General features: G+C 34.8%; 6 protein-coding genes, 2 long non-coding RNA genes and 1 pseudogene across 8 annotated transcripts; 1 reads left to right on the top strand and 8 right to left on the bottom strand.

The window, feature by feature from the left end:
* Window positions 1-3,730: 3,730 nt before the first annotated feature.
* LOC138332789 (uncharacterized) lies at window positions 3,731-5,596 on the bottom strand. The gene is made up of 4 exons (XR_011209872.1): window positions 5,305-5,596; window positions 4,841-4,920; window positions 4,070-4,271; window positions 3,731-3,818 (listed from the first exon to the last, which is right to left on the bottom strand). It is a non-coding gene; the product is annotated as an uncharacterized lncRNA (long non-coding RNA).
* Window positions 5,597-13,177: 7,581 nt separating this feature from the next.
* On the bottom strand, window positions 13,178-15,157 carry LOC138332788 (keratin-associated protein 21-1-like). The gene is made up of 4 exons (XM_069280750.1): window positions 15,004-15,157; window positions 14,663-14,747; window positions 13,683-13,922; window positions 13,178-13,262 (listed from the first exon to the last, which is right to left on the bottom strand). Exons 2-3 carry the CDS (start codon window positions 14,724-14,726, stop codon window positions 13,699-13,701), a joined length of 288 nt encoding a protein of 95 aa, XP_069136851.1. The 5' UTR covers window positions 14,727-14,747; window positions 15,004-15,157; the 3' UTR covers window positions 13,178-13,262; window positions 13,683-13,698.
* A 10,344-nt stretch (window positions 15,158-25,501) lies between these two features.
* Window positions 25,502-28,391, bottom strand: LOC138333538 (uncharacterized). The gene is made up of 4 exons (XR_011209990.1): window positions 28,243-28,391; window positions 26,863-26,942; window positions 26,136-26,351; window positions 25,502-25,595 (listed from the first exon to the last, which is right to left on the bottom strand). It is a non-coding gene; the product is annotated as an uncharacterized lncRNA (long non-coding RNA).
* Window positions 28,392-40,587: 12,196 nt separating this feature from the next.
* LOC138333537 (uncharacterized) lies at window positions 40,588-42,422 on the bottom strand. Its single transcript, XM_069281984.1, has one exon. It carries the CDS (start codon window positions 42,419-42,421, stop codon window positions 41,618-41,620), a length of 804 nt encoding a protein of 267 aa, XP_069138085.1. The 5' UTR covers window position 42,422; the 3' UTR covers window positions 40,588-41,617.
* Window positions 42,423-42,497: 75 nt separating this feature from the next.
* Window positions 42,498-43,651, bottom strand: LOC138332638 (cyclic GMP-AMP synthase-like receptor 2; annotated as a pseudogene).
* Window positions 43,652-47,757: 4,106 nt separating this feature from the next.
* Window positions 47,758-65,636, bottom strand: LOC138333536 (uncharacterized protein PF3D7_1120000-like). Its single transcript, XM_069281983.1, has 10 exons — window positions 65,584-65,636; window positions 64,815-64,968; window positions 60,864-61,140; window positions 59,622-60,154; window positions 58,278-58,430; window positions 56,965-57,077; window positions 56,570-56,623; window positions 54,966-55,508; window positions 54,087-54,545; window positions 47,758-52,853 (listed from the first exon to the last, which is right to left on the bottom strand). Exons 3-10 carry the CDS (start codon window positions 61,088-61,090, stop codon window positions 51,792-51,794), a joined length of 3,144 nt encoding a protein of 1,047 aa, XP_069138084.1. The 5' UTR covers window positions 61,091-61,140; window positions 64,815-64,968; window positions 65,584-65,636; the 3' UTR covers window positions 47,758-51,791.
* A 12,567-nt stretch (window positions 65,637-78,203) lies between these two features.
* On the bottom strand, window positions 78,204-99,654 carry LOC138333535 (long-chain fatty acid transport protein 2-like). The gene is made up of 11 exons (XM_069281982.1): window positions 99,302-99,654; window positions 96,396-96,769; window positions 95,233-95,343; window positions 93,763-93,975; window positions 91,022-91,177; window positions 90,417-90,541; window positions 87,574-87,765; window positions 84,810-84,909; window positions 83,768-83,966; window positions 81,503-81,600; window positions 78,204-81,134 (listed from the first exon to the last, which is right to left on the bottom strand). Exons 2-11 carry the CDS (start codon window positions 96,763-96,765, stop codon window positions 80,824-80,826), a joined length of 1,875 nt encoding a protein of 624 aa, XP_069138083.1. The 5' UTR covers window positions 96,766-96,769; window positions 99,302-99,654; the 3' UTR covers window positions 78,204-80,823.
* A 4,918-nt stretch (window positions 99,655-104,572) lies between these two features.
* LOC138333534 (ubiquitin-conjugating enzyme E2 R2-like) lies at window positions 104,573-116,805 on the bottom strand. The gene is made up of 5 exons (XM_069281981.1): window positions 116,492-116,805; window positions 111,310-111,396; window positions 110,788-110,885; window positions 109,887-110,021; window positions 104,573-108,453 (listed from the first exon to the last, which is right to left on the bottom strand). The coding sequence occupies exons 1-5, from the start codon at window positions 116,666-116,668 to the stop codon at window positions 108,228-108,230; spliced, it is 723 nt and encodes a 240-aa protein (XP_069138082.1). The 5' UTR covers window positions 116,669-116,805; the 3' UTR covers window positions 104,573-108,227.
* Window positions 116,806-116,987: 182 nt separating this feature from the next.
* Window positions 116,988-138,634, top strand: LOC138332637 (tyrosine-protein phosphatase non-receptor type 9-like). The gene is made up of 12 exons (XM_069280640.1): window positions 116,988-117,089; window positions 123,092-123,235; window positions 124,418-124,507; window positions 125,368-125,492; window positions 126,604-126,709; window positions 127,293-127,403; window positions 127,881-128,578; window positions 128,942-129,102; window positions 131,142-131,220; window positions 134,873-134,936; window positions 135,125-135,332; window positions 135,760-138,634. Exons 1-12 carry the CDS (start codon window positions 117,045-117,047, stop codon window positions 135,984-135,986), a joined length of 2,058 nt encoding a protein of 685 aa, XP_069136741.1. The 5' UTR covers window positions 116,988-117,044; the 3' UTR covers window positions 135,987-138,634.
* The last annotated feature ends 5,545 nt before the right edge of the window (window positions 138,635-144,179 follow it).

Genomic DNA, 144,179 nt, shown 5'->3' with positions numbered 1-144,179 from the left:
ACCCCAGGGTCATATAATTTACAAATTTCTATAAACAAACTTTAAGACCTTTTCATCTATAAAAGTGTATTTGATTACTCCATTTCCAGAATTTTAAAAGAAGATTTTTGAAGTTTAAGTAGCCTATTATGACCTTTTTGGCTCCGCCCCTCTGCCCCAAGGGGGTCGGCCAGTGGACCAATGTGGATAATGATATTTAAAAGATGCTATCTCGGGCTAATTAATTCTAACAAATTGTGACTTGTTTCGGAATAAAAAGATTTTTGAAGTTTTAGCCAATTTGACCCCTTTTGACGCCCGCCCGAAGGCCCCTGACGGGGTTCAGTCATAGAAAATTTTGTTTGAAAAAGATTAAATGGCCATCACATACTGATTATTCTGACCAACATTTGACTCATTTCCTATTACAAATGACCAAATATATTGTCGCAAAAATGTGTTTTTTCCCACATATAAACTATAATAAACTTAACCCCTCCCCAGGGGGGAAATTAGACACCCCAGGGTGTCATATAATTCACAATTTTTGTAAAGGGACCTTAAGACCTTTCTATCTATGAAGAGTATTTGATTCTACCAACATCTGTGAGTAGAGAAGAAGATTTTGTGAAATTTTATTCAATTTTACCCCTTTTGGCCCCTCCCACAGCCCCCTGGAGGGTGGGGGACCATATAATTCACAATTGTGATTGGCCCCTTGTATACTATAGTGGTCACAGGCACTGTCATTGTATCAACATGATAGTTATCATAGATAATAATTGTATTCTTCGGTTTTGTAAGAAGTGGGTTTCCAGGTCACCAAAATGACGCTCAAATTTTGAATTTTTTACCCAATATAGGTGCAAACATAGAGCTGGACTTTCCGAATGATTGTGTAATACTCGGAGACAAAAATTTTCCAAACAGATACCCATTTATTCACATCATACAGACAACAGCAGATGTTGAACAGAAATGTTAGACAGCGTCGAAAATGCCAATGTTTCAATAATATTTTGAGTAAATACAGGGTTAGAGTAGAACATGTCATACGCAGTATGAAAATCTACCGTGTTATCGGAATGCTGTGGCGCCATCGAAAAGCGTATATCTCAACAATTGTTGAAATCTGTGCTACGTTTTGCAGTCCGACGCCAAAAGATTACCAATAAAACCAGCAGCTAGATTTTACGGGTATTTGATTTCTTGTTATAAGATAAAGATATGTCAAATTTTGTAATGATAATTATTTCCATATGCTCGTCGTCGAAGACATCCAATTTAAGCTACGATGTTTACATGTAGATATACAACGTGTCAGTAATATAATCACCCTATAAATACACTTATACTGTAAATATACGGTAAGAAATTTCCTTATTAAGGTACATGTATTGTACTGTGCTATCTTAATCCGATTCCAGTTAGAATGTTTTAGGAGCTCCAGTCCTCAAGTGACCACGCAAATAACTGTAGTCACGCGCGATATTTGCGTGGTCATTGAGGATTTGGAGCTCCTTAAATACATTCTAACTGGAATTGTAAGACGTCCAACAATGGTAAAATAGTGACTTTCGCTAATTTCAACATTAACTCGCATGCGTATTGCAATTAACTTTTTTCAGTCATTGTCATTCATAAACAGTTTATATTTTTTCGACTTCTACAAAAAATATAGAAACCCCCTCCATGGCCAAAGTCGAAATATTTTTTATTTTTCTTGGTAGGTGGTCCTTTCTCGATGAGCGGGGCGAAAAGGGATCACACATTCACGTTTACTTCAAAATCACCTTCTCGAGTTTCATATACAGGAAAATAAAATACTCTTCATAGATGGAAGTGTCCAGAAATTAATTCCATGACCCTGGTGTTTCACGTTTTCCACCGAGGTGAAGATCAACTAAACTATAAAGTTATATAGGATAGCATGCAGTTATAATCAGACATTATGACCTGTATTGTCTATTCGGTTATTGCCCGTACCAACAACACCATTAACATCCAGTGTCGGCCAGGACGGCCTCCCATGTACTGTGCGGTGCGTGTTTTGGGAGACTGCGGTATATTCGTGTTGTCTCTTGTAGTGTGGAACTGTTGCTCTTTTGAAAAAGTGGTATATATCTTCGGGCCTAAAGCACATCCAAATTACCTAAATCACATGAATGTTGGTACTGGAGATCATAATAACATTGGCGGGCTTTTCCAGTTTGGTTTTCATTTAGCTAAGAAGACAACACGAATATGCCGCAGTCTCCCAAACCACACACCACAGTTCATACACGGTATAACCAGCGAATACATGTGAGGCCGTCCTTACATGAACATGGCTGTTAAAAGGACGTTAATATATCATAACTAAACAAGCAATCCGTAGTTTATTATTCATTTTGGTTAGTGCTAGGAGAATTGAGACTATGTTATTTGTATTTTGAAGCACATTGGGAGAAATTTCCTATTTACAGTCAGGGTCATGTAAGGACGGCCTCTCATGTATGCGGTGTGTAGTGTGCGGTATATTCATGTTATGGTTTTCTTGTACAGTGCAACTCTTGCCCCTTTTCATTTTTCTGATAATTTATTAATGAAAAGGGAATCAAAATCCTTTAGGATCATGAAATGGGGGACACCTGTACAAATGTAACACCCTCCCTACATGTAAGTCAGTGGCAAAGATAGTGTAAGCTGGCTTATAAAAAAAGCTTTGAAAATTATCTCACTTTGCGTTGTGCTTCTATTTTGTCGCAAGGTTTGTATATGTCATTAATATTTTAATAAAAATCTATTAATCTTGTCAAACGATTGGTTTTATTAGCTCACCTGGCCCGAACCTTATGTCATAGCGCGACGTCCGTCGTCCGTCAAACCATTTCCTTTAAATCGCTACTTGTCATGGGGGTTCTCCATGGATTGTAACCAAATTTGGGCCACAAAACATCCTTGGGGGAAGGGGAACAGAACTTGTATAAATTTTGGCTCTGACCCCCCCGTGGGGCAGGAGGGGCGGGGCCCGATAGAGGAAATAGAGGTAAATCCTATAAATCGCTACTTGTCCTAAAGTTCTACATGGATTGTAACTATATTTGGCCACAAACATCCATGGGGAAAGAGGAACAGAACTTGTATAGATTTTGGCTCTGACCCCCGGGGGGTGGGATGAGCGGGGCCCAATAGAGGAAATAGAGGTAAATCCTATAAATCGTTACTTGTCCTAGAGTTCTGCATAGATTGTAACCAAATTTGGCCACAAACATCCATGGGGGAATGGGAACAGAACTTGTATATATTTTGGCTCTGATCCCCCGGGTGCAGGAGGGGCGGGGCCCAATAGAGGAAATAGAGGTAAATTCTATAAATCGCTACTTGTCCTAGAGTTCTGCATGAATTGTAACCAAATTTGGCCACAAACATCTTTGGGGGAAGGGGAACAGAACTTGTATAAATTTTGGACTCTCACCCAGGAGCGCAGGATGGGTGGGGCCCAATAGGGGAATTAGAGGTAAATATTCGAATTCCTTCAGAAAAGAAACAATGAACCTGTATTTAGGACATTACTTACAGGTGAGCGATACAGGCCCTCTGGGCCTCTTGTTTCGCTTCTTTTTCGCCTATATTGATATAACGACAAGTCATAGGTATATTTTTGACACTGTTGTTCTGTATTATACAACGAAGACTATTCAATACCGGCTTGTATTTTACAACAGACAAGATGTGTTAAAACTCAACAAATAACAAGATTATATTGTTTTCAAATATTCATGTTTTATTCAATTAAGAACACACAAAAAGGCCAGAGCAATATATATGAAAAATAAATTAGTTGTGATGAGATGAATCTGCAAGGAACGAGAAAAAAAGCATTAATAATATCTTGTTTAAAACCTGATTTTATGGACGTTAACAAGATAAATATTATCATAGTATTTCTCTATGACGAGATTGGATGTCTACTTGAATTATTCTAAATTGTGTTTATTTTGTCTTTTAATTGCTTTAAATAGTGATAAACAAATAAATACTAGAAGTTTGAAATAGAAAACTTATAACAGGTAAGATCAAGCAATAAATAATAAACGATATGATATACCTGGAATGTTTATGTCCTCAATAACCGCCAATAATAGGGTTCCTCCTTATAAATCTGCTGCCGTATCCTCCACGTCCGAAGCTTCCGAGTCCATAGCCTACGCGTCCAATTCCATACCCATCATAATCAGAAAATCCCAGGTCTCTTCCATACCCGTAATCCATTACTGAACCGACACCAGTACTATACGGAATTACATTTTCTGCAAATAAGGATGTTTCTATAAATATATGTGTATCTTTGTTTAGCTGTACAAATGATTAATAATATCTGTTCATGGAGAGACAACATTACTCATTTGTGTATAAAACTTGTTTAAGTTGATTTTTACTTTTAATACTGCACAAATATAACTTTTTATAGTGGAAAGTCGGAATTGGATGAGAATATAATGAATCCGTCAATAATACCTTTTGATTACGTGTGATAATAAAACCAGTGCTTTTTGGGGCCGATAACAGGCCCCATTCCAAATGAAAATTATTTCAAATTTTGTCAAATTCCCAAAAAAACACAGTTTACTTCTGGAAATTTCCTTCCAAATTTGCCAATTTCTTTCCAAAAATAAGGTAAAAGGGGTCCTCCCCAATTAAGTGAAAAAGCCATGATAACACGTTTTGTGTAGATTCAAAAACCTACTGCAGCCTCCCAAACTATCAAAGTCTTGCACAGACGCAACGCACTGCATATAGCAGAAGCCGTCCTTGAATGACCATGGTTGTTAATATAACCAATAGCGTAACAAGTCAATAGCTATTCTTGAGTACTCACCATAATAATGACATAAAGCACCAGCCACGAGGCAGGAGAGAAGGAACACTACCTTCATCATGGTGACGAGTGGATAGGAACTGAAATATAAAATAGTTATTCAAATCAAATACTGAAATTAACACTGCTAAAATGACTGATGTTATGAAACATATTCAACAGGTACAGAAATAAACAAGAAGAATGGAGTTCAGTTTCTTTAAAACTTGTTGCCACCAATCAAATATTGCTTCTATAATATGAAATACATAATACAATAATATTATAATGTTGCTATAGAGACAAAAGCAAAAACACAACGTTACGTAACATTTTATTTCATATTTTCATGATGTCAGTATGAAATTGCCAACGACTGACATAATTTATTGAACAAATTCTTAATTGAGCAATACATTACTAATCTTCTGAACTGAATATAACCAAAAGGAACAACATGCTACTCAAATAACTAGTAAACTTACCTAGACTTCGGTACGAGTATGTGTCGAGTGGAGATCGAGAATGGTTTGTTGATAATTTTCCTCTATATTTATACTAGTAATACCAGACTATCAGGAAATTCCTGTCAAAATTTAATTCCCAAAATGACAAAATGTCGCCGTTAAGACAGCAAATGACCAGTGACGATCGTGACTTCCAGCAATGACCAGTGTCCAGTGAGTATTATTATTGTAAACATCAGTGGTCAATGTCCGAGGCTGTAGTTCATTTGTGTGTGCCAACGCCCGTTATGCAGATTTTGAAAATGTTGTATTTCAGTACTTTCGTAAAATCACAGTATAGAATCACTTTTAGATAAAAAAAAACAAGGACATAGTCCATTCAGATCCTCAAAAAGTGAAAAATACCTTAAAATAGCAAAAGGCACAACTAGACCATAAGACCAATGTGTCTATGAAGTTTCGTGGAAATAGCTCTTCTGGTTTTAGAGTTATGCTCCGGAAACGAACCCTGGTACAAAAATATGATATTTTCAGCAATGTTTCCATGGTTACGGAAAAATGCAAAAAAATGAAAACCTAAAAATAGCACAAAGACACTACTAGACCATAAGACCAATGTGTGTATGAAGTTTCGTGGAAAATATCTCTGGTTTTAGAGTTATGCTCTGGAAAAAAACCATTCGTACGGACGGACGGACAGACGGATTTACGGAAACCATTTGTATATCCCCCCGCCAAACTTCGTTGGGCGGGGGATAAATAAACACGAGTAATTCCATGTCGCTTGTATTCGAAAGAATATCTATTTGTTTAAAGTTGTAGTCTTGTGCTTGTTTGTACAACGAACCGAAATCTTCATACTGTAACTGAGAGTTGTATTCATAAAAAGAAATTATTTGTCAGAAGAACTTTTCTTTGAACAAAATTCAACAGTAAAATGAGTATCAAAAGATCAGAAATAGAATATAAAAATCTTCCTCATAAATCCGTCAGGTTAGTAGAAACCGATAGGAAATGCCTCACGAACAAATGGAGCATTTTACCATGTAGATGATAATAATGAAATCTTCTATATTATTTTAGATAGCTAATCTGAACGTTGACAATAGCACTCTGAATATCATATATATCGATACTGATAGTGATACCAAGATTTCCAAAGTAACATATAGCGTACATGTATATGATACAATGGAATGGTAGACTAAATATGGAATATTGAACGAAGTGTTTGTGGTATATACTAATTGTTTGTTTCCCCTTCAAAATCAATAATATACTAATATTCTTTATGAAATATATATTATTTTGAGAAATTCACTTACAAATCTAATATTTTATAAGTAGTGATTCTTAATGATTGTAATTAGCACTCGGACAATATATTTCCACAACTATTTACCTGAAATCAATTATACCCCCGCAACGAAGTTAAGGGGTTACTGGAATCGGGTTGTCCGTCTGTCTGTCAACTTTGTCCGGCGAACTCTTCCTAGACTACTTGACAGAGTTTGACAAAATTTGGTACATAGAACCCTGACATAAAGGAGAGTTGAGTAAACTATATAGGGTTCTATCAATCTGGATAAAATACATATCCTTGTTATCACTGCGCCTCTATTGATCGGAATGGTAATAAGGATCTGTATTTGATCAGATTGGGGTTCTGTTATGTCCCCTATTAATGGAGTTTTTACTAAATTTGTGCAGCGGGGGTATTAATCGTCCACTCTGGTGACAGTTCTAGTTTTCATTTTAAAATCTGAAAAAAATGACATCCAGAAATGCTTTGCTTTATTTAAAAATGTATTGAATTTGAAGAAATTCTTTTCCTTAAAAATATCTTAAAAGATATTTTCTTTAGTGAGAAGTCATGTCTGAGCACTGCTCCTTGTTATTTAGGCATCGCCCTTCAGTGACGACGCACTATAACAAGGAAAAGATTTTTTGGTGAAAGACTGATTTGTGTGACATCTGTTATTTTCATGATACTTAATGTTGTATTTTATTTGTATATATAACGTACTTCTAAACACAAAGAAGTATAACATGTACTGAAAACGAGTTAAAATGTACACAAATGTATGAAAAACATGCAATAAGATACATTTTGAAAAGACATACGTTCATTTGTACCGGTAGTTTGAAGAAGTAGTCTAGCTTAGGCTATTCCGAATTTGCATATTACAGAGTTATCTGCACTTGCGGGTAGGTATTGCACCAAGAAAACAAGAAAACGTCATTACATAGTTTTTCATGTTTTTAATTATATAAGATATTAATTACAATTTAGGACCTTTTGTAGCACTTGTGATGTTTTACAAATTTAATGGACCTCTGTTTAGTTTCCCATGCTTTTATATTGATTTCTCTTCTTCCTAACAACCTTTGTTCTTCCTAACGTCTACCTTCACACCGCCTCACTTTTGGTCTTTTGTTGAGCGTTCGCCCCTGCAAGGTATGCTATAGGTTCTGTCACCTGATCGAGAGACACCCAAAGTCTATAAAATTAATAGTTTCAGTAGCTATTGCTCCTGCTTAGCGCTCAGCATACAGGTTGTTAAACGACTGGTTCACCCGTTGTCAGTGAAATGTGACCGGATGGGATGTGTTGTTCGTTGGCAACAGTTACACTAGACACAACACCCGCAGTCTCCAACACTCGCACCACGAACTTCATACACACTGCACACAGCATGCATGGGAGTCCGTCCTTACATGAACCTGGCTGTTAATAGGACGTAAATTGAAATTAACAAACCAAATAATTTCTACAACCAAGTTTATTTAAGGACGCCCTCCTCGGTATATATAATGTTCTGCATGTGATGGTTCGTGTAAATGTATGTTTAAGGGAGAGTGTGGTATGTGGATCTTTTTTCAAAGTCATTGTGCAATATCACAGACATACTTATGCAGTCAAGCACATAGTAGCACATGCTGGAGCCTGAGATATCAACACACAACACATTTGAAACAGGGAATGGAAGTTACATTTGTAACTGGTTGAGCGAGAATTTATATAGGTATACTTATCTTAATATATACATACCAATTTTGGGCCTTTGTTTAGGTCCATATGGTGTTACATCGCACTAGAAGAATAAATAATTCAAATACTACAAGGTCAATATAACACCATACAGACCTCAACAAAGGTCTTTAATTTTAATATTTTGTGTGTCGTTTCTTCAAACTTTGTCAAAAACAATATCTAATGTCTCATATTAATTATAAGACAAACGTTGGGCAACGAACGGCACCCTTGAGAATGCATTGTATGTGCAATAAAGTTCACAAAGGAATATTAACTCGATGTTTCTAAAAATGGAAACACCAAGTCATGTTTTTAAATATGGAAACACCGACTCCATATGCTATATATCGAGCGTCACCTGACCATGTATTGGCCGATGAAAATCGGAGCATATGTAATGTATGTCAATATGGTGCCAGTTCGTGAAATCACGATAGGAAACGCCGTGAAAATTGATTAATTTGTTTTAAGTTTTAGCTTATTTGTCTAAAACACATGGATGTTGTACTGATTGGTGACTGTAGAACCACGTACGAAGTGTATTCCAAATTTGGAGAATATTTTCTCATTCTTTGGTAGTATAATGTCCGTAAATATATGTGCACCTATATCTAAAGGAGATTTATCTCCCTTCGTCCAAAATACTTATTTATGACACTCATAATTCATCTTTCAATGAAATACTAAAATAAAGGACAACTCATTCATTGACATATCTTTAATTACACGCCCATTCATTTCAATAGTTTCTTTTCCTTTTTTAATGTTTAGAAAAACATTTTCTCAGACAGATTTAGTTGCAATGAACATCATGTTGGCAGCGGTCTTAATGTCTTTATTTTTTTTTTTATTTTTTGCTTACTTATGTTTATCATAAGTTAAGATTTAGGTAAAACGTGTAAAATTCCGCATGGCAAGATTTATGATAACATTAAAGTAGGACTGTACACCAATGACTAACTAATACTTTTTGATGGGGACCATGGCAACCAAATAATGCTTCAATGGTAACCATTATTGAAGCATGCTCGATGCATGGAATTATACACATCCATATACAACAATTGGTCAAATTAATAAAAAAATAGCATCTTAAAGCTAACAAGGCTATTTTACAACACCTGTGTATAGAGATCCGGTTATCATGGCAACTAAGATTTCTGAAAAATAAAATCCGCATTCCACACAGTGTCCCCAACATTGCTGCCAAGTTTCAATGAAATTTATTCAGTAGTTTAGAAGGAGATATCCGGACTTAATTCTAATGTTCGACAGACAATCTGATTCCAATAAACACCCTAACTTCGTTGCAGTGGAAACATTACTGATATTACAATGCATGGACCCGTCGTTATTCTGTAAAAAAAAACATCTTTATAGAATAAATTTTAGACAAACGCCTCCCCATTTATTAATCTTTATTAAACATTCTCCCGCTGACTTCCATCATCGAGACTACGATATATTAACCTTTTTAGCCCACCATCTGATAAATTCAATTCGCCTTTCGTCCGTGGTCAGTCATCCTTCCGTCCGTTAACAATTCTTGTTACTGCTATTTCTTAGAAAGTACTGAGGGATCTGTCTCAAATTTCATTTGCAGGTTTCACTAGGCCCCTAGTTGTGCATATTGCATTTTGGGATCGATTGGTGAACAAAATGGCTGACAGATTTCGATGATTGAAGTTTCTTGCCGCTATTTCTCATAAAGAACCGAAGGGATCTGTATCAAATGTATATGTAGGTCCCCCTATGGCCCTAGTTCTTATTTAGTTTGTACTGATCAGTGAACAAGATGGTCAACAGGTCGCCATCTTGAATTTTGATAACTGAAGTTTGTTACAGCTAATTCTCAGAAAGTACGAAAGGGATCTGTCCCAAATTTCATATGCAGGTTCTCCTACGACCCTTGTTGTGCATATTGCATTTTGGGACCGATCGGTGAACAAGATGGCCAACAGGCCGCCATATTGGAGTTTTATAATTGAAGGTTGTTGCTGCTATTTCTCAGCAAGTACTGACACGATCTGACACATATTTTCAATTTAATATGTTTGAAAAAGTTTGAAAAGCAAAGAAAAGATGCCTTTTCCATTGTCAGACATAGAGCATTTTTTGTGGGCGCCAAGATCCCCTCTGGGATCTTATGTTTAAGAAAAGGGGTGACACCTATCTGATCTTATTGGCATCAGCCCTTGATGATTTGAGTTTTTATTAAAGATGCTCCATCGCTGACGAATGGTAATTTTTCATTATCAAAAAATAGGAGCAGACGAATTGGTATTTTCTTCAATTACAAAAGATATTTACTTTTCACCATAACCATCATTGAAAAGTTTGAGCTTTTTTATTTTACTTCAAGAGAAAAATATTAAAAATAATTAATTGCATCCCAAAAAAATACGTGGCACTATGTCCTATATGGGATGAAGTACTGATTGCGCATGCAACAAAGGCAAAATAGATTATTTCACATGTATTTTATGTTAGTTAGATACATATATACAAGATTAAACATCAGTTATTGTTCAAATGATGGGTATCGTTTATGCTCTGTCGGCGCTGCAGCATCTTTAATTAGAATTTAGAAATTAATTGTATTTTCGTGTTATCTATCTGTCTTTGACTTGGTATGCGACTTCACTCGATGTCCTAGTTTACACAACTATTTTAGCATAACTTGCGCGTCATTGAAATGCTCAATATCGCGCATGATTGTTACTGCGAATCAAATCCAGAGAAAGATTATCTTTTTTCGAAATCATTCGAATACGTTAAACTTCTCATCACTAAGCGTTTCTCCTAACTTTTCATAAGTAGAACTTATAGTTTATGAAAAGTGAATGTTTTTGAGAAAGCTGGTTATACTATTGGGATGTGATCCATGCTGCTACCATAAAAATGGGTTAACCATAATGTAAAACGAGTGTTTTATACACTTTTAATCGAAGATGACAGCCGTTACTTCATTTTATTATTTTCACGAAAAGGCAAACAAAAAAACTGCTATGACGAAAATTTGGCTATGGCACTCCATAGCATGTAGATTTGGCTGAATAGGAATTTTACGTTCTGTCAATAATATATAGCATACATATATATATATGCATATATGAATGACCCTCGGTGGTTTTATAGTTTGTAGGATGTATTTATATACATCAATGCTAAACATTATTGACAGAACGCCAATCTTCTGTTATTAGTCGTGCATGTGAACTTCACACACGCAACACATCGTATACATGGGAGACCGTCCTTGCATGACCCTGGTTGTTAATTATTTATAATAGGGCGTTAATTTAATCAATCAAATTAACAAGGTCATGCCAGCATAGTAGTCTATAGTGAATTTAAATTAGATATAGCGGTGAAAATCAGTCAGTTGCGGGTGTTCTAACGTTTTTACAGAGTGCGACAATAGTTACTTATCTTAAACATTTTTCCAGTGATTAATCAATTCATAATACATTACCTGTAACTGATTAATCTGAAAATACTAATCGTTGCAGCCCTATTTACATTGTAATAATCAAGACTTTATCTCTTTGTTAACCATTAGCCGATCATGACTATGCACTCATTGAGTAAAATGATTAAATTGTTGAGTGCAACATAGTAACGATGAATATCGACATACCATGTGGGTGTCAGCATTATGGACTTTAAAAATAAGCTAACTTCGCTGTTGCTATGGCTTTAATGCCATTCCGTTATAATTTTAGATCATTAGTTTAATATATTGCAAATCTTCCGAATATGTACGTATCTTATAGATGCAAGCACTGGGTATGAATCAGCTAAACCAGATATCATGCAACTTCATGACATGTACATTATAGTGATTTGATGACAATTTTTTTTTGTCATGGTTAGGAGTTTCGTTGCTAAATAGAAGTGACATATTGTATGGTTAGCCTATTCACCTACTTGTGGTTATAGTGCACTGATTGCTTCTGATAATTGTGGTCATTTTACAACCACCAACTAGACCACAATTAATCCACGTTTCATGTTATCTAGCTTGGAAATCTGTCTACTAGTTACTGATATAACGATGGACGATATAAGAAGGAGTCTCATAGAAAAATCACAATTTTGAATTTTTACATGTTCATAATATAATTATTGAATTTCAACATGTTGAGAATTCTAAATATGTCATTGTTTCATACAAAAGGTACTGAGAAATATATCAGAACATTTTTTTTAATAACGACAATATGGAGAATCACAGTAAAATCAACAAGTTTACCACTACTATTCTTTTGAATTGCGTGTTGGTTTATTTTTTAAAACAGGTGAGAATTAATGAAAACTTTTTCGTGAGCACGAAATAAACAGACAATACAATACACCCTTTGGTTCTTTGGCAAATACAAATTATAATATAATTTCGATAACTCAGGTGCAGGGGAAATGTTCTAGTATAACAAGGAGACACGATAGTACCATACCGCGGCCTCCAAAACAGTCATTTACTCATTGCACAGAGAGAGGCTATCCTTAAATGACTGTTAATAAGACGGTATACCTTATAACCATACCAAATTCGGTCTTATAAAACTCACAGGAACTGTTTAGTCAAAGTAATATGTTTTCTTAGACGTCCCTTTACACACTCTAAAATAATAAGTTTAGACGATGCCATGTTGGGCTTCTTGGATTATCTTGATGAGCTGTACAGGTAGTTGATGCCATGTTGGGCTTCTTGGATTATCTTGATGAGCTGTACAGGCAGTTTCATCAGATTACATATATTTTAATGGTGCACCTCTTATATATCTTGATAGTATCCTTTTATGGTCTACTTCCGTTTTTTATTTATTTACATATAAAACAAACTGATCGCCATTTAGACAAACATGTTTTATTTCATGAGGTAAAAAAATCATTTTGGCAATAATTAAATTGGTAAAGCGTGAAGGGGATGATGAATCTGAAAAGAAAAGAAAAATAATATTATTTCAGTAGAAAAACTATATAATTGATGGTATAAAAACTATGATTATGATGATCCAGCAATGACATTCTTTTATCATATTTGCTCCTTATAAAATATATATCTTAAGTTTTATAGAATTGTTGTCAAAACCTTGCTGATAGATATTCATTTTGTTCACCACTTACAAAGTACATTTATATTATATTTTAAAAGAATTAGTTTTTTGAAATATGGTCAAAAATATATCCTTCTCTATTTCAAAGCTCATCACTATGACGATTAACAGGTCGTAAATAATCGTAACGTATATCTACTTTTAACTCGATGTTTTTCCTTATTTGTAATAGCGTTTGGTTTGTCAATCCTCAACTTAGAACTGACACTGGCATTAACAACGTAATTCCTATCACTTACCTATAGTTATGTTGTTCTAATATCCACGTCTTTTCCACATGCCTCCGTGATTCCCGTATCCGTATCCACGACCTATTCCGTATCCTGAACCGTACCCAGATCCGTATCCGTATCCATTTCCGTATCCATATCCATTACTAATTCCGTATCCGTATCCATTTCCTCCGTATCCGTATCCATTACCAATTCCGTATCCGTATCCAAGGTTATTTCCGTATCCATAGCCGCCATAGTTATTTCCTGATGGAAGTAATTTATATGTAAGACTACTTTTTTTTAATTATCCTATTTATTTTTTATATACCTTTCATAACATAGGAATCTTTAAAATCAATTATTTCCAAATGATTTTGTGATTTTCAAGTTCTACGGTATATGTTGTTGAAACTTAGTAACGGAGATTATAATTTTACTGCAATTTGTAATTCAAAGCGTCACACGAAAAGCGCAAAATGATTGCACATAAAAATAAATTTACATACAATATAGTTCAATTGAACGAAATAAACCTATCTACCCTGGATGTGTTATATGTAACTTTGTTGGAACAAAAGGGTGGATATTTGATATTTATAATCTCTTGACTGAGTGATCTACGTAAATTAACAAAATTTATATGTGGGACCCTGAAAATACGATCCCGCCTCCAATCATGATTTCAATGTAGTTACTCTAGTATTGTATACTCTGACATGTAGGTTGTGTAGCCTTTATATAGTAAACGAATATTATTTGAGAACAACTTATAAATTAAATTATATGATCGGATTGTGATTGTGCAAGTTTCCAGGATAAAATGCAAGGACGTACCTTGTATATCATAATGAATATGAATGTATTTTGCATGACCGCTGATTAGTTATTAGGATATTGTGTGTGCTTTTCGAATGTAATTGTTTTTTAGTGTTGAGTGAAATATTTGTAATCATTGTATACAATAAGTTTGATAACTTTAATAAAATTTGAAATTGACTACTCACCATAGTAGTAGGTACAGAGGCCGGTACCTAGGAGACAGGACAGGACAAACAATACCTTCAGCATGGTGATGGTTGTTGGTAGTGACTGCAAACAAATCAAATTTATTGCTTACAACATTTTCAATAATTCATGCATAGATTCTACTTCCATTTTTTTCTCAAAAGTTACAAAAAAGTTACAACCATAAATGAAACAAAGCTTTCAAAGTAAAAAGATGAAACAAAGCATTATGGATTTTAAAATGGAAACAAAACGAGAAAAATACAGAGTGATCTACGCGAGACTAACAGTTTGTCAAAATCGCCTTGGTGATAACTGAACAACAGGTACCTGTACTTACCTAAACGGCGGAAGGATTCTGTGTTGAGAGTAGATTGAGAATGGTTTTGGGATATTTCCTCTCCATATTTATACCAGTTCCAGGAGGAAATCAGGGAAAAAAATCCGAAGGCCGATTCGGTAAAACGACAAAGGTTGGCAGTAATGATGACGAATTAGTGTTGACGATCGTGACGCATCCATACTACGCCAGACCAGTGTCCATTTCTGTGTATGAGTAAACAAAAACGGACCTCGGGCTATGCGGATTACGACGCTAGTCATAGGCATCAACAGGAATCAAATGTTTATACGTGACCGTTCCCAAAACAATAGAACAGTGATAGCAGTAAATATATGTTTTTGTAAACAAAACCTGTGTTGTTACTTAACACGTTGACCGACGAAATAGAATAAAGAATCGAAAATAACATGTGTTGGGTGGAGAATTTGCGATATAAACAATGCCAAATCAATATATCATATCACTACCAGTCACCTTTGTCAATATATATTTTTGTCATACTCTTTTGATAAGTTATCAAAACCTCAAACGTTGACCGATCATTCACAGTTAAGAGCACGCATTGTGCAACTTTTACTATCATAAGTGGCTATAGTGAAGAAACAAAAGTAACCATTAATTATTCAGAATTAGGACAAAAATAATAAAGGTCTTCCATAACTGTCGCATGCTTATAGTAAATTATCAACCTATCATTCCTCATTGTCGCGAAATATTTAAGGTTTAAAACCCTGTTTGAAATAGTGTTTGTGTGTGCCTTCATATCACTAAGGTGTACTTGAAAATAAGTTAGCTTATATAAAGTGTCTATGCATCCGTCCTAACCTTAGATATTACTGTTGACTCGTAGTTTGTTGTGCAGTTTATAAATTTCGAAAATTGTACATTTCAGTTTTGTAATTTCACAGTACATTTCTATCACCAAGTAACCATGCCATTATGCTTACTAGTGTTTATAGTATGCATTAGGAGCGCTGATTTCGACTTTACAAAGGCATGCACATCGTGTCCTTTTTCTTTGTTTGTTTGTTTGATTTATTAACGTCCTATTAACAGCTATGGTCATGTAAGGACGACCTCCCATGTATGCGGTATGTTGCGTGTATGCTGTGCGAGGTGCGTGTTTTAGAACTGTTGTCCTTTTTGACAATGTCGCGAAAATGGCGGCTGTAGACTATAACATGCAAATATGGTATATATGGGACGTCCCAATCGATACCAACATACATATTCAATGTTATAATGGAAATAGTGTTTTAAGAAATAAATGTGTAAGTTAAGAGTTTAAGTGCATTTCCTCAAATCTACATGTTTACCCCAAATACACCAGTTTTACATTGTCCTAAAACTAGTCTTCGTTTCATGTTCAGTGGCTTTAAAAGTATGTAATAAACGTATTTGAGATGATTGAAATACCTTCCTATATGCTATGCTTGCATCATGTAATCTGCAGCCGCTAATTAAACGGGGCCTCAACCCTTAATTCCGTCTGTTTTCTTTCAACCAACTAATATAATAAATACTCTGCAGGCTGAGCGTTAAAATTGTACCTATTATCCCCATTTATCATTTCTCCTATTCCTTATTTGTTTTCAGCTTCCTTACATCTCCCTGACACCATACCCTTTTAGGCTTGCTCTGTTCCATGGCTACGACATATCATAGTCTAAAAAGTAGTTGTGTCTGTTCCTGCAAATTCAGTAAAAACGTGGCTGGTAGGGGTATGTTAGTTATTTGATGTCATACCCCAAGTAAAACAGCATTATAAAGAGGCAAGAGTTTACATTATTACAAGGAGACGTCTTGTCAACCACGTTCTTTTCACGAAATACAAATATTTGGCGAATAATTGTGTGAGTATGAAACATTGATCGCGAATTCGCTATATCCGCGTATACATGCATAAAATAACGAAGACGCTAAACATTGTATACACAATACATTAATTAAATGAACCTGGCGGTTAATCAACCAAATAATACGGTTAATTGCCATCTATTTCATTGCTATATATCAATATAGATATGCAGTTGTATTCGAAGCATGGTTTAGTGTATACATTAATGTGAAATTAATGTTTATTACAGCTATTTCTCATGAGGAATTACTGAAGAGATATGTCACAAGTGTCATATACAGGCTTCTCCTGGGTTCTAGTTGTGCATATTGCATTTTGGGATTAATTGAACAAGATGGTCCTTGGATTTTGATGCTTAGTAGGCTGATAGTGGAATTTAATTATCTTCATTTCTCAGATAGTACCAATATTTCTCTAATCAGCAGTTTATGTCGAGATATTTCTATGGGTACCTATTCATATATTTTCAGTTTTTAGATTTTTAGAATAACGAATTAATTGATATATGACAATCAAAAATCCCATAATGAGAAAGGATCTATCTTTGGTTGGTATAAAACACCAATATGTGAGCGTGGAGTTTCCTCTTTGAATTTCGTAGATTGCTGGTTTATTTATTATGCGACAATGGATTGCCCCTTTACATTCATATTCACATGCATTCGTCCTTTATGAACAAATATTGATCACGCTAAAGAATATGATAATCTACTTAACCTCGATCCTACATGAATACAAAAACAGAACAAATTGGGTTGGGTTTATTTTGTTTCACGAACTTTTAAACAGTGTTTTGAGGACGTGATATTAAGAGGTAGTGGAATGCCGGAGTAAAAACACAAACATCTGCTTGGTTCGTTTACATACAAGCTGAATTTAGTCCTATTATCAGAAATCCGGTGACAGATGCAAATACTGAATGTTGAGCACCAAAGACAATAGCTGGCCTACACCATGATCTTATCGCCAAATGATCATATTTTCAATGTGAAGTAAATTCAGGTGTGCTCGATCTTTATTTCTTAACATTCAGATTATGTCATAAAAATAAATTTCTCGTCACATCTTAAATTTATGATGTTGATTTATCCAACTTTTGGCTTTCGGTTGAGCGCTCGCCCTATTAGGAACGCTCTTGGTTCTGTCCCCTAGCAGAGACACAACAAAGCCTATAAAAGTGGTAGTTTCTGCTCCTGCTTAGCCCTCAGGGAGTGGGACGACTGGTTCGCCCGCTATCAGTTAATGTGACCGGGTTAATAGGTGTTGCTTGGTGTCTTTGGCGGCATACTTTAATTTAATTCTTTATTTATTTAACGAGCATTACAAATAGCTCGAAGGCTACTAGATGCTCTCCTCAACATATATGAAACAAACAATGTGTAAAATTACACAAACGACATACAAATTTCGCACACGCTCACACTCACACATACATACTTTAGAGAAAGAGAGAGAGGGGGGGCTGAGACAGAGAGAGAGAGGAAGGAGGAGGGGTTCAGAATCTGTTTGAATTTACTATATATTCAAATAAATGGTCAAATAATACTTTGTTCTTAATTTCGTTTAGTTTCTAAGCCACAAAAAATTATTTTGACAAGAACATTTGGCATGAGCTCTACAATGAGTTCTACATTTGTAGCGAATATATGACAAACAGTGAGGGGCATATTGGAACGGATTCTGTTATATTTTGGACAATGTAAAAAGAAATGAATTTCATCTCCGGAGGAGTTCACGCAAAGGTCACAGAATTTGTAATTGGTTCAGACGTAAAGTTGTAAGAATGTCTATGTTTGTTTACAGCACTTAATCCCATTTTTATTATAGTGTGATTGATTTTACCTTTCCCGTGTCCATATGTATATAAATAGATTTTTGTGGAGTGGATAGATTTGACAGTGCTAGAGAGAAGGACTTTAGTGAAAGGCTATTTCTTAATGTGTCAGGTAGATTGTTCCAGTCGCGTATTCATTTTGGAAAGAATGATTAATGATAGAAAGATTTTCTTGACAGGATAGAGAGAATAGTATTAGAATTTCTTAAGTTGTAGTTTTGTGTTCTATGAGTCTGAATTGGGCAGATAGTTTTCAAATATTGTGGACACAGATCATGCTTAATTTTAAAAAACATTTTTAGTCTGCAATTTTTATCGTTTGATCTATCATTTGAGGGCGGCGATGGCCGAGTGGTTAAGATGTCCCGACATATTACCACAAGCCCTCCATCTCTGGGATGCGGGTTCGAATCCCAAGTGGAGCAGTTGCAAGGTACTGACCGATGATCGGTGGTTTTTCTCGGGGTACTCCGGCTTTCCTCCACCAACATACCTGGCACGTCCTTACATTACATGACCTGTCTGTTAATAGGACGTTAAACTAATAAACCCAAACGTTAGTTTTCCCCATCCCAATTCAACTAATAGTTTAGTATATTTGGTAACCTTATAACCGCCTGTGCATATTAATGCCGCCCTATGCTGAACACTTTCAATAAGGTCAGACTCTTGCTGACTGTAATTATCAAATAAAATATTGCCATATTCCATAACCGATCTTATCATAGTTTTATATATTGTTTTTAGGCATGAACGTGCGTGTTGCTTGGTGTCTTCGGCGGAATGTTTCAGTGATATAGTACTATAAAAATGGTAACAGTTCCACTATACAAGAAGACACAACATGAATATACCACAGTCTCCCGAAACATGCACCCAGTACAACATACACGCAACAGACCGCATACATGGGAGGCTGTCCTTACATGACCATAGCTGTTAATAGGACGTTAATTAATCAAACAAACAAACTTTGGGTAATATTCTGTTGGCTTTGGCTACAATTTCTGAGATGTGAGAATGCCAGCTAAGGTTACCAGATTGAAATATGCCCAGATGATTATGGTTAATTACACGTTTAATCGGAATGTTATCAAGCAGAAGGTTCAGTTTATTAACAAATCTTTTTTTAGAGAAAATAACAAATTCAGTTTTTGTGCGTTGAATGTGACAAGCCATCGTTTTGCTCACTGAGACAGATTAATTAAATCGTCGTTAAGTGTATTTACTGTTTCGTTGCTATTTATGGTTGATGAGAGAGATGTGTCGTCAGCGAAATGTTAATGTCAGATAAAATGCCTACATTGATATCATTTACATAAACTAAGAATAAGAGCGGTCCAAGGATCCAGCCCTTGGGGAGTTACACCAGAGAGCAAACTACATACTGTTTTCTATTACAAGATAACTTCAAACTTCCTCTAATACCTATGTTTTCTAATTTGTGAAGTAAACCTTCGTGCCACACTTTGTCAAAGGCTTTTGAGACATCTAATAATACTGTGCAAACATCCTCGCCATTATCTATACTTTTGTAAATGCTGTGGATTATTTTTAACAATTGATGAATGGTAGAATCATTTCTTTTAAATCCAGAATTTTCTTAGATAAGAGTGTTAATTGCCACAAAGAATTCATAAATACGTTTGTATACTATTTTTTCAAGACAATTAGATATATTTGAAAGAAGTGATATTGGTTGATAGTTTTTAACATTAACGTTTTACCCGATTTGCTTCCCTACGTGCTACCTGGAACCCGACCTTATCGAAGTCTTTACCTGGTTTTTTTAAATAATTTGAAAAATCTATCTCTAGTCCTAAAGGCTCAACGTTCTTCGTTTGTTAACCACGCTTTGTCGCGAGGACGAATGTTGACTACTTTATTTATTAAAAATGTTTTGCACATATTTAAGATAAACTTGTTTACATTTTCAATTACATCATCTAAAAGATCAAAAACACCAAAGAATATATCGACATAGGCGGTGTGAAATGCATTGTTCAAACCATCGATATCAGCAGTTTTGTAGTCCCATATGTTTCTCTGATATGACTGAGGCTTTGGAACATAATATTTCAGTTTACAGGCAAAAAGAACTATGAGCAAGATTAGAAAGTGGCGATTTTATATCAACGTTTGCCACCATTTGGACTTTATCAACAAAAATGAGGTCAATTATATGTGATGAATTTGCCTATAAGAGATTTAAAATTGACCAGAAAAGTTTAGGATTGGTATTTCTTTTAGATAGTTTAGTAATGGTGGACTCTTGCCAACGTGTAAGTGCATCGCGTTTTACCCGATTTGCTTCCTACGTGCTACCAGGAACCTGACCTTATCGAAGTCTTTACCTGTTTTTTTTTTTTTTTAAATAATTTGGAAAATCTATCTCTAGTCCTAAAGGTTCAACGTACTTCGTTTGTTAACCACGCTTTGTCGCGAGGACGAATATTGACTACTTTATTTATTATGAATGTTTTGCACATATCTAAGATAAACTTGTTTACATTTTCAATAATATCATCTAAATGATCAAAAACACCAAAGAATATATCGACATGGGCGGTGTAAAATGCATTGTTCAAAACATCGATATCAGCAGTTTTGTAGTCCCAAATGGTTCTCTGATATGACTGAGGCTTTGGAACATAATATTTCAGTTCACAGGAAAAGAACTATGATCAAGATTACAAAGGGGTGATTTTATATCAACGTTTGCCACCATTTGGACTTATCAACAAAAATGAAGTCAATTATATGCGATGAATTTGTGGTAAAATGGGTAGCTTTATTAAGTAATTGTGACAAATTATTCTGGATCGCAATATCAAAAAGACGGCGTCCGAGTTCACTAGTCACGTGCTGGTCATCCCAGGAAATACATCTATCATTAAAATCACCAGTAATTATGATATTTAACGGGTTTTTGGACTGCATGATTTGGACAGTGAGAAATAAGATAAGAAGTCGTTTTAGTACGGGAATCCTGGTTAGGAGGACGATAGATTGTACTAAATAAGATATTACCTGTCTGATGAGTTATTTCTAGTAGAAGACTTTAATATTTTTGGGATTCTAAGTCTAGGGGACGTTTGCATTCAATAGTATTACTGGTATATATAGCTACACCTCCACCATGTCTATTTCTGTCGTCTCTGTAAAGGTTAAAATTTTCTAATTAAAGAATAGAATCTTCAATTTCTGGACATAACCATGTCTCAGATATAGCTATAATGTCATACATAAAGTGATTGCAGAAAACGCTTTCTATTTCATATAACTTATAAAAGCGACTCTTATTTTCATCTGGTGGCCAAAATACTTCGTATATATATGTGACAGATAGATAAATAGTCAAGCAAGTTTATTAGGACCGGGGTTAGGCTAGACGTCCCAACAAGTGAGAAGAAGAAGAAACAATAGGTAACAGAAGCAGTGTAAATACAGCTATGTGAGGATTTAAAAATGGTTTGCTCCGTACATTTATTCTTACGCTTGTTATAAAAGAATAATAGCTTCAAATGCCAATCGTGTACCTGTATTGCTCGAGACAGATCATTACAAATAGGAGAGTAAAAGGGTAAGGAAGGAAGTAGGGGAAAAGTTCGAGATCGAGTGATAGAGCGGAAGAAATAGGGAAAAGATAAGGAGGCGTTTATGAGATAGGACAGTACATAAGGAACATGCTTACCACTAACAATGCAGTTTGAAATACAATTTGATTCCACAGTAAACAGTGGAAAATGTAGATTTAGATACAGAGATTGGGAATTGTTTGCATCCATCCCCAAAATAACTTTACAATTGACATTTAGCGTAGACACTGACGACAAAGACACTTGTATCCATACACAGCATTTGAACAATAGTACATCAATATATTTACATGGCTATTAATAATTTCAACAGTGTTTAGTATAAGTGTTGCCAAACATATGTAGTACATTGATAGAAGTAAGCTATTTATGATACATAGAACAGTATATACAAACAGGCATATTAAGTTTCCTTCGAATATACATTACTGGACCTTACCGTTACTGCTTAGTACTTGTACCTTTGCAATTCAGACAAACAGACAGTGAGCCTTCACATTTATCAAAGGATGTTAGCGCGATGGGATTTAGATTATACGACATGATATTGTGTCAGATTTTTTGAATACATGCATGATATGAAGCAAAAATGTAAAGTATCATACAAAACTGAATTTACTACTACACGTTTAAGATAGTTGACACCGTGGTGTATTGACTATTAAAATGTCAAAAATATTCTATTATTTTGTAAATTATAAAACTAATGAGGCAGCCAATGTTACGCCTTCATACATAATTCAAGCGTACATGCTTACCACTAACAATGCAGCTTGAGATACAATTTGATACAACAATAAACAATGAAAAATATAGATTTAGATAAAGAGATTGAGAATTGTTTACATCCCCAAAAATTACTTTGAAATTGACATTTAGCTTTGCCATTGACGATAAAAACACTTGCATCCATACACAGCACATGAACAATAGTGCATCAATTTATTTACATGGTTGTTAATAATTTCAAACAAAGCTTAGTATATACTTTAGTTTTGACCTGGCTTTCATAATAGCCATCTTGTCATTTCTTTTCAAGAGCCTCACTATCATTGGTCGTGGATTAGGAGATTTTACAGCCTGTGCCATGGTCACTTTCTTCCAAGTCGGTGAGCAATCTCGATATCGATACGCGTAGATCCAGAGAGTTTTCGAGGATTTTGGATACTTCAGATACACAGTTTTCACCTTCCTTTTCAGGAATGCCAAAAAAATTAACATTGTTTTTCCTGGTGTATTGCGCGACGTCGTTTATTTCAGACTCCAAAAGATGCGCGTAATGGTACATGTTTTCAAATTCCTCGTGTATAAAGTTAGAGTTGACATTGCTGCAGGAATGAATATGATTTTGTAGCTCGGCGATCAGGGTTTTTCAAGTTCCAAACTGTTCAACCTTTTCGTTTATCTCTGTTTTCATTTTCAAGGATAACCATCCGGGCCTCTAGATTGTCAAACTTTGAATGAAAAGATTCAAATAATGCTGTCTTAATACCATTCATTGCAGTCTCTACTGCCACAGATACAGCTTTCTCAATGATGACTATGACAATTAGCCTAGATCACAAATGGCAACTTTAGTGATATAGCACTATAAAAAGGGCATGTCCACTATACAAGAAGATATTGTACAACAAAATTTAGCGCAGTTTCTCAAAACACACCCGCACTTTATTCACCACATACATTGGAGGCCGACCCTGACTTTTAATAGGATGTTAATCTAATCAAACAAAGAACAAATTAAAAGTTTTGATTTAGACATTCTGATAGCCATTACAGACAGGTTTCATAATGTGTCATCTGGCCGAGACACGCAATAGTCTATAAAAGTGGTAGTTTCTGTTCCTGCTTAGCGCTCAGCACAAAGAGAAGGACAACTGCTTTGCCCGTTGTAAGTTTAATGTGACCCGGTTGTTTTCGCTTGTTTGGTGTCTTCAGTGGCATGCTTCAGTGGGATATCACTATATAAAGAGCAAGGGGTCATCGGTTACCAGACACAACACGAATATACTACTGGCTTCCATTGTATGCGGTGTGGTGTGTGTTTTGGTACACTGTGGTATATTGGTGAAGTGTCTTCTTGCATAGTGAGACGGAAAGCAAAATCCTATATAATAACCGGTCTTAATTAAGAATGTTTTCACATTCAATATATATTAGGGATAATGAGATAGAGGGACATTCATTGACCACAGCATGTTGCCTACGGTATTGCCAAGTATTGCAAAGGAAATCTAAAAATGATAAACCGTGTAACTCCAATTAAATAGTTATAATTGATGGTATATGTCAGGGAGTACATTTAACCATAACAAGTTGTACTTGGTTGCCTAGAAAATAAGCAATGTGGATGGTGTGCGCCAGGGAGTAGCATTTAACCATCATATGTTGTAAATATCTGCCTTGGAGGTAACCAATACGGATTGTATATGCCAGGAAACAATATTTGCCAAATATATTTTTCTTTTGTTTTAATCAGACCATGTTTGTTTTTCAAATCATTTCCTCACTTCCTCGTCTGCTAAATCTTCATTACTTTCACTTTTAGTTAATTTTGCAAGTTGATTGTATCCTTATTGTAATTAGTGTAAGTCATAAATCATTGTGTATATTGGCGCACTTAGAAGTTTCTGTTTAGGATATTACACACCCAAATAATCAAGAAATGTATTTTGACCAGACAATTCACCGTTTTATAAAATATGTAATCGATCAATGGTTCTGGCGAACTTTCCATTTTTGTGAGATACTATTAAGAACACGTTACGACTAATTGACCTACCTGCCAATCAACGGTTTTCAATACTTAGGTATTTTTCGACTTGTATTAATTTTATGCTAACATAGATGCGAATATTCATAAATACGTTTTGATCAGATTCAATTCATGAATAATGCAGTGTACAATCAATTTACAGAATATTAATTAAAATTAAAATTTTCAACACATTTACAGGGCAAAGGTTTTTAATGAATGCGTGGGTCATATTATAACTTTAAATGAATGGTCGTGTGAACGTTACGTTACTATACAGGTGAAAAAACATGCTAAATTCTAACTGTTAAACTTCTATGAATTATTTAGAAGTTTAAATATTCTAGTTATGGATGAGTAGCGATATAAGTATAATCCTTACATTTTGTTGTAATATATTCTGTTGAGTTACATAATGTATTCATAAAGACACAAAATCCACAACGTAATCCATTCAACAAGAACATTTATTACGTGACAACAAAAATTTTTGGTAATAAATTAAATGGTAAAGCATGGAGGGCGGCATGAGTCATGATGAATCTGTAAAGAAATAAAAGCAAACATATTTAATGAAATGTACGTGTCATTGGTATCATCTAAAACATACAATATAGATCTCATCTAAAAGCATATAATTTGCCCAGACCTTACAAATCAATTTTCCATGTTTACGCAAAGATTCCTGAATAGGCTATAAAACATAGGGTTTCTTTTTGCTATGTTCAAGTGCGTTTACCAGAATGAAAGTAGAAATGTGTGCAACACATAGCTGTCCGCGTCTCCATATGAAATCTGGATTGAACGGCACAGTAATGAGTAACGCAGTATGTAAACCATTTCGTGGGGTGACATACAAATAATTCCTCATTGTAATATTCTCTTGTCGATATGAAAAATATGTGTTATTTTTTATTAAAATGTATTTAGTCTTTGAGTTACAAATACTCACGGACAACCCTACGGTATTATATATCCATTGTCTGACATAACTTATATTTACATAGCACAACAAATTTAATTATTATACTGCCAATCCTGTAACCATCTCAAAACAATAAAGAAACCAAGGTTTCAATTTACCTAAATTTAGAGTGTCCTAATATCCACCGAATATTGAGCGTCTCCTCCACCTTCTGCCGTATCCGCGTCCGTAACCTCCGAGTCTGTATCCGTTTCCAAGTCCGTATCCGTGACCGAGTCCATATCCGTATCCAGACCCATACCCATATCCGAGTCCAAGGCTATTTCCGTATCCATAGTCTAATCCAGAACCCAAGCCATATCCATAGCTATTTCCTGCAAACATAATGTATATCTTGAAACGCTCATCAATATAATGCGATTATAAAAACGTTTTCTCGGGAAGAAAGGCGACTTTTCATGGAAACCTGATTAAGATTTTGTGGTTAATGTTACATTTTTGCATGGAAAATCGACAGAGACGAGATAAAACCGGAAATTAATATGAAAATGTATAAGAAATCTTATATACGACTCTGTGATGGTGTCCATTTGTAGTATTTATTAAGTTCGAAACCTATAACAAAGAAGTGATAGATATTCAAAAGATGACTATGGAGGGTAGAGGAGGGTAGGAATGTGACCGTATGAGGTGTGCTGTTTATTGTCTTTGACAGTATGTTTCACTAAGATAGCACTATAAAACTGACAAGATTTTAAAACGAGATACGCATTCACCACACTCAACACATCACAAAGAGAATGGATGTCCTTAAATTAACGCGATTGTTTATATGGCGTTAAGCCAAATGAACGAATCGACCTAAAATAACTATTGAGTACTCACCATAATAATGGCAGAGGCCGCTGGCCACCAGACAGGACAAAAGAAACATAACCTTCAGCATGGTGTTGGATTGATAGTGACTGAAACATACGATAAAATATAACATACTTTTTTTAATTCTTTCATAGTTTCTAATAATACCTAAGGTAAATACCTAATATTATGTATCACAATGCTTATATGACATGTATGCCAAGTCCACTGCTTCTGAATTTAACAAAAACAAAGTACGATGTTTCATTCTAGGCATATAATAGAAGTGTTTATAATTGGACTTTACATAGAGAGACAAAAACAATAATAGAGTTAATCGAATACCCAAATAGATTCTATATTGTAAAATGTTCCATAACATAGCTGCATTGATAGAAAATTAGTAACAAAATCTCTGATGGCTGTCACAAAAAAAAACTGAAAACTTTCCTTGAAACTGGTTCCAGGTTTTTAATTTCATTATTATCTTTATATTCAAATTTGTTTTATGAAGTTAATAGAAGTTGAAAAAGTTTCTTCGTCTAAATATATTTCTTAATTACTATCTATTCTGTCTAAGAAAACTATTTTGTTGTGGACTTGCGTTGATCACACAATCAGATCAGTCAATTGTAGACACAATCTGCTAAAATGATACCACGTCTACAAAAAGGCAATTGGTCTCGATAATAGAGGCTGCCGGGCATATTGGCGCGCATCAAATTAGTAAATATACCATAGCATTATCACGACTTTTAATACAATATTAGATGTACGGTTTATTATCTTTTAAAACAACATTATGTAGGTCTGGATGTACAAAACATGAAGAATGGATTACTATGAAAAAACATTACAGGAAAAGTTTATAAAGATGCTAACACCACTGACGAATGATATTTTTCTCTATCAAAAACAGGAGGAGACGATTTAGAAGTTTTTTTCAGTTACAAAGTTACTTACTTTACATCATTACCATCATTGAAAAGTTTGAGCTTGTTATTTTACTTTATGATACAAATATTCAAAATAATTAATAGTGTCCCGAAAAAAAATTTGTTCTTCAGGCGATGGAGCATCTTTGAAGGGTAATTAAAGAGTATTGAAAGCATTGTCAGTTTTGAAGGAAGTTTCCGTATTTTATGCAAGTGGTTTCTTGTAGCAAATATGTTTCGGAGACCAAACAAAATCCCCACTAAACATTCTCGTAAATCAATGAAAAGCAAAAAGGTTTTGTTTGATAAAATTTCAATAGTGAAACCATGATTTGTACCAGTAATATATATACGAAACTAAAGTCTTATTAACGCTTTAAACATTGAAAGAATTATCGACATAACGTTCGTTTCTAATTCAGAGATACGTTATCGCAACTGGACTTAATACAGTACAAATATATGTGCTTACCTGGACGTCGGTAGGATTCAGTGTCGAGTAGATTGAGAGTGATTTGAAGGTGATTCTCTGTCATATTTATACCAGTTGCAGGAGGAAATCAGGAAATATTCCTCAAATGCGATCCGTGAAATCAACAAAAGACCGCAATAACATTGACAAATGACTGGTGATGATTATGACGAATCCATGTTAACCTGTGACTGATGTTTTATGTGGTGTATTAGAAAGATCTAAGTGACCACAGATTGATAGGGTAACTACGCAATAGTCATGGATAACTTAATGCACTAATAGTATAGTTATGTCTGCCAAAATCCTCATACTCACGAATCAAAAAGGGTTTAAAGGTTTATTCGCCATCATAAATTACTAATATTTTGAGAATAACAATACCTACAATGCATAGGTTTTAATTTTACAAATAGAAATATGCGTTATCGAATGTTTGGCAGTTCTGATAAAATTCATTATATTTACATCTACAGCACAGTGAAATGAACACATGCGGTCATACCATGAAGCTGAGTTGTAGTCTATAATTTCAATTCACATATTTAGAGTGATATTGATAATTGTAAAGTGATTTATGCAGGTAAATTTCCGTATTAACATACATTAGGCATAAAAGCAAAAATTTTATAGTGTATAGATTCTGTGTTGTAACTAACGTTTATAAGGCATCATACATTTCTATATGTCTATTTTAATGATTTTCACAGATCAATTCATTATCAAACATGACGGTTTTCAGTTGATTTCTGATAGAACAATCCGCTCACTTACGGCACATATAACACCAATGCACCAAAACATAAAGTAGTCATTAATTGGGTTTTTTCGTCAAAGTGAAGAGTTTTGAGTTTTTGCATAGATAATTAGTTAAAAAATTAAAATTGGGTATTATATATATCAGTAATTTAACGAAAACTGAAACCAGGGACACTTTTTTCTTTTGAAATGACTACAGGCTGCCAAAATAAGACTAAAGGAATCATATTTAATTGTTCAAGAGTGGCACGTTTAATCTTTGAATACACATACTATATTAGTTTTGGCGATAATAGATCTACTACGCAACGCTCCTATTCACAATAAATCAGTGTTGATATAAGTAAATATGTATAAAATGAAAACTCTCGTTCACCCAATATTGTAATGGCCTCTGTTATATATCCTAAACGGCAGTTTTCAAATCCTTATATTATTATCAAACACCATTTTTTTATTTTAATTTTTTCATGGTAATTGTATATAAATTATATCTTCTTTGAGATATCTAGAATACTTTTATAGATTTTTTCTTTCATTTTCTGAATTATAACAATTACACATAGCAGATAAACATCACTAGTAATTCATACAATAATATCAAAACATTTAACAAATAGTCACAACACATGCAAACAGTTTCATACCCACGTATTCAGAATATTTTATTCACCACCAAAAATTACCAAAACTTTGAGAAATACAATCCTTTTAATATGAAGTTTCTATATTGTACAATTAAGAGTTTAAAAGGAATGTTAGCAGTACTACCAAACTTCAGTATTTTTACATCTATATTACAGTGGATAGTACAGTGAAATGTGTACATATATTCAAACCATGAAATCAAACCTCATTTCACATTTCTACAGTGTTATTAGTAATTGTAAAGTTTTTTTCTGCAGGTGCATGCATGTTTTTATCTAGACATGCATAAAACATAAAAACAAGTTTCACAATGCATTCATAATGTGCTGTAATTTATGTTAATAAGTCATCATGCATGCTTGTCTGTCAATTTGAATGATTTTCACAATTCAATTCATCAAACCTCATGTTTTTCAATAGATTTACGCAGAAAAATTAGCATGTCAAAATATTCGCTCAGTTATGGCACATATAAAACTTGAAAATAGCCGTGAAATCAGGTATACAGTGGTTAACGGAAGTCTGAATCATTCATGCAATCTATTTATTTAATTGTTTATTTATTTATTTTATTTATTTAAATATTACAAATGATGATATTTAATAAAGAGAACCACATATCATAAGTACGAGGAAGTTCATTTAAGCGACCCCCACACATGGAAAGTAAACAATATCATACACATGTAGGGCAGTATAATAAGGTGGTCATGACATGATTAAGGATGATGGATCGGTTTATAGAGACATTTGTATATATATAAGTCAACATGATATACGACCGATAATAACATGCTCATACACGTCTAAATACGTATACATCGGTATTTCCTGCTATTGAGAATCATCTCGCAGTAAGAAAATAGTAAATATTAACTTTAGATTTAGTTTTGTATTTTCCAAACGTTAATAAACTATTCTCGACTTTATGATTTGTAATTGTAAAGTAAACTATGATGTTAAAGGGTTGCGTCTTCATAGATTGTCTATATTTATGATGCATGTTTGAATAAATGTCACTGTTGTAACTATGGTCTATTATGATTTACAAAAACACACGTAGATTACTGTGTTTCGCTTGTATCTAACATATATCCCCCTGCAATTTTATAATGAACTGTTCTAGTTTCGGTTTGGGAAGATTTCAAGTGAGTCGTCAGGGGTGAACTAGTTAATGGAATCTCGTATTTCTACTGTGAACAATGAGTGATTTCTCAATTTAAGATTTTTTTTTTGGAAAATTCGATACAATTTTACTAGAAATAACAAAAGACTTTATGCTAAGAAATAAGAGTTATGTAATTGTGTCTTTTTAGGTATGATTTAATTACTCAAATTTGTCTTACCAAAATAAATTCCTAAAAAAGCAATATGTTTATGACCAATCTGATTAAAATACAGATCCTGATAACCACTTCGTTCAATATAGGATCTGACAATATCCCATATGGGGTCACGTTCGGATGACATTTTACCACGTGTACTCCAGATCAAATACATGTTCTACACATTTCTACGTAAATTGTTAACACCATTCCGTCCGAGTAAGCATACACATTGAGCATTGTTTTGCACTTTGGGCGAGATGACTACGTACACGAAAATAATTCGGACAGCTGTTTCAAACTAGTTCGTCCCCAGTCAAGATTCTGGCAGTGCCAATTTGATTGGCCATTTCCAAAGGTCATCCTGACGTGACCCCTAATGGGATATTGTCAGATCCTCATATCAAACGGTAGTGATAATAAGGATCTGTATTTTAATCAGATTGGTTTATTACATACATTATGAAAATTAGAATATTCTAAACAGTTGCATAAGATGCACCACCGCTGACAATTTTTCTCTATCAAAAACAGGAGCAGACGAATAGGTTTTTTTCTTCAGTTACAAAAGTTACTTACTTTACACCATTACCAACATTTACACCATTTAAAAGTTTGAGCTGAAATTTTTACTTTAGAATATGATGAGCCAAAAACATATTGTTCAGTTGTTAATGACTTTTTTATTAATATGCCTATATTTCTTTTATTGCATCATACTAAACTAAAATGTAAGGCAAACTTTTAGTAAAAGTAATAATGGTGCCAGACATTGTGGAGTAAAATGAGAAGAATGATTCTAACATTCCGTTTGTAAGCCATGTGTATTCCTATCCAAAGTAAGATACGTACTTCCGCAGTGAAACCGTTTTTACTAGGTTTGATATACCGCAGTCTCCCAAAACATACACACATTCACACAGCGCAGCACACTGCATACATGTGAAGCCGACCTTAAATGACACTGGCCGTTAAACTTAATAACCCTAACCAAACAACCTAGTTGAAGCATGATGACGACAACGAGAACCAGTGGAAGGGGATGAGGAGGACTGTCGTTATCACAGAGCATTGGACTTTCCATAGCTACCGACAGAGGACAGTAGCTTGATATCAGTCACCCAATAGAAGATTGATTTCCCTGACCTGAGGGCTTTCCGGGTTTGAGAATGAGGTGTCCGGCGACTAATGGACGAGACTAATGACTGAGTGGTCAGTTAACCTTAGTTGTAACTTACATCACATATCTTGAGCTTGACTAAAGTACTCTCTAGTGTATTTGATCAAACTCTTCACCATTTCCGGCCCATTAGAGAGACTTTCTGTCGGTTGAAACGAAATATGAAGTACATTGAAACCTGTCTTGGCAACCCTTCTACGTAGTGACGGCCACATACAAAATAAGATCACTTTAAAATTTCCTGGGATCCAGTATTGAGTGATCTTACATGATAGGTTTTATTTGGTTTTAATTTCCTAACAGCTTTAAGTATAAGTTATGTAAGTATAAAGTCTGGAAAAATTGCATAAATGTACTGTAAAAAGTTTTGATAATTACTACAAGAAAAGCTTTATCTGATTGGTAGATACAGCTTATGTAATTTAAAGACGGCTTCAAATATTTGCGGTATGTTACGTTTTTGTGTTTTAGAAGACTGCATTATCATTGTGATGTGTCTTATAGTGCAACTCTCGTCCGTTGTCATGTGCTACTTCACGGACACATATAGTGCCAAAGATACCGGACAGCTGTCACATGAAACTACAAACGAACAAGGACCAGAAACTTGTTTTGACTGTTTTGTGTCCCGAACGCTCAGCTCGGAGCCAAACGAAAGGGAAATCAAGCCCACGCATAGTTCAGTATTTATTTTATTACTGGTATGGATCATAATATTTGTAACTTTTCTGTGTTTACTTCATTTTTCCTGTCCGAAAGAAAGATTTCCTAAATTATAAATATAACCTACTCACCGTAAAAAGACGTTACCCTACAGGTCGGTTGGGTGATAACGGATAACCAACATTATATGGACATAGTCACCGAGTATTCTGTATTTGTATATTACAGAGTTATCTGTACTTGCGGGTAGGTATTGATTTTGACGTCATGTGTTTGCGAGCGTAACGTCATACTTTTCGATGAAAACGAAGTGAATTGGGCTCACAAATGAATGACGTTACAATCGATACCTACCCACAAGGGAGCTAACTCTGTAATATGCAAAGACGGAATAAGGAGGAATGTGTGATAATGATTAATAACATTGGTCATGGTATGTGTTATCGGAGTATATTACGTTTCATCCATTCAAATAACAGAGTTCGTTTAAATATTTTAATGATTAGTTACATCTGAAAATGTTATATTTACAACGAATTACAAGACAATAACATTCCGCTCGCTCAAATTACACAGTGACGCCTGCTCAGTATTTAGAAGATCTACTATAACGAGTCACATGGGACCAGAAGAAATAATTCGTAATAACAGATATTCGCTATAACGTTTCTGAAACTACAAGTTAATTAAATTCATAGGCTGATTGTACCCCGAATCAACATAAATACTAAGCTTACTCACAAATGTCAAAGTCGGCAGCAATATCTTCTGTGGCAGATTTTCCCTTATCGATATTGAATTGTATACTTGTGTTATTTGATTGTATTTGATTTTCTATCAATCGATCCCCTTTTTGGGCCCAAAGTTTCACTTTAAACCAAAGCTACATTCAGTACTATCGGAAACAAAAATGGAAAAAAATGTTAAAGAGCAACTATTTGCTTGACAGGAGCACGATATCGCTTTGTATCAAAAGATAATTCGCTATAAGCAAATTCGTATTACGTGTTTTTAAGAAGTCTAGATAAAGAGGATCCAAAACCGGGAATTTGAACAAGCAATTCGTATCATCCAGATTCGTCTTAAGAAAGTTTCACTGTATTATAGAAATTATCGGTAGCTTTAAAGTGACTATAAATGTTATTAGAGAATACATGTATCACTATGAAATATCCTAATAATACCACTTACTTAAAATGTTAAAGGAATATAACCAAACATCAGTCCTCCTACCATTCTCGCATGGTTTTTACTCACAATATAAGATAAGGTACAGATAAATAGAGATCCACAGCTGTTGTTTATCATGTTTATCGAGCTCGAGTTAGTTAATTTCTAAATCTTAATAAGACACGAGCTAGAGCAGTTAATTTTTAAATCTTAATAAGACATGAGCTAGAACGAGTATAATTTCTAAATTTTAAAATTAACTAACGATACACATAGTAAATGGCAGTTACGCGTTGTGGACCTTGTTTATACCGTGGTATCAGTTACTTATAAAAAAGATAAAAGTAGTCAAAAGTTGAAAGCCATTCGTAATCAAATTCAAATTCAACAATGTATATTTCGGAACCATTTGGCGTGTCTATAGTACCGCTGTTAGAGTAGCAATGCGGGGCAGCCATATAGAATTTACAGGTATGGAAAGGTAGTATAAGATATTGATGAAAAGGGTCGTTCGACTATTGATAATGTCGAGTTTGAAATCATCACTGAACCGCTTAATATATGTCAGGGAGGTATCAATCTATCGCCGCGATATAGATCCAAAAACCAAATTTTTCGTAGTCCTAACTTTCATATTTTTGTACGGAGGAGACACAATAGCACTTGTGTATGTACATGGTGTGTGTTGAGTGCAAAGACGCGGCGGATACAGCTGATCGAGTTTCCGACAATGATTTCCCCTTGGAATCTGAACGTGATCTGTTTGAACTTACACAACTGTATAGTTTGCTTGGAAGTCGTAGCCGCGAGAAGTTCCCAGAGTTGTTTTCCAATCAGACTTCCCGTATATTGGAGTGACCGTACTGACTATAGAGTTGCTTAAAAATTTGTTTTGTGGAAAAGTCGGGGCCGCGATAACCGAGTGTTTAAGATGTCTCGACGCATTACCACACGCCCTCCACCTCTAGATCGCGAGTTATAATCCCATGTAGAGCAGTTGCAAGGTACTGATCACTGGTCGGTGGTTTTTCTCTGTGTACTCCAGCTTTCCTCCACCAACAAACCTGGCACGTCCTTACATTACCCTGGCTATCAATAGGGGCTTTAAACTAATAAAACCCAAACCATGTTGCAATGTAATTTGACTTGTAATAATGCTCCAATAAATATACTCTACCTTATGCTTCTGTCACAACCCCTTCCGATTAGGCTTAGGATGAATTTCCGGCATGGTTTTTAGCCATTTTAGTCCGGCTCCCCGCCGAACACCAGACATGGACGGCCGGTGGCCGGGGTGCTCAGGCAGCATCGGGGAGGTGCCGGAAGAGTTTTAACTCGAAGTTAAAATCTCTCCGGTGTCTTGAGACTTTAAGAACCGGCCATACCCTTAACATATCGTTTAGGTATCGTCCGATATCCGGCCGGACATCGATAACCGACGTGTATGTAGCTTTTGAGTAGAACGGGACTGGACCGATCGATATCCGGCCGATGCCTTTTTACACATCGAAAAGTAACCCACCGATGTCCGACCGGCTAGAACCGGTGTGGATCAGATATGTTACAGACATCGGCCGGTCACACTAAACCGAATATCGGCCGAGCATCGGACGGACTATATAAACACCCGTCAGTTGCCGTGTACAGCATTACGATATAGCAAGATTTTTACACAAAAGTTAACAAGATGCCGCCTAAAGTAAAACAAGGAAATGATTGCAAAGGCAAAGGTAAAGGCTTTCAGAAGAAAGCACCAGCAGCTCTTCGGAGAACCTCACCCAGGAAAAAGAAAGCTGCCTCTGCCAATGATAACAGCAGTGACGAGGAGAGCTCCTATGGAACCGGACCCATAGAGTAAGATGCGTCGCAGGATTCTGTGGTTAAGTTGCAGCCATGGTCACAGTCCCAGTCGCAGTCTCAGAGGCGCCGTAAAGAACCAGAATTCCCCATCGAGATAATGCAGAAGATAGCATCTTTTTTCGAGGGTAACCACATGTCCAGTCAAGGACCCACCACCTCCGTCTTCTTCTTGGGGCCCTCTGTCGCTCTCTTTCCGCTTCTTCTAATAGCGCCGCCAGTACCATATGGTGATGAAGTCTTGCTTAAGCCGATTCCTCTTCCGGCATCGCCTCTCGTAGTCTTCTTGGTGCAGCCATCGTATGATTTGAGCATACCAGCTAGGGCGACCATTACAAACCTCTTACCAAAAAGACATAGCAAACGGCCACCACACGGCCGACATTCGGCCGGAACCGGTACAAACATCGTTCGTTGTCCGTAGGTTAATCGGGCGATATTCGTACCATGTTCGGTAATTAGGCAGATTATCGCGTAAACATTCTAGAGTAATCGTCCGATCAGTATTAGATGTTAGGTCGGTATTTATTGCCTCACCGTTGCCCAAAAAGCTCTCCTGGAAACGGACGCCGTACGATTAACCGACGGACTTTGGACGGCCTCCGCACGGCGTCTTGGCGATGCCATTTATGCAAATGTTGTGTGACAATTTTTTGACCGGTGTTGTCCGATGTCGGAAAAATGGCCAAAACCAGCGGTATACTCCCGATTATCCCCTATGCCCGGTTATCGGCCGATCATTGTGACATAAGTTTTATGCTGTTGTCACAATGATTGGCCGATATCCGGGGATAGGGGGTAGACATCGGACAGCACTGGTCCCACATCATTTATATAAAAAGGGGGCCGGGCGGTAATCGTATTGCGTCTGTTTCGAAAAAGAATGTTTTTTTTTCGTTATCGCCTGCAAATCATATGATAATCGACCTATTATCATCAGATGTTCGGTCGGTATCCGTTGCCTCGTCGGTCCCCCAAAAATCTCTTTGGAAACACACGCCGTACGATTACTGCATGGCCTCATTTTAATTAGATTGAACCCTGTTAATAAGTGAACAGTCGGGCAAGGATGGCTAAAGTCGGTAACAATGGTGTGAATGTATCCAGTATAATTTCTTATGAAAAGAAAAATAAAATCTCTCGCCAAAATCTGTCTGCGTACGAAGAAATTAATTAAAAGTATAGGAATCCTAAAAACGTCCTCCCGGCTGACTATGTCCGTGGTTACATTTACACGCAGCCTCGCTTTCAATGCTTTCAACTTTCCTTTACTTTAATGGTCAGAACTGGGAAACGTAAGTAGAACTTGGCCGTCGTATTAATATCTGAGAACTTTTGGAAGACCAATGAACGCATTTAGACTGGTTTTCTTTGCCCGACTATTCACTTTAATAAGTCATCTAAATAAATAAATATACTTACGCCATACTTTTCTTTATAATTGCTCTTGAAAGAGCAGTACCATCTTATTAACTTATCATTTTCCTGTTATAAGCATATGCCAGGTTATAACTTTTGAATAGCTAGTAATCGTTTGACACAGGTCTATCAATTATACACCCAGATCACCACAGGATTTTAAAACAGATTCTTTAATAAAAATAACCAGGAATACAGGTAATATTCAGATCAAGTTCACCTAAAAAAATATTGACCTGAAATTGAGGTCAATTTCACATGAAAGAAAAATCTATGAAGAGAACTTTAAAAAAAATGTTTATCAAAATCTTCATATGGATTTCAGGAGGTAAATTTCTTGATCTGAAATTTTTTTCATGTGAAATTCAGATCAATCCCATGTCAAGATTTTGATCTTTGACTTCTTAGCTGGTAAATTTTACCTAAAATAACGCCTGAAATTGACCTGAATTTACCTGAAGACATCATGTCTGTGTACGGTAAGATTGATCTAGAAGGTTGATTTTGACGACCACCGTTGAACATTATATATCAAGCAGTTTTAAGAATGGATCCCTTCTTTCATTTTACCTATGCTATATTTAAAATTTATCAGATACCCATTCTTTTGTAATTCTAATCAATCTCAGAACTGCAAACACATAAAAATGAACCTAAAGGATTAAGAAAGCAATTCAAACAATCTGATTAAAACACAGATCCTTATAACCACTCCGTTCAATAGAGGATCTGACAATATCCCATAAGGGGTCACGTCCAGATGACCTTTATACCACGTGTACTTCAGAGCATCAATTGAAAACGTCTTTTAGCCCCAGTATACATGTACAATTAGCTTTGTTGTGCACTTCGGGCAAGATGAGTCCCCAGTCAAGATTCTGGCAGTGTCAATTTGATTGGCCATTTCAAAAGGTCATATTGACGTGACCCCTTATGGGATGTTCTCAGATCCTCTTATCAAATGTAGTGATAATAAGGATCTGTAGTTTAATCAGATTGCAATTCAGAATATCATTACCAAACTTCAGACTAGAGAAAAATTATCTAAGTACTTTCTAAGAAATAGCAATAACAGACATTGACTCTCCAAATCTAAGACAGTTACCCAATTGCTATTTTGTCCGACCATACTAAAATGCAATGTGCATAAGTAAGTCTATGATAAAAATCTATACATGAAATTCAGAAATAACGGTAATAGAATTGTTTACACATAACTAGTCAAATGTTTACACATGTCCCTCTGTCTGACGTTTAGAGCTTAAAGGAACTAAATCGTTTAAAAAATCATGTAATAAAAGATAAAAAGAAATATAGAACTAAAATTAATTGTAGAAGTTGTGTACTTTGTGTTAATAACAATATCTAAAAGTTTGTATAACAATTTTGTTCAAAATGGAGAAAAACTGAAAATAAATAGGAACGACCTAGTCACAATTTCATATTATTATCTTTCGGCGAGTGTAAACAACCCCTATGTGCATGCGCGACGCGTGAATATTCCAAACATCCGATCGAAGGAAATCTCATCTGTCTAATGGACATATCTGCTATCGACTGAAAACACAAATTTATCGACTACAGGGTCCTGATTACTGTGTTAATCTAATAAACGTTAAAACGTATGCAAAAGTTGTGTGAAGAGTTACTAAGTGTGAATAATCATATGCTGTACATGTTTTTGTAGCCATAAAGAAGGGTTTTCATTATATTATATGGTTTTATACTTGCTTCTACCATTATTTTATTTTTATTTGTCATGATATTATATACTACTCAAAATTTGCTAAGGATCACTTTTATTTTGTAGTATATCAATTTCATTTAATTGTACAATAATCATAAAAATACTTTAATGATGTCTTTAAGATGTCTAAACACAGGTTCCAGCAGGAAAACTATGGAATTTTCACGAGTGCCCGATACATTACTTGCGAAACAGAGCTACCCCCAAAATCACAAAAACACAGCAATGGGAGCGAAAATGAAATTCGCGTTAAAAAAGTTTTCTCGTGTAATTTTCATTTCAGTATATTGTGTGACGTCTCCTAGCTTCAATAAGACTTCGACATCGCCGACGCATGCTCGCAATTAAGTCCCGTTTCCGGGTTTGCTGGATGGATGCCCATTCCTCTTGCAGGGCTGTTCCATGTTTTTGCAGTGACCTTTGATGGTAAACGCGGGAAGAAATGGATTACTGTAGCATGTTCTACACGTGCTCTATTGGATTTAGATCCGTTTCCCAGGACGGGGGCAAACATTTCTGGTTGCCCCCCCCCCCCCATTTTCACCGACCGACTGAAATGTTCTAAAATTGCACATTTGAAAGAAAAAAAGGGTCCTCCTGCACATTTTCGTGAACCAGACTAAAAATGTCAATCAGGGGATTATACGTACTATCTAAAAAAAATGTCTCTTAAAAGATTCATCTGTTTATATGACTTAGCAAGACAATTAATTCATTATTATTTTGTGTTAAACAACAATGTACCGATGGTGTGAAGCCAGTATGTTCAGATCGAGCAGAGTTGCATAGATATGACGGCATTCACAATTACCAATTCTTAATGCAGGTAACTTTAAATAAAAAAAGTATCATGTTAAGAACGCTTTAAAATCATTAAAATACATCGTAAAACTCATCACAGCCATTCTAAATCGAAATATTTTTACACGGGGGAGACCCTCGGACGCCCTCAAACACCCAAATCTCGCGCCTTCAAGCGCTCCCACATTCATCAAAATGCATCGTAAAATTCTAAATCGTAATGTATTTGCATGGCAATTTGCGTATTCATTAGTTTCCGTTTATCGACGCCACTGTCTATAAATGTGTACAAGGATTCTACTTAACGATATATGAAAAAAGTTTATAAAGTATATGTGGTTGTGTGTTGAATTAAAGAATTAATACGCTGTAAATGTATCGGCTATTATGCTTAATCAGGCCAATTAAACCGATAAAATATAAGTTGCCTCTTAGTGGTGTTATTACTTTTATATCCATTAGCCGGATGAGATTTTCAGCGGCCCCAATTCCGAACTCAAAGATGCACTCGGTTCTTTCCGTTGTAAACAGTCAATGCCGACAGTAGTCCGCTAAACCTGCCTATATTATTAGGCTTTTTTTAATTTTTTTTTTATTTTTTTTGCCTAATATATAGACTATATATTAGGCAAAAAAAAAAAAAAAATAAAAAAAAAAAGCCTAATAATATAGGCAGGTTTAGCGGACTATGCCGACAGATACAATTTCTTGTTGTGTTTGGCGATCTTTTAACGTTGATAAACATTGCCAATAGGTCAAAATTAAATGTTGTAATTTTGAAAACTTTCTAATTTCAGGTATAAGAACGTTTTTAGGAAGTCAAAAACCCTAAGAAATCTATGTAAATCTAATGATTTAGTAACTTTAAAGACTGGCCATCCATTGACAACAAATTTCTGGGTACTGTAAACCAAATTTCTTTCGCATGCGATTTACTTTCGCGAATTCGCGATCCAAGTAAATTCGCGAAAGTTGATATCTGCTACTTAACATTTCAATCATTTATACTGATAGGAATTTCCGAACATTTTTAAAATCCACAAATGTAAATCTTTGCGAACTTGTTATGAAAATTTGCGAAATTAAGAAGCGGCGACAGAAACTGGATTTACAGTATGCTACTCAGCCCATTTTAACACTTACAAAGCTAGTTAGCTATTGATACAGGTCCCCAAATTCAAACAAAGTACGATTTAACTCTAAACAAAAGCTAGCCATAATGATATTAAAACTCTCACATATCTAGGCATTGAAAGGGCCAGATGCTTTGTCAAACATTCAGCATATCGAAGGAATGAACTTTTCATAGTAAGTCACCTGTTGACAGGTTGAGGTTGACACTCAGCATATCATTATTATACTGACACATTTTCCTCATTATAATACATGCAAGAATTTAATTTTTTGGTTAGCCACCTAGTGATGGCTGTTAGACATCCAATACACTGAAGGATTGAACTCTTCATAGATAGTCATCTACTAAAACAAGTCTCTCAGTATGAAGCTGAGGTCTTTGCTTAAGTTAACTCTCCAGTTGACTAAACATTTAATGACATTGACACCTATTCGTCAGTATAACACATGCAAGATTTATATTCTTAGGCTTATCACATAGTGAGGTTTGTTAGACAAAAAATACACTGAGCTCTTTGCTTGATTGAACTCTTCTAACTAGACATCTAATGATACGGGTTTAAAAAAAGTTTAAAATGACTCATTATCGGGTTTTAACTTTTACAAGTGTAGTCAACTATTGGTCTTGAGACAGGTCCGTATGACTCCTAGCACGTGGAAAGCATTTTGACCTTATATGCCATTTGGAAGTAACTGTGACGCATACATACATAAATACACTAGAGCAATCCTGTCAATGGCAGAGTTCAAATAACTTAATTCAGACTTCGACCGTGCAGATTCCCAGTAAGCCATGATTGCCATGTGAAAATCACCGAGTGTTTGATAACAGATCCCCAACAGTGTGTGGGTTATCCAGAAACGTTGTCCTCCCTGGTACTCGTCATGCTGGAATTGTATGAGGTTACGAAGTGCTTCGTCTCGCCCGCTAGTATTTCCAAGCTCATGATAACACAAGAACTCCAGAAAGAATACGTATGGCAAGGGTGGTATGGATAGGTATATGGTTCTCTTGGATATTTCTAGGCACAGATGGGGAAGAGCCATTTCTATATGAGAAAATGCGATGAAATGTGAGTATATTTTCTGGAGCATCTTTAATGAACGATCGCGAGGTCTATACCACCAATGGTGCTGTTGCAAAGTTGAGTATAGTTGGTACGGAAAACCGCCGTCGTAACACAAAGCCAGTTCTTTTACTTGTCTGCAGATCTCCACAGATTTATTGCAGTTTCCAGTCAGGAAGTGATATGTTGCTAGATGCATCACATCAGTGCCCATTAATGCATTTGGAGATATCCAGTACCTACATTTCCTCAAATTCTTGTACCTTCTTTTATTGCCTGCAATATCCCTTCTATCATGCACATCTTCTGAGATCAGATCTGATGCAACACATCTAAGGCTACACATTGCATGGACGTATGTGCAAACTTCATCAAAATCAGACTCCGACGCAGACAATAATTCAAACATCTTTATGTGTTTTTTTTAAATAAAGGGGAATATAGGCTAAAGCTTCACGTAATTCACAATGTTCACGTAAAAGTTTTCATTGCTCAGACAGTGGGCGTGACAAATTTGTATAACACATTTCCTCCCAGAGTGAAGGTTTGAAGAAGTCCCCTAATGAGAGGCACAGCCACTTCTTCTGGTGACAGTTTTCCAAAATGCACAGTAATATTTGTTGATGCCGTCCGTGTACATTCCTCTTGAACATGTTGTTGGCTGGGATGAAGTAATTAGGGCAGAATCCGACTTTGACCCATCAAATGAGAATATTGAAGCAAAACCAAAAACAATAAAAAATGTGTTTGTCTTGCCAGAACATGTCTGGTATCCTCTATAGCATAAAACATAACCGTTTTCATGAACTAGGAGCACAAGATGTCATCATCACCAATGGTTTCCTTCAGTGTCATTTTTATCTGGTTTAAGAAATACTTATGCAACACTTACACTTTTACTTGGACATAGCTAAAGGAGTGAACTAAACATCTTTCGGCTACTGCAAATGAGATCCTCCATTGTAAAAAAGTTTCATTTGAACATTTGTCTCCTACAGGGACCATATGGCATCCACTTTTCACAATCTTGTCTATTAAGGTTTTATCTGGCCATCCACAAAGACGTTGCCTTGCAATCCATTCCTCTGCCTCCTTTGGCCAAATATAGCATGGAAAACAATTAACAACGTCATAATCTACGTCAGTTATACAGAATGCAGTACTGTGTCCATTTGAAATATTCCACACCAAGTGTGAGAACCCGAGCTTTGCTAACCTGTTCTCTGTACATATCACTTGAAATACACATTTTATTATTGAACATAACTAGTGAATTATATACCTCAGATGTTACTATGCTATTGAGTTGACCCACCTCTAAATGAACATATCCGGGGCCACAGTCGACAGCCTCTTGAATGGTTTTGTTCGCCAGGTATTGGAGGGATACACTGATCAGGGTGATCACTACCACACTTTTATCTACAATCATAAAGTCCCTGTCCGAGCCCCTCTGGCTACATCCCTCTCCATATTTTCCTGTTACAATGGCACCAAAATCACCAGAACTTTGTAGGTATTATCTTATGACTGTTGCTTTTCTCTTAATGCTAAGTGATTCCTCTGTACCAACAAACCTCCTCTCCAGTGCTGTTGATAGTAGTACAGACATCCGCTCACTGTCCGTTGAGTTCATCATGGTTAGTGTTCTATGTCCTTATATTCGTCAGGGTCAGTGAAAGACAATTTTGTTGTAAACTAAGGAAACGTACCCACAAACCATCGACCTACGGTTAGTTTCTGGCAACTGCTCCACACAAAGGTGTTTTGCTGTTGGTTATGTGTTGTGACACCTTCCTGGTAATATTCTGCTATGATTGCTCTGAGGAGAAAAAATAATAATATATCATCTCATCATGGACAGATAACATAGAACACAAAATAAGTTGTATTTTACGTGACAATGTCTACAGTATGCGGAGAAAAGGAAAAGCCAGTCACACTTTATATAATGTACATTTTACTTTGGCTTGGTGCGATTGGTCAATTCGGCTATTTTTAGCTTATTACTTTACTTCAATATAAAAAATATTAAAGATTATTAATTATTTTTAATTATTTAATGAAGTTCCGCTGACAAATGGCATTTTTTCAGGAGCAGACGAATCAGTTTTTTCTTTATTTACAAACGTAATTTACTTTACAACATTATCAGTATTATTTAAAAAGAGTCAACTATAAACTAGCTTATTTTCTCGTGCGATCAAATTACGCGTATTGACGTCCGATCAAATAACGCGTATTCACGACTTCGCCCTTTCAATTACAAGTATGATCGAGTTTTGTTTTTAATCCTTACTCCGTAAATTAAATGTCCAGGTTGAAATGATCGTAAGGCACGAAATCAAGTAGCTGCAAAATTAAGTTGGCGTATATGTATCGTCTTCCTAATTGCATATTACAGAGTTGTCTGCCCTTGCGGGTAGGTATTGATCCTGTTGTCATTATTTTGTTAGCGTCACGTCATACCTTTCTGTGAAAACGACGTAAAATGCACTCACAAAATAATGACGTCACAATGGATATCTACCTGCAAGGAAACTTACTTTGTAATATGCGTTTGACAGCGGTAAATATATAAATGGATCTGAATAGTACAATACCTGATATTATGGTTGTTTTTTGGGTGTTTTTTTTATTATTTTTTTTTACATTTATATTAATTATTGTTACATAGGCCTATATTAGGGCCTGATGGAACACTTACCTGGTTATGGTGCTAGACTCTGATAGAGAGCATCACTATAGACATGTGTCAGAACTGCTCCATCTTGTAGTCTGTTCATGAGTACACTTAGCCAGAATTGTAATCTGCAATTTGCTGTAGGACTTCGATGTTTCAAATTCATTTCTTTGTGTGAACGTTAAAAATCATGCTAAGCCTTTATATAGCATTGCCCTTAAGATGTTCATCATGATCTACATGTCCAAATATAAATTGACGTGATTAGTTTCAAGTATTGTTGGACCTTATCACGCCTGGGAAGTTCCCGGAGGTACTTGTTTAAGTGCCTCCTCTCAAATTACGAAAGTTTCCTTGTTGATAGAAATACTTAAAACATGGAAACAAACACGGTTTCCTATATGGTTGTTTTATTTCTTTATATTATGTATCTTTTGTTATATTCTTTTCATATGTTACATGATGTATGGCGTTTTCGTTTTTATTTAACTCGTGAGATTTAGATAACTTCACGTGCCCGTAGGAGGCAATTATCAGAAACAAAACCAAGCCATCATAAAATGTCAGATTTGCAGACTCTTCATATGTACATTTTCAGTAGTCCATTAGTGAATATCCCAAATGACGGTCCATAAAGTGTGAGCTTAAATTCCAAATGGTTTCAACTCAAGCTCAAACAAGTTCTGCATTGCTGTTAACGTGACACTACCCAAATTGGTACACTTTTTGAAGATATTTTTTTAAATTTTCTACGTGTACTTGAATCCAGATTTTAACATTCAACACGATGCCAACTAGATGCCTTTAATTTTAATATCACATGATTTGTTTATTATTCAGCAGTGCATATATTTAGCAATAGAGAACTTCGACGCATCCCCGGTCCAGCCCTGTTTCAAATGATTCGATTATCCAAAACAAGAGGCTAAGAGGGCCTGTATCGCTAACCTGGTTTGTTATGCCAACTAAATACAGGTTCATTGTTTCTTTTCTGAAGGAATTCAAATATTTACCTCTAATTCCCCCATTAGGCCCCACCCTCCTGCCCCCCGGGGGTCAGAGCCAAAATTTATACAAGTTCTGTTCCCCTTCTCCTATGGATGTTTGTGGCCAAATTTGGTCACAATCCATGCAGAACTCTAGGACAAGTAGCAATTTATAGGATTTACTTCTATTTCCCATATTGGGCCCCGCCCCTCCTGCCCCCGAGGGGTCAGAGCCAAAATTTATACAAGCTCTGTTCCCCTTCCCCCGAAGATGTTTGTGGCCAAATTTGGTTACAATCCATGCAGAACTCTAGGACAAGTAGAGATTTATAGGATTTACTTCCATTTCCCCTATTGGGCCCAGCCCCTCCTGCCCCCGGGGGGTCAGAGCCAAAATTTATACAAGCTCTATTCCCCTTCCCCCAAGAATGTTTGTGACCAAATTTGGTTACAATCCATGCAGAACTTTAGGACAAGTAGCTATTTATAGGATTAACCTCTATTTCCCCTATTGGGCCCCACCCCTCCTGCTCGTGGGGGGGTCAGAGCCAAAATTTATACAAGTTCTGTTCCCCTTTCCCCAAGCATGTTTGTGACCAAATTTGGTAACAATCCATGCAGAACTCTAGGACAAGTAGCGATTTATAGAATTTACCTACATTTCCCCTATTAGGCCCAGCCCCTCCTGCCCCCGGGGATCAGAGCCAAAATTTATACAAGCTCTGTTCCCCTTCCCCAAGGATGTTTGTGACCAAATTTGGTTACAATCCATGCAGAACTCTAGGACAAGTAGCGATTTATAGAATTAACCTCTATTTCCCCTATTGGGCCCCGCCCCTCCTGCCCCTGGGGGGTCAGAGCCAAAATTTATACAAGTTCTGTTCCCCTTCCCCCAAGGATGTTTGTGGCCAAATTTGGTTACAATCCATGCAGAACTCTATGACTAGTAGCGATTTAAAGGATTTACCTCTATTTCCCCTATTAGGCCCTGCCCTTCCTGCCCCAGGGGGGTCAGAGAAAATTTTTTATACAAGCTCTGTTCCCCTTCCCCAAGGATGTTTGTGGCAAAATTTGGTTACAATCCATGCAGAACTCTATGACAAGTAGCGATTTAAAGGAAATGTTGACAGACAGACGGACGCCGACGGACGACGCGCCATGACATAAGCTCACCGGCCCTTCGGGCCAGGTGAGCTAATGATTTGAATTATAGATATATGTCTAGATACAATAAAAATATTTGAATTAATTCAAGGAAAGGTCAAACATTTTTTAGTTCATTTAAGTCACATATCTGTAAAAAAAATATCCCATTCAGCAATTGTTTTCCTTCTTTTAAAATATATGGTGTTTTAGGTTGTTGCACGACGTCGTTTTGCAGTAATTTTTTTATATTTTCCTTATTTTCATGTTTGAATAGGGATAATTAACAACAGGAAACCCGAGAATATGGCGTATGTAAAATGTCACAGTAACTATAAAGCATCTTAATTTTTGTACAGGACAATTATTGTCAGTTTAGATTGTAGATTTACTGAAAATTCTACTTCATATATAGTAAATTTGCACCAATTTGGGTAGCGTCAAGTTAGAGTGTACATGTGTATAATAGGTTTTATCAAGATGAGTAAATAACGTAAAACTAGAGGCAACAGAGTCGACACAGGTAATTAAATTCTTTGATTTACATCAAAGGATTGTATAATAGTACACTGTGGTTGACTGTGTTGCTTTGAATATAAGCATCGTTCTCTCTTTGTAATCTTCACAGGAAGTCTCTGCAGGCTTTTGATTGGTCAGTTTTTTTCTCCTAAACTGCCTCCAGTTACGCTTTGAGATAGTCCAGGGTAGATTTATCGACAGTGATAGCATCCCCTGGAGAACCGAGAATGCTGTCAAAGGTTTAAGAAACCAAATTAATGTTTTCATTGAAAATTGGTCATACATTGAAGCTTTTGAATCTTGCGAAGTTTTGAAACTAATTTATCTAATTCGCTTTCTATCATCTATAAAGTTTTTTTTTCAACTAATGCAATGATGTTTTTTTTCATTTTGGCAATGAGCAATAAACAACCATTGATTCAGAAACAGTTTTCCTTTTATTCGTTTAAAGTTCAAACAGGGATAAATGTATCTTTTTTAAGTGGCAACAATGATAGGGTTCAAATTCAAATTAAGATTTATGGAACATTTTTTCTTAAAACAAAACATCAAACTTCTTTGGGTCTACACAACTAATGTTTCATTGATGTATATATAATAAATATTTGGTAAATGAAACCTAATCTTATATTTTTTCCAAGGAAGACTTCAACGGAAATATAGTCCAAGAATGTTGAATGAGAACACTGTCATACACGTAAGTACTAGCCAAGAACCAACTTAATTCTCAATCGTCATGACTACTGTTCGCGGAAGGACGAAACGAAAGGACAACTACTAAAGTAGCAACTAGTATACATCACTTGATTATTTCTAAACTGTACTTTGTTGCTACTCTGCCGTTAGCTAGTCTAACGCGTCGAAATAAAATACACATCCCAACAGAGCAACATGAAAAGAATGACATAACATACATTCGTGTGGTATGGATCTCCATCCACGATAGTTATGTCATGACTGTTGGTGGTTATACACATACCATACAAGTTCCACAGTACAATGATACTGGATTAAATAATACAGCCATAACATAAGCATTATGAACGACGCCGTAAGCATTAATTACAATCTTCGGAAAATGACTCTAAAATGAGGTGATATTGACAAACATAATTATTAAAGTAACTAGAGATTTTCTAATTATCTATAACATATATATAAAAATTTATTTTTTACCGAAAACCTTCTATAGTTATTTTATTTGTCATTCAAAATAAACCATTTATCAAAAATTACTGATCTTCAGCAAAATGTGAAAACTTCTTATGATAAGCTCAATTAATTTTCGTAAGCCAAGTGTTATTTTTATTTTTAGTTTCCAGAATAATTGTGTTCAGCAATATGGTCCTGACGTTGATGTTTGATAACAGAAATGGGCGATACACGAGAACAAGATTTACTTATTGATACTTTGATAAAAGTTAGATACATTCTTAAGTAATCATGCCTTATCTATTTATGAAATCATAGTCCTCATCTTTCTGTTATATTAATATTAAGAGACATTGTCTCGTACATAAATACACATAAATGATACATAGTTTATATAATTATGTACTATATTAGCTGTTTTAACAGACACAGTAGGTGCCTGTGATTTAAGGCGAGAGATATGTGCTAACCGGTACCTCTACTTCACACTTAAGAACACATATACAACTATAGCATATATCACAGGAGATAAATCACAAGAATTTGTAAATACCAAATCATAATAAAAAATGTGAAAATGAAGCTTACAGACAACACAACAAAACAAAAGCAATCTTCTCTAAAAGCGATATCAAACAGTACTAACATTATCATAATTATACATTGTTTTAGTATATGTATCGGGTATATATTATTAACATATGTACTGTAAAACTGATATTGTTATTATAAATATAAGGGTAGCACTTAAAGAATTTCGATTGAATACAATATATAAATTTGGCAAAACAATCTAATTTGGCAAAACAATGTAGATATCAAACTAAATGCAGAAAAAAAATCGTTTAAATCAAGATTTGATCATCTATACGAACTGGATAAACTTTGTGAGTAAATATATAATATTCTAAATTATAACCAAAATTAATTATATATGTATACCTTGGCATAATTTAATGAAACCTTTGGGTAATGGAAAATCTCTTAAAATTATCCAGATTTTAATATAACAAGTTTAAGGAGAAATACATTGGATATGTATGAAGAGGGATTATAATTTATTTCACATTAAGTAGCACTTCAATATAACCGATTTCAAATTAAGTGGGTCCCACTGTAGTATGTTGAATACAATATAATTCCTCTTTATAACAAATCGGTGTGAACGCACAGTTATGATAACTAGACAATGAACTGAGCCAATAAACAGATAAAACGGTTTGAATTATGCTATTTTGAAAGTATTAATCCATGTCTGGGAGATATCTTTTCTGATTAAGGCCGATTTAAATAATATTGGAATATACATGTATGTTTAAAGATGCTACATCGCTGACGAATGGTATTTTTTTGCTATAAAAAACAGAAGCAGACGAATCAGTATTTTACAAAAGTTACTCACTTTACACTATTACCACCACTGAAAAGATTCATGGGCTTCATATTTTACATTAAGAAAAAAATATTAAAAATAATTAATTGTGTCCTGAAAAAAATCCTTGGCACTATGTGTTATATGGAATGAAGTACTGATTGAACATGCACCAAGAGTAATATACATTAGTTCATGTGTATTTTTGTGTTAATTAGACACATGTATAGGTTTTAAAAACAAAATTAAACATCAGTTATTGTTCAAATGACGAGTATCATTTATATGCTCTGTCAGCGGTGGAGTATCTTAAAAGTTTATGTATTTAATATAGTATTGATACTTAAAGATACATGCTATGTGTAACATCAATAAACATAAGATCATATTCCTCTAGATATATCAAACCATCATACCAATTCAAAAAGGAGTAGGTAAGGGTCTTTTGTGGTCCCCAAATCCGCAAACTTTATATTTCTCAAAATAATGTATTCTTCGTGTCTGCTAATTTCCTTAGAATATAGAGTTTGTTCTAGGTTGTGTTCTATTGCTTTTAAAATTAAAAAAAAACTGTACAAAAAATATGCCAAAATTGACCAAATTTTCAAATTTGCATAATTTATTCATAGTAACTATGGTTATATAGCAAAAACATACTTTCTGTCAACAAAAATATCTTAAGTTTTTATCAGGGGCGTATTCAATATTTCAAACACAGCAACTTAATTTCTAAATACTTAATTTGAAATTTGGTAGATTTAGGGGCCAAAAAGAGCCAATACATATCTAGCCATTTATGATATTAACAAACAGTCCCTATTTATAAATCATTCATTGAAGTCTTCCACCTTAAATTAGAAAAAAAAAACATTTTTTTTATAAACATTAAAGTGAACAGTCGGGCAAGGATGGCTAAAGTCTGTAAAAATGGTGTGAATGTACCCAGTATAATTTCTTATGAAATGGAAAAATAAAATCTCTCGTCAAAATCTGTCTGCGTACGAAGAAATTAATTTAAAGTATGGAAATTCTAAAACGTCCTCCTGGCTCACTATGTCCATGGTTACATTTCCACGCAGCCTCGCTTTCAATGCTATCAACTTTTCTTTACTTTAATGGTCAGAACTGGGAAACTAAGCAGAACTTGACCATCGTATTAATATGTGAGAACTTTTGGAAGGCCAATGAACGCATTTAGACTGGTTTTCTTTGCCCGACTATTCACTTTAAATTCATTACAACAGTTTCATGTACTTATTTTGAGAATCACACAACACAATTGCACGTGGATGAGCACTGCATTGAATAAAATACATAATGATATCATGATGAATATTGATGTCATCACCTGCGCCTCAATAATTCGTTCTACCAATTACCAACAAAAGTAGCAATCTCTCCCAGGATGCATTGCGGTCCCCATATTTCATCTCTGTAAACAACCCAAGGAAATTTCAAGATTCTTGACAAACGTATTTCTGAAGCATATCAAATTCTTTAATACATATTTCAAGTTTGCCTACAAACGACTGTAGTGAATGAGGCGTCCGCAGTGAGCTGTGGGTAAGATTGCAAATGTAGAACTTCTGCCCATGCTTTCATAATACATGTAGTTAAACCAGTTCAACTTCAAATATTAAAACAATTACCATAGACTATCCTGATCTAATAAAAGGTTTTTAAATACTTTTTTTTAGTTTTGATTTTTTTAAAAACGACTTTACGAAACTTCAACAATTTATTTACCGTAATTTAAAGTTTTTGCTCAGTCTACCAAAAACAACTTATCTTTTTGTAACATACTCGAGCTCTCTGTGACTGGCTAAGTCTAAATCTAGGACTGTTCAATAATCAACTTGTAAAGACTGATTAATAATCTTAGGATCTCAGGGTTTATTTGAGAACAAAAAGGTTAATACTTTAATTATAACTTTTCATTGATTTCCTCTTCACCACCAAACACATCATTATACTGGTTGTTGTCGAGGCGTCTGAGGTACCAGTCATCTGGCAGAGTTCTTTGGAAATCCCGGTCTTCTGCTCTGGTGAACATCCAATCGGCTTCCCCGCCGCCAGACTTGCCTTCCTGGTCTACCACCATACTACGCATATCTGCCCTGTGTTTTAACTGCTGCATGTACCAAGACGATTTGGAGTCAGTACAGTCGTCAGAGTGCATGCTACATAGGTATTCCTCACCTGTCCGAACTAGTCTCTCATTTTTCTTATTTTCAAATGTTTCCCGTCTATTTTTCTCATTCTGATAATGTTGCTCATTCCTGGTGTGTTGTCTCTTATGATATTTTTTATTTCTGTTTCTATCACTACTAGTTGTTTCCCGGGAATATTTCAATCCATCTCCTTTTTGTTGACCTTCCATCCTGTCCACCTGCCAATCTTTTAACATGTCTCTACAGCTAGGCTCCATGTTCTTTTTAAATGTACACATACTGTACCACCAATCTTGCTGACATGTTAACCACTTTCTGTTGTGAGGATTCAAAACCTGTAGATCAACCTTTTTAACAAACCTTTCAATCTTTCTGAAAACTTTTCCCCAATGATCAAGATTCATTCTCATAAACCTCTGAAAATTTAATTTGTCCATTTTTGCCCTTAATTTCCTAAATTTTTTACGAATTTTTGTCACTCTCGACTCAGAAAACTCCCATTCCTCGTAATCATCTTCGTCATCATATTCTTCTTCTGTGTCCTCTTCATCATCAGTTTTCCAATCAGTATTCTTCCATTCCTCCTTTCCTGTTGTAAAACTCCTTCTTTTCGTGGACCCCGCCTTTGTTGAATCTTGATCATCACTCGTTGCCTGATGCTTCCAAAACCGCTTGTGATTGGCATATGCTTTCCTCCTGTGAAACCATGTGCTGAGTTTCTCCGAAACCTTCTCCACTTTCTCTGTGACCTTCTTTTGTAAGTTTCTCACTGACGGTTCATGTTCCTTCCAAAGATCCTGAGATAAATTCTTCACCTACAAGTACAATAACAATTTGTGAAAATCTTTTTAGGATATACAGTGGAAACCCGATAATCTAGACGTCGGTAGTCTGGCAAACTGTTAGTCAGGACAGAAATATCAGGATATGCATTATTGTGACATTACAGAATATTTACATTACCATTGCACAGTACCTATATGTTGCTACTAAACCCAATGTATGATATTTTCCAGTATCAACATTGGCAGTTAGGCTCTGGTGTAATAATACAACAATCAGAGTTCAAAAGGTCAAGAAATTACTGGGTTTTACGTCAGTATGATACTGAATTCACTCAAAAATCTAACATATTCTGAAAATCGATCAATATGGAAATATATTCTTATGAAAATATTTGAAATGGACTGAAATGTTGTACTTATCGTTGTATATCTCGTTTTATCAATGGGACTATGTCATCTACTGTTATTGTCTAGTCTGTTGTCCGTGGCAACACATGGGAAGTTACAAGAAATTATTTTTTTCACTATACAAACATAAAACTTTTATTTTCATACTTTATTTTTCACTTTTTTTTCTTTTTATAACGGGAATGCCTATATAAATGTAAATATAAGCATTAGTTGTCATATTTTTGACATGCATTGGTGTGTAACATACATTGGGTGTTCTAGCATATCTATCATGTGCTAACACACACCATTGGCTATGCTGGAACACCAATGTATGTTACACACCAATGCATTTCAAAAATATGACAAACCAATGCTTAATTGACTAAGAACACAAAATTCAGTAGTATAGAAAATTACGAACGGGTTAGGCTGGGATCAAAGGTGTCCGGATTATCGAGGGATCACTGTAAACGATTATTTTTGTGAATTCTTTTGAAATTTTCGTGCATTATCATGTAAATGTTTCCATTAGCAATAAGAAATGGATAGATCATAAGTATAACCTCGTATTGTCTAATCATAAGTGTTTCGAAAGAGAGATAAGCAGCTATGTGACGATATTTTTTGTCCACTGAGATACTGTATAAAAAGTCTACCTATTTACTGTTAGTACATGTATATAACAATTTGATGTGTATCTTGATAAGGGTACAATCTATTTGTCTACATGGTTGGAATTACTTTCTCACCACATATTTACTGTTTGAAATAATTTGTATCTGATAGAAATATGTTTGTAATGATCCTGTGTTACCTGGAACATACTGTTGATCTTTCTTCTTTGACCCATATATAACAGTAAAAACATACCTGTTCCCAGGTTTTCTTGATCTGCTGACTGACATCAGACATAGAGGACTTAGTCTTATTGTAGACGTCCTGGATGGTATCACTCCACTTTGGGAGCGAACTTTTCTTACTATCACTTCTGTCTGAGAAATGTTTTTCCTCATCTGTGTCTGAGAAATCTCCCTCATCATCATCAATATCAGGGTCTGAGAAAACTCCCTCATTATCATCATTATCAGGGTCTGAGAAAACTCCCTCATCATCGTCATTATCAGGGTCTGAGAAATCAGCATCAGTATCCACATAATCTTCGTCAACTCCCCAGTCGTCATTAAATGGACCTGAATTGTCCTGTTGATGTGTCTTGGTGTCACCCTCACCTTGTGTCGAGTATGTGGCTACACTTGAAGCTAGGTCCAGTATCAACTGCCATCCTTCTAAAGACCGATTTCTCACTGCCTCCCACTTATCTTTCATATTCTGTTGAGAAAGAATTTGATGCGAATATTGCGTAAAAACTCGAATAAACCCTATAACGCTATAAATTTATGTGGGCAATATTCTGCAGTTTCCTATAAGGGACATATTGGGGTAAATTTAAGTTAATCAATACCTAAAATTTGTAAAAATCTTTACAATACTGTTGTTTTCAGAAACATGAACATTTAATTTTGCTCATGTTTAGAATTCACAGTTTTCAATGAAAACATGAATATGGTGAAAATAAACTTCCGGCAAAATTTCACCACTAGACAGTATCATGTAAGGGTGACATTTGCATGAACAAAGTATTAATATTTGATTTTGTAATGGACTGGTGTATGTAGGTTTCAATTTAGAAGAGTCTTAATCTGTCTTCAGGGGTGAATGAGATAAACATATCGTTATATTTGTTCTTACCTCTGACAAGTCTTCAGGAACAGAAAGGTTCTGGAGGAGTTGACTAAACTGTTGTAGGATCTCCTTTCCTGAACCTGTTATACCTTCTGAAGACTCCTTCTGCTGCATATACATTCTCTGCCACATGTCAGCACGTGCTTTCTCTTGCAGTAGATTCTTCTCCAGTCTGGCAATCTTACTCTCTCGTGTCTCCTCTATCTCTCCATCACTTAGGTGATCTTCCTCATCATGATCCTCCTCATCATCTGTGAACCAAACAAATTCTTGCCCTTCTTCTTCCTGGTCTTTGGCATTTGTTTCAGGACTGGCATTTGGAGGGGACCCATATCTCATCAGCCCGATCTGTTGAATCAAATCTGCTTTCTCTTGTTCCAGGCGGTTCACTTTATCCAACAAATCAATACTAACTTTACTTTGAATTTCTTCCGTTGTTAATTTATCCCTGCGGACCAATTCTTTTTCCTTGTTCTCAGCATACGTTCCAAAAGTGTAAAGAAAGTATTGATTCTCATATCCGGCAGTGAATTTAAGATTATTGACCCGCTGACAAAAGAAAGAGACAAAAACTTTCATCAGTTAGATATGGGTTAGAGTTTATATTTCTTTGATATGGACACGCCAGGTAAAGCAGTGGATAAAAGCCCCAGTGCTAGAGAAAAAACGACTTTTAAATATACAGAGGTAGAGAGCTAGTTGGCTATGTAGGACCTTAAAGGGACATGAACCTAAAATAAGTTGTTCTGTACGCTTAGATATGGTTTTCAGATTTTTATTGAATATTTTATTACAATGATTGGTTATCTTAATCGACAGAAAAACGTGGGAAATACCTATCCAAAAATGATAAAAAATACACCGTCTTTTTCTATTTTTGGAGCACAAAATGAAAGCTGTTCAAAAGCAAGGTTATAATGAACAACAAACTTGCTGACAAGACAAGGAATATTAGTTTTCCACATTTTAAGATTATTTTCTAATTTCTGGTATAAGCCATATTTGTTAATATTGGTTATAAACAATTTGTAATTAGCTAAAGAATGATAAGTCAAAAGTCAAATGAGACTTTTCATTCGGCGGGGCACTGTGAAGGGACAATCGTGACTTATTGCAAATATGTACATCTCGCAAGTATTAAGTAGGAAGTTGCTCCCGTCTCTTGCATTTCAGCGATCCATTATATTTACCTACATTCTCAATCGCGCACGTTGTGGTACTCTGTTTTCTATCAGAATTTGTTTGTGTTCGCTTCACCCACGTTTTTGACCCAACATATTGTTTAAATTCATTTTATTTGTGCAGTGCATTGTGGGAGGTCACTAGAGTTCAACATTACTATTTTTATCACACTTAGTCTACAAAATTCAACATGGCCGCTTCAAAATACAGAAAAATGGAATTTCCATTATAATTATTTTATTTGACACATTCGCACAATAACTGATATACATTACTTAGTTAGGTATCTAACATGTCTTAAATATGTATTTTACTCAAATTTACATGGTTTATTTAGGTTCATGTCCCTTTAACTTCCTGAACATAGCAGCCTTTATGTGACATTTAATAAATAAACATAATTAATAAGTAAAATGGAAGTTATTTACCATTTCTGTGCTGGACTGTAGATTTTCAAGGTCATATGAAGCATTGTCTGTCAACTGAAATTTTAGAAGTAATTTTGATGATTATAAACAAATTCAGAACATCAGTTGCAGATCAACAATCTTTCATAAAATATTATTTTTAGGTCTAACATAACAATCAAGGACAAAGTTGTATCTTAACTGTATACAGGAATTTTACAACCGTAATATTTGTCCTTTCAATAGACAAAAATTTGATAAAGTTAATTTTAGGACCGAAAGGTCCATGCAAGTAACCAAAATGAGTTTTTAATAATTCATTATCTTTCTAACCTACAATATAATGTTGATAAAACTCATTCAAATGGCAGATTTTCACCCAAAGTGTACCTTAAGAACCTACAATTTCTACATACCCAATCTACGGTTCGCTGCAGAGATTCAATCTTTGTATCTTGGTCTATCATCTGTCTCCGATGAAGATAAGCCATCTCATCCATTGCTTCTGTTACCTCAGTCTTTACAGCAACTGTATCAATAAATTTAAACTTTAAACATATCTTGTTATTTCATCTAATGTTTATGTTCAAGTATCAATGAATTTTAACTTTAACTTATTACCTTAACATATTTGTAAAATTATTATTTCATCGAATGCATATGTTTATGCATAAATGAATTCAAAATTTAAATATATTTCATTATTTCATCTTATGTACATGTATATGTTCATGCATCAATGAATTTAAATTTAAACATTTTATTATTTCATCTAATACATATGTTCATATATCAATTAATTTAAACCTTAACTTTAAACATATTTTATTATTTCATTTAATGTATATGTTCATGTATCAATGAATTAAGCTTTGACTTTAAATATATTTCATCATTTCATCTAATGTACATGTTAATGTATCAATGAATTTAAACTTTAACTTTAAACATATTTTATTATTTCATTTAAATGTATATGTTCATGTATCAATGAATTTAAACTTTAGCCATATTTCATCATTTCATATCTAATGTATATGTTAATGTATTAATCAATCTAAACTTTAAACATGTTTTATTATTACATCTAATGTATATGTTCATGTATCAATGACTTGATACATATAAAATATTATTTCATCTTAGGTATATATGTTCAACACATTTTTTGTACTGAGAGCCGTAATTCAAACTTCATATATGAAATTAGTATGCTGTACAGAAAAAGATCAACATAGAAGTTATAAAGGCCTGTAACTCTTAGCAAATATTGACAGATTTTGACCAATAGCAAACCCATCTGAGATCTTATTGATATCAAGTAATATACATAATTTGGTTAAAATCGGATAATAAATATTATCGCACAGAAACAAAGAAATTGTCTGTTTTGACAATTTTAAAGACAGTGGTAATATTAACAGATTTTGACCAGTATCGAACCCATATAAGATCTCATAAAAATAAAGCAATATACAAAGTTTGGTTGAAATTGGACAATAAATACTTAAATTATCGCTTGAAAACCGTTTTTCCAGACGCCGATGTCGACATAATGATACCTATGTGGCACTTACAGGCAACACAAAATGTAGAAAACACAAATACTCATCTTCCTCTACTTGTGTTGAAGTGGAGACAACAATGACAAAATTGTATGCTTAGTCCATTAGGGACAAAAACAACCTAGCAAATGGTTAAAGGGAGATAATCTATAAGAAATACCTACTTTTGCCTATCATGAATCCGTGTAGAAATGCGATCACAGCTAGTACTATAATACATATTTTAGTGAAGCCAGACTTTGTAATTCCAAAGGGATTCCTTTTTGTTTTGACTGTGGATGTAAGACCAACAGGCTGCTCAGTAGGCTCAGCACCATCTACAACATAAAAGACACATAAAATACATATAGAATACATTGGTCAGTGTCTGAAAATTTAAGCTGTATTTTAGCAAGGGTTATTTATTTTTTAAAGTGGAAAATCACTCTCTTTCTGATCCAAGCCAAAAGTACAACTTATATACATGAATTCTAAGTCAGTAAAATCATTCATATATTGAAGCTGAAAGATACAAACATTGCTACAAATATGTTCATCTTTCAAACCATGTTTCACCTTGGATGTATGTTAATTGGTCATATGAGCTAAAATTCTTAACTCCAGCTGTTTTTCTTACAGTGCTGAATACAGCAAAAATATGTGGTAGGTGTATTCCGACAACACCAATGCTGGTTGCAGAGTGAAGTATATATCGCACCAACAACTACAATATTCCACCTATTGTCAAACCTCAAACTTCTATAAGTCAACATTGTACATAAGAAATTTGTAAGTCCTGGCCAGACGTTTTAGAATTCATTAAAATAATACTCAAAGTCATACATTATCATTGTCCTATCAACTTTAAGTAAGTTCAGGTTTTACTTTATGTCTATCGGGAATTTTTATATTATGTAGTTATTTATAGATTTACCATTTACTTTTAGAAGAAAATAATAATAAAAGAGCCCTCTGTCCACTCTTATTAGCTATTAGATAATAGAATTTTACATGGGTCTGTCAAGCAGACAGGGATATATCTCAACTGGAGTGAAAAAATGTGGTGGCCAAAATCTTTCAAGAGGGTTTATACAAGGGTTGAGATATCCTTGTCCACTTAATAGATCCATGTTTTATTCTTTTTCTCCCAAAGTTAGTAAAAATTTTTATTAAATTTCCATTTCTTTCGAACTCTACCAGGTATATTCACAACTATCTTAACATAATTACATTGATGTATTAGATATTTGAACAATAACAAAACACTATATACCATATTTGACCCTATAAGAGCCCCTCCACCTTTCTGAGGCCTCAATTTCACTTACCTTGAATTAAATGCAGAGTGAAAATATGAACACTGTGTAGGTTTCTTTATTTGATTTCTATTGAAAATTGATTTATGCTTACTTTTTGCAACAATTTTATCAAAGACAAGTCCAAATTTGGTTCTATCAAGTGCCCCTTTAGTTTTTCAATTTTTGAAGCACCCTAGGTTATAATTGGTTTGAATATGGTGTTTACTGTACCTTTAGAAGGAGGGCGTGGAAACAGATCTTCAATTGGAGGATCTACATCTTCAATCATGTTAAATCCCTGTTGTGGTTCCTCAGTAGAATCACCTCCCTCCAGTACAGCATGATTATTGGTCTTTTCATTATCGCCCCTATTAATTATTTCTTGATCATCATCATCATTGTCCTCCGCAAGATGTCCTTCAACTATCTCTCCATCATGTGGAACCAGTCCTTTATCCCTTCCATCTTCTTTAACCTCATCTGGAGTGTCCACAGGCTCCGTCACCTTAATAACATCATCAAATTCCAACGGAAGAGAAGGCAGAGGAAGAAAGGATCCATCAGCTGTCGTCAATTCTTCATCTGGGAGAATAACTTTCTCTGTTAGGATAGGGCTGTCCTCAGGTCCTCTGGTGAGGCTTTTCTCATCCGCCATAGAAGACATTCCTTCATCTGTTGATTTCGTAGCGACCAGAGTGTGATCTTCAGCGAGAGGTTCCTCGTTGGAACACCTTATGGTGTGTATAGCATCATCTTTAGATAGACTGAAGGAGAAAGAAATTAAAAGTCTTTGTACGTTTATGTCTAATACCTTTTTAATAACAAACAGTACTTGTAAATATATGATGATTGATTTAGCACATATTTAAAGCAGATTCCAGATGACAAAGTTTTTATCTTCTTTTTTCACTTCCTACCATTTTTCCATGCCACAACAATACATATAATGTATTATTACTAACTAACAAACTAGAACACTGACACGTCAGAAAGGGCCCCGCTATGTGTCTGACGTGCTTAAGTGGAAAAGTAGTTACAATTAACTCAAATAAATTTGACCTTGACACTTGTAACCTTGGCCCATGACCTTACCTTTGACAGTCAACTCCTTGTTTAATTCTGAACAACTTGCATCATAATGTTATAGCAAAATGTTTATCAGTTAAGCAGCCTGAAAAATTACCAAGCAGATCTAGGATGGATGGGGAATCATCATGTAAAATATGGGAAAATACTCCACTCCCTTCCATCATTAATGTGTAAAAGAAAAAAAAACGGACAGACGGACGGACGGACAGACAGACGGACAACCTGATTACTATAGGGCACCCGCATCTCGATGCGGGCCCTAATTAAGCTCAAGTAACCTGCTTCAATATCAGGTTTTTGATATCACAACCCTGTTAGTTCCATAATTACGGTTAACAGTATATCTATATTTGTGCTAGACAGTCATCCTATTTCAGGTAATACCTGTTGCTTGAATCCTCTGTGCTTTCTGTAGATAATAAACTTGTAGAAATATTACTGCTCTTAAGGTCTACACTTGACTCTGGTTCTACAACTATTTCCTCAATGGTTTGGGGAACCTCTACATGTCCTTGCGATACTTCTTCGTCTCTCTCTGTTGTTTTCTCTCCTCCAAATAAGGAGATTTCTTCATCCTCTCTATGACATACTGCCTGTAGATCATTTGTCATAGTACCATCTCCCTCATCAGCTGATTCTTCAGACTCTCCACTCAGGCCATCTATTGGAATATATAATGATGCATATTTTCATTAAGATTTTAGTAATCATTATTTTTAGAAAAATTTACTGTGACAGTAGAGACATCATGAGGTCAGACTAAACTAGAACGGTTGTCATGGTGCCAACTTATGCCCCCTTAACCTCCATAAATTATGTCCAATTCTCAATTAAAACTGAAACAACAAAAAATTGTTGGTCAACCATTTTGAAACAATTTTTAAAGGGCCATAACTCTCAAAACGGGAGGGTTATTGAATTCCAATATAAATTACACACCACACATATCTTCACTGTACAAAGGTTATTGCCACAAAGTTTCATTGAAATCCATGTGGTAGTTTAAGAGAAGTCACTATTTTAATAATTTTGTTACAAAGGGGAATAACTTTGAAAAAAGTAGTGGTATCTTGTTCCAATATAGATTATTCACATCTACACTGCTCAAGGATAATTGCCACCAAATTTTGTTGAAATCCCTCAAATAGCTTAGGAGAAGAAGTCAATTCTTTGTGTAACAAAGGGGCATAACTCTTGAAAAGATGGCACTATCTTGTCCCAATCATCTGCACTGTATAAGGATTATTGCCACCAAGTTTTGTTGAAATCCCTTTAGTAGTTTAATAGTAGTTAGTCGATCATTGTGTCTACAGGAAGACAACATGAATCTAGTATACCCCCCCCTAACTTAGTTGCAGACCTTTACCATTAATTAAGAATCTTACACAGAGATAATGTAAGACATCTCATACTAGCTAAAATATTATGTATTGTCATCAATGGGTGAGTAAGCTTGCAAGAAACTCAAAATTCTTGATGTTGTTAGAATAAAGTAGAAAATAGTAACTCACAAGTTTATCAAGTAGATAGGGATATCTCAACCCTCATAATAGATTCTTGCTGCCTCCAGAATCTTGAAAGTGAATCTTTTGGGGACAAAAAAGTTTAAAATGTTGTCACACTTATTTTGGTGTACACTGTCATCTTCCCGGAAGAGCGCAACAAAGCAAAATGTAGATATTCACTAGGACTAAATTTTGTTTTTAATTGATGTAGCAGTGTATAGAAAATGTATTTGATCTAAAGTACAGGTGGCATAAAGGTCATCTGACCCCTTATGAGATGTTGTTTGATCCTCTCTTACTTTATGAGATGTTGTTAGATCCTCTCTTAACTTATGAGATGTTGTTAGATCCTCTATAAACTTATGAGATGTTGTTAGATCCTCTATAAACTTATGAGATGTTGTTAGATCCTCTATAAACTTATGAGATGTTGTTAGATCCTCTATTAACTTATGAGATGTTGTTAGATCCTCTATAAACTTATGAGATGTTGTTAGATCCTCTATAAACTTATGAGATGTTGTTAGATCCTCTATAAACTTATGAGATGTTGTTAGATCCTCTATAAACTTATGAGATGTTGTTAGATCCTCTATAAACTTATGAGATGTTGTTAGATCCTCTATAAACTTATGAGATGTTGTTAGATCCTCTATAAACTTATGAGATGTTGTTAGATCCTCTATAAACTTATGAGATGTTGTTAGATCCTCTATAAACTTATGAGATGTTGTTAGATCCTCTATAAACTTATGAGATGTTGTTAGATCCTCTATTAACTTATGAGATGTTGTTAGATCCTCTATAAACTTATGAGATGTTGTTAGATCCTCTATAAACTTATGAGATGTTGTTAGATCCTCTATTAACTTATGAGATGTTGTTAGATCCTCTATTAAACTTATGAGATGTTGTTAGATCCTCTATTAACTTATGAGATGTTGTTAGATCCTCTATTAACTTATGAGATGTTGTTAGATCCTCTATTAACTTATGAGATGTTGTTAGATCCTCTATAAACTTATGAGATGTTGTTAGATCCTCTATAATCTTATGAGATGTTGTTAGATCCTCTATAAACTTATGAGATGTTGTTAGATCCTCTATAAACTTATGAGATGTTGTTAGATCCTCTATTAACTTATGAGATGTTGTTAGATCCTCTATAAACTTATGAGATGTTGTTAGATCCTCTATAAACTTATGAGATGTTGTTAGATCCTCTATAAACTTATGAGATGTTGTTAGATCCTCTATAAACTTATGAGATGTTGTTAGATCCTCTATAAACTTATGAGATGTTGTTAGATCCTCTATAAACTTATGAGATGTTGTTAGATCCTCTATAAACTTATGAGATGTTGTTAGATCCTCTATAAACTTATGAGATGTTGTTAGATCCTCTATAAACTTATGAGATGTTGTTAGATCCTCTATAAACTTATGAGATGTTGTTAGATCCTCTATAAACTTATGAGATGTTGTTAGATCCTCTATAAACTTATGAGATGTTGTTAGATCCTCTATTAACTTATGAGATGTTGTTAGATCCTCTATAAACTTATGAGATGTTGTTAGATCCTCTATTAACTTATGAGATATGTTGTTAGATCCTCTATAAACTTATGAGATGTTTGTTAGATCCTCTATAAACTTATGAGATGTTGTTAGATCCTCTATTAACTTATGAGATGTTGTTAGATCCTCTATAAACTTATGAGATGTTGTTAGATCCTCTATTAACTTATGAGATATGTTGTTAGATCCTCTATAAACTTATGAGATGTTGTTAGATCCTCTATAAACTTATGAGATGTTGTTAGATCCTCTATTAACTTATGAGATGTTGTTAGATCCTCTATAAACTTATGAGATGTTGTTAGATCCTCTATTAACTTATGAGATGTTGTTAGATCCTCTATTAACTTATGCGATGTTGTTAGATCCTCTATAAACTTATGAGATGTTGTTAGATCCTCTATTAACTTAAGAGATGTTGTTAGATCCTCTATAAACTTATGAGATGTTGTTAGATCCTCTATTAACTTATGAGATGTTGTTAGATCCTCTATTAACTTATGAGATGTTGTTAGATCCTCTATTAACTTATGAGATGTTGTTAGATCCTCTATTAACTTATGAGATGTTGTTAGATCCTCTATAAACTTATGAGATATGTTGTTAGATCCTCTATAAACTTATGAGATATGTTGTTAGATCCTCTATAAACTTATGAGATGTTGTTAGATCCTCTATAAACTTATGAGATGTTGTTTGATCCTCTATAAACTTATGAGATGTTGTTAGATCCTCTATAAACTTATGAGATGTTGTTAGATCCTCTATTAACTTATGAGATGTTGTTAGATCCTCTATAAACTTATGAGATATGTTGTTAGATCCTCTATAAACTTATGAGATGTTGTTAGATCCTCTAATAACTTATGAGATGTTGTTAGATCCTCTATAAACTTATGAGATGTTGTTAGATCCTCTATAAACTTATGAGATGTTGTTAGATCCTCTATAAACTTATGAGATATTGTTGTTAGATCCTCTATTAACTTATGAGATGTTGTTAGATCCTCTATTAACTTATGAGATGTTGTTAGATCCTCTATAAACTTATGAGATGTTGTTAGATCCTCTATAAACTTATGAGATGTTGTTAGATCCTCTATAAACTTATAAGATGTTGTTAGATCCTTTATTAACTTATGAGAGTGTTTTTAAGGATTTGTATTTTAATTTGATTGTGACCTGTCAAAATCTTTGATTCAGTTGAGAAATCCCTATCTACTGATGAAAGGTGTTGCTTAGTCATGCTTACCTGCTTCTGTACTTGGCACCCTCAATACAAACACTGGATTAGCTGACCCGACAATCAACGAGGAAGAAGAAGATATGGCGAGGTCACTTTCTGTGTCTGTATCTACAGAAACAACCTCAATGGAACTGTCAGAGTCTGAATCTTCAAGAGATGGCTACAAACAGAAACAATCAAACAATGAAAAGGTCAAGATTTTAGCTGAAAATCACATGACTCATTCACTCCTGGAGGTAACTCTTCTAGTTCAATGCCTGGAATACTTCATTATGAATTTTCATGGGAGAATAAGTTAATTGATATTAAAACAATGTTATAAGGTATTGGCATATAATTTATTATTTAATCTATAAATTAAATAGGTATTTTTAATGCATTAAAGCCAAGACTGTCAGATTGTGATGGGATGGAACAGAACATACATGGGTACTACCATCCCCCCCAACCTCCCACTTACATCTGATGGTGATCATGGAGTGCATTATAATATAACATTGTAACCAGAGTTTTTAAAAAACCTAAATCCATATACCGTATTTGACCCAATTAGCGCTCAAGAAAATTTGAAAAATTGAAAAATATGAAAAGGTGGTAATGAGACGAAGTTATTGCTAATCTCTACAATTTTGTGTAGTTTTTATATATATTTATGCCTGGGAAATTGAAATTGAGGCTTCAAAAAGAGGGAGGGGGCGCTTATAGGGACATGGGCGCAGAACAGTGTTAAGTATGAGGCTGAAATATTTGATGAAAGTACAGAGAGATTCCTTACCTCATTGCTGCTGACCCTGCTGACAACCTCCCAGGTGTCAAGGTCATCACTACTACCCTGACCCGACCCTCGACTCGACATGATGCTCAGGCTTTTTCTTTTTTCTGCTCAATCACATGACCTGCATTAAGGTACCTGCAACATAGCCAGAACACCAAAAAGAGTGAAATGCTGACAATATGTGTCTAGGACATACATAAATTTACTGATTTATGGAAATTTTGTAATATGATCTGTTTAACTGCCGGAAACACAATATTAAGCATATCAAATAGTCTTCTGACCAAAGAAAACATTGTAAAGGCATACCCTAACATAAAATGTGTAGAGACAAGAGGGCCTGTATCGCTCATTTGTCATGTTAAACAATAACTGACACCTGGGGAACCAGACCCTTTGTTTATACAAAAATGGTTCCCATTCAGTCAACAATGCTGCAGACTAAATATGAACCAATCAATTGTAGAAGAAAAATTTTAAAGAATTTGCAATATTTCTGCTATTGGACACTGCCCCTCCGTCTCTTTGGAACCAAGACCCTTAATTTATATAAAATTAAGCTGCTTCTATTTCTGTCAAGGATGCTGCAGAGCCTGGATGTACAGGAATAACTCAATCAGCACCTAAGGAGGTGGTTGGGAGTCCTTCCAAGCTTTACTGCAGTAGGCTTATACAGCATAACGACAAAACTCCAACTTCCTCTCTCTTCATTAGTTGAAGAATTCAAGATGGGCAAGGCAAGACTCGTCATGACTTAAAAGAGACCAAGTACGCACTGGCAGAAAGTGGTCAGCATCCAAGGCCGTCGATGAAACGCAGAGCCGCTTACGACAATCAGATATTGTGGAGATCATTGTACAGAAAGAGAAAAGAAATAGTCAATGCCTTTCTCCTTAATTCATTGCTTATTTCATATATATATATTTAGATTTACACTGTACATGTAAAACTATTCCCAACTCAAAGTCATCAGTCAAAATGTACACCCTATATATATTTTTTACTGAATTAAATGTGAGCAGGTTATCTTGTTCAAACTCCTAAAGAACTTAAAATACTTTCACTTATGGCTATATATGAATATCAATTTCCTTGTTTCTCTGAATAAAGAGGATTCATTGCATAATGAACTAGGCATGTCTCAAACTACATGGCTATGAAGTGTCATCATGTTCATGTATACTTGTTTATATACATTTTTACATATATAGGATATAACATGAGCATTCATTTTATATTAGATTTTATGAAATATGTCTAACAAGTTTTGATAACGGTTATTGCCATTGGCTCAATTTCAACACGTGTCTCATATGATTCAGTCAAGGAAAGTAGATATGATAGGACCAGTATATATTTGGCCTTAATTATTCAGACCGAAAAATATTAACTCTGATCGCACAGTTCATTTCACATCAATAAAATACTCTCATACTTATGCCATTCAAACAAAACAATGACTTTTTATAACCATTGTACACGATGTTCTCCACCTATGACGTCATCAAATTGATGATATTACCTCCCTCTCGAGCCAAATTATGCTAGAAATTCAATCCATCTTTGGGTTAGATAAACGGCTTGAAATGTGATTTTGGCTGCCAACCTTGGAACAACTTTTATATAATTTTGACATTGGATATGCGTACAAACACGATTATACGCACTGTTGAAAATCTCTTGTTTGTGCTCCACGAAGGCGGCCAGACCATTCAATTAATAAGAAGAAAACCACCTCAAAAAAGTGATGATTTTTTCGAGGAAGTTTATAGTGAAAAATGGCGGGAAACTGCATGTTGAAAAAAGTCATAAGTGAACATCATAATTGGCACATGCAGGATATTTTAGGGATGTAGTTATGTGTTAGCAAATGTATTCAACTCGTTATAAGGCAAAATATTTTGTTTCTTTTTTGGAGAATTAATTTTGCGGCCATATTCGAAGTTCATAACGTACCTTCTCCTTATAAATGCACAAAACTTTAAAGACTTTTTATTGTACAACATCCTATATTACCGAAGAATTTCAATGTCAAAATTATTCAAAAAATCTGATAGAGGCCAACCAGAGTATACAAATTATATGGTTATGCATGTTCGATGTTACTTTCCTTCAGATACTGTTAAAATAGAGTGAAATATAATGGAAGTAACATTAATATCATTGAGCAGAATGAGATAATAAGTAAGCTTGTGTCAGGAATCAATGTTTAGCAACCAAAACACTCAAAGCAGGAAGATTTAAAATTTATTATTTAATCCCCAACTATAAATATGCATACAATGTAATAACATACTTTTTTATATTACAATTGTATGGCAATGTAAAATCATTCCAGTAATTTATAACTGCCACATTATAAATAATTATCATAACAGAAAAAAAAAATATTTTTTTAAAATTGTATAATGTATAATCAAAATAATGAAAGGTAAAATATACAGCTAGCATATTCTACAGCATCAATGTAAGTAACACTTTGATGTACATATAGTACACACAAATCTGTGGGAATCACATTCATGTTATATACATTTTATACAGTAACAATGTAGTTATAATAATATATATAGTCTAGTGATTAGCCCTATGGCTATGATATACAATACATGTATACTATACCATTAGTTCACATGTACATATATGTACGTGTATATATATCTAACTTATTTGTCATGCTTTAGTACACGTATAAAAACATAAACATAAAAATCAAACTTACCTTTTCTACACTATTGATTACAAAATGCTTATATAAAACATAAAAACACCTTCGGGGCATAATTCCAGTGAAGGTCGCGATAACAGGTGCTGCTATAGCACAGGGACTTGGTATTTTTAACATTTTTTTATGTGATCCCATTATTTTATCAGTTATCGCTTAAATTTAACATGTCCATGATCATCAGACTGTAATAACTTTAGACTGTGATAAAGCAACAGTACTACATACAAAAAGTGTACCATGTGTGTATTTTCACAGTGGACGTTCAATAGAAATGGTAATTGTCTGGCCTATATTAACACAGAATGTCGTTATCTAGGCTCATAATTATCCGTTTCCTGAACTAGGCCCAAGTTACTGTCTAGTAAACTGTGCATTTTTTTGCGTTGTAAGTTAGGTCCTTTCAAAAATATCCCACGTTGAAATACCTGTCGATGTCAAATAACTATTTGAAATTGTTAATAGAACAAACCAAAAAAAGCACGATGCAAGTATCACTTAACCTGCATAAAATACACGTACTGGCAACAGATCCCCTTCTAACCCGAAAATCTCATTTCCCTGACCTGGCAAAATATCAACAAATACCACGTGATGTTTACATCTGCGACAAACAGACGCTTAGTACGCGAAAGAAAGGTGTAAGCGCTACAAACGTTCATCTGACGCGGATGACTATGTGACGTAAAAATGGACCAATGGAATAGGGACTAGTTTCATGATAGAAAAGAGAATAAGGCTCGTCACTGTGCCATATATAAAGTTGTAACCTTGACGAAAATGTCGTCATGAGGGATTATCATGTCACTCAATGTAACTTATCATGTTGTCAGGCCTTAGGTAACCATAGAACTAAATTCCAGTTATTTGAAGAATGAGATAAAAAAAGTTTTTTTTTTTTTTTTTTTTTTACAAAATAATTTGTTCCTCTTCACAGACCGATATTATAGAAAGATGCTTCAAACCAAAAGTGTGTTAATATTTTTTTATACTTGATTATAAAATGGTAGAAAATAAGGTAAAATATCCGGGTACGGGTTGCTACATGTATTTGTGCATTGTAGACGCTTATCTTACTCGGAAAAACAAAAAGGCAACATTTTTTTTTTTTTTTAATTTTTCTTATCGCAAAGAAAATTGTCTTTCTGTATGGAAATACGGTTTAGTGTGGATACATTTCATTTTTAATGTTTCTTGATGTTTTGCGAATTGCTATCTATAGGCCTAGTGGCGGGAAAACCTTTAAAGTAAGATAACCGGCTCCAGGTGTACAGGGTCCGTTAGATCCAATAACCAGTATTTTTAATCTAGGACCAGAAGATTTAATAATTTTCTTTCTCCCCCTTTTTTAATTTTGACGTATTTATGATATAATGTGCACACAATAAACATGCATGCAGACGTTCAAATTTTGCCTAAGCACCAAATTAAGTCCACCTTGCATAATTAGCATACATGTATTCCGAAACTCGGGTTGTTGTTTCGAACGCAGTCAATGGCAGAGCCGTAATATAATAGGTATTGTTACCAAATCATTTGTGACAACTTGTTGTCTAAACTCCTTTTGTTAGAAAACAAATGAAAATTCAATTTTAAACTAAACTAATCTAATTAAATAATGCCCGAGTAACAGACACCTAATAACAAGGACAGATGTATATTTGATCACAAGTTACACATGTTATGTAGACTTATTTTGACGTTACAATTTTGTATGCGCCGAAATTCCCAAAAGATCATTTACTATATAACAAGGGGGCTTTACACATGTCCGAAGCTTCATTCTCCGTGAGAGGAGATTCAACCCATGTCGCAAAATGGAGAGAAACATATTTCGCACAGAGAGTGGGGGAGGATGACGACGTAAACGCGAGCCGCTTACGACAATCGGATATACGGATCATGAGTACCGTATCAACGAGAAGAAGGGGGGAGCATATGTATTGCGGAATTTCACCTGTAAGACGAAAGAGGTTTGAAAGATCCACCGCAAAAGATGGGCTGCGCTCCTATTCCAACTCAAAGTCATCAGTCAAAATGTACTGGTGACCTATATATATTTTTACTGAAAAATGAGCAGTTACCACAGTCTCTTGTTCAAACCCTAAAGAAGCAAATACTTTAACTTATGACTCTATATATGAAAATCGGCGGAGGATTTCCTTGTTTCTGAATAAAGAGGATTCATTGTAAAATGAACAGGATGTCAAACTACATGGCTATGAAGTGTCATCATGTTCAGTTACTTGTTTATATACATTTTACATATTATAGGAATTAAAGGAATGAGCCATTCATATATTAGATTTTATGAAATATGTCTAACAAGTTTTGAATTACGGTAAAATATGGCTCATTTCAAGAGGTGGAATGACAAGGGAAAATAGAAGAGAGAAGAAATTGACATCATGGCACTTAAGAAGACAATTCAGGGAAGCATCAGACGTCCAGAAACATTTCACATCATAGATACTGACATACGGTTCAGGGAAAGATCACTGAAAAGAGCAGAAACCAATACAAGGAATCTTAGAGTCATCAAAGAGGACAAGTTTTGTGACAAACCCTTTGCAGTTCGTCAAGAAGCTCTTTGGGTTAGCAAGGAAAGGGAAGTTGGTAAGCTCCAAGGAGGAAGTTTAAAGCACCATAATATGCGGAATACCCACAGTATCCTAGGAGAGCAGAAAATCTGGCAGAGAACACCAAGATAAGGAGAGCGAAAGAGCCAACAGATTCATTTTTGAGAGAGCGAGCAAAAAGTTTATGATTTTTCGTGATTTTTATGAAAGAAGGCGGGAAACTGCATGTTGATAAGTCATAAGTGAACATAATTGGCACATGCAGGAATTTTTTTTTCGGGATGTTATGTGTTAGCAAATATTCAATGTTTACAACAAAATATGTTGTTCTTTTTTGGAGAAGACTGCTGAGAAAGATTATGTTTAGCAACCAAACACTCTAAGCAGGAAGAGTTAAGATGAATATTTTTTAAGTAACCCCAAATATATATATATAGTACATACAATGTAATAACATACTTTTTTTTTTAACCCAAATATATTACAATTGTACAATCGCAATGCAAATCATTCCAGTAATTTTATACTGCCACCATTATAAAATAATCATCATAACTGATGAAATTGTATAATGTATATCAAAAATTAATAAAAGGAAAAAATATACAGCTAGCTGTATATTACAGTTCTAAGCATCAATGTCTGTTCTTTTGCAATTGATGTACACACAAATCTGTGGGAAAATCACTTTCATGTATATACATTTATACAGTACAACGTAGTTATAATATATATAGTCTAGTAAATTAGCCCTAGGCAATGATATACATGTATATATACATAAGTTCACATGTACATATATGTACATGTATATATAATCTAACTTATTTGTCATGCTTTAAACATATAAAAAACATAAAAATTAAACATACCTTTTCTACACTATTGATTACAAATGCGTATATATTACATATAAACAACTTCGCATATTCCAGGAACAGGTGTTGCTATAGCACAGGGACTTGTATTTTAACATTTTTTATGTGATCCCATATTATTTATCAGTTATCGCTTAATTTAACATGTCATATCAGACTGTAATAACTTTAGACTGTGAATACAACAGTTACTACATACAAAAGTGTACCATGGGTGTATTTTCACAGTGGACGTTCACTAGAAATGGTAATGTCTGGGCCTATATTAACACAGAATGTCGTTATCTAAGCCTAATTCCGTTTCCTGAACTAAGCTTAGGCCCTAAGTTACTGTCTGTAAACTGTGCATTTTTGCGTTGTAAGTTAATCCTTTCAAAATACCCCATGTTGAAATACCTGTCGATGTCAAATAATTATTTGAAATTGTTAATAGAACAAACCAAAAAAGCACGATGCAAGTATCACTTACCTGCATAAAATACACGTACTGGCAACAGATCCCCTTCTAACCCGAAACTCATTCCCTGACCTGGCAAAATATCAACAAAATACCACGTGATGTTTACATCTGTGACAAACAGACGCTTAGTTACGCGAAAGAAAGTGTATAGCGCTACAAACGTTAATCTGACGCGGATTGACTATGTGACGTTAAAAATGGACCACAATGGAATAGGGACTAGTTTTCATGATAGAAATAGAAATAGGCTCGTCACTGTGCCAAAATATAAAGTTCGTAACCTTGACGAAAATGTCGTCATGAGGGATTTATCATGTCAGCTCATATGTAACTTATCATGTTGTCCAGGCCTTCGGTTAACCATAGAACTAAATATTCCAGTTATTTGAAGAATGAGAAAAAAAGTGGGTTTTTTTTTGGTTTTTTTTGCAAAAATTATTTGTTCCTCTTCACAGATCTATATATATCTGATTTATCACAGATGCTTCAAAAAACCAAACTGGTTAATATTTTTTTAATAAATGATTATAAAATAGCAGAAAATAAGGTAAAATATCCGGGTACGGGTTGCTACATGTATTTATGCATTGTAGACGCTTCTCCTAGCAGCGTTATCCGTTTGCGTGCACATCTTACTCGGGAAACAAAAAGGCAACATTTTTTTTACTTTTTCTTATCGCAAAGAAAATTGTCTTTCTGTATGGATACGGTTAGTGTGCATACATTTCATTTTTAAACGTTTCTTGATGTTTTGCGCATTGCTATCTATAGGCCTAGTGGCGGGAAAACCTTTAAAATAAGATAACCGGCTCCAGGTGTACAGGGTCCGTTAGATCCAATAACCTTGTTTTTAATCTAGGACCAGAAGATTTATAATTTCTTCCTCCCTTTTTTAATTTTGACGTATTTATGATATAATGTATGCATACAATAACATGCATGCAGACGTTCAAATTTTGCCTAGACCAAATTAAGTCACCCTTGCATAATTAGCATACATGTATTCCGAAACTCGGTGTTGTTTTCGAACGCAGTCAATGGCAGTGAGCCGTCTTGTTTTAACAATGAAATTCTGTATAAACTAAACTAATCTAACTAAATATTGTCCGGTAACAGTCACCAATAACTAGACAGATGTATATTGATCACAAGTTCACGTTTTGTCTTTTTTGACGTACAGTTGTATGCCGAATTTCCCAAAGTTTTATTTACTATATATAATCTTACCATTTTATCTTTTTGTCAATAATAGCTGAATTTGTAAATATGCCAATCAGAAAAAATAAAGAAACCAAATACTGTAAAATTAGCGCAATTCGGTAGTTCAATACTGGAAATACCATTTAAAATTTACCGATGCTTTCAAGGCATTAAAGATATATAAATTTCAAATGATGTTTTCATTTTAGATTGAACATATGCATTGAATATTGACTTAAAGATCTAAGTATTTAATCTTAACCCTATCACGACAACATGTACAAAATGTTACTACACACTTAAGCTAGGACCTGCGGGTGTACCTGCGTAACTTTTCACTAGATAATTTATGCCGAAAAAGTGCGCACTATATACGCGCAAAAATACGGTAATATTTTAGAGACAGCGCGAAAAGCGCTAAAATAGAACCACCACTAATAAAATAGAACCACCACTAAAATAAGTACATTTACAGTACTTTTTACTGTGATGCGTTGGTTCACGCATACGTTAGCGTTATTATGACTTTCATTCAACATTTGTTAATGCAACATTCGAGGCTCGCGGATATTTTCCGCATTATACATATATAGGCCTAATGTTTGATAACCATGTTGCAAATGTAAATCAAAATTGTCAAGAAATGGACTAATAATTATCCAACTTTATACAGAGTTTATTCTAAATACGAAAGTAATTAACTTCAGTCGCTCTCGGAATACCAAGGAATCGCTAGAGAAAGGACTACTAATATTATTCAAAATTTTGGAGAAGGGGGTACCTGGCTTCGACAGGGAATCGACAGGGAATACGATTTGGTACCGATTGTATAGATCTAATTTTATTTAATTGATTAAATCATGGACGTAGGCTGACAGTCTATATGTCCATATCATCTGCCATATTACACAGATTATATGTACATTTGTGGTCTAAAAGGTATAAAGCTATTACTATACATGTCTTCTTTCAGCATGATTTCAATGTAGACATCTTTCGTGACAGTTCCAGGCATTACGAACCACAGATATCATATATTTATATAAATAATGTTGGTAAAAATTCGTGCCAGGTCCCTATGTTACCAGCCACTATTGGTGTCTTTGGTGCATTATTTAATTGTTTTATCATCTTTACTCGGATCACTGATTTATATTTCAATAAGACTTCTGTGTGATGTTATATATTCATGTACATGTATCTTCAAGTTTAGATTTAAACGTTTTTGGTGTGTATACATAAATATGTAATGATTCGTACGTCGATACTTTTACCTCTACTTGAAACAGTTTAAATGATAAACGTATATCAAGGTTTTGAGTTAACTTTCCACACGTCATATATAAGTACAAGAAAGTATCATCATATGTAACAAACCAAGCTATCATCGATCCGTTTATCATGGCCAATATTGGTGACGATTATCACATGGATTAGTTGTAATAATCAGTAGTATCACAAGAGCACAGAGTTGCCGGGATTGTATTCACAGAGAAATAATATAAAACGAAGAAAAATCCCAACACTTCTTTATAAGTAACAATATTCATCCAAGTTAATTTATGAATGTTCTAAACTCACTTTAAAGTGTTCTGTTAAATAGTTAAACATTAATTTTGGACAGAGATGCAAAGGTAAATGTATTGAAAATATTGATATTTAGAAAGATCGATTTTAGCTGCTATAACATCAATTTTGGTGGTACATGTATGTGTTCCTCTTCTTTCAAACACGGGTACATAATGTACCAATGTGTAATCAAAGCTCCCCTATAACCTGATTGGCCTTCCCGTATGTTTGCCCTGATACAAATGTAGAGTGGTACAGATACTATACTTACATCTACATTTGTCTGTTTCCTTCGTTGGTGGGTGAATCGGAGGCCCCTAACATCATATAGTAAGGTGACTTTTCTTAGGATACACCTACCAGCGAGCCCCTTAAAGTGAGGTGGAGAGAGGGAAATAGTGGTGAACGAAGGTCGAGGGCATTAATTCCAACAAATGGTAGCCATTTATCTCAGATTTCTACAGACCCAACATCAGTACTCTGAGCCTTTCAATTAGTGAGAAGTCATTGGAATGAAATATTTATGCTTGACAGAAAATTACCACTAGTGAATCTTTGATCTTAAATCTTAGATTTGGTTTCAACAGGGATTAGTAACAAGTGGATTTGCTTGACAAAGAAGTTTATATATGTGCAAGTGACACATAACAGACCAAAGTCATCCTTGCATAATTAGACCAAAAGTGGGGTTATATTATTGTGTTACATTCTTGCATCAAATTCATTAGTGCACCAACAAAATCTTAAGGTATTGAACAACTCTGTATATTCATTCCGGTGTAATAGAATGGTTCATAAGATATCACCTTTCCAAATTATAGTTAATGTGAATTTAATCCTCAAATGACCACACTATTGACAAACCTTTTAGACATGGCATTGGTTTATTGGTGTAGCATTCTATAACAGCCATCACGGGGACCAATAGCACTACAACCCATGGCACTACGACCCATGATACTACGACCTCATGACGACCCCATGTCACTACAAAACCATGGTACTATGACCCACGGCACAACAACCCATGGCACTACGACCTAATGACGTCCCATGGCACTACAACCCATGGCAATACAACCTCATGACGATCCATGGCACTACAACCCATGGCACTACGACCTCATGACAACCCCTGACACTACAACCCATGGCAATACGACCACGACCTCATGACGACCCATGGCACTACAACCCATGGCACTACGACCACGACCTCATGACGACCCATGGCACTACGACCTCATGGACGACCCATACCACTACGACCACGACCTCATGACGATCCATGGCACTATGAGCCATGGCACTACAACCCATGGCACTAAGACCTCATTAGGACCCATGGCACTACGACCTCATGACGACTCATGGCACTACAACCCATGGCACTACGACCTCCTGACGACCCCTGGCACTACAACCCATGGCACTTACGACCTCATGACGACCCCTGGCACTACAACCCATGGCACTACGACCACGACCTCATGACGACCCATGGCACTACGACCCATGGCACTACAACCCATGGCACTACGACCTCCTGACGACCCCTGGCACTACGACCTCATGACGACTCATGGCACTACGACCTCATGACGACCCATGGCACTACAACCCATGGCACTATGACCTCATGACGACTCATGGCACTACGACCTCATGACGACTCATGGCACTACAACCCATGGCACTAAGACCTCATGACGACTCATGGCACTACAACCCATGGCACTACGACCCATGGCCTTACAACCCATGGCACTACGACCTCATGACGACTCATGGCACTGCGACCTCATGATGACCCATGGCACGACAACCCAGCTCGCTTTTCCTAATTACGACCCATGGCACTACAACTCATAGCACTACGGCCTCATGGCGCTTATGTGTAGTGCAATCACCCATGCGTTTCCGACAATGATGAAAAGCGAGGTAGGTCATTCAAGGATATGCCAGGTTTAGGAAGCTAAAGTTAAGACTGAACACTCAGAAAAATACTGTAAACCTGCGCTCACAACCTGGCAACTGCCCAAGATGGGAACAATACTTGCGACTGCATTATGATTTACTGTATACCATAACAAGTTATTTCTGTTGCTCTGTATATTCATTCCGGTGTAATAGGATGGTTCATAAGATATCCCCTTCCCAAATCATAGTTAATGTGTATTTAATACTCAAATGACCACACTATGACAAACCATTTAGACATGGCATTGGTTTATAATTTGTGGTCCTGTAACAGCCATCATGAGGACCCATGACATTACAACCTCATGACGACCCATGGCACTACAACCTCATGATGACCAATGGCACAACGACCCATGGCACTATGACCCAGCTCTCTTTTCCTTATGACGACCCATGGCAATACGACCTCATGGCACTTATGTGTATTGCAATCACCCATGCGTTTCCGACAATGATGAAAGCAAGCTAGGTCAATCAAGGACATGCCAGGTTTAAGAAGTTAAAGTTAAGACTGAACACTCAGAAAACTACCATCAACCTGCTCTCACTACCTGGCAACTGCCCGAGATGGGAATCAAACTTGTGACTGCATTATAATTTACTGTATACCATAACAAGTTATTTCTGTGGCTCAAAATTTTTGCGAATTGATCTAAAAAAAAGAAATACATGTATCATATTCGCCGTAATTAGTGCCCAGGGCGCTTAGATAATTGTAACAAAGGGGGGGGGGGGGGGGGGAGACACTTATAAAGGAACCAAAATGTAAGTTGTGGACGAAGAAATTCAGCCACATTTCAAATCTTTCTGTACTCATGATACATTAATATCTCTTACAGTAAACATGCATATGCCTTTTATCCTTTGAGACGCATTATTATGTAAAATACTCGCAATTTCATGTAATATGAGATACAATGCTGATGTTAGAGGCATCACATGTTGAAAACATTGTTATATCCATGGAAAGGGTGCGTTTATACAACTTCAACTCTTTTCCAGAAAAGGGGAGGGGCGCTTCTCTGGGGAGAGATGGTAATTACGGCGAAGACATTATATGATTTAACCATTTCTTAATATTATGGGGATCAAATTTTCACAATTAGGAAAATACAGTTCCCACGAAAATAACCAGCACTGTGGTATTTTCAACACAGTTTACTGTCTAATGTAATCATTTTGTAAAAGGAAGGATTCAACTAAGTGGAGCATAAATCATTACAAAGTTAACGCTTTAATAATCAATTTTATTTTGTTTTCTCTAAACAAATGTAGACTTTAAATTTCTGTATCAACCTTAAGATGAACAATAAAAATATATATACATATTATGTACTGTACTACATATTCATAAATCATTTTGTGAATCTAATGGGAATGTATACATAGTAAACATTTATAAAATAAATCTGAATAACTATGCCCAGAAAACATTTCACATAGTAATTATTAGCCCATGACCATTTGGTCTGTAAAGTAATTTTGTATCACTGCCTCGATACGGTGACCATTACCAGCAAATCTCTTGATATTTATAATCAGATTTTAATAAACAGTTAATAAAAGGAATATCCAGTTTATAATCCATGGATGATTCATCAAAAATTCCTGAGGTCGCTAAGAATTTAGGTGATAATAGCTTTTTTCAGCATCCTGCATAGAACTGATAACATCATTACCGTATTCGACCCAACAAGCCCCCATGTCCCTATAAGCCCCCCTCCCCTTTTTGAGGGCTAAATTTCAATTACCCAGGCATAAATAAAGGACCCAAACTACACAAAACTGTATAGATTTCCAATAATTTCGTCTGATTAGCACCTTTCCATTTTTTTCAATTTTTTAAAAGCGCTCGGCTCTTGGGTCGAATACGGTATATCAACTATAGGTTGTCATAGTTACTAAAGACTTCACAAGGAATTTGAAGACTTTGTGTACACTGCACCAATACAATTATGAGATTGACATTAGATGCATCACAAGATATGTGTAATATCAGCAGTATAACATTAATTAGTAGTCTCTTCGTGATTGTTCATATACATAATTGGTAGTCTCTTCGTGATTGTTTACATATATATATATATATATATATAAAGTCTGATTATCATAAAATACAGTACTGTAAATAGGAAAATTTACGTGAGGGAGTTTTATGATAATTACGCGCAAATGCATTTTTAGCAAGAAAATTTCCCCCGTGCTATAATTTTGTGGCAATATAAAACTATTGCGAATGGTTTAGTCATATTTATTGTAAAAATAACATCTTGAAATGTTTTAACATTTACACAATTTGTGACAATTTGTGAAATCAAACATCAGCAATATACATCCACATTTACAGTTGGCGTGTGTAAATATATCTATATTGATAGGGAAAATAATAATTCACACATGAAAAATCAACACATAAATCATCAGACATTAAACCTTAAAGACTAACTGGCTAGTACCTATAACAAATCATTATATTGTGATCAACAGAGAACTGAAAATTATAAACATTTTCCCAAGAAGGAATAGCATTGACTAGTAAGAGTTACTATAAAGCTTTAATAGTAATATAAAGACATGTAGAACACTTCTATGAATACATTTATTTTTATAACATAACAAAAGATTTATTAATCAATTCTTTGGTGGTTCTCCAGAAAGAATAGGGATTGACTAGTCAGAGTTAACATAAAGCTTAAATGAGACCATCCTCAATACTCCAGGATATTTGTCAATGGACAATGTATTTCTATTTATGAACATTTTTGTAAATAAGAACATTCACGAAACTCTGATTAAAGTTTACTTCTCACAAGATACTTAACAGCTAATAAAAGTACAAATCAAGGGACAATAACTGATATTATGATGACTTTTAGTTAATTATAAAATTATAATTACATAATAATAAACAACCAATTTATATAAAATTTGAAATTATCAAAATATTTATCACATGTTAAAGTTTTTTTGTCTGATAATTCCTTATAAATGACTTTATAATAATTAAACAACCACCTTTATATTACAAAATTTGCAAATTTTTGCAATTACATCAATTTACAATTTGAAATAGTCAAAATATTTATCACAAACACATGTTTTAAGGTTTTTTTTCTCACTGATAATTCCTTTATACTGTATAAGGTAAAGATCAATTATAACTCTCACAACCGCAGTGTATCACCTAGCAATAAATATGATTGAACTTCACAAGAGATGCCCTCAATCAAAGGAATGTATAATTATACACCACAATGTATGTCAACATAAGACTCTCAATACATGTACAGTATTAACAATCTACTGGGTTAGTTAACGCATTCAAATCATAATATATCAAATTTATATAATAAATGAATTGAATTCTGAAAAATTAAATTTGTTTAGAACTTTTCTTTCCACTTGATCGGCGGTGAGAATTACAAAGTACCAGCACACATTCTGTGAATCCAACCCATAAGATATAAATTCAGATTGAACAAAATTGTGTTTTATATGCAAATACAAACATTTTAAAATCTTTTGTGAATTAATACATTCTCAATGTTTTTAGCACCTATTTTTATCAATAAAAACATTTGAAAACAACAGAATTATTATAAACTTAAGATATCTAGAAAATATAAAGAGCAAATACAATCAAACACCACAAAAATAGAACAAAAAATAAGTGTAGTCTTCTGAAATGTTTAAATCACCTTCACAAAACCTGAAAAAGCACCTTTATATAACTTGAGGAGACGGTTCACTAACCATTATTTGGCAGTAGATTCCAGTATGTAAGTCTGTCTTAAAACAACCCCAGTAATAAGATAATGCTCCCCTAGTAACTAGAGTTCAGAACCATTATAACTTTGACTGTAGGATCTGTGGTAATGTATCCATAGTCAAAGGCACATACGTCTTGTCTTTGGCACTGATGCTGAACAAGGGGTCACTGACCTTGGCAGGGTCAAACCCTTCCTTCACAGCCTCTACCTTACGCTGCTTGAAGGTCACAGTCAAGGCCATTTCCTTGATGAAGCGGAGAAAGACGGGTCGGGCGTAGTTTGGTAAATTGCGCTGACAGTGTTGGTAAATCTTCGCGAGCATGTCGTCAGTGAACTCTACGCCATCCTTCAATAAAATGCCAGCCATCCCCGCTCTACCATCTTGACCTATCATTAGATAAACACATGGATAATGACCAAAAGTACAGATAGTTTGATAAATACCAAGGTATAGTCATACGTCAATTAGAACTGTCACAAAAGTGGACGACTAATACAAATAAAGTTAGTAATAACTCCATTAATAGGGGTAATAGGGGACATTGTAGAACCCTGTGTCAGGGGGAATATAAATATCTACCTATGATTAATCCCACTTTCTGATGATTGTGAAATCTTATTTTGATGTGATTTTTGTGATGTCACAATTACAGGAAGGTGGTACTAATTAACAGTAAATTTTACTTCAACCATATTGTTTTGGTATCTCCAAAACCCTGCATTCAAAGAATTTAAAGATGATCTCCTGTACTTACCTGGAATTTGAACACCATAGACATTCGCATCTTGTATGAAGTCCAGTCCAGTTAATACATTGGCCACTTCATTAGTAGAAACATTCTCTCCTTTCCACCTATTTTATGAAAACAGTAAATATAAGGATTAATCTCAAATGTATTGGAATTGGCTATTCAGCTGATATAGACCTATTCATTTCTTAATAACAATTTTATCCTTAGACCAACCAGAGTTTACAATCAATCAATCAATCAATAATATTTTATTTAAAGATGCTCCACCGCCGACAGGGCATAAATGATATTAATCACTTGAACAATAATTGGTGTTTAATCGTACATTTATATGTCTAATTAACACAAAAAATATTATAAAATAATTTATTTTGCCTTTGGTGCATGCGCAATCAGTACTTAATTCCATATAGGATATAGTGCCACGGAATTTTTTCGGGATGCAATTAATTATTTTTTGTAACTTTAACTTGAAGTGAAATTAGAAGCTCAAACTGTTCAATGGTGGTAATGGTGTAAAGTAAGTAACTTTTGTAACTGAAGAGAAATATTAAATCGTCTGCTCGTGTTTTTGATAGTGAAAAAATACTATTTGTCAGAGGTGGAGCATCTTTAAGTGTTACATGTTAATATGTTCAAAAAACGATCAAGCATATACAAATGCATAATAAAACTAATATCAACATCCAGCCTTATAAGACTTAAGAGACACTATTAAAGTGAATAGTCGGGCAAAGAAAACCAGTCTAAATGCGTTCATTGGCCTTCAAAAGTTCTAACATATTAATACGACGGTTAAGTTCTGCTTACATTTCCCAGTTCTGACCATCGAAATAAATAAAAGTTGAAGCATTGAAAGCGAGGCTGCGTGGAAATGTAACCACCGACATAGTCAGCCGGTAGGACGTTTTAGGATTCCTATACTTAAAATTAATTTCTTCGTACGCAGACAGATTTTGACGAGAGATATTCTATTTCTATTTCATAAGAAATTATACTGGATACATTCACACCATTTTTACCGACTTTAGCCATCCTTGCCCGACTGTTCACTTTAAGCATAAAACTTTCTATCGAAAATATAAATATTTACATATTATCACGATAAAGATTGATAAAAATTACTTAACATAAAATAATCATAATAGATTGGTGGGAAAAGTATGAATGCGGTTTGGATGATCCCTACCGACGATTCACACCATCCCTAAACTTGGAATAAAAACATCTTTGCTTCAAAGTTGAGTCCAACCAAATAGATATTGAGTGTTGGTTGGTGGTTTTTGTCCCAAATCTCTTGTTTTCCTACTCCAAAAAGTAAGTTGCTTCCATACAATGTACATGTATTTATATGTAAGATTTTAGGAGACATGGTTGGAGGGGACACACCATATACATGTATGACTGACATGATAACTATTAACTATTTGTATTACAAGACTCAATCTTTATCTATTAAAAATTCACCAATATTTGGTGGTCAAGTGGTTTAGATGTCTCCACATATGACCACAAGCCCTTCACCTATGGGTCAAGTGGGGCAGCTGCCAGGTACTGATCACTGGTTGGTGGTTTTTCTCCTTGTACTCCAGCTTTCCTCTACCAACAAACCTGGCACGTCCTTACATGACCCTGGCTGGTAATAGGACAGTAAACTAACTAAACCAAACCCAGTTTTGATGAAAACCCAGTGTGAATGCTACTAATCCATGACTTATTATATTGTCAGGAGTACTATTGCATGCACCTGAAATGTGTGCAGTAGTCTCCCCGTCTGGGTTCCCATTCAAGTTCATAAATACAGATTTCGTATTTTGTCCTGATATTGATGTTCTTGTTTTTAAAGAAACCATGATCGAAATAGAAAGTTGGATAATTATCCATTTGCTTCATACTAGATACTTCGAGGACAGTCACATCATTGACCCAAGAGAGTCCTAGGGATGTTTGCTAAGTCTATCCTGCTCCTTCGGGTCAGGATTTCCCCCTCAACCCAATGAAACAATTGTACACTGTCCACCCCGCATAAAGATAATAAAGATGACATAAATCTTTTGAACTCATTCAATCCTGAAGACACATCTGAAAACTTCTTTTTTAAAAGGCCGGAAAAGTTCATTATGAATATGCAGGGGAGAATGAGTTACATTGTTAACTTATCACAAAAAGAGAAGTAGTTTCCTTAATCAAAATGCCACTAGAACAAGAATGAATAGTTTTCAAAACAAATGGAATGGGTGGTTGAGTTAATGACGTCTGTAGGTTTACCTGAATGTATCTCCCACTCTGTCCTTGAAGTATAGAAAATGGTCACTGTCCTTGTACAGTAAATCTCCAAAGTTGAAGTAGGCATCTCCTTTCTCAAACACATTGCGTAGAGTTTTTTTCTCATTCACCTCTTTGCCTCCCTTATAGAAGCCTTGAGCATAAATTATTGGAATGCCTGCTATCAGAATTCCAGCTTCACCTATATAAACAAAACCCACACAGCTGAATGCTTTTACAAATAATACAAATAAAAAATTTTATGTTGAAATGTGTCTTTAAAACATCTCCTCGTTATAAAACATTAATTATCTCCTCTTTAACTTATTTGATAATCACCTCCTCAACATAGTTGATTATCTCTCATGTTAATTAGGCCAAAAAAAAATATATGCCTGTTTAAGGTTACCCGACCGACCCTATTTTTTTACCCCTGACCCTATTTTTTTCCTCAACTTTTCTACAAAAAAAAATTCAAGAGATCCCAGAGGGATCTTGGCAACCACCAAAGATTGATCTATGTCTGACAAATGAAAGAGGGATATTTTCTCTGCTTTTCAAACTTAAACTTCTTTTGCTTTTCAAACTTAAATGGTTTTTTTTCTGCTTTTCAAACTTAAAACTTCTTTTCTCTGCTTTTCAAGCTTTAAACTATAAAAAAACCAAGATGGTGGTCGGCTATCTTGTTGACCGATCGGTCCCAAAATGCAAATCAGCATGACACTTCTAGGGCCCTAGGGGAACCTTACATAAGAAATTTGAGACAGATCCCTTCAGTACTTTCTGAGAAATTGCGGTAACAAACATCAACTGCCAAGACAGATCCCTTAAGTACTTTCAGAGAAATAGCGGTAACAAGCATTTGTTTACGGACGTACGACAGACGAAATCAGACCACAGACGAAAGGCAATTTGAATAGCCCAACAATCTGATAATGGTGGGCTCATAAAAGTCGGAATTTTGATCGCAGACTCTGGTTCGGCTGAGAACTGCAATACAACATATAACATGGCCATGCCATGTTGGCCACTTGTAAATACACACCAATTTTACATTCCTCACAGAAACCTTGCTTGTTTCTATATGGCTGCTCTGTCTCGGGATTGTACTTGACAATGAAGGTCTTTGAAGGCGTAAGTTTGTTCTAGAAAAGAAAACAAAATCACAAAAAAAAATTTCTTTAAGGTAATTTAACAGGATAAAGAATCAAATTTAATAAATCAATAAAAATCTACTCACTATTCTAAGGGATGTCTACAATGTTGAAAGAGAATTACCAGATATGTAAAGTCTAAAAGCAGACTTATAGTAAAATTTCAATTCATAAAGCATATTCAAAGCTACCAAAATTGTACTATCATTTATGTCAATATTCACATTAAGTCTTCATCATCATGTTCCTACATATACCATCCAGAATGAAATATTAAACCCAGGACATATTCCACCAGACACCGAATATTAACAACATAGGTCTCCTCTCCATAAATAGATAATTTTGACACATCTGACACAGTCACAGTGACTTTCAATGAGCATTAGAGAGAGTGAACGATTCATTTATGTCTTTGCTGCATTCTGGTTTACCAGGGCCGTTTTCATTTATTCAGAATAAACTTTTCGACCGTTTTGTAAAAGTCATTATTTCAAGTATAAATCCTGACGGACCCTGCAGTTTATGATACAGGCCTGTGAGGGCTTTGTCAAAGCTCGTCAGAAAACAATATAAAAATCACCAGGTCCGTCTTTAATTAATAAACGAACAACTTGGTCCAACCAGTCAAACCTCATAATCGAAAACGGCCCTAAATTAACTTATTTATGTCTTTGCTGCATTCTGGTTTACCAGAATTCACTCAGTACAGAGCGAAACAAAGGGATGTAACTCAGTAGATCAGAGTGTTGTTCTGTTAATGCTGTTCTGTCTTCATAACTGCACACAAATAAACATTGTGAACACAAGCTAAAATATTACCCACTTTATAGTAAAATAGATATTGTAAAACTGGATATTTATGTGAGTGTTTGTTTTTGCGATTTGCAAGAGTAAATATTTCGCATTAGTGTTATTTTTGCGATGTGTATAACTTCAGAGGTTTAATTGGTAATATATGTTATTAATTCACACGAATTTACATGCAGTAGAAAAGGCCCGACTGTGGGTAAATTTCCACGTTTTACAAAATGTCTGCATGTATGTATGATATGAAATATATACCAGAAGGGGAGATACTCTTCCACACGCTCCAAGACGCCCGTTGATATTAATCATGGCACTGGTTCCTTCTGTGGCCCCGAAGAATTCTATAATTTTTGGAATCTTGAACCGTTGTTGAAACTCGAGCCAGATATCCTTCCTCAGTCCATTTCCAATCATATTCCTAATTTTGTGTACACCATCCTGTGGGTCCTAAAAAGAAACACAAGTGTACCTCTCCATTAAAAATTGTCATAACAATATAAAGGTTAGATACCGTTATGAATGAAACGGTGGTATGATATACCATACTGGTATCAATGAAACTATACCTGCATTTTAACTATTTTTGAAGAAATACACTGGTTTTATAAATACCTGGTACTATATATAAATTTTATATTTGTTTCGATAATGTAAATTATAAAAGAAAATAGACAAACGAGTCAAGATACATTGCCGTGCCGGCGTGTTTACGTCATGTCATTAATATCACTGAAAATGGCCTTGGCATTCATTGTAAACATCACTGATGATGACGTGTCTTATTTTAAGGTATGCATATGACGTCATGTTATGTCACACAATATTTTTGTTGCTGTCTGCTTTCTGGTTTTTCCCATGGATGTATATTGCCAGGATGGGCCGAAAAAGGGAAAAAACTGTCAATGGGAATTAAACAAGAGATCCCAGAGGGATCTTGGCGCGCCACCAAAGAATGATCTATGTCTGACAACAGAAAGAGGGATCTTTTCCCTGCTTTTCAAACTTTTACTACATACTTATATATGAACCTTGAGAAAGATCCTTTCAGTACTTTCTGGGATATGTAGCAGTAACAAACTTCAATTATCAAAATTCAAGATGGCTACCTGTCGATCATCTTGCTGACCGATCTGTCCCAAAATGCAATATGCACAACTAGGGTCGTAGGGGGAACCTACATATGAAATTTGAGAAAGATTCCTTCAGTACTTTCTGGGAAATGGTGTTAACAAACTTTAAACTATCAAAATTCAAGATGGCTACCTGTCGATCATTTTGCTGACCTATCTGTCCCAAAATGCAATATGCACAACTAGGGCCTGTGAGGGCTTTGTCAAAGCTTGTCTGAAAACATAAAAATCACCAGGTCCGTCTTTAATTCATAAACGAACAACTAGGTCCAACCAGTCAAACAGCATAATCGAAAACGGCCCTAAATTCACTTATTTATGTCTTTGCTGCATTCTGGTTTACCAGAATTCACTCAGTACAGAGCGAAACAAAGGGATGTAACTCAGTAGATCAGAGTGTTGTTCTGTTAATGCTGTTCTGTCTTCATAACTGCACACAAATAAACATTGTGAACACAAGCTAAAATATTACCCACTTTATAGTAAAATAGATATTGTAAAACTGGATATTTATGTGAGTGTTTGTTTTTGCGATTTGCAAGAGTAAATATTTCGCATTAGTGTTATTTTTGCGATGTGTATAACTTCAGAGGTTTAATTGGTAATATATGTTATTAATTCACACGAATTTACATGCAGTAGAAAAGGCCCGACTGTGGGTAAATTTCCACGTTTTACAAAATGTCTGCATGTTTGTATGATATGAAATATATACCAGAAGGGGAGATACTCTTCCACACGCTCCAAGACGCCCGTTGATATTAATCATGGCACTGGTTCCTTCTGTGGCCCCGAAGAATTCTATAATTTTTGGAATCTTGAACCGTTGTTGAAACTCGAGCCAGATATCCTTCCTCAGTCCATTTCCAATCATATTCCTAATTTTGTGTACACCATCCTGTGGGTCCTAAAAAGAAACACACAAGTGTACCTCTCCAGTAAAAATTGTCATAGCAATATAAAGGTTAGATACCGTTATGAATGAAATGGTGGTATGATATACCATACTGGTATCAATGAAACTATACCTGCATTTTTAACATATTTTTGAAGAAATACACTGGTTTTATAACATACTGGTACTATATATAGAGATTTTATTTGTTTCGATAATGTAATTATAAAAGAAAATAGACAAACGAGTCAAGATACATTGCCGTGCCGGCGTGTTTACGTCATGTCATTAATATCACTGAAAATGGCCTTGGCATTCATTGTAAACATCACTGATGATGACGTGTCGTTATTTTAGGTATGCATATGACGTCATGTTATGTCACACAATTTTTTTGTTGCAGTCTGCTATCCTGGTTTTTCCCATGGATGTATATTGCTAGGATGGGCCGAAAAGGGAAAAAACTGTCAACGGGCTTTAAAAATATGATCGTAGGCATGTTTAGGAGTGGATATTTATGACGAAAGATAGGTATGATGTTAAAAATACCCAAGTCTACAGTTATTGAAATCATAAACAAATTTTGTACATTTAGTTCAGTGGAAAACTGGTCGAGAAGTGGACAACCAAAGTTAGTGAATTTGCGGGATTATCGTTCTTTGGAGAGGATTGTTAAAAACGATAGGAGGGATTCCCTTAATGATATTACCGCTAAATACAATGAGCAAAGGAATGTTCCGACTTCTAAAAGAACCCTTCAGCGACATCTAAGCCAACATGGGTATACTGGGTGTGTTTCTAGGAAGAAACTTGTCGTGAAGCAAAGTAACCAAACTAAGAGACTTGCTTGGTGTAGAGAAAAGCAGAGATGGACAATAAATAATTGGAAGCAAGTTATTTTCTCAGATAAAAGCAGAATAATTATTGGACAAGACCACAGGGTTTATATATAGAGAAAGTGAGATGAAGGATGGCGACCGGATCTTGTGCAGCCACGTGATACCCAAAACAAACTTGAAGTTATGATTTTGGTATCTGTTGGAACGGTTTGGGAACAATAGCTCAAGTGGAAGGAAACGATAGTGCTGCAAAGCATCAGGAGGTTTTGGAGGAAAATCTTTGGCCATTTCTTGCCAGACATTTTCCTACTGGTGGCTATTTTTTCCAAGACAACAATGCCCCAGTTCACCATGCGAGGTCCACCCAAGACTACATTGCCAAGAACAGATTTAATGGCATGAGTTGGCCTGCCTAACCACCCGATTTAAACATAATTGAAAATCTTTGGTTATTTATAAAAAGAAAACTCCAGTCTCGAGTACCAACTGTAAAATCGGCAAATGACTTGCTCTCTTAGATTCAGAGGATTTGGACGGAAATCACACCTTGCTACTTCAAAGCTTGTATAACACGATCCTTAAACGCATTTTAAACGTAATTAGATTGAAAGGACATCTTACAAAATACTGAAAGTAAGTGTGTTATACCGTTGCAATCGACTGTTTAGTATATTAGTAAAATTAATTTGAAATTTGTTTTGTTTTTACCATCATGTAAACACGCTGCCATTGTGACTGAATACTTTTGGCAGGGTACTGTATTATATCGCTGTACCGCTATCCAACACTACAAACCCTACATAGCAACTGTCTGAATTCAAATCCTGATTTTCTTACTCTCACTTCAGGGGGGACCTAGTTCCGGTGTCATTACCACACGGTGTGTATATAGCTAGTAGATATCAAAGAAAGATTGACAAACCTTGGGTACAGCTAGTAGATATCAAAGAAAGATTGACCAACCTTGGGTATAGCTAGTAGATATCAAAGAAAGATTGACAAACCTTGGGTACAGCTAGTAAATATCAAAGAAAGATTGACCAACCTTGGGTACAGCTAGTAGATATCAAAGAAAGATTAACCAACCTTGGCTACAGCTAGTGGATATCAAAGAAAGATTGACAAACCTTGGGTACAGCTAGTAGATATCAAAGAAAGATTAACCAACCTTGGGTACAGCTAGTAGATATCAAAGAAAGATTGACCAACCTTGGGTACAGCTAGTAGATATCAAAGAAAGATTGACCAACCTTGGGTACAGCTAGTAGATATCAAAGAAAGATTAACCAACCTTGGCTACAGCTAGTGGATATCAAAGAAAGATTGACAAACCTTGGGTACAGCTAGTAGATATCAAAGAAAGATTAACCAACCTTGGGTACAGCTAGTAGATATCAAAGAAAGATTGACCAACCTTGGGTATAGCTAGTAGATATCAAAGAAAGATTGACAAACCTTGGGTAGAGCTAGTAAATATCAAAGAAAGATTGACCAACCTTGGCTACAGCTAGTAGATATCAAAGAAAGATTAACCAACCTTGGCTACAGCTAGTGGATATCAAAGAAAGATTGACAAACCTTGGGTACAGCTAGTAGATATAAAAGAAAGATTGACCAACCTTGGGTATAGCTAGTAGATATCAAAGAAAGATTGACAAACCTTGGGTAGAGCTAGTAAATATCAAAGAAAGATTGACCAACCTTGGCTACAGCTAGTAGATATCAAAGAAAGATTAACCAACCTTGGCTACAGCTAGTGGATATCAAAGAAAGATTGACAAACCTTGGTTACAGCTAGTAAATATCAAAGAAAGATTGACCAACCTTGGGTACAGCTAGTAGATATCTACAGATTTCTCCGATGTACTGGGCAATGGTCACTCCATGTTCTCTACAGTCGGCCCAGTAGTGAGTGGCCGAGAATTTACGACGCAGCAACATTGTGGCACCTGTAATGTCAAACTACTGTACTACATGTAGGCAAAAGTTTCACAATTAATCAATGATTTATGGGACTCGCCTAGATGAGTCATGGACTCATCGTTTTCCTGTGGGACCCAATTTTGAGAATCCTCTTTATTTCTTTGTAATTTGAAAATTAATGTTCTGGACTCGCCTTTAAAAATTTCAGATAAATTGCTGTTAATAACATAATGCTTTGGAAACAAGCTTTTGCTATATCCATGTCAGATATTTCACTTTGCATAAAATTGATTGAATAAAGCTATCTTTTGATATTCTCAACAATCATATTAAATAATCATTGAAATATGGTAATTAATCCTAATAGCATAGAATTTCTTTAAAACCTGATAAAATACATTGATTATCTCCCTTCCACCATCAATAAGATAAAACCTGGATATATCATTCATAATATATGAAGGATATAAGCACACTCAAACAAACCCTACTCCTATAACTCTTACCAGTATTCATTACACAGAAGAGAGCAAGGACTGCGGCACTGTGATAGAGAGGTGTGGTCGTGTAAATGATGTCACCTTTCTTCATACCAGAAAACAGGATGAATTTGGAGAACCCCACACCCTTAGCAATGTTAACAATGGCCGGTTTTGGTAAGCCTGAAATATAATCAAAGTACTCAAAGTACTGCAAATACAACGCAGCAGAAACAAAAAAATAGAATAATAAACGCGCAAACAAAAAAATAGAACAAATGAATTTCCAAAATCAAAATATATAAACCATATGATAAAGACTTTAATATCAATTATTTCAAGAACATTCAACTGATCACAGAAAATACATATGTTTTGTTTGACATTTTTCTTAATTAAAGTTCCTACATGAAAATTACAAAGAAAACAAAAGTCTTCATTAAAATGAGTTTTTATCCTTAATATACTCTTGTTTCTTAAGTTGTACATACACTTATATTGGTAAAACCATGCACATATGAGGGCAGCCTTATACATTATTCTGCCTTTACCTCAGATCTGTGTTTAACATTAATTAATTTAAAAACATTATTTTAAAGTACACAAAAAGGGCATATGATTAGTTTACTTTAAAACTCATATGTCTATAAGCCTTAGATAGTAAGTCCAATTTGAATTATCATTAACAGAGATTATGTAAGTTGGACAGAGGAGTTACCAGCAGGCAACAGTTGACCTAGATGGGCTGTGTATTATATAACACTCTGTGTATTCTATACACACTCTGTGTATTCTATACACACTCTGTGTATTCTACCAATCAGAAGGCAGTCTTCCTATGACTACTGATTGGTCCAAAGGAATATTATTCAATGAATAGGGAATTTATGAATGGAATTTTATGAATGAAATGGTTCAAGAGGTCACCACTAGATGTCATTGTAGGGCAAGTCCTACTCAGTCCTACACATCAGTAGTAAACCAGATAGCATTAATACAAACGCTAGTCGCGTTGTATTAAAAATGAGTTTTTTATCCTATACTCTTGTTTCTTATAATGTTGCACATACACTTATTTTGGTAAAACCATGTACACATGAGGACAGCCTTATAAGTTATATTGCCTTTACCTCAGATCTGTTTTTAACAATCATTTAAAAACATTATTTTAAGGTACACATAAAGAAATCTGATTAGTTTACTTTATAACTCTCAGGTCTATAAGCCTTAGATAGTAAGTCCAATTTGAATTATGTAAGTTGGACAGCAGGCAACAGTCAGGGAGTACTGGTATAAGGAACAGTTGACCTAGATGGTGCTGTGTATTATATAACACTCTGTGTATTCTATACACACTCTCACTCTGTGTATTCTACCAATCAGAAGGCAGTCTTCCCATGACTACCTATTGGTCCAAAGGAATATTATTCAATGAATAGTGAATTTATGAATGGGAGTTAATGAATGAAATGGTTCATGAGGTCACCACTAGATGTCATTGTAGGGCAAGTCCTACAAATCAATAGTAAACCGGATAGCAATAATACAAACGCTACACGTGTTGTATTAAAAAGGAGAAAATCAAAATGAAGCTTGATACTCTAGATGTAACATGTGTTGAATTGAGATATTACAATTTTGTCACTATTTCATATTCAATAATACTAAAATATTTCAATGTGAAATAATCCATGCTTCAGACATTTTTAGGACTGTGATGGATGAGTGGTTAAGACGTCCCTCCACCTCTGGATTTCGAGGTCTAATACCAAATGGGACAGTTGTCAGGTACTGACCGCTGGTTGTTGGTTTTACTCCAGATAACCCAGCTTTCCTATACACCTCCTAAACCCAAGCTGTCCTTAAATGACACTTCACTTTGGATTTGAAGCTTCAATATCAATTTGAAAACTGATAGATTTCATTGCAATTATAACACAAAATGTTCTGGCACAATAGGTGGTCAGCAGTCATGATCCTGATGGTGATTAGCGGTAACAACTGAATAAATTTTCAGGTCTCCTCCCACGTTAAAAGCTAGTCATAGCTGTCATCAAGGCCCCGCTTGCACAAAGAAATCACTCAACAAATCTCATCCCATCTTTGAGATTTTTACTCAAATATTTAAGATAGCCCTTAGTGCAGTCAAAAATCTGAGATGGCCGCTGCCGCTATGCTTTCTTGACATTATCGTGTGTCTTATTATCGTGTGTCTTCTCACAGAGTAAATGAAACAGTGATTCCATGATGGATCAAAAACAAGAAGATAAGTTTACAATTTACCAGAGTGATTAATTTAGTAGTCTGTTTTGTTACATTTTTTGCAGTGAAATATAAGGTTTTACGTTGAAAATAAAAGTGATATACTTCACTACAGTGTGAAAATATAATTTTGATTGTTATATCAATAGTTTGACATCATATTTTTGAGTAGAAATAAGACGTATTCCTCACAAATAAGACATAATAATTGCAAAGGCAAATAACTGTACAATAAAATGGCGGAATAATCTTTGGAGGAACTAGTAGTGATGGTATTCTGTAAATACAAGCGAGAAAGGTAATGTAATAAATAGAACATTCCTGGTTTCTTTACGAATATCAATAATATTTCATCTCCTGTGGTGGAAACTTTATTTTTCCCTTATGCTTCACACTTGTGAAAAATATCAGAAACAATAGAAAAAAGAATATTCTCTATATATATAAATTATAAGTTCACAATTTTCAAAAGTGGTCAAATAATCAGTTTGATTTAAGCTACAAACCTGTAGTCCCCGAGGTGTAAATATAGATGCAGGGTGACAATATTGTCAGCGAGTCTCTGACAGTGCGACAAATATCATTCTCTGGGCTCCTAAACATTAGATCATCCCAGGACTGACACGTACTGTCAGCATCTTCAGGGGACAAACCAGACATGAAAATTGGAATGTCAAGGTTGTTCTTGATTTCCTGTATTGCCCCGTGTAGCACATCACCTGTGGAAAATTGTAGTCTAAAATCACCATCAACAATAGAAAAGCAACAGCCTTGATGGTTATTTTAAGTTGTTTTTGGTTTTTGTTTTTTTGTTTTTTGAGCAATGTGAACTTCACATATAAGTAGATCAAGCTTACCAGGATAATATTTCCAAGGTAGGTGAAATACATGCATGGTATTAGGGTACTGTAAAAGTTTGAGTGACAAAATACATAATGCTGGTAGATACTGTATTTAAAACCTACGGAAAATTATCTAGGTACCTAATTGATAATCTCAGAGAGAGGATGATAAATGTGATATAGTGTAATATTATTGTTAATTTTCTCTTTACTAATGGTATCAGCTTTTCAAGGAAAATATCCTAATACTGATACTGTTTAATCTACTGTAAGTTGTATCAATATATTTTAGCAAGATGTCATCTCATTTATTACAGATAAAAGTTAAATTTGAACTTCATCATTTAAAAAACTAACCTCTACTATACTCAAAAAAGATGATATAGTCAAACCTATCTATAGAGATCATCCATTAGGGAGAAAGAAATCATAATGGCCTTCATAACTAAGTTCAAGTCTTTATACACAGGTCACATTATGTTGAAATCGATCATCTCTGACGTCCCCAAAAAAAAGTAAACACTTTATTAACACATTATTGACTTGCATTACAAAAAGCCTATTACAATGTCTCGAGTTTTTAACTTTCCTACTTTTCTACTAATTCACATCATCATGATGACTTCTCTGACGTTTGTGGAAATTGCTCATCGGATTATACAAAGGTGGTCTGGGCCCAGTTTCATGAACATTCCTTAACTTACCATCCTCGATACTCCAGGGCTTCCAATCACTTACGATCTCTACACCCCTGGACTATTTTCATATGAAATTGAAGGCAACTCAGCGGAAAACATTTGACCAATCACAGGCTAGCAAAGACTTCCTTTGAAGACTACAGAGAGAGCGACGCCTAACATCAAAGCCACCACAGTCAACCACAGTGTACCGTTATAACGGCTCTTTTGATGTACATCAAATGACTAAATTACCTGTTCTGTTTCTGTTTGCCTTCGGTTTTACTACATTCCTGTTAACTTACATTTCCCCATAGAAAATCATTACAAAAGTTAAAAAGCCTACCTTATGATCTGTAACATTCCTATGTAGGATTTTAAGTTAAGGGATTCCTTAAATTTAAGGAATGATCATGAAATTGAGCCCTGCTAAGGCAGGTTTTACTGTACTAAGTACCTGATCCTGTGATGAGTGCCTTGGCGTCACTGACGGTGATGGAATGAACTAGTGGCCGAGATCGTACATTGTTGTTAATGAATGCCACACCCAGGCCCAGCTTTAAAAGTCCTGAAACAAAAATTTTAGAATTGATACTCCGTTTTTGCATATTAGAGTTGCCTCCCCAGTGGGTAGGTATCCATTGTGGGGTCTTTATTTTGTGACCAACACTCACATCGTTTTCTGACATAAGGCACGTAAATATGTGACATCACAATCAAAACCTACCCACAAGAGCAGAAAACTTTGTAATATGCAATGACAGGATACACCTAAGTACCGGGTGAGTCACTTTCAGTCCAATTTTTTATGTTGTTATGATATTGATGTTTGGTTGATCAGATGATATTTGCAAGAAATAATTACCAATAACATAAACAAATGTTAACAAGATTTTTTTTCACCTAACAGGCTATAAATTATAACGGCGTAGCCTTTCATGCGTGAAGAGCACAAGGTGCAAAGCACTTCTAAGGTAACTCATACATGAAAATATAAGAAAAAAATCTAATCTTCAAAATCTAACCCTACATTCTGACAGCTTCAGTTTGCAGCCGTCATTTTTTGTATACCTATGGGAAGAGGAATCATGGGTTATCACCATGGATATGATGCTTTGAAGTAAGCTCATTATATAATCAAGCGGTTCAAACTCTCTTATGATCTGACAAATGTAATCTTCATCGGACAGAAACTCTATCGCTCTTTATTTGCAAGCATTCAATGGATTTGGACCACCTTCAATATAATCAGCTGACCTAAAACAGAATATCTGTTGCGGAAATAAAATTTCTTCCTTCTCTAATGGAGAGTTCCTTCTGAAATGGGGGTTTTGGGACACGGATAGAGAGTGAATATATGAATAAAAAATAAACAGAAAATTTGACTCTGTTATTTCCAAAAATAGCACTTTTTAACATTGCATAATTATTGATTACTGAAACATCTGGCTGCGTCCTTTAAGGCCTTGCCTTCAGTCATATTATTTAATATCATAATTAACACCTGAAATGCCTAGCTTCATGCAATGCTGTTCATAGTCATTTATAGAGTTATCTCCTCCTTGTCATCATGGTAAAAGACAAGATATTACATGTATATATAAATATTCAATGTCTTACCAAGAAATGTCCATATGAAGGCTGGTTCATTTTCAAAAATGATGGCGACAGTGGATCCTTGTGGCAGTCCCCATGTCATTGCAATGTTTGCTACCTTGCAAGCCTGGGTATTCATAAATTGGTATGAGTAAGTACGATTCTCAAATATCAACATTGTGTCCAGTGGATAATTGGCAGCTTGTTCCTCAAACATATCAATAGCAAATCTTCTGTTCTGTATGTCACTACTGATTTCAGCAGTGGTTTTCTTCCCAGCTTTCATCAGTTCCAAATCGTACCCCAGCCAAGGAAACATTGTCCGCCATGCCAGGATGCCTGCCCCTGCGGCTCCTCCCAGGCCCATCAAAACTTTGTCTTTTGCTGAGGGCATGATTCTGGAAATTAAAATTTTACATGTTTTTTAGGAATACGGAAGAACAGAATCATTCACTACCCCACACCACCTCTTATAGGTGAGACAGGGGAACTCAAACTTGAAGCTGGTTTAGTGTTTGACAGCTCAAGATTCTTACGGGAAATGAGATTCACCCTGTCCCACCCCAAGGGCATGAATGATTACATATGGACTATGATAGATATTTATGATATCGACATTCTACATTGGGATACTATTATTGCAATGTCAACACTCACAACAATAACATGTTATCACAACAACATATTTTCGCCCACCATTCACTGATCTGTTAATGGCTTTATCAGTGAAACATTTCTCTGTCGACCCCTATTGGGGACAGACAGACTGCATGCCTAATAGGCATAACCTTTGAACCTGAAGTTGCAGTGTAACTGTGGCGTGCTTAATTTTTGTCAATGATGTAATCAACATTGACAATGTTTTAAAGCTATGATCTTTTCTATTTTTATATAACCTTTGTAATTCCATTGCCACACCCTCATATGGCTAAAAAATATTTTTAGTTTTGGGTTACCTGACCGACCCTAATTTTTTACCCCTGACCCTAATTTTTTTCCCACTTTTCTATGAAAAAAAATTAAATTGGGATTTCGATCTTGGACTCTGGTTCCGGCCATTTCTTTAGAGTGAAAGACAGTTAAAAAAAAAATCCTGACCTACCGACCCAATCTTTTTTGCCAAACAGACATTTTTTTTTTGGCCTAAGTAGGAAAAGATTCTATTTGTAATTTAATGTACCTCTCAACTAAAGGTTCAAAGTTCTGATGATTGTACTTACATAATATTTGAATTCATATAATCATAATAATACATTTCCTCAGCCCAGTGTTAAATCAACTATCAATTTGAACCTACGATCATGATCGAAATACATAAAATTTAAGATCAAAGATATGATAAATAGTCTAGCATGTATTATGAAGATTGTCTGCAAAGCTCTGGCATCTATATATAGACCATAGATTCCATAGGAAAATAGTTTAAGGCTTAAATATTTAGTGTGGTAATGCTTTGTGTATGACCATGATTATAGATTAGAAACAGTGAAAATACAGGCTAAAATTCTTACTTATACATTAGAAATTATCAACATATGTATACATGCCATGATTCTGTAATTACAGTACATTTGTACTTGACTGGACTAATTAATTTCCATGGTTAAACCTTTAGTTGAAATTGAAATAGGCCTTAGAACTATATTTTTGCTGAATAAGTCAACTTATATTATGTTTTACATGCGTACGACGTAATATATATATGAATACATTTGTATATTCCTGGTATGATCTGGGAATGTTTTATTCCCTTTCACATTTTCATTTTAAATAGCTAGGTGTCAATAAAAAAAACTAGAACATAGATGTACAGGCTTTCCATAATTCAAATCACATTATAATCCAGCCATTTTACAGATGTCATAATCTGCTTGAGAGTAAAACAATAGCAAATACCTGATGTAGTCTGCCAAATACCAAATTGCCCTCAGCTACAGGTAATTATAACTGAGTTCACTGAATGATGTGCAGGTAAATAACATCCTGGTCCAGGTATTACATAACCATCAAACCAAAGGTATGCAGGCTAATTACACCTGTATATATCTATGTCACTTGAAAGCGATCACACAGTCTAGAAAAAACTTCTTTTTTTTTGCTAACTCAACATTTGGATATTTTATAATATGAAAAATAAATTCTTTCTACAACATGTAGAAACATATTAATTAATGTATATGAATTATCTTGGTTTTTGACTGCACAAATCCTTAAGCAACCTAATGGGAAACAATCCAATAAAAGAAAATACCTAAAACTCAGCTCCAAGACTTGGGATCAATATAGAATTGATCACATTGTTATAATCTATTATGAATTTAAGGGGACGGACAAAAGAAGATCTATAATCAAGTGTAAATCAGTATTACACATACATGTAAATATGGTGACAGTGGATATACATGTAAATAGTACATGAGCAGGCACAGGTGCTTGATGTTTGACCTGTCTCTAAAATAATTATATTCTATAATCCATATTGATATTATAAATTATATCATATATTAATGGTATAAAATTAACTTAAAGTATATCATATAGATTCTATATAGTAACATCAGAAACACATTCATGTACGTACGTGTTTTTATATTGTATATAGGGGTATTTCTATGCATATGTATACTATGTATTATAGACAGAACGTCAATCTCCTGTGGTATGATGTCAAAAATAAATAAAGAGTAGCTACATGTATAGGCCTACCTCATATACATTGTACAAGTACTGCAAGTGGTGCTGTCATGATGTATAACCAGGCTTAAAACTGGCTGTGCTAGCTATCACCAATACAACGATGTGGTCTGGATAGAAATGTACACAACATCAGTGGTTGAGCAAGTCTATTTGCAGACCTAGAAAATATCCTGATTGCAATTAATATATCGATTATAATAAATCAAGGAAATACAGGTGTCAAATCAAATTACCTTCTTGACAGCAGAGCAGAGTTCTGGTATCAATGCTTGTCAAACATGGACGTGCTGTGGGTATGTGACGACTTTGGATGAGAGGTGTAGGCCTAGAACTTGATCCCAACATTGAACAAAGTCCGCGCATGAGATATGTGGTCATAAATTAGGTCGTTCGCACGGGGCACCTGCTGGTCTCAACTTTATATCAGTCAGTGTATAGGCTATAACCAGAATACTGGTAGGTGATATAGTGCAACGTATGTATCAAACGCAAAACTACACAGAAATTAATTTGCTATGTAAAGTTAGACGATATTAGCAGATTTTAGTGTATGCTAACAGAGATAAAGTAAAGCCCCGGCCATATTTTGGGACGTTGCTCTAATGACACCGGATGTAGTTATCACTGTCATAATTTAAAGCGGAACGCGGCATGCAATATGGTAGTCCGCTAAAACTGCCTATATTATTAGTTGTTTATTTTTGTTTTTTTTTTTTTTTTTGCCTAATATAAAAAAAAAAAATAAAAAAATAATAATATAGGCAGGTTTAGCGGACTAGCAATATGGATACGCTAAGACAATCGAATTTCGGATCTGGATGCATGCAGTCAAGGATTTATAAGTCCTTGATGCAGTCGAGATAAGGGGGTATCTAGATTCTCTCTCTACCTTGCCTATATATACATACATGTATAATATGTTTCAGAGGTTAATTATAATGATGTCATATTATTATCCACCCTAGACTATCTTATAGCAAAACTGAATGCAACAGTAGGGCCTTCTTCAGTCCGAAATAACACTAACACAACGTGTTTCGTCTACATGTTTGTTTACATCTATTGTGTGCAGGTACGAAATGTCCTCGGCCCGTTTGATGTATACGGCGGGTTATTTCGACCCAACATGCTATGTGCACTTAATCAACCCCAGTGTTTAAACGATGGTTATAACCGCAAGATACTTTATCAGATAGACTTGTGTAGCCATAAACATAACACTGACGTATGAAAAGGGGGTATTATATGCAATCACATGCACGGTCGAAACGTCAGACATACCAGCTTTTCGAGGTGGCAATCGAAAGAAAAGTTTGACAATCGACTAAGGGTATGTTATTGTTTTGAGACAACTCGTACCTCACACTATTCTGTAGACATAGTGCCTATTACATCAAATCTAATAAAATAAAACACAGATTCCCATTATCATTACGTATTGATAAAAAGGATCAGAGAAAATCCCACTAGGGGCCACGTCCACGTGATCCTTGATAAAGACCAGTCAAATTGCTGCCCCATGTCATATTATCCACCCCTAGACTATCTTATAGCAAAACTGAATGCAACAGAATCAACACAAATAATTTGATCCTTTGATACATCAGAGTATATGAGAAGAATAAGTCACACTCGGGGAAGTACAACGCAGGAGCTTTTGTGTTTGTGCACTGACTGATTTTCCTTTGATATCGACCGGCGCAGCCTTTAATGTAGCTTGCGGGTGCGAGGGTTACCGTCTAGTCCGCTAAACCTGCCTGTATTATTAAGTTTTTTGGTGTTTCTTTTGCCTAATATATATATGAAAACAAAAAAGCCTAATAATATAGGCAGGTTTAGTGGACTAGTTACCGTCATGCTTTCAGAAGCGGGCCGCCATTTAATGAACTGTCATATTTTTTAATGAAAATTTAAGACATATCTTTTAAATCTTCCGTCTTTAAAGCAAGTAATAAACGTTATGAAATTTAATAAACTTTACATTGGGGTTTCGTTTGACTCGATAAGACAAGTATTTGTTGAGAAAAATGGTTTTTATTCCCGGTTCATAAGCGTCTCGCGTGGTGTAAAGAGATAGTCACGAATCCTTCTCACTTATAAATCCTTGATCAGAGGAATTGTACACTGGTTGACTGTGTTGCGTCACTCTCTCTGTAATCTAAGCTTTGAAGGATTAAGTCTGAAGGCCTGTGATTATTCAGTTGTTGTTTTTTTCTCCTGAACTGCTTCCAGTTTTACTATGAGATAGTCCAAGGCAGGGTGGATATAACATCTGAGTGATAGTAACCTCTTGAGTACAACGTATTCAATCAAGTTGAGCAATTACTTTGATTACATATTATTTTGCAAAATGTTGAATGGAAAACCAAATGCAAACTTACAAAGTAGAAGAATCTAGTTACTCTGTAATAAGGAAAGGCAGATTAACATTCTCGTGCCTTCAGAAGCTCTTGTTATAATTTATCTGAATAAAGCACTACTGGTATGGTTTGGGACCTTTTTGGCCCCAAATCCTCAAAATTTTCAAAACTAATGAAAATTCAAAATTTTGTGATTAATTTGCTGTATTTTAGATATTTAGTACATCCCCTGATACAACGTTAATGATTATTTTCTAATTATGCAGCTGTAGTTGCCATTATAAGCATAAATTATAAAATTGTGTAAATTTGACAATTTTGGCCATTTTTGCGAAGTTTTTGTCTATAAAATTATCAAGTGATTACCATTGCACCTGAAGCTGCAAAATTAGAAAACTATATTTTTACAATTAAATTAGAGATGTACTAGATATGTTAAATGCAACAATTTAAATAATAAATAACTGTATGAAAATTTGACAGATTTGAGGGCCAAACATTATTGTCCTAGGGCATGTCTTTCCCCAAATATGACAATGATGGTCCAGACGCTATATTTGACATTTAAACAAGAGGCTCTACATACTAAAATCACAGCACAAGTTTCTATCACATGTATTTGCCATATGGTATGTTTATCTAACATACTTTTAAAAGACCACATAGGGTACAAGGATTTTTTCTCTGTTTTTTTTTTCATTCTTTACTTCTTTTTAAATATCTGATAAACAAAGTCTGCAAATCAGCAAAAACGCTTACTGATCTCTTGTGATTCGATTCTTTTGATGTTCATCAAAGGACCAAATTACTCATGTGTTCTGTTGCCTTCAGTTCACCTCGAAACTGAAGACACCAGAAGATATTGGTAACTTGATCCTTTGATATACATTAAAGGAATTGTATAACGATATAAATAGGCAATATTTCTTCACAGAAAAAAATATTGCCTGCCGACTTTGTGGTTGACTGTTGCTTTGAAGTTGGTGTCACTTCTGTAACCTTCTACGGAAGTCTTTGTTGGCTTGTGATTTGTCACTTTTTTTCCTGAACTGCTTCCTTTGTTGGCTTGTGATTTGTCACTTTTTTTCCTGAACTGCTTCCAGTTTTACTATGAGATAGTCCAAGGTTGGATCACCCTCGGTACTCCAGGAGTTACTATTACTATCATTAAATCTATCCTGAACTACCTGATAAGAAAACTGGAAATTGGAGGCAACAGAATAAAACAGGTAATTTAGTCCTTTGATGTACATCAAAAGAATCATATAACAGTACACTGTGGTTCACTGTTTGGCTTTTAATTTGGGCATTGCTCACTCAACCTTCAAAGGAAATCTCTGCAGTCCTGTGATTGGTCAACTTTTCTTCTGAACTGCCTTCGATGTTAGTATGAGATAGTCCAGGGGTGGATATAACATTTAGTGATAGTAACTGCTGGAGTGTCGAGGATGCCTTCATTTTTGCCATGACATATTCAAAGGATAGATACTAGATATAACGTCAGTGATAGTAACCCCTGGAGTATTGATAACATTCTTTGTGAGAAATATAGTGATAACAAAATCCAATTGTCCAAATCAAAGATGGCAGCCTGTTGGTCATCTTGTATTTGGATAGAACTTACCTGTCTCCATCTGATCTAATGCACCTCTTGTCGGCCTAGATTTTTGACCTGCATTGAATGAGGCAGCTGTAGTATTTACTGCAAGTGGGTAATTCTGAACATTGTCGCTAGGCGCTTATCTTTACCGTTAAATGGCTGTTTGTTGCTTACATGAACTTTCCCTTTCCTGATAGCAGCACCAGTCCAGAATTCCAAATCCACTACTTTTCAGTCCATTAAAACTGGTTAATATTTTGTTCAATTTAGCAAAAACTAAACAGAGAATATGACGCTAAGAGATTTCATACATATAATATGGAAATACCATGTTACTTTTTCTTAATTTCCACAATTGGTGTGAAGTAAGACAGCAGGATTCAAAATAATAAAATATTCTTTTAAATTTTTCCATGGCCCTTTAAAATTCCATTTTTGGTCATGTTTGAACTTGTTTATTTCATATCTGGCTGTTCATAAAGAAGTTGACTGATGTCTTGATTAATGCCCTTTTAACAGCTATACAGTCATATGAGTTCTAGGTGTGTAACATCAATTCAAGAAGCAGTGCCTACTCCACATAAAACAATACTGTTCTGTCTTGCATAAGATATGGCAACCTTTATCTAGACCAGGCATCTCCATAATTTTGGATAAATGGCTAAATATAATACCCCACTTTCGAGACAATGGCAACAAAATAACGTGTTTTTTTTTATGATCCAAACAGGTTTTGTGTAAGATGGTAGTCTCGCATATATTGGAAACTTTCCACTTATCCGTTACCGTATTCGCCGTAATTAACCCGCCTCCCCTTTTATGGAGAAGGAGATAAGTTGTATAAATGCCCCCATCCCATGGATTTCCTTGTAACGATGCTTAACAACATGTGATGCCTCTATAATCAGCATTGTACATCTTGTGAGTCTATTACATGTGAATCTTAAAATAATATTTTACATTTTGCCACTGCGACATGTTACCGGGCGGGCGCTATCTATTTACATAATTGCAATGCATCTCAATAGGTCAACAAGCCATATATGCGTCAAATGTCAAAAGCCACTATACTGTAGCTTAACTTGTCATCGAGTACAGAAAGTGTTACCATGACTTTTTTTTTCTTCCACAACTTATACTTTGGTTCACTAATAAGTGCCTCGTCCCTTTTGGTATGGGAGAAAAATTAAAGCTGAATAGACGACATTCTCAATACTCCAGGGGTTCCCATCACTTACAATCTCTACACCCCTGGACTATCTCTTAGTAAAATTGGAGGCTACTCAGTGGAAAAACAGCTGAACCAGCTGTGCTGTTGCCTCCAATTTAACTATGAGATACTCAAGGGGTGTGGAGATAGATCATAAGTCATCAGAACCCCTGGAGTATCGAGGATGAATAGACCATTGATAAGTGATTCCTCTTCAGGAAGTTCATAAATGACTCCTTATTCCTTATTAAAATGCAAAAAATGCTCACATCAGGATAAAATCAAACAAAAATAATAAACATTGTGATTCATATTAATCATACAGGACAAGACATTATACAGCTTAGATTTTATTTAAGCATTTATTACAAGTACACTTAAAATACATGTAATTGGTTTTTCACCTGCAAAATAACAACAAATATACCAACAAGTCATACTTAACACACCACTCAGTCCTTGAAACACCTCAAATGTTCACCGTATAGAGTACAACCCATTTCACATCTACAGGGCAGTGAAACAAATGTTTTAAACTCAATTTAAAAGACTGATCATACATGACCACAAATATAAGCAGAAGCTTTAATTAAATCAAGAAAAAATACAGAAACTAAGTTTTTTCAATAGAAAGTTTAGCAATGGAATTATTATGATAATGATTTTATGATTTTTGACTAAATTGAATTGATAAATCAAAATGAAAACCAACCATTCAAGGACTAAGTATCAAATAACTACCACATATTTGCTATAATAGCTAATATTTCCCCATTTTGTGTTACCATATCTGTAACATTAACTCTGAAAATGCCCCAATATCAGTGCCTAATATTCATTATGTAAATATATAATTATTGAAGAAAATGAAATATTTCAATCTTACAGTTCATATCATAATTGAGATCATATTATAATTCAGAAGTTTCTTTTAATTTGCAGCCTTCAATTATCAAAATAATGACTTATCTAATGGAAACTAATTATATGTCTATGGATTGGATTGTTTTGTATAAGATGAACCTCTGAGAGACATTGCTAGTTATACATTTGTATTTTCAAGTCTAAATTGATCAATACACTGTTATAAAACAAGAAAACATAACCATATTTTTGCTATTGAATTCATATCAATTTTCAAATGAAACAAAACCAATTTCAAAGCAATTACTAAAGATACATTGCTCTTGAATTCATAAGCGATAGGTTTTGGGAAAACTGTTAAGTTTACATACAGAAAGAATGTTAAGCATAAGAGCGTGTTTTTTTTTTGCCTGTATAAAAGTGGTATACTAAAAGAACATAAGTCAAATTCCTCAAGGCAAAATGATACTGAATGAACAGAAAGATATACAGTTATTTCAACATGAAAAGAACCAATGAAATGAAGCAATAAATTATTTGGAATCTGGAGAACAAATGAGAAATTTCTTAACTACCTGTAGTAGTTGATTATGAGTCCACTCTATGAGAGGTGGCTATTCAGACAGACACATGCACACACCGAGTGTCTATACAGACACCCGCTACATATCTACACCGAGTGTCCATACAGAACACCCACTACATATCCACAGGCAGGCATTAAATGTGACTTGTATAATTATGATAGTGATCAAACGTGATAAATTAATTTTCCTATTTCTAGCGGCCATTCTCCCAAACCAGACTACCAAGCCCAGTGTTATTTTCATTTTTTGTGTAGGGGAATGGAAATCTGGTGTGCAAGAAGACATCACATTCACACACATTCAAAGTCTTGCTCTCTATGACTTTTGGGACAGAAGTCACCATTCATGAACAACAAACACACACATACCTGAATATAACATCCACACATTTTGATGATATACATATTTACAGGGATAATTTGTTGTATTTCCTGACTATCGCAAATAGCATTCCTTGATACAAATTTACAGAAAAACCTGATCTGTGTTGATGAAACACTACTCAAGGATCCCTGAAACAAATCATTTGCCAAACTTAACTGACATCAGTATTTGTTTTAGATACAATGTATTGCAATGTGACTGTAAATCCAGTTTTAAACCAAACCATTGTTTGAATGTTTGAACTTTGTCAAGTAATATCAACTTTGGTTCATAACTGATAGAACAATTTTCATTTTCTCTAGCCATTATGGGAAAAAAATATTTTAAAAAATCTTTCTACAAATTGCCATATTCATCCTTGCATTTCTTAATGATTTTCCACCAAAGTTATTAGAAACTGCACAAGTTATTAAAAGTTACATTTAATCAATATTTGAGGCTTATTATTTTTCTGCTACCTAAAGTGCTTGGGTCATTTCAATGATATCAACTACAACTGATAAGATATGAAATACACACATCCATGGGCATATCATTCTAACATACTTCTATATATAGGATGGAGAAACCAAAGCTTAACTCCAAACTATCTAACAAACCTCAATACAAATTATGTTTTGAATGTTTTAGCAAACTGCATGTATCACATAAAATGCTCTACAGCACCTGGAAACATGTTTATACACTTGATCAATGTCCGCATATTGAATGAACAAAAGAAATTTAGAACAAGATCTTTATCCACAGATACAAACTGGGTTTATGATATATGTCTATTTCAAAATAGATGTAAGGTTAATTAATATGTCTGAAATAGGTATAGCATTTTGAGAACAGAGCAGATTTTCCTTTTCAATTTCTATCTGACCCCAAGACCCCATAATCAACCATGGGTAGATAGGTTTCTATTACTGTTCAATAATCAAATTCATAAAAGTTTTGGGGTGAGATAGAAGTTTTACTGAAATAGCTTTGATAATTCTAAATAGATTATTAATGTGTTTATTGCAGTATTGGTTATTTCACATTTCCTTTAGTATAACCATTTCCGAAATCTTAAGGGTTGCAATTTTACAACGCCTTCAAGAAAGATTATATAGCCAATGTCTATTCAATGATAATTTTACTGTTTCACAATTAACACAACAGTTGTCAGAGAAATTTTACTTCCTGACAAGATGATAATATCATCATACCTTCAGATTTTTAATTCAAAATATTACACATACTGTATTTCCTTTTTTTGGAACAGCTGGGTAAATCCTGTATTGAATTAAATTTCCCTTTTGCTTATATACCTGTACACCATAGAGTACATTACACGAAAATATAATACAGTACATACATGTAACTGTGTACTGGTATTCAGATAATGTAGAACTACAATATAACTACAAATAACAGTGTTTCTTGATTTCAAAAGGGGTACTGCCTTAAACATTGACAATAGGTTTGTCCACTGCTGGAAATACTTCATTTCTCCATACAAATATCAGTACACTTATACAGACTTGTAGTGTCCGCTTGCCACTAAAGAAAAAAGTTTGAAAACCTTAGTTACACCTTCTAAATAAGAAAGAGAAAATCTGCTAACATTCTATGTTATATATTTTATACAGAGATCAGTCAATCTAGGAAGCAATAAACAAACACCAGGAAATGAAGTGATCAACATTTCAAAGTAAACACCCTTTACCCTTATAGTGACCATGTGTATAAATTAGCATGATCAGAATCCATTAATTTGCAATTAAAATGTTGCAAACCCTTGTTAATTTAAGAGTATCCAATTGTGTTCCACTTTCGTCAAGTACTGCTTTTTGTATTCAATGAAACAATCATATAAAATCTTATATTGTGTCTCATAGATGGTTACTTCAAATTGAAATAAAAAATTATTTTAGGAATATCATCTTACATGAAATAACACTATAATTTACAATCATTTTGAAGATTTTAAAGCACAATCCATTTTGGTGAAAAAAAGAAAAGAAAAAAAACTGAACAATTTTTGTCGTTGTTTAAAGCATGTACATTGGAGTGTAATGGTACGGTGATGTTAACATACAGGCAGTGACCAAGTCAAACATTCCCCCGCTCTCCTGTTTCCCCCACACATTTATACATTTTAGATTAACATCTCTATTGTAAATCTCATCCATTTCCTGAATCATATTGATCTTCTGCATAACAGTTATCCTCATCCTCATCGTCTTCATCGTCCATATCATCAGCATAGTCATCGTCGTCATAGAAGTCCACACAATCCATTCCGGTATCTGGTGGTTTTGGTTTAAAAGTTACACAGTATTCCTGTAATGTGGTAGGTACTTTTACTCCATCTTTGTTCGCCTCATCTTTTGTCCCCTCTACTTGTTTCCTGACAAACAAATACATTTGTTTTTCGAATTAGAAGAATCTTCATGCTTTAAAGGCCCACTACTTTTCCGAATCAGCTTTTGATTTTTAAAATGGGAATGTAAAACAAGATCGATAATTTTGTAGAGTGGCAAAAGTGATTAACTTGCAGTTAATACTACACATATAATCACCTTCTGAACAATTTGATTTAAATAAATAAAATGTTGATTTTCATAATGCAGGTCGTCTTATGTTCCTGTCGTTGTTTAGAATACTGCGCCGTAGTTGACTATCACTGCGCCAGATGGCAAAACAGCTGCAGGGAAAATACTTCCCACTGTTATCTTATATATATTACGTAGGAAATCTTAAATATTTTTGGTGTTTTAACCTCATCTTAGGCCATCGGTATATATTTTTTGATGTTCTTAATGTTTTTAAGAAACCTTTATGTTTTGCTCCGGAAAGGTAGTGGGCCTTTAAAATAAAACTTTGAAAAAATACATTTGAAGATTGTTTTAAAGTCTTCATGATGGAGTACTACAATTATTATTAAAGCAAGTTGAAACTTAAATTACGTTTGGTTAGAAAACATTTTTTGTAAAATTTCAAAATTTACTTCACTTCACTTGCTTACAGATAACCAGAATTGAAGTTTGCAGGAAAAGTAACTGTAGTTTGATGAATGCATAGCTATAAATCATACATTTGAATTTATGCAATGAGTCTGTAAGGTGTTTTCAGAACAATTCAATTTTCACAAGCACAATATTTTACAATGTAGACATTCTCTGTTAAAACTTTTGTTTTAATGTAAATTTCATTGTGTTTTTTCCCCACATACATTGTATTGATTCTGCTACCATAGTAACTCCATGATTAAACTATGATGAAAAAAGTCGACAAAGAGTAAAACAAGAGCTGTTCGAGAACAGCAAAGCTCGCCTATTCAGAAGAAGTTGATGTTCAAGTATTTACTATTTAAACATGAATAATATGACAAATTAACAGACTCAAAAACCCCCTAAAGGGCCCCAAATTGGTTGTATTATCACGTTCAGCATCCATACACTATGATGACTTATGCTTTAACAATTGACATAATAGAAACTTGCTCAAAAACTTTAACATCGAAATATGACAAATTAACAGACTCAAAAACACCCTAAAGGGCCCCAAATTGGTTGTATTATCACGTTCAGCATCCATACACATTAGGAAAATAAAATCATAAACATTTATGATAACTTAAGCTTAAACAATTGACAAAATAGAAACTTGCTCAAAAACTTTAACGTGTAATGGGACGCCAACGCTGACGCCGACACCGGGGTGACAGCATTAGCTCCCCCTATTCTTCGGGTCAGATGACCTAAAAATATGAGCACAGTTGAAAATTCTACAAATATCTGACTAACTGGTTCTCTAACTTAGAAGTGGACCATCTTTTACCTGATTATATTTTCATACTCTTTGTCTTTGCCTTTAGAATCCTTCCACTTCCTGTACATAACAGAGGCGTCGACATTGGCCGGAGAAAATGTGTTGGGCTCATTTAACAATGATATTATACTAAGCAAGACAGTTCTGAAATTACAAAAGAATGCGATTTATTCGAAATGTGATGAAATATCTAGATATCTAAGATGCGTTTTGCAAAGTCAAAAGATGGAGAGATCATTTAAGCTTCATGGGTTAATGTGAAAAATGATATATCAATGGAAACCAAGTTTATCAGTAGTAGTTTTAACATGCGAGATGAATTTTAAAATTCCAATAACAATAATGATAATAAGGTGAATGAATTTGTTTTCCATATTAAATTATCACTAATCATATTGTTATTCTAATCATTCCTTCATTTCCACTCTGTCACTTTGCCACTCAAGCTCCATCAGTACTGACAGTGTGGAAATCAAGGGAAGTAACTCTGATGGATCAGAATACTTACTGTTTGTACACTATAAACAACTAGGGGTGACTATTCTATACAATTCTTACTATTGCAAATAATTTCAATTGTACCCGTATTTGGATGTATTCTGAATTCAACTAAAATTAAATTGATGAAATTGGCCAACTGAACATGTTCTCTAACCAGTGCACTGTGGGTTTAGAATTACTTCCCTTTACCTGCTAGCATCATCAGCTGCAATACATTTAGACTCACATTAGTCCAAAATATATTTATACTCCTATATCTGAAGGATATATTTAAAGCTTGAAACTAATAATTAGACGCAAAAACACTTACTTCCTAAATCGGGATAAGACTGCAAGGACATAAAAACATGCTGAAGTACCACCATGTCCAAGATTGAAACTTTAGGGGACTCTACACATGTACACATACCTGACATTTTGCGTGGGATTCCACCGTTCTGAAGGTAACTCTCCACTCTGAGGGTCATCTACTGGAGGGTGTAATATTGATATGCAAACATCTCCATTCTACAAAAAGAATATTTTTAATAAAGTCAAATTGACAATGTCACAAAACAGTTACTAAAAATATACATTTTTTAGTACATATGCCACATCACTATTATCGAAATCTGCAGTTATTTTAAATTTAAAAGAATTCAAATTTTATATATATCGTAATGATAAAACAGGCTATGGCATCCAGTAACCCATGAGAGTATGTTTTTGACCTCCAAAAAATCAGATTTGATTCTTTAGATTATTTAAGCACATATCTTTTTGTCATAGGCTTTGACCCTTCAGATTTCTAAGAAATGAAGATTTGAACTCTGAATCTGTTCAAAGTCAAAGATCAACTGGATGCAATGTAATTATGAATACGGTCCATTACTAATTAATTATAAATAGCAGTATTAATGTTGAATACCGGGACTTAAAATATAGATTTTACCTCGTATACATTTGGATGCCACATTTTTGACATAAATTTAACACTCGGAGGGTTGTATGGATAATCTGTTGGAAACTTCATGTGTGCCTGAAAATAAAATTTATTACATATAATAAATACATTTTATTTGTATATTTAAACATATTCTCTGTACCATGTAACTACTTCTAAATTGCTAAAATAAAGGTCAGCTAGCTATAGCTATAGGACTCGTATGCTAAATCAAAATAAGAATTCATCAATCTGATGTCATTGCCCTGCGATGTGATATCATTTTCAAACTTAACATACAGTGATAAGATACATTGATACACTGAATATACCATGCACCAATAAAAACTGCCATTGTAGAACTTAAAGCTAAAATGCTCACATACTTTTGACAACTTTGTCAGAAGTTTCATGTTTTTCTTCTACAACAGGCGATAGTTTCCATATTTGGGAGCACTGTCAATGTGTCACTGTGTGTATAATCACCAGGCTTTCACTAATTATTTCCCGACAAGACATGGTTTGAAAAAGGTTTACAAGGTAGTTTAATAACTTGAATTTGGTTTACCATTACCCTACTTGCTTTAATTAGTGCCCCTCATGATCACCTCTGAAGGAGTTCAAGTTACCGTGTATACAGTAAATGGACCCATAATATGAATTAAACCATGCCTTATTAGGGATCAATCTAGCTCTGATTTATTACCGTTTATGAGTAAATTTCCCCTCAAGGAATGAATTCCCCCTCAGGCCAAAAATTCCACTGAAGATTTAAAAATTCCCCATTTGAAGCTAAAAAATGACCTTTTTGTAACACAATTTCCCCTGTGACTTACTTTTCATTAATTTTTTATACTTTTTTTTGCAAATTTCTTCATATTTATCATATAGCTACTGCATATTTTATGATAAACTCATGAAACAGCCGAACACTATCTTTTCATGTCATTTATTTAATGAACAAAGATCATCACTCAGAACCAAAATACATATCTAATATTCCCCACTCGCATTTTAACACAAAAACTTTACTGAATGGCTGTGACAATTGTGATGAAGAAAAAAATACATATTTATTGCAATGCATATCAGAATATATATATCTGAAACTAAAAGATTTTTTTTTAGATTTTTCTACTATGATAGGTTGGGGAGATACACTAATAATAATATTCATTCATAATGTAATGTTAAATGTTTTAATATTTTGTTGATAATTGTACTATACCGGATTTGTTTGAAGATGGCTAATATAGGCTTTGCCTGTTGCCAAATCCATTTACATATCATTTGCAATAAAATTTGTTGAAATGAAATAAACTCAATTTTTTTCATTATTGAGCTTAAAGGCCCACTACCTTTCTGAAACGGCTTTTAAATTTTAAAACGGGAATGTAAAACGAGATCGATAATTTTGTAGAGTCACAAAATTTATTAACTAACCGTTAATACTACACTTATCATCATCTTCTGAACAATTTATCTAAAATAAATAAAATGTCAATTTTCATAACGCGGGTCGTCTTATGTTTCCCGCCGTCGTCCTAAATACCGCCCGGTAGTTGACAATCACTTCGCCAGACAGCAAAATAGCGAATTGAATCTCTTCAGTTATCATAAAGTACGCTGTAAATCTTACATATGTTTGGTGTTGTTAACACATCTTAGGCTTTAAATATGTATTTTCTTATGTTATTGTTATTGATATTTTTAAGAGACCTTTAAATTTTGATCCAGAAAGGCAGTGGGCCTTTAAAATTTTGCTTTACTAAAATCTAAAAATAAAATAAGTTGTTTTACAGTACTTTTTCGTCAAAATGAATATAATTTTGGACGAAAATAAGAAGATTCAAATTCCCCTATATTTCGCCAAACTTTTCCCCTATTTTGAAAAAAGGGTAGTTTCCCCCAAAACCTAGATTGATCCATGCTTACATCTGTGTGATGCTTGCAACATCAGCAATGTATCCTGTAAAACATGAACTTGCGAGTCTTTCACATGTGAATCATGTTATAAATCAATGCGTTTCAAAGGAAAGATACCTAAGCTTGATTACTAGTTGTGAAAAATTTATGGGTCACAAGTACAAAAAGAGTATGCGTATGACCAACTGTTAAAGGTTTTTCGTTCACAACTTACATCTTGGTTCCTTATAGCAAATATGTATTCTCCTTAAAATTTGTTGAAAGTTTTTATGCGCACTGCGTGTTAATTATGAGAGTATGGTATGTTTAATGTCCCATTGACCATCATTTAAGGACAGTCTCCCATGTGCACATTGTGTCACGGTGTGTATTTGTGAGGCAGCAGTGTTGTGTCCCCTTGTAATAGGGGAACTCTTGCCATTTTAAAGAGTTATTTCACTAGTATTATATATGAAGACTGTCGAAAAAAATATCTTAAAAAACATTCAACAAAGGTTCTGGATCAATTAGAATATATTATCCCTGGGTATAATGAATAACTATTCTTGTTTTCTGTTGCAATAAAAAAGTTTAGTTTGGATGGTAGATTTTTGAATGATTCGCATATAAAGTTGGGTCGAATAAAGATTGTTTGAATGAACTATTTTCATAAGTGAAATTGATTATCAAGCATTTTGCTTTTAAAAGATGGCCAATAATATTTACATATTCTTCACTATTAAATTCTAATAATTTTGCACTCTCATAACTAAAAATCATGACAGCCATCTTAGATTTGGCAGCCACTTTGGATTTTTACAGTAAACATATCATTTTTTTCTTAAATATATAGTACTTTTTCCAATTCATGCTCTAGTGTGTAAAAAAGAGCTATAAAACTCATACTTTTACAAGTACTAAAACAGGTAATAGGGTAACCGGTTCACGGTTCGGTTTGAGCTTGTATCCGATCAGCATTTTAGCTATCCATTCACCACATATACATTACATACAAAGTAACTCCTCAAAATAATGAAATTCCTGTACTAACAGTACTTTTTCGTCAAAATGAATATAATTTTGGACGAAAATAAGAAGATTCAAATTCCCCTATATTTCGCCAAACTTTTCCCCTATTTTGAAAAAAGGGTAGTTTCCCCAAAACCTAGATTGATCCATGCTTACATCTGTGTGATGCTTGCAACATCAGCAAGGTATCCTGTAAAACATGAACTTGCGAGTCTTTCACATGTGAATCATAATGTTATAAATCAATGCGTTTCAAAGGAAAGATACCTAAGCTTGATTACTAGTTGTGACAAATTTATGGGTCACGAGTACAAAAAGAGTATACGTATGACCGACTGTTAAAGGTTTTTCGTCCACAACTTACATCTTGGTTCCTTATAGCAAATATGTATTCTCCTTAAAATTTGTTGAAAGTTTTTATACGCACTGGGTGTTAATTATGAGAGTATGGTATGTTTAATGTCCCATTGACCATCATTTAAGGACAGTCTCCCATGTGCGCATTGTGTAACGGGTGTGTATTTGTGAGGCAGCAGTGTTGTGTCCCCTTGTAATAGGGGAACTCTTGCCATTTTAAAGAGTTATTTCACTAGTATTATATATGAAGACTGTCGAAAAAAAATACTTAAAAAACATTCAACAAAGGTTCTGGATCAATTAGAATATATTATCCCTGGGTATAATGAATAACTATTCTTGTTTTCTGTTGCAATAAAAAAGTTTAGTTTGGATGGTAGATTTTTGAATGATTCGCATATAAAGTTGGGTCAAATAAAGATTGTTTGAATTAACTATTTTCATAAGTGAAATTGATTATCAAGCATTTTGCTTTTAAAAGATGGCCAATAATATTTACATATTCTTCACTATTAAATTCTAATAATTTTGCACTCTCATAACTAAAAATCATGACAGCCATCTTAGATTTGGCAGCCACTTTGGATTTTTACAGTAAACATATCATTTTTTCTTAAATGTATATAGTACTTTTTCCAATTTATGCTCTAGTGTGTAAAAAAGAGCTATAAAACTCATACTTTTACAAGTACTAAAACAGGTAATAGGGTAACCGGTTCACGGTTCGGTTTGAGCTTGTATCCGATCAGCATTTTAGCTATCCATTCACCACATATACATTACATACAAAGTAACTCCTCAAAATAATGAAATTCCTGTACTAACGACCATCTTCACCTATAGTATAAAGTATACATGCTTTCACAAGTGCAATTTTGTAATGAAAAATAAAGCGTTATGACAAGATCGATATAGCTAGAATGTTATCGGAAACTGGGTCGTCACTGGAATGCTTAGGTTTCACTTGACTTCTATGCTAACATTCCAGTGATTGTGATGTGCAGAAGTGCTGTGAGTGCAAAAGATGTACCATGTGCAGGAAGTAGGCCTACTCTGACATAGGCCTACTCTGACATTGTAAGTGTTTGCACCGATTTTCATTCACCATAATGATTTCATTAAAAACAAACAAAATAAATCTAATTGAAACAATCATTCTTTGTGTCAAATAATTGTTTTTCGAAAGATGTGAGCGATTGTTATGAAATCAAGACGAGGTAACATTATTTGAACAGGTACGGTTATCCGGTTACAGTTTGGTTAATACGATCCAGTTAACCGGTTGGCATTTTTACTAATCTTTCCAGCTCTAACTTTTACTGATATTTAAAATTTACCTTAATTATTAGTATGTTATGGTAACCATATTGGATTTGGCGGCCATCTTGGAATCGGTAGCCATCTTGAAAAATATTTGCTTGGCCCCATATAAAAAATGGTTAGGATGCTCTATATATGTTTCTTGCAAAATTTCATTCTTTTACTACAAAACCCATAATTCTTCCGATATATGCACCATTCTGTCAGACTATACCCAGTGTTTCCGTTTAGTCACATAGTTCTGCTTTCGATTTACATTAGACCTACTGTGACGTCATAAAAGTAGACTAAATTGGTATCGATTAAACTCGATTTCTGTGGACAGACTTGATATTTTGCCAAATGTATTGATTTTTTTAGTTTAAAAGTTGCGCTAGGCAGGTTAGAGGCAAATTCTACGAGGCATATTTCTGATAATAACGCAAAATTCTTTGTCTGCTCCAGGAAGTTATTGAATGGAAACTTGACCGAACAGGTTTCGTGACGCAATAGACTAAAACTGTTGGGAATTCCTTAATTTCCTTAGATATCTTCTTGATTAGAGAACTGACTCAATCAATAACCAGATAAGCTTCCACACCTTGAAATAACCTCCTTCATACAAGGTTCCTGGAGGTCCAAAGATTGCCACTTCCCATTCGAACAAATTCTCGTCCTCGATCAGATTCACACGAAATCCTTCCACTGGTTCTTCTTTAATTTTCTTGAGTTCCAGTTGTAAGGCTTTCACAGCCCCACCTAAGGGACTCTGGGCCATTCCTTTTCTTCAAATTTTGCCCAGCAGAGTACAGGCTCTATCAAATACGACAAAAGAAGGGTGGTTTCCGTGGTGTTGCTCTTTGTTTTTGTTTCACTCTACTGCAATATGGCGATCAGTGAAAATGACGTCACGAATTTACCAGGTATGGAAACGAGGTTATTTGACACTGGGAAGGAGGTTTTGTTATCGTAAAACTTCTAAAAAATTATATTTATCATGTTATTTACTTGGTAATGGAATAAAATATTTTCGAGTGACATAGGTAATGAAATCATTACAATTTGATCGATGATTTATTAAAATATCAAAGGATTTTTATTTACGACATTCTGCTAATGAATCCGCTGCGCAAACTCACTTCCGCAGTTTATTGATGAGGATGGCTGACTGCGGAGGATTGTCAGTAGAGGAAGAAAGGGTAAGAAAGTCATTTAGAGAAACTTTATTTGTCTTTCTTTGATCGTATAGTTTAATTTCGGTTACTATTTTTCACTTTTCATTTTCCTTCCGACGTAAAATCGACAAGGTTGCTTATAAACAGTGCTGAAATCTGGTAGGTCGGACACATAATCTCGACAGAGTTAGATTTAGAGCCCACACAAAGCACAGAACTAGACCTCTTTTAATGGAAAACATATCAATTTGGATTTGTATTGATCGACTAATCTTTCCCATTATTGGTATACTAAGTATTATTTGAAAATTGAGACAGATTGACTGGAATTATAAAGTTCATATTGTGTTTCATTACAGGTACATATATATATATTTATCTGTATCTGTGGAGCCCATCCTTACATTTCGTGGTAAAGATGCCACATTTAATTCATTGTAAATTTGGGTTCATGTTGAATTTATTGACACATTTATAATAAATGGTTATTATTGCTCTTATAAAATTGTCAAAACTTATTGTTTAATCTGAAAGAAAAGGATGTGCATGCAGATATCTGTTTGACATCTTCAATGAGCTGGCGGCTATAGACTAAAAATATAATTATGTGATAAGAAATTTATTTACAATTTCACTAATTTGATATGTCACAAACTTTAAAGTGAATAGTCAGGCAAAGAAAACCAGTCTAAATGAGTTAATTGGCCTTCCAAAAGTCCTTATAAAAAAAAATTACAATGTAAATTTAGCGCAGTTCTAAAAAAAAATTTGCTGAACACTTTGAAAGTGAGGCTGTTTGGGAATGTCAACATGGACATACCAGCCAGGAGGACGTTTTTGAATTCCTATAATATATATAGATTTCTTCGCATGCAAAGCGATTTTGAAGAGAAATTTTATTTTTCTATTTCACAAGAAATTATATACTGGATATATTATCACCATTTTTACCTTTTTTAGCCTTCCTTTGCCCGACTTTTCACTTTAAGGCAAGTGGTATTTGAAATTATCAATAAAGTTTAATTCATGAAATTCTTAGCTATTTGTCAGTGTAATAATGTATTTTTTTCTTTAAAAACTATATAATTAATTTTTCTTTGTTTTCATATCATATCTGGCTTTCTGATTGGCCAATATTTTTTTTTGCATACCACTATGGAAAAAAAATTTGAGAATGGGGCGAAACCCTGACGTTATCGTGACGTCACAATAGAGACATTGACATTGCGTATTGATTTGGAAAAAAGAATCCCTTGAAAAACCACTATAATGTTACATTTAAACATACTTCATTTTATCAAATAGAGTATAAAATTAATTATACATATTGATGTCACTATTTTTTTAATTTTATCGGGTTATGAGAAAAAAAATTGTTAGCAAACTTTTGTGAGAATCCGCATTCACACAGTTTGCAAACAAATTTTGTTTTCATACCCCAATAAAATTAAAAAATAGTGACATCAATGCTTAAATATCAATTAAAATTTTGAATGTCATCTTTCTATAAGCAGAGCTTTTTCTCACTGCTTTGGGAATCGGGCCAGTCCCTTTGAATTTGGGAACATGTGTGTCAAAACTTATAAAACAAACATGTAATAAAGCTAACAAGTAAGATTTTTCATTTTCAGTATAGTTTATGTACTTTTCTGAAGCTAATTTAGCATATATTTAAAGCCTTCACCAGTTCATGCAATATTTTTGGTTACTTTTCAAGAAATTTGAATTTGGGAAATTTAAGGATTGAATTTGGAAAACTTTAGAGGCTTTGCCATAGGAATCAAATTTTTTGGTCCCAAATCATGCTGAAAAAAGAGCCCTGATAAGACTGATATTTTCATCTGCCAAGACAATATTACATGATGTTTTTGTTATACATTGACTGTTAGGATGTCAAAATTATGGAATGCATGCGCATAGTCACAATTACACTGCTAAACATGTCAGATGTAATATATAGACAGCATTTTAATTTACACAACATGTCAAAAAGTTGGGCTATTATATTTCGTCTAAGAATTTGTTTTCATTGTTGCCAGGTGCAAGTTTAGTAATTAGGCCAGCTTTATAGGGATCCAAATGACTGATTTAGGAATTTTGAGAACTATGAATTATGGTAAATCTGTTTATGAAAAGTAATTTAATGGACAAATGCTTAAGAACAATAACATCATATTTCTCTAAGGTTATTTGGCAATAATTATTGAATGGAATCAAATATTTTCTGAACTCTCCCCTGTTGTATACCAGCATGTTGGTTGTTTTTAAGTGAATAGTCTCCCCTTAGTGACTTGGAAGTGAATTGTCTCCCCTTAGTGATTTAGAGTAAATTGTCTCCTCTGTCGTGTATATATATGTTGGTTGGTTTATAAGGGCGCAGCCCTTCGCGCCTGAAGGGCACAAAGTGCGAAGCACTAGATAACACATACATGAAGATATAAGAAAAAACTCAATCTTCAACAGCTTCAGTTTGCGGCCGCCATTTTTTTCCCCACTGTAAAAAATCCCATCAGGGTGAATGCGATGCTTTGAAGTCAGCTCATTATGGAATCAAGCGGTTCAAACGCTTTTATGCTCTGATGAATGTAATCTTCATCCGGCAGAAGCTCAGTGCTATTGCTCTTTATTTGCAAGCAATCAAGTGATAGACCACCTTCCAATATAATCAGCTGACCAAAAAAAGAATATCTGTTACGAAAATAAGAATTTCTTCCTTCTCTTATGTGGATTTCCTTCTCAAATGTAGGTTTATGGACAAGGATAGAGTGGAAATATATGGAAAAAAAATGAACAGAAAATTCGGCTCCGTTATTTCCGTAAATTGAACTTTTTAACAGTGCATAATTAATGGTTACTGAAAAATCTGGATGCGCCCTTTAAGGTCTTGCCGTCAGTCATATTATAATTAGTGTGAATTGCTCCCTGCTCTAACATGATTCAATAACTGTAACCAATATTTGGTTACTATGGTCTGTAATTAACGTTAAATTGGGACATATAGTTAATATGTCTTAAATTCAGTACATGGGGATGTTTGGGAGCTCATACCCACAATGCAATATATCAAATGATGTCATTAATTAATATATGTAGCTTGATGTCATCAATTTTGATGTAGTTGTTTCAAAATGAAATTCATAGGGTTTTTTCCGGGGGTGGGGGGGGGGGGGTGGGGGGGATTAAAGTAGAGTTTTATCATCTGTGTCAAGTGGACGGGGATAACTTAGCCTTTGTGGCCTTGCCTGGATTGACGTGGCCATTCCTACTGTATGTGGATATAAATCTGATCGTGATGGTACAGGCCCTACAGTGAACTCCAGGCTTTTGTTTTGCTCTCTTTGTCTCTGTTCTCCTTCAATCCGGAAGATAGTACTTGTCAATGATATTGAAGCATCCGGTCTAATAGAAATACATATCTGTGGTTGTGATGTATGTATCATATGGCTCAGACACTGGATTTCAAGCAATTTCTTGAAAACTATCACTCTTTTCCGTGAATTTCTAGATACCTTTAGATATGTCAATAATAGATTTCCTTTCCGACTTCAAGGTCAAGGGAAGATAACTTAACATCAAAGTTGTTAAATGGTGTTTAACGGTGATTATAGCTTTCTGTGTTGATATGAAAGCATTATGATAAAAACTAAAACAAAATGAGAAAAAAGAGAATTTTTTGGAAAATATTAATGTACTACATCACAATATAATTGATGCTTTTGAAAAGTTTTTTTTATATAAGATATTGTGGCTTTGAATAATTTGAAAGGGTATCTTTCAGTGATGAGTACATATAGGTATAGTCTTACCTGAAAATAATGAAATTTAGGGGACCCTGATCAAGACGATGTTTATAAGAAGCGAATGCATAACATTATGATACAATATATATATATATGTATTAAGAATACCAATTTGGTTATTAGATAAATAAAATATTTCATAGCTTCTAAAGATAAAACTAATAGTAGAATGCATTAAAAATATAATTTCTGTATGTATACATACCATATTATTTTGTACAATTAGTTTCCACTGACCAACAAGTAATTAATAGAAAACTGAAACCTAAGACTATATATTGTCGAAGGGTATTCTGACATTTTTAGTGGCTGTGGATTCAATTATGGGGGTGGTCTCTGAAGGCCAAGAGGTATTTACTGTTGAATAATGTACATGCTTAAAGAAAAGCCAAGTGAAGAAAGGAGTGGTCACTTTTAAGTGTGGGATGATCATATATAGAGGAACTTCTATGTATAATTTAATATGAATATTTTGCCTGCATAACTAAACTACAAGATAGCTTTATACATGTAAGCATTTAAAAAAAATTATATCAAAATAAGCAGGATTGAGGTAAAATATAAAAATATGTTACAATTGAAGCTATGTGTCAATTTAAGATTAGCTCAAATTGAATTGCAGTACTGTATATCAAAATAACATCTGGGGGTCAATTTATAACTCTGATTTACTACTGTTTACAGGTAGTTTCCCTTCAAGGAATGAATTCTCTTCTAGCCTAAAATTCCCATTAAGATTTAAAAACTCTTTTTATGGTTGGTTTTCCTAAAGGAATGAATTCTCTTCTGTCCTAAAATTCCCCCAAGATTTAACCACCACCACCCCCCACCCCCCTTGAAGCTAATAAGTTTTGTATCACAATTTTTTTTTGCAAATTTCTTCATATTTAAAGATGCTCCACTGCCGACAGAGCATAAATGATATTCATCATTTGAAAAATAGTTGGTGTTTAATCATGTCTGTTTATGCCTAATTAACACAAAAAAAAATATAAAATAATTTATTTCGCCTTTGGTGCATGCGCAATAAGTACTTCATTCCATAAAGGATATAGTGCCACGGAATTTTTACGGTGTGCAATTAATTATTTTTCATATTTTTAACTTGAAGTAAAATTAGAAGCTCAAACTTTTCAGTGGTGGTAATGGTGTAAAGTAATTAACTTTTGTGACTGAAGAAAAATACTAAATCGTCTGCTTCTGTTTTTGATAGTGAAAAAATACCATTTGTCAGCGGTGGAGCATCTACTGCATATTTTATGATAAACTCAAACTTTTAATTATTGAACCTAGAATTTCTTGTTTTACTTAATCTAAGAATAGAATTAATTGTTTTACAGTACTTTTCTTTCAAAATGAACATACTTTTGGACTAAAATAGGAAGAGTCAAATTCCCCTATAGTTTACAAAACCTTTCTTCTTTTTTGAAAAAGGAAATAAATATATAGCCCCCCCTTCCAAACCTACATTGATCCCTGAACATAAAATTGAAGCAAAAGTCAATAGCACTTATGTATGATTAATTTCCACTCACATTAATTTGAATCAATAATCGAAAACAGCATAGAGTTATTCAGTATTAAATCTTAATTATGAGCAGAATTTGCTCCATTGCCGACAGAGCATAAATGATATTCATTATTTGAACAATATTTGGTATTTAATCGTGTATATATATGTCTAATTAACACAAAAAATAATATAAAAATAATCGATTTTGCTTTTGGTGCATTCGCAATCAGTACTTTAATTTATTCCATATAGGATATAGTGCCACGGAATTTTTTCGGATGCAATTAATTATTTTTCATATTTTCAACTTTAATTGAAGTAAAATTAGAAGCTCAAACTTTTCAATGGCGGTAATGGTGTAAAGTAAGTAACTTTTGTAATTGAAGAAAAATACTAAAGCGTCTGTTCCTGTGTTTGGTAGTGAAAAAATACCATTTGTCGGCAGTGGAGCAACTTTAAATAAAGCCTTGACTTGCATACTGCACCTTCCTTCATCTGAAGAATTAACAACAATTGTATTTGTCTGCCTAGATTTATTTCAGCATTTAGACAATAGCAAGAAATTGGTGATTTGATGGATACAGAATGTCAGGAATTACCGGTATATTGAACTTTTAATATTGGACAATTAGGTTAATTTATACTAGTCATTGTTTATAGTATTTTGTACCAGGGAGAGATACAGAATTAACCATTGAACACATTCATTTCAGGAAGTGAATAGTTTCCTAGAGAGGGTGAATAAACTCCGGGAGGAGGAAAACAAGGATGCCATCCCTAAGAACACAGCAGTCAAGTTTCTCATGGCCAGGAAGTTTGACAAACAGCGAGCACTAGAGTTGTACCTAAACCACGAGGTGAGTACCAACAGTCACACAGGGCTATACACAATACACCTAATATACACCACTGTCTCATCAATTAAAGGTCATCGCTCTGGTCTCAAGTACTTTCATAACAAACAATGGGGTCAGAAAGATTTTACACTGGATCACACTGAAATGGCTAGATGTATATAAGATACTAGTAGTTTTGTTTGTTGTACAGACAGTTTCGGTCGTTTTGGGACATATCACTTTTTTTCAGTGGAAGAAAAACCGGGTATTCGTACTCAGAAAAAAAACACCTGAGACCTACAATCAATACTTTGGAAATGCCCCATATATGCATGTTGGTAGTAGCAACCCAGAGGTGGAAATTAAAGCTAGTTGTAGAAAGTAAACAATTCTGCCACTGTGGCCCTATATAGTCACGAATCTTAAAGGCTGGAGTTGTATTGCATACAACATATGGTATCTGTGATTGTGAACAAATGCAACCAGATTTGTGTTTATAGCAAATATTGGGCACTGCATTTATATCCCATACTCCATCAGAATATGTTTTCAATTCGGAATTTCTTAACTCAAAAAGTAAAATTTCAGGTTTAATATTAATAGCTCACATTCAGCTATTTAAAATTTAAAATTAACTAAAATTGACAAGTGTGGTATATGATTATTCTTATGTGTACCACCAAGTTCATGGTCATGTCCTGTTTTCACTGGCTTTTAAAGTGTATAGAAATTAGAAATAAAAATAAACCCCAAAACCACATACACTGCATACTACGAATCTGTGATCATATTCATGATTTCTATTCATATATATAAGGCAATTTAACATCCTGGTTGGGTATATGTACATTACATGTAGGCCGGTATTGACATGTGTGTAGGCCAAGGGTACCGCACCTGTTCTTGTATAATGTTATGTAATGACGTAATATCAGCAATTACATTTAATTTTCCTTTTAGAATTCCTGGAAAAGGGGATATTATTCTGTACATTTGGTTTTAGATTTAACTGATAATACAATATACAGTACTGTTATATTACAAAAGAGTTTTATAAATGTTCTGAATAGATATTCTGTAATTTCAATATTCTGTTGTTTCAATGCTTGAATGACTTTCTGTTTTGCGTTTTATTGATACTTTGCATGATGTAACAGACACAGTATAATTAAATCACATTGATTCTATTCCCATTTTAATCAGAGTACTAGAAGAAGAGAAAGCTTAGTCAATATCTATCCGTTAGATGACTACCTGAAACAGGAATTAAACACGGAAAAACTGACTATACTGGTAAGTAGTAATTATTGTCATTTAGAGATTGTATCAATATGATTAAACAGATTTCAATTTCTTGGTACATATTGATATGATTAATATTGATTTCCTGGAAATGTTGAATTTCAAATGCATTTGAGAGACCCATATTTAATTAAACAGTATTCTGGACAACTACACAATGAAAAAATAATGATATTAAATAACAATACATTGTATTTGTGTTGATATTATGTAACAACGAGGTGCAAAATAAATTTGAAATAAACTCTACTAAGAATTTTGTACACAATTTTGTATCAGTATTTCTTTCTTTGGTCTTAATTAATTGGGTCCACTATTAAGAGGCTGTATGTCATGTAAAAGATATAAGTCACTGTGGTCATGTGTTTTATTGTTTTTGTCTTTTAATTTTCCTGATCTCATTTATCAATGGATTTTGACCCGATTCGACATGCTTATAGAAAATTATCTACACTTTCAGCTTATAATATTTTCATAATAAGTTATCTGATGTTTTGTTTTCAAAATATCACATATCACAAAAAAGTGTCGCTTACTGATAGAACAAGGTTTTCTTTAAAAGAAATAGTGAAAATAAAATTAGGAAAATATTATGAGCTGAAAGTGAAAACAATTTTCTATAATAAATAGATAATTTAAAAAAAAAAAAAAAAAAAAAGTAAAAATACATGAAATATGAAGTGTCCAAATACTTTAATCCAGGCACTGTAGAAGAATGTATTTCATTATTTTCATAGAAAGTCTATCCCTGCTTCCTTTTGATTAGAAATTAAGTGCTGTTTCCAGATCAGCGTACATAACATCCTGTTACTTGTAGATGTAATATTGACTATGATGGTATAAAATTACAGCCAGGAAGAGACCGACACGGCGCAGCCATCGCGTTGTTTACAGCACGACTGCACACACCTGCTTGTACATCACAACAACTTGTTCTCAAAGGCCTTATCTACCAGCTTGATGCTGCTCTCGAAAGGTATACTATATAACTACAGATATAAATATGAAGATATCTTTATACAGATGCAATGAAATTTGGGTGGGGGGGGGGGGGGGGGGGGTTGAGAGAAATTAATAGTGATATTAATTAATAATGATCTAAAAGAAATTTGTATTAGGCAGGGCAAGTCTGATACATATAATTATGTACATGTTTTCTTACAAATCCAATATTTTCTCCGTATTTGGTCACTATGTAACAAACTGTGTAATAAATTTATCCCACCGACAGCCGTTTCAAATAAATACGTAAATTTAAGATTTAACTGCTAAAAAAAACTGAGATCTTCTGCAACTTTTACCTCACAGAATGACTTGCACTGATATGATTCATTTCAATTGAATAATTCAATACTTCTTACCAATTTCTTATAAGTTGTCAGAACGAGGGAAACATTTCATGGCCACCATCTCGTTGGAGGCAAAGAATTTCATTCAAACCTAATAAGAGATTCTACTAGTCTAATATGACTATGTCTTGGATAACATGTGACAATTTTTTAACCAATATGGAGATTTAAAGTTCGAGATATCAACATAACATTTGTAAGGTAGATTTACCGTCAATTAGACACATGGTATGATGATAGTGACGTTATTTTCGTATCTTGAAATCTACATAGAGGAATTATACAAGACTGTTGCCTGAGAGAGGTTCAGTAGTGTTATCGAGGTGGGTCCTGTCCTAACTTGTTCTCCTTTGTGTTGTGTCACATCTTGTTCCACTTTAATATGTAGAGTCAAGGGCATTCTTTAATGATTTTAGTCGTCATGATAGTTTTATTTATAATTCAAGAAGAAGACAGATTTTGTCAGATGTGTGTACAAATACTGCCTTTTATCTTCAGTCATTAATTCTGATGACATATGGGATGTACACATCATAGTTTGAAATTACTCAAAACTAATATACTAGAAGTATATACCGATAACTAAGTTCTGTATTTGAGGATTCGGTTTTTGTTGCTCATTGACATAAGGAAAAATCTTTACAAACTCTCTTTAATGATTCATATTGGTGTCATGAAAAGCTAAGAAAACTGCTTTCAATTGTTTCAGTGCTTTTAAACTCTGTTATTTATTTTCAGCTTGGAAACTCAAAGACATGGCCTGGTTTTCATATATGATATGACAGAATCTAAATATAACAACTTTGATTATGAACTAAGCAAGAAAATACTGAACATGCTAAAGGTAAAGATAATACCTGTATTAAATGTCAAAAAAAGAATGGTTAAACTGCATGTCTTATTGTCTAGATCTTAAATGGGGATATTTATCAACGAATCATCAGTATTCTTTCACGGTTTTCTATAAACAAATTTTTCTGTTTTGTCTGACAATGGCATCCTGATGCAATCATTACTTTGAAAAAGAAATTGGATCAAATTGAAAAAAATAAGCAAAGAAAGTTATATCATATATTATGCTATATTGTTTCAAAGCCTATATCGTTGTTTATTTTCCTGAATAATTATTATGTAGGTAGGTGGGTGGATGGGGGAAGATGAAAATATTGTTGAAAGTTTCCCTGTTCACTGGTTTATTGATGATTTTAATTAAAAAACAATGTTGAACATCTTGGTCAAAAGATTTTTCCTGAGTCATGTACAAAAATTATGTAGGCTAAAAGGGGAATCCCCATTTTAACCACAAGCTGAGTCAGCAACAAGTAAGAAATGAACTAGTCAGTGATTCTGATTCATAATGAGGTTGGATAAAATTTAACTTTGTGAGGAAACTCAGTTTCTATTCTAACAATAAACAACTGTTTTAGGGAGGTTACCCTGCCAGACTGAAGAAAGTACTCATCGTTACTGCACCACTTTGGTTTAAGGCACCATTCAAAATACTTCGCCTTTTTGTGAGAGAGAAATTACGAGACCGGGTAAGTTGAACTTGACCACCCAATGCTTCATCTGTACAGGAAAATTACGAATTATTTTTTTCATTGAAAATTTTTTTTTATTAAAGATAACTAATTCAATGACTACATGACTGAACTGTAAGAATTTCAAAGAACACTTGTACATGGATATTCCAATAAACCACACAGAATTTTTGAAGACATGCAAATATCTTTAATTCGCAACATTTTTAACAAAGACTGATATGAGAACTTTTCAATTTAAGTTTAAGCAAGGTCATAAAAATTGGTTGAAATTAAAAATGTAATTGAAGTCATGTAGTTTTCTTGTTAAGTATAAGGATTTGTGCAGTTACATTTTCACACATTTCCACCTAAAATTTCATAATGGACTAGTCTAGTCTTTAATTTCAAAGAGCCTAAATGTGCTTTCAGTGGTGAAGGAGTTGAATATTAAAAACAAATTTCAAGATCATTACATCGCTTTGAATATTTCAGGTCTATACAGTGAGTTTAGGTCAGTTAACACAGCACATACCAAAGGAATCGTTACCACGACAACTGGGAGGGAACGCCCCAGATACACATGGGTCATGGCTGCAAGTGTGTGCCAATGTATGTGCCAATCAAAATGCTGATATTGACTCTTACTTTATGACATCCAAGAGAAGTGTTGAACGAAATTCTCGAGGATCTGTGTCTCGTAGGAGTTTGTCAAGTGATATGTCGGACACATTATTGATAAGTGACATTGATTCGGAGGAATCAAAAGAAACTATAAATGAGAAGCACAATTGTGAGGATAAGGAAAAGGAAGTACAAATGAACGGAGATGAGACGGCGGAAAAAGAAGTTACAGTCGAAAAGGAGGATTCTTGTGTGAATAACACAGGCAAACGTCGTCGTGAATCAGATCCTATTATGGAGGCAGGAAGTGTGAAAAAAACTGTTGATTCAGCAATGGACTGTAATAATTCTGAAACAAATGACCAAAATCTAGAGATCCCAAAAAAGAAGCGCCCTCTGTCAGCCAGTTCAAACAACATGTTTGAGGATTCAGTACATAGACCTGAAACTGGGGGGCTAAATCTAGATGAACTAGCGGAACACTGTCGAAATCTCAAAAGGAAAGGAATGTACCAAGAATATGCTTTAATCAAGTTAGAACCACCTGCAGGTACCTTCACTGTATCAAAGTAAGTTTTTGTATATATCGGGTAAGAGTCATGATTTCAGATTTCAAACTATCTATAATGGAACCATCCTTGATATTCCAGGGGTTACAAAGTTGTAACACTGTATACTCACTCCTGGACTACGAGAACGGTCAACACACGTAGCTATATAGTAACCTTTGATGAATTGAGAATATTGTATTGCTTTCTTTTTAAGGGAGAATCTTCCAGTTTGAAAGTACAATAACAAAATTATTGGATTTCATCATGTGTTGAGTCCAGTGCTTTGCTAGATTCCATATACGGATTATTTTCTATTTCTATTAATTAACAGGAAAACAAATATATTTCATTTGAATTAAAATAATGTGTTTTGCTTTATAGAGCCAAATACAACTTACCTAAGAACCGCTATTCAGATGTGCTATGTTTTGATCATTCACGTGTTCACCTACCTGGCCGCGACGGTGACCCTTCCTCTGACTACATCAACGCCAACTATATGGACGGTTATATGCAGAAACAAGCCTACATATCTACACAGGGTAAAATATATTATTGTAAAACTGTAATCAAGCTATGCAAGTGTTCAAAACACTTACACACTTCTACATGTAAACAGTATACAGTAATTTTTATTTTCACTTTTGCAATAACCTTGATTGATATGGTGTTTAAAAGTTTGAATTTGAATTCAAAAGAAGGAAAAAAATTGTTCAACACCATCTGTTATTTTCTTTTTATCTTACATTTATATATATATACGAAAAAACAAAACTAAAACAAATCTGCAATCTCTAGCGCTTTCACAGCTACCTTTGTTCTTCATGAGATGTTTAATGATCAAAATAAATCTGCAATCTCTAGCTAGCACTTTCACAGCTACTGTTGTTCTTCAGGAGATGTTTAATGATCAAAACAAATCTTCAATCTCTAGCTAGCACTTTCACAGCTACTGTTGTTCTTCAGGAGATGTTTAATGATCAAAACAAATCTTCAATCTCTAGCTAGCACTTTCACAGCTACTGTTGTTCTTCAGGAGATGTTTAATGATCAAAACAAATCTGCAATCTCTAGCTAGCACTTTCACAGCTACCTCTGTTCTTCAGGAGATGTTTAATGATCAAAACAAATCTGCAATCTCTAGCTAGCACTTTCACAGCTACCTCTGTTCTTCTGGAGATGTTTAATGATCAAAACAAATCTGCAATCTCTAGCGCTTTCACAGCTACCTCTATTTTTCAGGAGATGTTTGATGATCAAAACAAATCTGCAATCTCTAGCACTTTCTCAGCTACTGTTGTGCTTCAGGAGATGTTTAATGAACAAAACTAATCTGCAATCTCTAGCGCTTTCTCAGCTACCTTTGTTCTTCAGGAGATGTTTAATGAACAAAACTAATCTGCAATCTCTAGCGCTTTCACAGCTACTGTTGTTCTTCAGGAGATGTTTAAAGGCCCACTACCTTTCCGAAACGGCTTTTAATTTTTAAAATGGAAATGTAAAACGAGATCGATTATTTTGTAGCGTCGCAAAAGTTATCAACTTACCGGTAATGCTACACTTATCATCACCTTCTGAACAATTTAATTAAAATAAATAAAATGTTAATTTTCATAACGCGGGTCGTCTTATGTTTTCCGCCGTCGTCCTAAATGCCGCGCGGTAGTTGATTATCACTGCCCCAGAAGGCAAAACAGTGAAATGAAACCCAACTGTTATCATATATTACGCAGGATATCTTGCATAAGCTTCATGTTGTAACCCCATCTTAGGCCATCGATATATATTTTCTTATGTTATCTATGATTTTTAGAAACCTTTAAATTTTGCTCCGGAAAGGTAGTGGGCCTTTAATGATCAAAACAAATCTGCAATCTCTAGCTAGCGCTTTCACAGCTACCTCTGTTCTTCTGTGAAAGCGCTAGAGATCGCCAATTTGTTTTAGTTTTTAATTCCATCACAAGGATATTAGACATTTAAAAATGAAGTTACATTAGAAGGATCAAAGTCATAAAAAAGATCAACTTTATAACACTGTCCTGTAAAATCAATACCCCCGGAAAAAACCTTAATATTACGTATACAGTGGCATATTTTGGATAATAAATCATATGATTCCGGGTCTTTAACAAATTTACACAATCGTTTCTACTGCAGTGTCAACTTCCAATTTGTCATTTTCAAGTAGTTTGGTTGTCAGATTGTGAAAAACCCACTTTCATGTTAGAGTTACTTCCCTTTGCACTATCAGTAGGTCAGTGAATATCAAATTTTGAAGGGTTATGAAAGATGAAATGTCTGAAATGTATCATCTTTTCATTATCAAAAAATCAAATATGTATATTTATTTGAACCTTTTTATTTGGTTAGAAATTCTTGATAGGACTGCAGTGACTAAGAATATTTCTTTGGTCACAATTTCTTCGACCATTCAAGGTAGTTTTGCTGCTCTATTTGCTATATTCTAACTCAAAAATCTTCTTTAAATGACAGCTTTCAATTGGATGTCAAACAAATATATACCAAATTCTTTGTATTTTACACATGTATAAAAACTGACCTTAACTGTTTTCTGTTTTAGGACCACTTCCAAAGACATTTGGAGATTTCTGGAGAATGGTTTGGCACTCTCAAGTCATGGTTGTTGTTATGACAACCAAGTAAGTTAATATGTGTTCCTAGTTAGACATATATTTCATTTCTTAGTACTGTCCTGTATATCTTAAGCATCTTATATTTGAAACACTTAATAAGACTTCAGTATCACCAGTACTAACAATGAAGGTAACAAGTTAATCACATGATTAATGAAATTTTCATTTCTCATTTACTGCAATTAATAAGATTATATTTTCACTAATATCAGCAAGTAAGTAAAGAATGGAATTCTTGAAAGTCTTATAAAATTTTGTAAAGTTAGTAGTTTTAGCAATTATTTTATCTTTATTTGAAAATAATCGTTAAACTGTGATTAGCCTTATTACCCTTCGAACAACTGGACTCAGCGACCATTACCTTCCATACCCTCCTGTGCTTCCACATCATTTCCCATTTGAAATAATATAGCTAGATATTCATTGTAATATTTTGAACATAAAGTATTTCGCATATCCAAGAAATCATTTAAGAGAGAATTTATATTCATTTTTGCTGGGGAACAACCCCTCTGTAGAATAATGCTATGGACATGTAATCGCAAAAATTTTACCTCGCACATAATATTTAGTACTTTAGTTTATGTGTGAAACTATGTTGTAAAAAATTAACAAATGTATTTCTTGTAAAATAAATAACATAGCGAAATATATTTACTGGTGTTAAGTGTGAAAATATCTGTGTTTGTGTTAATCCTGGCTATTCCCCTGATTGTCTGGTGTTTGTGTTAATCCTGACTATTCCCCTGATTGTCTGGTGTTTGTGTTAATCCTGGCTATTCCCCTGATTGTCTGGTGTTTGTGTTAATCCTGGCTATTCCCCTGATTGTCTGGTGTTTGTGTTAATCCTGGCTATTCCCCTGATTGTCTGGTGTTTGTGTTAATCCTGGCTATTTCCCTGATTGTCTGGTGTTTGTGTTAATCCTGACTATTCCCCTGATTGTCTGGTGTTTGTGTTAATCCTGGCTATTCCCCTGATTGTCTGGTGTTTGTGTTAATCCTGGCTATTCCCTGATTGTCTGGTGTTTGTGTTAATCCTGGCTATTCCCCTGATTGTCTGGTGTTTGTGTTAATCCTGGCTATTCCCCTGATTGTCTGGTGTTTGTGTTAATCCTGGCTATTCCCCTGATTGTCTGGTGTTTGTTATCGGCTAGAGCGTGTGCCGGCTATTCCCCTGATTGTCTGGTGTTTGTGTTAATCCTGGCTATTCCCCTATTGCTGGTGTTGTGTAATCCTGACTATCCCTGATTGTCTGGTGTTTGTTTAATCCTGGCTATTCCCCTGATTGTCTGGTGTTTGTGTTAATCCTGGCTATTCCCCTGATTGTCTGGTGTTTGTGTTAATCCTGGCTATTCCCCTGATTGTCTGGTGTTTGTGTAACTGATCTGGTGTGAGTTCAACACCAGGACTACACAGTAACAGGGTTTGTGTTAAATACAAAGGTATATCTACATTACTATAGCTGATACAGGGGTAGGGAGGGGGAACAACACCAGTGTACACAGTAACAGGCCTTCTTACACACGGTACAAGGTGATCTACATTCTATAGCTGATACAGGGTAGGAAGGGAACAACACCAGGACTACACAGTAACAGGGCTCTTCTTACACAATACAAAGGTATATCTACATTTCTATAGCTGTATATAGCTGATACAGGGGTAGGGAGGGGGAACAACACCAGGACTACACAGTAACAGGGCTCTTCTTACACAATACAAAGGTATATCTACATTTCTATAGCTGTATATAGCTGATACAGGGGTAGGGAGGGGGGACAACACCAGGACTACACAGTAACAGGGCTCTTCTTACACAATACAAAGGTATATCTACATTTATAGCTATATAGCTGATACAGGGGTAGGGAGGGGGACAACACCAGGACTACACAGTAACAGGGCTCTTCTTACACAATACAAAGGTATATCTACATTTCTATAGCTGATACAGGGGTAGGGAGGGGGAACAACACCAGGACTACACAGTAACAGGGCTCTTCTTACACAATACAAAGGTATATCTACATTACTATAGCTATAGCTGATACAGGGGTAGGGAGGGGGGAACAACACCAGGACTACACAGTAACAGGGCTCTTCTTACACAATACAAAGGTATATCTACATTTCTATAGCTGTATATAGCTGATACAGGGGTAGGGAGGGGGGACAACACCAGGACTACACAGTAACAGGGCTCTTCTTACACAATACAAAGGTATATCTACATTACTATAGCTGATACAGGGGTAGGGAGGGGGAACAACACCAGGACTACACAGTAACAGGGCTCTTCTTACACAATACAAAGGTATATCTACATTTCTATAGCTGATACAGGGGTAGGGAGGGGGGAACAACACCAGGACTACACGGTAACAGGGCTCTTCTTACACAATACAAAGGTATATCTACATTACTATAGCTGATACAGGGGTAGGGAGGGGGAACAACACCAGGACTACACAGTAACAGGGCTCTTCTTACACAATACAAAGGTATATCTACATTACTATAGCTGATACAGGGGTAGGGAGGGGGGAACAACACCAGGACTACACAGTAACAGGGCTCTTCTTACACAATACAAAGGTATATCTACATTACTATAGCTGATACAGGGGTAGGGAGGGGGAACAACACCAGGACTACACAGTAACAGGGCTCTTCTTACACAATACAAAGGTATATCTACATTTCTATAGCTGATACAGGGGTAGGGAGGGGGGACAACACCAGGACTACACAGTAACAGGGCTCTTCTTACACAATACAAAGGTATATCTACATTACTATAGCTGTATATAGCTGATACAGGGGTAGGGAGGGGGGAACAACACCAGGACTACACAGTAACAGGGCTCTTCTTACACAATACAAAGGTATATCTACATTACTATAGCTGATACAGGGGTAGGGAGGGGGGACAACACCAGGACTACACAGTAACAGGGCTCTTCTTACACAATACAAAGGTATATCTACATTTCTATAGCTGATACAGGGGTAGGGAGGGGGAACAACACCAGGACTACACAGTAACAGGGCTCTTCTTACACAATACAAAGGTATATCTACATTACTATAGCTGATACAGGGGTAGGGAGGGGGAACAACACCAGGACTACACAGTAACAGGGCTCTTCTTACACAATACAAAGGTATATCTACATTACTATAGCTGATAAAGGGTAGGGAGGGGGGACAACACCAGGACTACACAGTAACAGGGCTCTTCTTACACAATACAAAGGTATATCTACATTACTATAGCTGATACAGGGGTAGGGAGGGGGGACAACACCAGGACTACACAGTAACAGGGCTCTTCTTACACAATACAAAGGTATATCTACATTTCTATAGCTGATACAGGGGTAGGGAGGGGGGAACAACACCAGGACTACACAGTAACAGGGCTCTTCTTACACAATACAAAGGTATATCTACATTTCTATAGCTGATACAGGGGTAGGGAGGGGGAACAACACCAGGACTACACAGTAACAGGGCTCTTCTTACACAATACAAAGGTATATCTACATTTCTATAGCTGATACAGGGGTAGGGAGGGGGAACAACACCAGGACTACACAGTAACAGGGCTCTTCTTACACAATACAGAGGTATATCTACATTTCTATAGCTGATACAGGGGTAGGGAGGGGGAACAACACCAGGACTACACAGTAACAGGGCTCTTCTTACACAATACAAAGGTATATCTACATTACTATAGCTTTATATAGCTGATACAGGGGTAGGGAGGAGGTGAACAGCTAATTTCTGCTATTGCATAATTTTAATACAGGTACCAGGTATATAGTTATAACCAGTTGAAAAAAAAAATCATGATTTTGTTATATTTGATTCACTATGATTATCTTGCTTGTATCCGTGTTTATAGACTGACGAGTCGCGACACCTGACACACCTACAGTTCACTAGTTGGCCTGACTACGGAGTTCCATCCTCTGCGGCAGCATTCCTCGACTTCCTGCACCGCGTGCGGTCCTGTCAGGCTGACGCCACAGCTCGCCTTGGTAATGCATGGCAGGGCCATCCTCTAGGACCCCCTATAGTGGTACATTGTAGTGCTGGGATTGGTCGCACAGGTAAGTCTTCTAAATAACACGGTAGACAAAATTTTGCTGGGGGTTGAGTTGGTCACGAAATTTAACCTACAAAATAACAAACAATATTTTATTACTGGTAGCCAGGTTACCTTTGTACCATGAAAAAAAAAGATAATTTGTTGTAAAAGTAAATTACAGTAAAGATTTAAATGTTATATAAGATTGTTGAAAATCCAAAATTTTAATTTAATTATGCAGCATCCTCAGGATATGAGGATAATTGTTTGAATCCCGATACAATTATCCTGGCTTCATTTTGGGTTTGGGTTTATATCATCACCATACCCTTTTAACACAGAATAATAAATTCAATTTTTGTTCTGAAATTTCATTTAAATCATATGCAAAATCATACGCAGGGAGTCCTATCTTATCTGAAAATTACTCATTTGCAAATTTTATTCAGGAACCTTCATGACCATTGATATATGTCTGAGGAAGCTGGAGGATACTGGTCGCGTGGACGTCCAGGAGACAGTTCGCAGGATAAGGTCGCAGAGGGCTTTCAGTATACAGATGCCTGATCAGTATGTGTTCTGTCATCTAGGACTTATAGAACATGCCATGAGACAGGGAAAACTTCAGGATGTCGATTGGACCGGCTTCGACGAAAGCGACAGCGAGAGTGATTAAAGGGAGATAAATCTGTCAGTATGAAATAACAAAAACAATTTTTCAAAGTATTGTTTGAATATTTAGATAAATTAACATTATGAAAGTTTTGAACATTTTGGTTTAAAATCAGGAAATTTGAACTTTCACTTATAATAGTAATTAAACATTACAGTATTATATTAAATTCAGAGTACAATTTAGAAATTTCAAACGGAAATCATTTTATAACCTATGCTTTTATTCAAGACTTAACCTTAAATTAAAATTCTTTAAATACTTCTGAATTATACAGTGTATCTTATATTTTAATGATTTAATGCTGTAGACACATGTCTTGAATAAAATGCCAGGTTCAAACATCAAAAATATTTCAAAATGTCAGAAATAGGATATAGAGAGTGAAGGAAAAATCAAATTGACAGTAACAATTTTTGGCACAAAAGTTCAATGTTCAAACTGAATCACTAAATTTTAGGGGCTTTCAGATTGTTCTATGACTTTGAGTCAACATATTCGTTTTTCAGTACACTGGTATGATGTAGTCATTGAGGACAGTGTAAAGAATACTTGTGGGTATATGAATTACAAAGAAGAAGTATAAAGGCATAGTAAATTCTCAAAAACAGAATGTTCTCATTAAAAATTTAATGTGCTGGGTCGGTCAATATGTTAAGCTGTAAAATTGTGGAAGTTTGTACACGATTTTCAGGAAGCAATTGGAGTGAGAAATTACCTTTATTACTCTTCAAATATCTGCCTATGAAAACATTTGTTTTGTGAAATTTTGAAGGTCAATGAGTGTTAGAGAGGCAGGTTGTTTCAAGCCTGTAAACATCTTATTAACCATTACGATTCATGACTTATATTGTAACAGCTTTTGACTGCTCATTTATCACTCTTTGTGGCAAGTAAACTAATAATTTCAGGATATATAGCTCTGAAAATTAGAATTCTTATTGACAGGAAACAGGTATTGCTCTTTGAAAACATGTTGTTTAGAATCGAGAACTTGTTAATTTATTATAAATTAAAAGGAACTTTTTGTGACAGTCCTCATAGCAACTTTACTGTAGATGTCCTGTTGCCGTTCTTTGCATGCCAGTTCAATGATAACAAGAACATTAACTCTTTTCTCCATTTATGTTATTGATATTACATTGTTCTAGTGTATCAATTCAATGTGCATCATGACATTAGTACATCCTCGATTATCCAGCGGTTACTATCACTGTCATCAGATCTACCCCAGAATATGTCATAGAACCTGAATGCATTTCTACCAATAACCTTTGAAGATTACACAGCCCAATTCTCATCTTCAAAGCTCTACAATGTATTTTTATTTGATTCTTTTGATGTACATATATTAAAGGACTAAAGTACTTTTACAATGCCTTCATTTTAACTATGACATTTTCCGGGGTGGATGTTAAGACAGTGATAGTAATCCTTGGAGTATTGAGGATGGACATTAGTGATATGTAACAGCATTTGTTTCTCTGGTATATATTATTTATATTTATGTATATATATTTATTTAGATTTTATTTTGTAAGTAAATATGAATTTGCTATTAATATACACTACAAAACCCATCTGTATTCAAAAACATTTTTTTACACCAAATTATCATTATTTCATGAAAAGTCATTAAAGATTTTGCATTGATATGGCAATTTTGTGTAGTCCTTTGGAAAATTGTGAATATGTAAAGAATCTTTATTTGTTTGTGATATATTGTATAAAAATTCTATACAATTGTATGGCATATGTATTATGGTTTGTATGAAGTATTCTACATTTGTTTGTGTATTTTTTGTACATGATAAATCATACAATTATTCTCATGTTTTGTTTGTTTCGCATCAAACATTTGTATTGAATGATGAATTTGTTTGGGATGTATACATTTTCACGGACCATCAATTGGGTTTCATATATTTGTATGGAATACCAAACAATTGCTTGTCAAAACATGTTTTTCATGGATTATCATACATATGTATGAAATATGAAACATTTGGTTGGAAAATATGATTATTCAGAATAGCTCTAATGACTTGTGTTTGATGTTTGGGAAAATCTGTATGGAAGATCATTTATTTGTTTAGTATTTTTCTCTAAACATGTATATCATAATTTGATTAGTGCACTCTTTGAATTTGTTGAAAATATTTTACAACTGTCTATAGAGTATTTTAAATTTTCTTAACCCAATATGGCCCAGGTAGCTGAATTATTTTTCCAAATTTGTGGCACTTTTATAAATTTAAATACCTTAGTGGATTAAATTTAGACTTTTGACAATTAATTGCAGCATTATAACCAATTAGTAAAACAAAGTTTTACATGTACATGTATATGTATATGGTATTCATGTTTTCATTATACTTTTAATAAAGATTTACATACAATGTATAAAGTGAACTTGAGGTCTTAAAATGCGGGAACGATGGTTTCTTATTGGGTTATAAAAGAGAGTTTGTTAAATTGAATATTTTCTACGTTTTCCTGCACCAGAGAAGAATGCTTGTCTCCTTTGTGGATCCCCTGTTGTAGATAGAGGCTGTACAGCTGTATATATACATTAGATTTGACTAGCTTTAAATTGTCTTGTACTAGTCTGACTTCTTCATTTAAATCATTTATATTCATTTATTTATATCTCTAAGTTCCTACTCCTCCTTCATCCTTGGATGGATTTCATCCATATTTGGTGTGAAACATTATTGATGAAGGACAATACTTTCATTAGAACTCTACATTTAATGTTCTATATCTATATTTGGGATGGACAATCATATTTTATATAAATGAGCCTGGTCCGACCCCTAGGGGCTGAGGGGTAGGGCCCCAAAAAGGCAAATTTTCTTAATTTTAGCTTTAAAATCCTACTTCTCCTTCATCCTTGGATGGATTTCATCCATATTTGGTGTGAAACATTATTTGGGACGGACAATCATATTTTATATAAATGAGCGTGGTCCAACCCCTAATGGCTGAGGGGTGGGGCCCCCAAAGGGCAAATTTTCTTAATTTTAGCTTTAAAATCCTACTCCTCCTTCATCCTTGGATGGATTTCATCTATATTTAGTGTAAAACATTATTGGGGAAGGATAATCATATTTGATGTAAATGAGCGTGGTCCAACCCCTAGGGACTGAGGGGTGGGGCCCCAAATGGGCAAATTTTCTTAATTTTAGCTTTAAAATCCTACTCCTCCTTCATCCTTGGATGGATTTCATCTATATTTGATGTGAAACATCATTGGAGACGGACAATCATATTTGATATAAATGAGCCTGGTCCAACCCCTAGGGGCTGAGAGGTGGGGCCCCAAATGGGGAAAATTTTCTTAATTTTAGCTTTAAAATCCTTCTCCTCCTTCATCCTTGGATGGATTTCATCCATATTTGTTGTGAAACATCATTGGGGAAGGACAATCATATTACAAATGAGCCTGGTCCGACCCCTAGGGGCTGAGGGGTGGGGCCCCAAATGGGGAAATTTTCTTAATTTTAGCTTTAAAAGTCCTACTCCCCCTCCATCCTTGGATGAATTTTATCCATATTTGGTGTGAAGCATCATTGGGGAAACACAATTATATTTTATATAAATGAGTCTGGTCCGACCCCTAGGGGCTGAGGGGTGGGGCCCCAAAAGGGCAAATTTTCTTATTTTAGCTTTAAAAATCCTACTCCTCCTTCATCCTTGGATGGATTTCATCCATATTTAGTGTGAAACATCATTAGGTAAGGACATTCATATTTTATATATTTGAGATAGGTGTGAACCCTTGGAACTGAGGGGTGGGGTCCCAAAAGGGCAAATTTTCTTAATTTTAGCTGGCTCACTTCCTGTTTTAAGGTTTCAGTCTCCGATCTCAATAAAAATTGGTCTATAGGGGTTTTAATTGATGCCGAACAACATGCAAACATTTTCGTAAAGATTTTGGTATTCCAAGATGGCCGCTGGCCCACTTCCTGTTTTAAGGTTTCAGTCTCCGATCTCAATGAAAATTGGTCTATAGGGGTTTTAATTGATGCCGAACAACATGCAAACATTTTCGTAAAGATTTTGGTATTCCAAGATGGCCGCTGGCCCACTTCCTGTTTTAAGGTTTCGGTCTCCGATCTCAATGAAAATTGGTCTATAGTGGTTTTAATTGATTCAGAAGGGGGGAACTTTAGGTAAGGACAATCATATTTTATAAAGGACCGAGGTAAGACCCATGGGGATAGTATGACCGAGGTCCAAAATGGGAGCTTTGCTGAAATGGCTTTAAAATCTGACTCCTCCTTATATTAATCCTTGAATGGGTTTCGACCATATTTGGATGAAGGGCTACCAAGTTTGTTCAACAAATGACATTTACCTTTTTCAGAAACTTACATATTCAACTAAGGAGTTTCCTTGTATTGTTTATATTAATCGTTAACCAATACTTTATACTGTGACTTTGTTGTTTTGTGCCATGAGTCAGATGACCGTTAAGGCCCATGGGCCTCTTGTTCATGTAGATTTCAAATCTGTAAAGATAAATGGATGTTCTCGAACTACTTTTTGAGATATTTGAGCTTGAAATATACCATCCATGCAAATTTGCTAACCGAAAATAGAAAAATTCATAAAATTATGTTTTTTGTAATATTAGGGTGAATGTAGTCTCGATCCTGTTGATTTTTTGTCCTACATTTCTTACGATAGAACAATATACAAAACTATTTTATTTTTACAAATGCTAACTAACTTTTGTTATTTCCCAGGACCGTTTCTATACGTAATTTTCATGTTTTGACATATTTTCACCCGTAAAAAATCAATGAATAGGCCAAAAAGGAAATGAAAACCCATGTCAATTTCACAATATTTGTATATGATATGCCCAAGGTAATATGTTTTTTCAAATATCATATAAAAAACACGGGGTCCTCGATCAAATTTTCACAATTTTGCAAGCTTGAAATTTGTAACTCGCAACCCTACCCCCATTTCATCCAGTGCTAAGATGGGTTATATTTGACTTTTTTAGCTCACCTGGTCCGAAGGACCAAGGTGAGCTTATGCCATACCGTGGCGTCCGGCGTCCGTCGTCCGTCGTCCGTCGTCCGTCGTCCGTCGTCCGTCCGTCCGTCCGTCCGTCAACAATCGACTTCTTCTCCATAACCGCTGGTCGGATTTCAACAAAATTTGGCTGGTAGCATCCTTATGGGCTACTAACTGAAAATTGTACAAATGATGGGGCTGACCCCCCAGGGGCCTGAGGAGCGGGGCCAAAAGGGGTCAATTTGGCTATTTCCATATAAACGACTTCTTCTCTGAAACCAAGCATGGGATAGCACCCATAATGCAATGGTAGCATCCTTATAGGGTGGGGATTCAAAATTGTACAAATGATGGGGCTGACCCCCCGGGGGCCTGAGGGGCGGGGTCAAATGGGGTCCATTTGGCTATTTCCATATAAACGACTTCTTCTCTGAAACCAAGCATGGGATAGCACCCATAATGCAATGGTAGCATCCTTATAGGGTGGGGATTCAAAATTGTACAAATGATGGGGCTGACCCCCCGGGGGCCTGAGGGGCGGGGTCAAATGGGGTCAATTTGGCTATTTCCATATAAACGACTTCTTCTCTGAAACTAAGCATGAGATAGCACTCATAATGCAATGGTAGTATCGTTATAGGGTAGGGATTAAAAATTGTACAAATGATGGGGCTGACCCCCAGGGGGCCTGAGGGGCGGGGTCAAATGGGGTCAATTTGGCTATTTCCATATAAACGACTTCTTCTCTGAAACTAAGCATGAGATAGCACTCATAATGCAATGGTAGTATCTTTATAGCTTGGGGATTCAAAATTGTACAAATGATGTGGCTGACCCCCGGGGGGCCTGAGGGGCGGGGTAAAAAGGGTTCAATTTGGCTATTTCCATATAAACGACTTCTTCTCTGAAACCAAGCATGGGATAGCACCAATAATGCAATGGTAGCATCCTTATAGGATGGGGATTCAAAATTGTACAAATGATGGGGCTGACCCCCGGGGGGCCTGAGGGGCGTGGTCAAAAGGGTTCAATTTGGCTATTTCCATATAAAACGACTTCATCTCTGAAACCAAGCATGGGATAGCACCCATAATGCAATGGTAGCATCCTTATAGGATGGGGATTCAAAATTGTACAAATGATGGGGCTGACCCCCAGGGGGCCTGAGGGGCGGGGGTCAAAAGGGGCCAATTCGGCTATTTCCATATAAACGACTTCTTCTCTGAAACTAAGCATGGTATAGCACCCATAATGCAATGGTAGCATCTTTATAGGTTGGGGATTCAAAATTGTGCAAATGATGGGGGCTGACCCCCAGGGGGCCTGAGGGGCGGGGTCGAAAGTGGCCAATTTGGCTATTTCCATATAAACGACTTCTTCTCTGAAACTAAGCACGGTATAGCACCCATAATACAATGGTAGTATCCTTATAGTGTGGGAATTCAAAATTGTGCAAATGATAGGGCTGACCCCCCGGGGGCCTGAGGGGTGGGGTCAAAAGTGGTCAATTTCTATATAAATGACTTTTTCTCTGCAACTTAGCATGGGATTACGCTCATAATGCAATGGTTACATCCTTATAGGGTTTGGATTCAAAATTTTGCAAATAATGGGGCTGACCCCCCGGGGGCCTGAAGGGTGGGGTCAAAAGGGGTCAATTTAGCTATTTCCATATAAACGACTTCTTCTCTGCAACTAAGAATGGAAGAGCACTTATAATGCAATGGTAGCATCCTTATAGGTTTGGGATTTGAAATTGTACAAATGATAGGGCTGACCCCCGGGGCCTTAGACGGCAATAGATGCGAGGTCAAAAGGTCAATTAGGCTACTATTTTCATATAAATTACTTTGTCTCTGAACCTATGTATTGGATAGCATATTTGTATGGTATCAATAGCATCATTGTATGGTTGTGATTCAAAATTAAACTTTGGGAGTCAATTTTGCTTATTTTTCTAATTGTCTGAGTCTTGTGATAATTACTAACAAAAAACCAGGTGAGCGATACAGGCCCTCTGGGCCTCTTGTTTGAAAATCATGCCACAAAAAAACATTCCACATCAGTTCATACGTTTTTGTGATATTATATCTGGTTTATGTCTGTTTGTTTTTATGATTTTCTCCAAATTATTTGTTTAAAGGAAATCCGTATGCGATTTTTTTTAGAATTCCGGAATTTTGGTCCGGCCGGATCCCATCTTACGATTTATAGCGACGAACGGCACTTCCGGTGTTTAAAAATTCATTCCCATTTACGACAGGGACCGCAAAAACATCAGAGATAGCATATTATTTTCACTTCACTGCTTTTATTTGACTTATTTAATGATTTTAAACATTCAATATTATATGTAGACAATTTTCACCTATTGAAAAAATATCCAAGTGTGATGTCGTGGCGTATCAGAAACCATTCTGGAATTCAAAACAACCTCCGCAACTTCCGGTATAGCGTCATATGAATTGGCGCGATTTTCAAAAGTATGGACCTACCTTAAAGGACTAAAGTACTTTTACAATGCCTTCATTTTAACTATGACATTTTCCGGGGTGGATGTTAAGACAGTGATAGTAATCCTTGGAGTATTGAGGATGGACATTAGTGATATGTAACAGCATTTGTTTCTCTGGTATATATTATTTATATTTATGTATATATATTTATTTAGATTTTATTTTGTAAGTAAATATGAATTTGCTATTAATATACACTACAAAACCCATCTGTATTCAAAAACATTTTTTTACACCAAATTATCATTATTTCATGAAAAGTCATTAAAATTTTTGCATTGATATGGCAATTTTGTGTAGTCCTTTGGAAAATTGTGAATATGTAAAGAATCTTTATTTGTTTGTGATATATTGTATAAAAATTCTATACAATTGTATGGCATATGTATTATGGTTTGTATGAAGTATTCTACATTTGTTTGTGTATTTTTTGTACATGATAAATCATACAATTATTCTCATGTTTTGTTTGTTTCGCATCAAACATTTGTATTGAATGATGAATTTGTTTGGGATGTATACATTTTCACGGACCATCAATTGGGTTTCATATATTTGTATGGAATACCAAACAATTGCTTGTCAAAACATGTTTTTCATGGATTATCATACATATGTATGAAATATGAAACATTTGGTTGGAAAATAT

This window comes from Argopecten irradians, chromosome 10 (genome assembly GCF_041381155.1).
Source record: "Argopecten irradians isolate NY chromosome 10, Ai_NY, whole genome shotgun sequence".
NCBI lineage: Eukaryota > Metazoa > Mollusca > Bivalvia > Pectinida > Pectinidae > Argopecten > Argopecten irradians.
This window is presented reverse-complemented; position numbering and strand designations above follow the sequence as displayed.

Excerpts from the sequence above, each read along its gene's own strand:
- LOC138332788 (XM_069280750.1), bottom strand. The coding sequence starts at position 14,726 with ATGCTGAAGGTATTGTTTGTCCTGTCCTGTCTCCTAGGTACCGGCCTC. Across the intron at positions 13,923-14,662 it reads CCTCTGTACCTACTACTATG|GAAATAACTATGGCGGCTAT; the intron begins GTGAGTAGTCAA and ends TACTTCCATCAG.
- LOC138333537 (XM_069281984.1), bottom strand. The coding sequence starts at position 42,421 with ATGTTTGAATTATTGTCTGCGTCGGAGTCTGATTTTGATGAAGTTTGC.
- LOC138333536 (XM_069281983.1), bottom strand. The coding sequence starts at position 61,090 with ATGACAAATGATCTACAGGCAGTATGTCATAGAGAGGATGAAGAAATC. Across the intron at positions 58,431-59,621 it reads TCCACGCCCTCCTTCTAAAG|ATGGTGCTGAGCCTACTGAG; the intron begins GTACAGTAAACA and ends TTTATGTTGTAG. Across the intron at positions 55,509-56,569 it reads TACAGTCCAGCACAGAAATG|CGGGTCAATAATCTTAAATT; the intron begins GTAAATAACTTC and ends TTCTTTTGTCAG.
- LOC138333535 (XM_069281982.1), bottom strand. The coding sequence starts at position 96,765 with ATGCCCTCAGCAAAAGACAAAGTTTTGATGGGCCTGGGAGGAGCCGCA. Across the intron at positions 93,976-95,232 it reads GGCACTCATCACAGGATCAG|GTGATGTGCTACACGGGGCA; the intron begins GTACTTAGTACA and ends AATTTTCCACAG. Across the intron at positions 81,135-81,502 it reads CTATGGTGTTCAAATTCCAG|GTCAAGATGGTAGAGCGGGG; the intron begins GTAAGTACAGGA and ends ATCTAATGATAG.
- LOC138333534 (XM_069281981.1), bottom strand. The coding sequence starts at position 116,668 with ATGGCCCAGAGTCCCTTAGGTGGGGCTGTGAAAGCCTTACAACTGGAA. Across the intron at positions 110,022-110,787 it reads AATCCCACGCAAAATGTCAG|AACTGTCTTGCTTAGTATAA; the intron begins GTATGTGTACAT and ends TTGTAATTTCAG. Across the intron at positions 108,454-109,886 it reads GAGTATGAAAATATAATCAG|GAAACAAGTAGAGGGGACAA; the intron begins GTAAAAGATGGT and ends TTTGTTTGTCAG.
- LOC138332637 (XM_069280640.1), top strand. The coding sequence starts at position 117,045 with ATGAGGATGGCTGACTGCGGAGGATTGTCAGTAGAGGAAGAAAGG. Across the intron at positions 124,508-125,367 it reads CGGAAAAACTGACTATACTG|CCAGGAAGAGACCGACACGG; the intron begins GTAAGTAGTAAT and ends ATAAAATTACAG. Across the intron at positions 127,404-127,880 it reads GAGAGAAATTACGAGACCGG|GTCTATACAGTGAGTTTAGG; the intron begins GTAAGTTGAACT and ends TGAATATTTCAG.